Source organism: Coregonus lavaretus, assembly GCF_964263955.1.
Source record: "Coregonus lavaretus genome assembly, contig: HAP1_SCAFFOLD_152, whole genome shotgun sequence".
In the NCBI taxonomy this organism is placed as follows: domain Eukaryota; kingdom Metazoa; phylum Chordata; class Actinopteri; order Salmoniformes; family Salmonidae; genus Coregonus; species Coregonus lavaretus.
Window position 1 is genome coordinate 3,183 of NW_028165720.1, and position 124,436 is coordinate 127,618.

A 124,436-nucleotide genomic window follows, 5' to 3' on the forward strand; every position below is an offset into this window, starting at 1 on the left:
GAATGCACAACGACAATGCCACTTAGCTAAACTAAGAACGACGGGAATAATTAAGTCAATAAACGTTTGGTAGTTAGTTAGATGGCATATAGTTAATATACTTGCAAGTTTGATACATTAGTAGCAAAGTAATGTTAGGTATCTAGCTAACATACCCGTACATACTGCTGTAATGATATGCTATGCGGCTCGTAAGGATAGTAGCGTAGCTAACAAATTGTCAGCCAACATAACGTTTAACGGAACTTATTTGAAAAGTCATTACTTTATTACATTGCTCAACATCTTCTTAACATTTGCGCTAACTTCAGCTGCATATTTTCAGCCATTTTCCTCAAATTTGAAAACGTTGTGAAGCCACAGCCATTTTCTGAAGAATTGCATTATGGGCCCTAAAAGCACGGAAATAGTGTCAACTGCTTGTATATTTCGTATTTTGGCAAATATAGTACGACACATGGGAACTTTTGGCATACTAACTACAGTGCCTTGCAAAAGTATTCATCCCGCTTGGTGTTTTTCCTATTTTGTTGCATTACAACCTTTAATTTAAATAGATTTTTCTTTGGATTTCATGTAATGGACATATACAAAATAGTCCAAATTGGTGAAGTTAAATGAAAAAAATAACAGAAAAGTGGTGCGTGCATATATATTCACCTCCTTTGCTATGAAGCCCCTAAATAAGATCTGGTGCAACCAATTACCTTCATAAATCACATAATTAGTTAAATAAAGTCCACCTGTGTGCAATCTAAGTGTCACATGATCTGTCACATGATCTCAGTATATATACACCTGTTCTGAAAGGCCCCAGAGTCCGCAACACCACTAAGCAAGGGGCACCACCAAGCAAGTGGCACCATGAAGACCAAGGAGCTCTCCAAACAGGTCAGGGACAAAGTTGTGGAGAAGTACAGATCAGGGTTGGGTTATAAAAACATCCCACGGTGCACCATTAAATCCATTATAAAAAAAATGGAAAGAATATGGCACCACAACAAACTTGCCAAGAGAGGGCCGCCCACCAAAACTCACAGACCAGGCAAGGAGGGCATTAATCAGAGAGGCAACAAAGAGACCAGAGATAACTCTGAAGGAGCTGCAAAGCTCCACAGCGGAGATTGGAGTATCTGTCCATAGGACCACTTTAAGCCGTACACTCCACAGAGCTGGGCTTTACGGAAGAGTGGCCAGAAAAAAAACATTGCTTAAAGAAAAAAATAAGCAAACCCGTTTGGTGTTCGCCAAAAGGCATGTGGGAGACTCCCCAAACATATGGAAGAAGGTACTCTGGTCAGATGAGACTAAATTTGAGCTTTTTGGCCATCAAGGAAAATGCTATGTCTGGCGCAAACCCAACACCTCTCATCACCCCGAGAACACCATCCGCACAGTGAAGCATGGTGGTGGCAGCATCATGCTGTGGGGATGTTTTTCATCGGCAGGGTCGATACTGGTCAGAATTGAAGGAATGATGGATGGCGCTAAATACAGGGAAATTCTTGAGGGAAACCTGTTTCAGTCTTCCAGAGATTTGAGACTGGGATGGAGGTTCACCTTCCAGCAGGACAATGACCCTAAGCATACTGCTAAAGCAACACTCGATTGGTTTAAGGGTAAACATTTAAATGTCTTGGAATGGCCTAGTCAAAGCCCAGACCTCAATCAAAGAGATTGAAAAGATTTGGCATGGGTCCTTAGATCCTCAAAAGGTTCTACAGCTGCACCATCGAGAGCATCTTGACTGGTTGCATCACCGCCTGGTATGGCAACTACTCGGCCTCCCGACAGCAAGGCACTATAGAGGGTAGTGCGTACGGCCCAGTACATCACTGGGGCCAAGCTTCCTGCCACCCAGGACCTCTATACCAGGTGGTGTCAGAGGAAGGCCCTAAAAATTGTCAAAGACTCCAGCCACCCTAGTCATAGACTGTTCTCTCTGCTACCACACGGTAAGCAGTACCGGAGCACCAAGTCTAGGTCCAAGAGGCTTCTAAACAGCTTCTACCCCCAGGCCATAAGACTCCTGAACATCTAATCAAATGGCTTCCCAGACTATTTTCATTGCATATTTTTTTGTGATCGTTTTTGGTATTCTTTCTCAAAACTGCATTGTTGGTTAAGGGCTTGTAAGTAAGCATTTAACTGTTGTATTTGGCGCATGTGACAAATACATTCTGATTTTGATTTGAATGGGTTATGCACGCTCAACTTTTCTTTTTTTTTGGTGTTATTTCTTGTTTGTTTCACACACAACAAAACAAATTTTGCATCTTCAAAGTTGTAGGCATGTTGTGTAAATCAAATGATACAAACTCCCCCCCAAAATCCATTTTAATTCCAGGTTGTAAGGCAACAAAATAGGAAAAATGCCAATGGGGGTGAATACTTTCGCAAGCCACTGTATATTTCACTGACAAGCTCTAACAGTCTGTATCAAACATGGATGTTATTATTATGTGTGTCACTCACTGTCAAAAGACTGTGTTGTTACCAGATGGAAAAGTCTGCTCCCTGCCGTCTGTGGCCCATGCATTGGGGAAAGCAAGGCTGCATTCAACATGATGTGTTACATTTTAGTCATTTAGCAGACACTCTTATCCAGAGCCACTTACAGTTAGTGAGTGCATACATTATTTTGATTTTTTTCATACTGGCCCCCGTGGGAATCGAACCCACAACCCTGGCGTTGCAAACACCATGCTCTACCATGTGTATATGTATATATATATATATATATATATATATATATATATATATATATATATATATATGTATGTATGTATGTATATATATATATATGTATATGTATGTGTGTATATATATATATATATATATATATATATATATATATATATATATATATATATATATATATGTATGTATGTATGTATGTATGTATGTATGTATGTATGTATATATATATATATATATATATATATATATATATATATATATATATATATATATATATATATATATATATGTATATGTATGTGTGTATATACAGTGGGGGAAAAAAGTATTTAGTCAGCCACCAATTGTGCAAGTTCTCCCACTTAAAAAGATGAGAGAGGCCTGTAATTTTCAACATAGGTACACGTCAACTATGACAGACAAATTGAGAAGAAAAAAATCCAGAAAATCACTTTGTAGGATTTTTTATGAATTTATTTGCAAATTATGGTGGAAAATAAGTATTTGGTCACCTACAAACAAGCAAGATTTCTGGCTCTCACAGACCTGTAACTTCTTCTTTAAGAGGCTCCTCTGTCCTCCACTCGTTACCTGTATTAATGGCACCTGTTTGAACTTGTTTTCAGTGTAAAAGTCCACAACCTCAAACAGTCACACTCCAAACTCCACTATGGCCAAGACCAAAGAGCTGTCAAAGGACACCAGAAACAAAATTGTAGACCTGCACCAGGCTGGGAAGACTGAGTCTGCAATAGGTAAGCAGCTTGGTTTGAAGAAATCAACTGTGGGAGCAATTATTAGGAAATGGAAGACATACAAGACCACTGATAATCTCCCTCGATCTAGGGCTCCACGCAAGATCTCACCCTGTGGGGTCAAAATGATCACAAGAACGGTGAGCAAAAATCCCAGAACCACACGGGGGGACCTAGTGAATGACCTGCAGAGAGCTGGGACGAAAGTAACAAAGCCTACCACCAGTAACACACTACGCCGACAGGGACTCAAATCCTGCAGTGCCAGACCTGTCCCCCTGCTTAAGCCAGTACATGTCCAGGCCCGTCTGAAGTTTGCTAGAGTGCATTTGGATGATCCAGAAGAGGATTGGGAGAATGTCATATGGTCAGATGAAACCAAAATAGAACTTTTTGGTAAAAACTCAACTCGTCGTGTTTGGAGGACAAAGAATGCTGAGTTGCATCCAAAGAACACCATACCTACTGTGAAGCATGGGGGTGGAAACATCATGCTTTGGGGCTGTTTTTCTGCAAAGGGACCAGGACGACTGATCCGTGTAAAGGAAAGAATGAATGGGGCCATGTATCGTGAGATTTTGAGTGAAAACCTCCTTCCATCAGCAAGGGCATTGAAGATGAAACGTGGCTGGGTCTTTCAGCATGACATTGATCCCAAACACACCGCCCGGGCAACGAAGGAGTGGCTTCGTAAGAAGCATTTCAAGGTCCTGGAGTGGCCTAGCCAGTCTCCAGATCTCAACCCCATAGAAAATCTTTGGAGGGAGTTGAAAGTCTGTGTTGCCCAGCGACAGCCCCAAAACATCACTGCTCTAGAGGAGATCTGCATGGAGGAATGGGCCAAAATACCAGCAACAGTGTGTGAAAACCTTGTGAAGACTTACAGAAAACGTTTGACCTGTGTCATTGCCAACAAAGGGTATATAACAAAGTATTGAGAAACTTTTGTTATTGACCAAATACTTATTTTCCACCATAATTTGCAAATAAATTCATTAAAAATCCTACAATGTGATTTTCTGGATTTTTCTCATTTTGTCTGTCATAGTTGACGTGTACCTATGATGAAAATAACAGGCCTCTCTCATCTTTTTAAGTGGGAGAACTTGCACAATTGGTGGCTGACTAAATACTTTTTTCCCCCACTGTATATATATATATATATATATATATATATATATATATATATATATATATAAAATATGGGGGATTGGAAGTGATGCAGACAATTACATTGATAGAAGTTACAGTCTATCTGCAATATTAAGCTGATCTACCCCCCCCCCCCCCCCAAAAAAAAATAAAAAAACGCCATGCTCTACCAACTGAGCTACATCCCTGCCAGCCATTCCATCCCCTACCCTGGACCAATTGGGCACCGGCCCATGGGTCTCCCGGTTGCGGCCAGAGCATGGTTTCAACCAGGATCTCTAGTGGCACAGCTAGCACTGCGATGCAGTGCCTTAGACCACTGCGCCACTCAGGAGGTCATTGTCAACTGCAACACTTTTCCATTCATCAGAAGAGTTACATAATTTAGCAGATGCACTTATCCAGGGTGACTCACAGGAGCAATTCGATTTTAAGTGCCTTGCTCAAGGGCACATCAACAAGATTTTTCACCTAGTCGGCTCAGAGATTCGAACCAGCGACCTTTCAGTTACTGGCCCAACACTCTTAACAGCAAGGCTACCTGCCATCTTAACAGTGTGTCTCTTTCTGCAGGGTTAGTGTTTAAGGTGTTGGCCCCTCGCTTCTCCTCCTGCACTTGCTCAGACATGGTGTGGCAGAGGGCGTGTTGGAAGCTGCTGGAGAATGTCCCGGAGTGCTGGCTGGAGAGTGTCCTCACTGGGCTGGTGCAGGCTGTCATCAGGTAAGGGAAGGGGAGATGGCTAGAGGTTGTACAAAAGGTGTCAGACTCTCTGAGTCTTTGTCCCATCTCGTAATGGAAGTGTTCTTTTTCCTCCGGGCCTGACAGAGGTCCAGGATCATGGAGAACCTGGTGTTGAAGAACTAACAGGCCCAGTTTGTCATCACCAAACTGTTGCTGCTCCATATATAGTATGAGGTGAGACAGATGCTGCTGCTCCATATATAGTATGAGGTGAGACAGATGCTGCTGCTCCATATATAGTATGAGGTGAGACAGATGCTGCTGCTCCATATATAGTATGAGGTGAGACAGATGCTGCTGCTCCATATATAGTATGAGGTGAGACAGATGCTGCTGCTCCATATATAGTATGAGGTGAGACAGATGCTGCTGCACCATATATAGTATGAGGTGAGACAGATGCTGCTGCTCCATATATAGTATGAGGTGAGACAGATGCTGCTGCTCCATATATAGTATGAGGTGAGACAGATGCTGCTGCTCCATATATAGTATGAGGTGAGACAGATGCTGCTGCTCCATATATAGTATGAGGTGAGACAGATGCTGCTGCTCCATATATAGTATGAGGTGAGACAGATGCTGCTGCTCCATATATAGTATGAGGTGAGACAGATGCTGCTGCTCCATATATAGTATGAGGTGAGACAGATGCTGCTGCTCCATATATAGTATGAGGTGAGACAGATGCTGCTGCTCCATATATAGTATGAGGTGAGACAGATGCTGCTGCTCCATATATAGTATGAGGTGAGACAGATGCTGCTGCTCCATATATAGTATGAGGTGAGACAGATGCTGCTGCTCCATATATAGTATGAGGTGAGACAGATGCTGCTGCTCCATATATAGTATGAGGTGAGACAGATGCTGCTGCTCCATATATAGTATGAGGTGAGACAGATGCTGCTGCTCCATATATAGTATGAGGTGAGACAGATGCTGCTGCTCCATATATAGTATGAGGTGAGACAGATGCTGCTGCTCCATATATAGTATGAGGTGAGACAGATGCTGCTGCTCCATATATAGTATGAGGTGAGACAGATGCTGCTGCTCCATATATAGTATGAGGTGAGACAGATGCCGCTGCACCATATATAGTATGAGGTGAGACAGATGCTGCTGCTCCATATATAGTATGAGGTGAGACAGATGCTGCTGCTCCAATGTAGTATGAGGTGAGAGAGATGCTGCTGCTCCATATATAGTATGAGGTGAGACAGATGCTGCTGCTCCATATATAGTATGAGGTGAGACTGATGCTGCTGCTCCATATATAGTATGAGGTGAGACAGATTCTGCTGCTCCATATATAGTATGAGGTGAGACAGATGCTGCTGCTCCAATGTAGTATGAGGTGAGACAGATGCTGCTGCTCCATATATAGTATGAGGTGAGACAGATGCTGCTGCTCCATATATAGTATGAGGTGAGACAGATGCTGCTGCTCCATATATAGTATGAGGTGAGACAGATGCTGCTGCTCCATATATAGTATGAGGTGAGACAGATGCTGCTGCTCCATATATTGTCACGGTTCAGACAGACGACCAGAGGACCACAATTGCGTCACACCAGAAAGTTTATTAAACTTAAGGGAAAAGGGAAGTAGGGAGTGAATGAAGGCTCCAGGGGTAACAGGGATCCCGTCCAATGTGCTGGGTCTGTGCCCCCCCCAGTGGCAGCGATGCGTCCTATGAAGCCGGTGGTGGGTGGTCCAGAAGTCCTGGGGGGGGGGGGAGACACAGACACAACAGGGCGGAATGAAACAAGGCAGCAGTACAGTTCAAGGGAAATCCAAAATACGTAGTAGCAAGGCAGAAGGCTGGTCAGAGTTACCGGGATTGAAGAGTAGTCAGGAGTCGTAATGGCAGAAGCAGGTCTGGATCTCCTGGGGCAGACGAGTATCCAAAAATCAGGCAGGTCCGGGGTCACAAAACCAGGGTGAGCCAGAAGCGCGAGCAAACAGGTTCCGGGTGTGAGCTTTGCAGACGATCTGACACCGGAGAGCTGAAAGACAGGGCCTTAAATACTGGGAGAGGTAGTGGGTAATGCAGCGCAGCTGGCAGAGTAATTAGAGCAGAGCAGAGCAGGGACAGGTGGAGCTAGTTAGGCTGAGTAGAGAGAGTGGTGAGCAGAGTGGAAGAAAATAAGGTGGTAACCCGGTGGAGTGAGAGGCTCATGACAGAACCCCCCCCCCAAGGGACGGCCCCAGAAGTCCCAAGAGCAACACCACGCCGGGCGGGAGGAGGGGAGCCGGAGGAGGGCTAGAACTCCTCCGAACGGTCCGAGTGAACGTCCTCATCCTCGGAGGAAGCCGGAGGGCCGTGGTCGGGAGATGGGACAGGTCCCGAGACAGGATCAGGCACAGGACAGGAAGCCGAGCGGGCAGGACGGTTAGGGACCCCTCTGGGGCGGCCCCTACGGATTGCAGGTTGATCAGGATGCTGTTGGTGGAAAGCGGTGATGAGAGTCCTATCCACAATCCGACTAGCTGGCACCCAGGTCCTTTCCTCAGGTCCATAGCCTTCCCAGTCAATGAGGTACTGGAGACCCCTACCCCTCCGTCTGGACCGAAGCAGGCGGCGGACGGTGTAAACCAGACCACCATCGACGAGCCGTGGAGGAGGAGGACAAGGCGCAGCAGGGACCAGCGGACTCTCATGGATGGGCTTAATCTTAGACACATGGAAAGTGGGGTGCACCCTCAGGGAATTAGGCAGTTGGAGCCGGACAGCAGTTGGGCTAATCACTCTTATGATAGGGAATGGGCCAATGAACCGAGGTGCCAGCTTCTGCGACTCCACCCTGAGTGGCAGGTTCTTCGATGACAACCACACCCTTTGACCAACATGGTAGGTGGGAGCAGGAATTCTCCGACGGTTGGCCCCGGTAGTGTAGCTGGCAACGGATCTGAGGAGTGTGGCTCGGGCTTGTGACCAGGTGCGGCGACATCGACGGGCAAAAGCCAGTGCAGATGGGCAAGTAACCTCCTCTTCCTGGCTGGCAAATAGAGGAGGCTGGTATCCATAAACACATTGGAAAGGGGACATACCGATGGCAGAGCAGGTCAGAGAATTGTGTGCGTACTCCACCCATGTCAATTGCTGCGACCAGGAGTGGGGGTTGCGTGAAGTCATGCATCGCAGTGCCTTCTCGAGCTCCTGATTAGCCCGCTCTGACTGCCCATTGGATTGGGGATGGAATCCGGAAGTCAGACTGACTGTGGCTCCCAGCAGGTGACAGAACTCCTTCCAAAAAGCGGAGGAGAATTGTGGACCACGGTCAGAAACTACATCCTTTGGCAGTCCGTGGATCCGGAAGACGTGTTCCAGGACCACCTGGGCGGTCTCCTTGGCGGTTGGGAGCTTGGGGAGGGGAATGAAGTGTGCCATCTTGCTGAAACGGTCAACTATGGTGAGAATGACGGTCATGCCACTTGAAGGGGGCAGCCCCGTGACAAAGTCAAGGGCGATGTGAGACCAGGGACGTCTGGGCACAGGCAGGGGCTGCAGCAATCCGGCTGGGGGCTGGCAGGACGACTTGTGTTGGTTGCAGATGGGGCAGGCTTGGACGAATTCCCGTACATCCTTCCTCAGAGAGGGCCACCAGAACCTCTGGGCGAGCAGGTTGTAAGTGCGGGTGGAGCCAGGGTGACAAGCTAGGCGGGAGTCATGTCCCCACTGAACGACCTGGGACCTCAGGTCTTCGGGGACAAAAAGGCGGTCAGCTGGGCAAGTGCTGGGACCTGGCTGGTTACGGAGAGCCTCCAGCACCTGTTCCTCAACAGCCCAGGTCAGAGCTGCAACGATGCAGGGACTTGGCAGAATCGACACAGGGTCCTTGGAGGGGGTGTCATCCTTCTGGAATTGACGGGAGAGGGCGTCTGGCTTGGTGTTGCGTGATCCAGGCCGGTATGACAGAGTGAAATTAAACCTGGTGAAGAACAGGGCCCAGCGGGACTGCCTGGAGTTCAACCGTTTGGCCGTGCGGATGTACTCCAAGTTCTTATGATCGGTCCAAACGAGAAATGGAATGGTGGACCCCTCCAGCCAGTGACGCCACTCCTCCAAGGCAAGCTTCACAGCCAGCAGCTCACGGTTCCCTATGTCGTAATTGCACTCAGAGGGGGACAACCGACGTGAGAAAAAGGCACAGGGATGGAGCTTCCTATCCTCCGCAGCCCACTGAGAAATCACAGCACCAACTCCCACATCCGAGGCGTCCACCTCCACAATGAATTGCCGGTCCACATCAGGCATCTGGAGGATGGGAGCGGAGGTGAACCTCACCTTGAGGGTACTGAAGGCTTTGTCGGCTGCTGGGGTCCAGGTGAAGGGTTGCTTGGTGCTGGTTAGAGCAGTGAGAGGGGCAGCAACGGTACTGTAGTTCCGGATAAACTTTCTATAGAAGTTAGCAAACCCCAGAAACTGTTGCAGCTTCTTTCTGTTCTCCGGAACTGGCCATGAAGTGACTGCTGATACTTTGGCAGGATCCATTTGGATACTTCCCTCTGCCACTATGTACCCCAGGAAGGCCACTGTCTTGACGTGAAACTCACATTTCTCTGCCTTGGCGTAGAGGGAATTCTCCAGAAGACGATGAAGGACTTGCTGGACATGGCGGGTGTGTTCAGACAGGTTTCTGGAGTAGATTAAGATGTCATCCAGGTAAACGAAGACAAACTTGTTTAACATGTCCCGCAGTACATCATTCACTAGAGCCTGGAACACAGCAGGAGCATTGGTGAGGCCAAAAGGCATAACCAGATACTCGTAGTGGCCTGTTGGTGTATTGAATGCGGTTTTCCATTCATCTCCCTCCCGGATCCGCACTAGGTGGTAAGCGTTTCTGAGATCCAACTTGGTAAAAACAGTGGCTCCCTGGAGCAACTCAAAAGCAGAGGTGAGCAGAGGCAGAGGGTAACGGTTTTTCACTGTGATGTCGTTGAGTCCCCTGTAGTCGATGCAGGGGCGAAGAGATCCGTCCTTCTTCCCCACAAAGAAGAAGCCAGCACCAGCAGGAGATGAAGATGAACGGATTAATCCTGCGGACAGAGAGCCATTGATGTAGTCCTCCATGGACTTTCTTTCAGGAGCAGACAACGAATAAAGACGACCCTTTGGAGGGGCTGTTCCAGGGAGGAGGTCGATGGCACAGTCGTACGGTCGGTGAGGGGGCAGAGATGTGGCTCTTGCTTTGTTAAACACCTCTCTGAGACCATGGTAGCATTCTGGGACATTGGAGAGGTCAGGAGCGGAGTTAGTAGGTACTGGCCGAGGGGGTAGTGCGGCAGCAAGCAGGCAGGTTCGGTGGCAGTCCTCTCCCCACTCCCTGATCACCCCGGTCACCCAGTCGAGCTGAGGGTTGTGCCGGCGGAGCCATGGGTAACCCAGGATGAGGGGTTGGCCTGGAGAGGGGAGCAGGTGAAACTGGATAGTTTCTTGATGGTTTCCGGACAGACCCATCGAGACCGGGGCCGTGACATGAGTGACCGATCCGAGTAAGTGTCCGTCCAGTGCCCGGGCAGGAATAGGAGGTGTCAAACGGAGGTTCTCCAGTCCCAGTTGGCGTGCCAACTTGATGTCCATTATGTTGGCTTCGGCGCCAGAATCCACCAGAGCAGCCAGGGTGTGAGTTGAGTCAGAGAGGCGGAGGTGAACTTGCAGCAGGGGTTTGCGGTCGGAGGACTGGATGGTCATTGAACTCAACCGGACTCCCCCTATGCCCGGTGAGCTTCGGCCCTTTAAAGGACAGGTTACCACACGATGTCCATCACCTCCACAATAGAGGCAGAGGTTTGAGGTGAAGCGTCGCTGGCGCTCTGCAGGAGTGAGAGAGGCTCGCCCAATCTCCATAGGCTCAGACTGATCAAGCTGACCTGGGTGAGTGGCAGTAGATGACAGGAGCCCAGTCGGATCTCTCCGAATGCCGGTAGTAGGTGGACCTTGGCGCCCCCTCTCACGACGACGGGTCTGTATCCTTCTGTCGATCCTGACAGTTAGTGCGATGGCTTCATCAAGAGTGGAAGGCAGTTCATGGGAGACCAACTCGTCCTTGATATAGTCAGCCAAACTATGGAAGAACGCGTCCACCAACGATGGTGTGTTCCAAGAACTTCGTCTAGCCAGGGTTCGGAAGTCGATGGAATGGTCTGCGACTGTACGTCTGCCTTGTCGAATCCTGAACAGTTCACAAGACGCCTCTGCGGTTGGTGAATCCAGGTCAAACACCCTCAGCATCTCTTCAGCAAACAGGTCGAAGGTTGCACATGCGGGGGTTTGACGTTCGAACTCTGCTGTTCCCCAGAGTCGAGCTCGGCCCGTCAGGTGAGTGATGGCATACCCAACTTTAGCCCCCTCCGTGGCGAAGGTCCTTGGCTGCAAGGAGAACTGAAGTCGGCAGCTAGTCAGGAATGGCCGGACCTGGGTTGAATCGCCGTTGAACCGCTCGGGGTTTCCAATCTTGGGTTCCGGAGCAGCGGCTGCAATGACCGGGGCAGGTAACTCGGGGGCAGGGCTGGTGGGCAGACTGGCTGGGGTCAGGTTGGTGAGGAGTTGAATGATCATGGCGAGTTGTTGTTGCTGCTGCTGGAACTGCTGCTCATGCTCATCGGTTTCCATGTCGGGGAAAGTGTGCGCTGAGTCCATAATGGTCAGATCGTACTGTCACGGTTCAGACAGACGACCAGAGGACCACAATTGCGTCACACCAGAAAGTTTATTAAACTTAAGGGAAAAGGGAAGTAGGGAGTGAATGAAGGCTCCAGGGGTAACAGGGATCCCGTCCAATGTGCTGGGTCTGTGCCCCCCCCAGTGGCAGCGATGCGTCCTATGAAGCCGGTGGTGGGTGGTCCAGAAGTCCTGGGGGGGGGGGGGAGACACAGACACAACAGGGCGGAATGAAACAAGGCAGCAGTACAGTTCAAGGGAAATCCAAAATACGTAGTAGCAAGGCAGAAGGCTGGTCAGAGTTACCGGGATTGAAGAGTAGTCAGGAGTCGTAATGGCAGAAGCAGGTCTGGATCTCCTGGGGCAGACGAGTATCCAAAAATCAGGCAGGTCCGGGGTCACAAAACCAGGGTGAGCCAGAAGCGCGAGCAAACAGGTTCCGGGTGTGAGCTTTGCAGACGATCTGACACCGGAGAGCTGAAAGACAGGGCCTTAAATACTGGGAGAGGTAGTGGGTAATGCAGCGCAGCTGGCAGAGTAATTAGAGCAGAGCAGAGCAGGGACAGGTGGAGCTAGTTAGGCTGAGTAGAGAGAGTGGTGAGCAGAGTGGAAGAAAATAAGGTGGTAACCCGGTGGAGTGAGAGGCTCATGACATATATAGTATGAGGTGAGACAGATGCTGCTGCTCCATATATAGTATGAGGTGAGACAGATGCTGCTGCTCCATATATAGTATGATGTGAGACAGATGCTGCTGCTCCATATATAGTATGAGGTGAGACAGCTGCTGCTGCTCCATATATAGTATGAGGTGAGACAGATGCTGCTGCTCCATATATAGTATGAGGTGAGACAGATGCTGCTGCTCCATATATAGTGTGAGGTGAGACAGATGCTGCTGCTCCATATATAGTGTGAGGTGAGACAGATGCTGCTGCTCCATATATAGTATGAGGTGAGACAGATGCTGCTGCTCCATATATAGTATGAGGTGAGACAGATGCTGCTGCTCCATATATAGTATGAGGTGAGACAGATGCTGCTGCTCCATATATAGTATGAGGTGAGACAGATGCTGCTGCTCCATATATAGTATGAGGTGAGACAGATGCTGCTGCTCCATATATAGTATGAGGTGAGACAGATGCTGCTGCTCCATATATAGTATGAGGTGAGACAGATGCTGCTGCTCCATATATAGTATGAGGTGAGACAGATGCTGCTGCTCCATATATAGTATGAGGTGAGACAGATGCTGCTGCTCCATATATAGTATGAGGTGAGACAGATGCTGCTGCTCCATATATAGTATGAGGTGAGACAGATGCTGCTGCTCCATATATAGTATGAGGTGAGACAGATGCTGCTGCTCCATATATAGTATGAGGTGAGACAGATGCTGCTGCTCCATATATAGTATGAGGTGAGACAGATGCTGCTGCTCCATATATAGTATGAGGTGAGACAGATGCTGCTGCTCCATATATAGTATGAGGTGAGACAGATGCTGCTGCTCCATATATAGTATGAGGTGAGACAGATGCTGCTGCTCCATATATAGTATGAGGTGGGACAGATGCTGCTGCTCCATATATAGTATGAGGTGAGACAGATGCCGCTGCACCATATATAGTATGAGGTGAGACAGATGCTGCTGCTCCATATATAGTATGAGGTGAGACAGATGCTGCTGCTCCAATGTAGTATGAGGTGAGAGAGATGCTGCTGCTCCATATATAGTATGAGGTGAGACAGATGCTGCTGCTCCATATATAGTATGAGGTGAGACTGATGCTGCTGCTCCATATATAGTATGAGGTGAGACAGATGCTGCTGCTCGATATATAGTATGAGGTGAGACAGATGCCGCTGCACCATATATAGTATGAGGTGAGACAGATGCTGCTGCTCCATATATAGTATGAGGTGAGACAGATGCTGCTGCTCCAATGTAGTATGAGGTGAGACAGATGCTGCTGCTCCATATATAGTATGAGGTGAGACAGATGCTGCTGCTCCATATATAGTATGAGGTGAGACAGATGCTGCTGCTCCATATATAGTATGAGGTGAGACAGATGCTGCTGCTCCATATATAGTATGAGGTGAGACAAATGCTGCTGCTCCATATATAGTATGAGGTGAGACAGATGCTGCTGCTCCATATATAGTATGAGGTGAGACAGATGCTGCTGCTCCATATATAGTATGAGGTGAGACAGATGCTGCTGCTCCATATATAGTATGAGGTGAGACAGATGCCGATGCACCATATATAGTATGAGGTGAGACAGATGCCGCTGCTCCATATATAGTATGAGGTGAGACAAATGCTGCTGCTCCATATATAGTATGAGGTGAGACAGATGCTGCTGCTCCATATATAGTATGAGGTGAGACAGATGCTGCTGCTCCATATATAGTATGAGGTGAGACAGATGCTGCTGCACCATATATAGTATGAGGTGAGACAGATGCTGCTGCTCCATATATAGTATGAGGTGAGACAGATGCTGCTGCTCCATATATAGTATGAGGTGAGACAGATGCTGCTGCTCCATATATAGTATGAGGTGAGACAGATGCTGCTGCTCCATATATAGTATGAGGTGAGACAGATGCTGCTGCTCCATATATAGTATGAGGTGAGACAGATGCTGCTGCTCCATATATAGTATGAGGTGAGACAGATGTTGCTGCACCATATATAGTATGAGGTGAGACAGATGCTGCTGCTCCATATATAGTATGAGGTGAGACAGATGCTGCTGCTCCATATATAGTATGAGGTGAGACAGATGCTGCTGCTCCATATATAGTATGAGGTGAGACAGATGCTGCTGCTCCATATATAGTATGAGGTGAGACAGATGCTGCTGCTCCATATATAGTATGAGGTGAGACAGATGCTGCTGCTCCATATATAGTATGAGGTGAGACAGATGCTGCTGCTCCATATATAGTATGAGTTGAGACAGATGCTACTGCTCCATATATAGTATGAGGTGAGACAGATGCTGCTGCTCCATATATAGTATGAGGTGAGACAGATGCCGCTGCACCATATATAGTATGAGGTGAGACAGATGCTGCTGATCCATATATAGTATGAGGTGAGACAGATGCTGCTGCACCATATATAGTATGAGGTGAGATAGATGCCGCTGCACCATATATAGTATGAGGTGAGCCAGATGCTGCTGCTCCATATATAGTATGAGGTGAGACAGATGCCGCTGCACCATATATAGTATGAGGTGAGACAGATGCCGCTGCACCATATATAGTATGAGGTGAGACAGATGCTGCTGCTCCATATATAGTATGATGTGAGACAGATGCTGCTGCTCCATATATAGTATGAGGTGAGACAGATGCCGCTGCACCATATATAGTATGAGGTGAGACAGATGCTGCTGCTCCATATATAGTATGAGGTGAGACAGATGCTGCTGCTCCATATATAGTATGAGGTGAGACAGATGCTGCTGCTCCATATATAGAATGAGGTGAGACAGATGCTGCTGCTCCATATATAGTATGAGGTGAGACAGATGCTGCTGCTCCATATATAGTATGAGGTGAGACAGATGCTGCTGCTCCATATATAGTATGAGGTGAGACAGCTGCTGCTGCTCCATATATAGTATGAGGTGAGACAGATGCTGCTGCTCCATATATAGTATGAGGTGAGACAGATGCTGCTGCTCCATATATAGTGTGAGGTGAGACAGATGCTGCTGCTCCATATATAGTGTGAGGTGAGACAGATGCTGCTGCTCCATATATAGTATGAGGTGAGACAGATGCTGCTGCTCCATATATAGTATGAGGTGAGACAGATGCTGCTGCTCCATATATAGTATGAGGTGAGACAGATGCTGCTGCTCCATATATAGTATGAGGTGAGACAGATGCTGCTGCTCCATATATAGTATGAGGTGAGACAGATGCTGCTGCTCCATATATAGTATGAGGTGAGACAGATGCTGCTGCTCCATACATAGTATGAGGTGAGACAGATGCTGCTGCTCCATATATAGTATGAGGTGAGACAGATGCTGCTGCTCCATATATAGTATGAGGTGAGACAGATGCTGCTGCTCCATATATAGTATGAGGTGAGACAGATGCTGCTGCACCATATATAGTTTGAGGTGAGACAGATGCTGCTGCTCCATATATAGTATGAGGTGAGACAGATGCTGCTGCTCCATATATAGTATGAGGTGAGACAGATGCTGCTGCTCCATATATAGTATGAGGTGAGACAGATGCTGCTGCTCCATATATAGTGTGAGGTGAGACGGTGAACTGATGGTGAACTGGGCAGTCAGTCATTCATTCTGTACTATGCGTCTAGTCAATATATCATTGTTGGAACTGAAAAAGCCTCTGTTATGGCTGAAGTTCAACATAATTCCTGGTGTTTTGAGGGTTCTACTGGGCTACCTGGCTCAGGACAGGGACAGGACACTACTTACACAGGTCAGAGAAAAATCTAATCTTCAGTGTTGTGATGGTATCTGTCTGACGATGTTGTTGACAGTGTATGACTGTGTGCGTGCGTGTATGTCCAGGTGCTGCGGTCGCTGTGCCAGGCCTGGGCCAACGCCAGGGCCAACGCCAGGGCCAACGCCAGGGCCGACCCCAGGGCCAACGCCAGGGCCGACCCCAGGGCCAACGCCAGGGCCAACGCCAGGGCCGACCCCAGGGCCAACCCCAGGGCCAACGCCAGGGCCGACCCCAGCGCCGACCCCAGGGCCAACCCCAGGGCCAACCCCAGGGCCAAGGGGGGGATGGAGGAAGGGGGGGGTTGTTTACCACGCCACCACGCCTTCAGCAGGCTGGAAAAGTGGGATTGATCTGTTTGTCTTAGTTTGATCCATTTGTTTGTTTCAGTTTTCAGTAGCTGAATCCTTTTTTTCAACAAAAACCCACTGGATTGGTTGAAAAGTGAATCTAAACACACATAACATGCACAATTTTAACATAGTGGAAGATACATACTGAATTCATACTGTTTTCCATACTAAGATGGACCAAGATATGTTGCTTTTTTTTTTGCACATATTTTTTCATTGGTTTTGCAAGAGTCGGCTGATTGGTCAGTTGATTGGTTTTGCAATATGTTGATGGTATTGATTAAAAGACTAGGAATAGAATGTAATGTCCAACCCAAAATATAAGCTGCATTTACTCCATTGTTTGTAAACAATATAACAGTACAAAAATAATCTCAGTTGGTTGCAGATTATTAAATGTTACGTGCAATGTAAATATTAAATATTAAATATCAAAAACCGAATGGAAACCCCTTTGTTAATATGTATTGGCAGTAATTCACTTAATGAGAAGCGTGGAATAATAGGGAAGCAGGTAGCTTTGCGGTTAAGAGCGTTGTGCCAGTAACCGAAAGGTCGCTGGTTCTAATCCCTGAGCCGACTAGGTGAAAAATCTGTCGATGTGCCCTTGAGCAAGGCACTTAACCCTAATTGCTCCTGTAAGTCGCTCTGGATAAGAGCGTCTACTAAAATGTAAACATAATAGAATATTTTGTATCATCCTAAAATGTATCTTTTGTCACGCTGGATGTTTGAAATATGAGTAGATATGATTAGGGTTGGGCAGTATCCAGATTTTCTTATCATCATAACATTATTCTCTCATCCCATGATTTACGGTATTACTGGCTTAGTACACTAGGATACACAAAAAAAAAAAAACGCCAAATAAAGCATTGGGCGTCTATTACCAGAATGCTAACAATATTAGCACAAGTCATAGTGAATTTCCAAACCGAATGTTTATTGAATGTGGGCATAGTCGTCTTTTCAATGTCTTTTCAATGTCTTTCCAATAACATTTTGCTGGGTGGGAAAGTTCCCGGCTTCACAGAGACTGCATTCACAGTAAATGCTGCATATGTGGGCTCAATCAGAAATTACCTTTAAATGGTGCATAACTGACAAAGCGCGATCGGACTGAATCCTGGCCTAAGGCTTCTCTACTCACTATGGAATTACTTTCTTTCACCAGGGGTCAAAACAACGATTGGATTCTATTTTGCCAGTTACACTATAAATACGACTTTTGCATCAGTCTTGACTGAGTGTACTTGTAACTAATAGCCGTAATAGGATGAATGGCTGTAACTGAGGTATGTATTTATGAAACTATGTAGGTACACAATAAGAAAATTCCAGAAGGATAATATTGCTTTGTCAAAGGAACAAGGTCCCGTTTTAGTCCATTTCAATTTCTCACGTTCCAGCAGTTTATTCCGTCAAATTGTCAGTTGGTTTCTTTGTCAGTCAGTGATCCGTCTCTCTAGACATCTGGGCTGCCTTCCATATGTTCCTGCTGAACACGTCTGTACAGAATAGAAGGTCATTTTGGCATAGAGGAACTACATCACTACCTACGTCACTACCTTCTCCGCTTGTTACCCACATCCCCAGGACACAAATTAGTAGCTAGCAAGATGGAGATCGCAGAGGTTATTTCGCAAGTGGCTAGTTTGCGTCAACTACCTTCACTAAAAACACTGCAAAGGTTTTGCCTGCAAACTTTGGTTTCGAATCGATTTTTTTTTTTCTCCACTTTTGGAAGTTACAAAGAGAGTCCTTCATTAATCCCAGACCCTAGTCAAAGACAGATGCTGCTGCTCCATATATAGTGTGAGGTGAGACGGTGAACTGATGGTGAACTGGGCAGTCAGTCATTCATTCTGTACTATGCGTCTAGTCAATATATCATTGTTGGAACTGAAAAAGCCTCTGTTATGGCTGAAGTTCAACATAATTCCTGGTGTTTTGAGGGTTCTACTGGGCTACCTGGCTCAGGACAGGGACAGGACACTACTTACACAGGTCAGAGAAAAATCTAATCTTCAGTGTTGTGATGGTATCTGTCTGACGATGTTGTTGACAGTGTATGACTGTGTGCGTGCGTGTATGTCCAGGTGCTGCGGTCGCTGTGCCAGGCCTGGGCCAACGCCAGGGCCAACGCCAGGGCCAACGCCAGGGCCGACCCCAGGGCCAACGCCAGGGCCGACCCCAGGGCCAACGCCAGGGCCAACGCCAGGGCCGACCCCAGGGCCGACCCCAGGGCCAACGCCAGGGCCGACCCCAGCGCCGACCCCAGGGCCAACCCCAGGGCCAACCCCAGGGCCAAGGGGGGGATGGAGGAAGGGGGGGGTTGTTTACCACGCCACCACGCCTTCAGCAGGCTGGAAAAGTGGGATTGATCTGTTTGTCTTAGTTTGATCCATTTGTTTGTTTCAGTTTTCAGTAGCTGAATCCTTTTTTTCAACAAAAACCCACTGGATTGGTTGAAAAGTGAATCTAAACACACATAACATGCACAATTTTAACATAGTGGAAGATACATACTGAATTCATACTGTTTTCCATACTAAGATGGACCAAGATATGTTGCTTTTTTTTTTGCACATATTTTTTCATTGGTTTTGCAAGAGTCGGCTGATTGGTCAGTTGATTGGTTTTGCAATATGTTGATGGTATTGATTAAAAGACTAGGAATAGAATGTAATGTCCAACCCAAAATATAAGCTGCATTTACTCCATTGTTTGTAAACAATATAACAGTACAAAAATAATCTCAGTTGGTTGCAGATTATTAAATGTTACGTGCAATGTAAATATTAAATATTAAATATCAAAAACCGAATGGAAACCCCTTTGTTAATATGTATTGGCAGTAATTCACTTAATGAGAAGCGTGGAATAATAGGGAAGCAGGTAGCTTTGCGGTTAAGAGCGTTGTGCCAGTAACCGAAAGGTCGCTGGTTCTAATCCCTGAGCCGACTAGGTGAAAAATCTGTCGATGTGCCCTTGAGCAAGGCACTTAACCCTAATTGCTCCTGTAAGTCGCTCTGGATAAGAGCGTCTACTAAAATGTAAACATAATAGAATATTTTGTATCATCCTAAAATGTATCTTTTGTCACGCTGGATGTTTGAAATATGAGTAGATATGATTAGGGTTGGGCAGTATCCAGATTTTCTTATCATCATAACATTATTCTCTCATCCCATGATTTACGGTATTACTGGCTTAGTACACTAGGATACACAAAAAAAAAAAAACGCCAAATAAAGCATTGGGCGTCTATTACCAGAATGCTAACAATATTAGCACAAGTCATAGTGAATTTCCAAACCGAATGTTTATTGAATGTGGGCATAGTCGTCTTTTCAATGTCTTTTCAATGTCTTTCCAATAACATTTTGCTGGGTGGGAAAGTTCCCGGCTTCACAGAGACTGCATTCACAGTAAATGCTGCATATGTGGGCTCAATCAGAAATTACCTTTAAATGGTGCATAACTGACAAAGCGCGATCGGACTGAATCCTGGCCTAAGGCTTCTCTACTCACTATGGAATTACTTTCTTTCACCAGGGGTCAAAACAACGATTGGATTCTATTTTGCCAGTTACACTATAAATACGACTTTTGCATCAGTCTTGACTGAGTGTACTTGTAACTAATAGCCGTAATAGGATGAATGGCTGTAACTGAGGTATGTATTTATGAAACTATGTAGGTACACAATAAGAAAATTCCAGAAGGATAATATTGCTTTGTCAAAGGAACAAGGTCCCGTTTTAGTCCATTTCAATTTCTCACGTTCCAGCAGTTTATTCCGTCAAATTGTCAGTTGGTTTCTTTGTCAGTCAGTGATCCGTCTCTCTAGACATCTGGGCTGCCTTCCATATGTTCCTGCTGAACACGTCTGTACAGAATAGAAGGTCATTTTGGCATAGAGGAACTACATCACTACCTACGTCACTACCTTCTCCGCTTGTTACCCACATCCCCAGGACACAAATTAGTAGCTAGCAAGATGGAGATCGCAGAGGTTATTTCGCAAGTGGCTAGTTTGCGTCAACTACCTTCACTAAAAACACTGCAAAGGTTTTGCCTGCAAACTTTGGTTTCGAATCGATTTTTTTTTTTCTCCACTTTTGGAAGTTACAAAGAGAGTCCTTCATTAATCCCAGACCCTAGTCAAAGACAGATGCTGCTGCTCCATATATAGTGTGAGGTGAGACGGTGAACTGATGGTGAACTGGGCAGTCAGTCATTCATTCTGTACTATGCGTCTAGTCAATATATCATTGTTGGAACTGAAAAAGCCTCTGTTATGGCTGAAGTTCAACATAATTCCTGGTGTTTTGAGGGTTCTACTGGGCTACCTGGCTCAGGACAGGGACAGGACACTACTTACACAGGTCAGAGAAAAATCTAATCTTCAGTGTTGTGATGGTATCTGTCTGACGATGTTGTTGACAGTGTATGACTGTGTGCGTGCGTGTATGTCCAGGTGCTGCGGTCGCTGTGCCAGGCCTGGGCCAACGCCAGGGCCAACGCCAGGGCCAACGCCAGGGCCGACCCCAGGGCCAACGCCAGGGCCGACCCCAGGGCCAACGCCAGGGCCAACGCCAGGGCCGACCCCAGGGCCAACCCCAGGGCCAACGCCAGGGCCGACCCCAGCGCCGACCCCAGGGCCAACCCCAGGGCCAACCCCAGGGCCAAGGGGGGGATGGAGGAAGGGGGGGGTTGTTTACCACGCCACCACGCCTTCAGCAGGCTGGAAAAGTGGGATTGATCTGTTTGTCTTAGTTTGATCCATTTGTTTGTTTCAGTTTTCAGTAGCTGAATCCTTTTTTTCAACAAAAACCCACTGGATTGGTTGAAAAGTGAATCTAAACACACATAACATGCACAATTTTAACATAGTGGAAGATACATACTGAATTCATACTGTTTTCCATACTAAGATGGACCAAGATATGTTGCTTTTTTTTTTGCACATATTTTTTCATTGGTTTTGCAAGAGTCGGCTGATTGGTCAGTTGATTGGTTTTGCAATATGTTGATGGTATTGATTAAAAGACTAGGAATAGAATGTAATGTCCAACCCAAAATATAAGCTGCATTTACTCCATTGTTTGTAAACAATATAACAGTACAAAAATAATCTCAGTTGGTTGCAGATTATTAAATGTTACGTGCAATGTAAATATTAAATATTAAATATCAAAAACCGAATGGAAACCCCTTTGTTAATATGTATTGGCAGTAATTCACTTAATGAGAAGCGTGGAATAATAGGGAAGCAGGTAGCTTTGCGGTTAAGAGCGTTGTGCCAGTAACCGAAAGGTCGCTGGTTCTAATCCCTGAGCCGACTAGGTGAAAAATCTGTCGATGTGCCCTTGAGCAAGGCACTTAACCCTAATTGCTCCTGTAAGTCGCTCTGGATAAGAGCGTCTACTAAAATGTAAACATAATAGAATATTTTGTATCATCCTAAAATGTATCTTTTGTCACGCTGGATGTTTGAAATATGAGTAGATATGATTAGGGTTGGGCAGTATCCAGATTTTCTTATCATCATAACATTATTCTCTCATCCCATGATTTACGGTATTACTGGCTTAGTACACTAGGATACACAAAAAAAAAAAAACGCCAAATAAAGCATTGGGCGTCTATTACCAGAATGCTAACAATATTAGCACAAGTCATAGTGAATTTCCAAACCGAATGTTTATTGAATGTGGGCATAGTCGTCTTTTCAATGTCTTTTCAATGTCTTTCCAATAACATTTTGCTGGGTGGGAAAGTTCCCGGCTTCACAGAGACTGCATTCACAGTAAATGCTGCATATGTGGGCTCAATCAGAAATTACCTTTAAATGGTGCATAACTGACAAAGCGCGATCGGACTGAATCCTGGCCTAAGGCTTCTCTACTCACTATGGAATTACTTTCTTTCACCAGGGGTCAAAACAACGATTGGATTCTATTTTGCCAGTTACACTATAAATACGACTTTTGCATCAGTCTTGACTGAGTGTACTTGTAACTAATAGCCGTAATAGGATGAATGGCTGTAACTGAGGTATGTATTTATGAAACTATGTAGGTACACAATAAGAAAATTCCAGAAGGATAATATTGCTTTGTCAAAGGAACAAGGTCCCGTTTTAGTCCATTTCAATTTCTCACGTTCCAGCAGTTTATTCCGTCAAATTGTCAGTTGGTTTCTTTGTCAGTCAGTGATCCGTCTCTCTAGACATCTGGGCTGCCTTCCATATGTTCCTGCTGAACACGTCTGTACAGAATAGAAGGTCATTTTGGCATAGAGGAACTACATCACTACCTACGTCACTACCTTCTCCGCTTGTTACCCACATCCCCAGGACACAAATTAGTAGCTAGCAAGATGGAGATCGCAGAGGTTATTTCGCAAGTGGCTAGTTTGCGTCAACTACCTTCACTAAAAACACTGCAAAGGTTTTGCCTGCAAACTTTGGTTTCGAATCGATTTTTTTTTTTCTCCACTTTTGGAAGTTACAAAGAGAGTCCTTCATTAATCCCAGACCCTAGTCAATGCTGTCGGGTTTCTGAGACCAGTCAGTGATTGAGACAGAAAGAAAGTCAGTTACATTCCACTATGTTTTTCACATGTAGGATATACTACATTGACACAAATGACAAGCGATTATCAGTTATATTCTCATTGTATATTGTCACTGATGTTTTTTTGCATAATGAAGTATTTCACTGTCAGTACTAAATACAACCTTGATGTGATATGTAATAAAGGTAGTTACCCCTACAGATGAATGTTCCGGCAGTTTTTTTGTCCAATGTTTCGTTCCGAAGGTCTTTTTCAGGCTAGAAACATTTAATCCCCTCCAGGATTTTGTGATTCTGAAGCTACATTTCCCCCCCCCATATATTATGTGAGGGCTTGCAAAGTAGAACAATCACCACACTTTTAGAGCATAAAACAGTGAAATCATCACGGTGAGAGCCAATGGCGCTGGAGGGAATAGCGTCCGTTTTACGGGCTCCTGACCAATTGCGATTAAAAAAAAAAGTATTATTATTTTAAATTGTAACTTTTTTTGTACATAATATTCCCGCCATTGTTTCCTTTGACCGAAAAGAGCTTCTGGACATTAGAACAGCTACACTATATATACAAAAGTATGTGGACAACCCTTCACTCCATTTTTGTCCTCCCCTCCTATAGGCAGAAACTTAAACAGGAAGTTCAACGTTGGTCTGACCAATCGGAATATATGCTTCAAGATTGTTTTGATCACGCGTAATGGGAAATGTTTCAGTTTGCCTCTGAGAATAACATTGCCGTTTCACTGACTCGGTGACTGAGTTCATCAGGAGATGCATAGAGGATGTTGTTCCCACTGTGACGATTAGAACTTATTTCAACCAAAAACCGTCGATAGATGGCAGCATTCGCGCCAAACTAAATGCACTAACCACTGCATTTAACCACGGCAAGGTGACTGGGAACATGGATGTGTACAAATAGACCAGCTATGACCTCTGTAAGGCAATCAAAGAGGCAAAACTACAGTAAAGGGACAAAGTGGAGTCCCAATTCAACAGCTCAGACACGAGACGTATGTAGCAAGGACTCCAGACAATCACTGACTATAAAGGGAAAGCCAGCCACGTTACGGACATCGATGCCTCGCTCCCAGACAAACTAACCTTCTTCGCCCGCTTCGAGGAAAACACAGAGCCACGATTCGGGCCACCGCCGCTCATGAGGAATGTGAGCTCTTGTTCTCCATTTAAGCGCGTTAATCCTCGCAATGTCACGACTTCCTCCGAAGCTGCCTCCTCTCCTTGTTCGGGCAGGCTTCGGCGTTCATCGACACCGGTCTTCTAGCCACTGCCGCTCCTCATCTCATCATTCCATTTGTTTTGTCTTGTTTATTACACACACCTGGTTCATATCCCCTCATCAGTACCTGTATAAGTATTCCCTCTGCCCCCCTTGTCTGTGTGTGATTGTTTATTGTGGAGGTGACTATAGCTCGGTGGAGCTCTTTTGTATTTTGTATTGCCGGGATATTCACCCGTGTGCTTTGTTGTTTTCCAGTGCGCCATATTTCCGCACTGGAGTGTTTGACGCATTGCTGCGTACCGCTTGTGTTACGGAATAAACCTTTTATTCTGTGATTTACCCTCCTGCGCCTGACTCCTTCTAAATCACACATCACAGAAACACACACCAACCATGGAGTCAGCATGAGAAGGGAACATGCCTGGAGTCGTTGCGCAAATCTGGGAGCATTCTACTATGCTAGCCAGCTTGGGAGAAGCAATGGATCGGGTTCTCCAGGTCGTCCAACGCCTGGAGAGGAGAGGACCCGACCCTTCGGGACCAGCTGAGCGACCGGATCCAGACACCCACAGCCCAGCACCCAGAGGGATTCACCTATCCCGACCGAGGGAGTATGACGGGACAGCTGCCCGCTGCCACGGATTCCTCCTGCAGCTGGACCTCTACTTCTCTACCATCAGCCCGGCTCCATCGGAGCGGGAGAAGGAGTCCGCCCTCGTCTCCTGCCTCTCAGGGAAAGCCCTGGAGTGGGCCAACGCAGTCTGGAGTGAAGGAGGAGACGCGTTGGACCACTACAGGGAGTTCGCATGCCTCTTCAGGGCAGTCTTCGATCACCTGCCCGAAGGAAGAGAGGTGGACGAGCGGCTGGTCCAACATAGGCAGGAGACGAGGACCGCACAGGACTTTGTCCTGGAGTTTCGAACTCTAGCGACTGGGTCAGGGTGGAACGAGCGGGCCCTCATCGACCACTTCCAGTGCAGCCTGCGAGAGGACGTCCGAAGGGAGCTAGCCTGCTGGGATACCACGTTGACTTTTAACCAGCTGGTGGACATGGCCATCCGGTTGGACAAACTGCTGGCTTCAGGAGGACTTCCTGGAAGGGGCCTGCCCGTTTCACCCCCCCTCAACCCAGATGACGTTCCGATGGAGCTGGGTGGTGAAGTGATCCGGGAGAGCGGAGGGCGATAGCTCCAGTGTCACTCTTGTGGCACGAGAGGACATTCTACTGCACGCTGTCGTCAGCGTTCTTTTGGGTCTGGAGGCGGCAGGCAGGGCACTCTCGCATCACCCCAGGTAGCGAAAACCCACACTCGTTCAGAGCCCTCTGCTGCACACTTTACCATACACGTCCACCGTCCACTTTCCTGATTACACGGTAGTTCCCCAGTGTAAGGCGCTGGTCGATTCAGGTGCAGCTGGGAACTTTATGGACAGATCGTTAGCTCCTAGTCTAGGTATTACATTGGTTCCCCTATCCATTCCACTGCCCATCAAAGCACTTGACAGTCGACCATTAGGGTCAGGGTCCTTTAGGGAAGTTACAGCACCAGTCACGATGGTTATGCAAGAGATCCATAGAGAGCAAGTCACCTTTTTTATTATTGAGTCTCCTGATTTCCCTGTTGTGTTGGACAGGTAGCAGTGCTGGGAAGGGGAGAGGAGGAGAGGAAGAGGGGACAGGTTAGGAAGAGCAGAGGAGAGGAGAGGAGGAGAGAATGTGGGGACAGGTTAGGAAGAGCAGAGGAGAGGAGGAGAGAATGTGGGGACAGGTTAGGAAGAGCAGAGGAGAGGAGGAGAGAATGTGGGGACAGGTTAGGAAGAGCAGAGGAGAGGAGGAGAGAAAGTGGGGACAGGTTAGGAAAAGCAGAGGAGAGGAGGAGAGAATGTGGGGACAGTTTGGGAAGAGCAGAGGAGAGGAGGAGAGAATGTGGGGACAGGTTAGGAAGAGCTCGGTAGGGGAGTAATCGGTACCCAGGCAGTGGATTGTCAGCAGGAAGTTACTTCTTATCTTGGTAGGGTTGGAATCATCTTGAAACCCAGAACCAATCTCTTGTGTACTAGCTATTTAACGCCTATCACTAGTGACTAGGTTTGGGATCTTGACACAGCTAAAATGGTTACTACATGATTCCATATGTGTTATGTCATAGTTTTGATGTCTTCATTATTATTCTACAATGTAAAAAATAGTAAAAATACAGAGAACCCTGGAATGAGTAGGTGTGTCCAAACTTTTGACTGGTACTGTATATATAGCTCTCTCTCTCTCTCTCTCTCTCTCTCTCTCTCTCTCTCTCTCTCTCTCTCTCTCTCTCTCTCTCTCTCTCTCTCTCTCTCTCTCTCTCTCTCTCTCTCTCTCTCTCTCTCTCTCGCTCTCTCTCTCTCTCTCTCTCTCTCTCTTGCTTCTCCTTAATCTTTTAAAGAAATTAATTTCTTAAAAACTGCTAAACTATTGTCTTTCTCTCTCTGAGTAACCTACTCACCACATGTTATGCACTGCAGTGCTAGCTAGCTGTAGCCTATGCTTTCAGTACTAGATTAATTATCTGATCCTTTGATTGGGTGGACAACATGTCAGTTCATGCTGCAAAAGCTCTGATAGGTTGGAGTACGTCCTCTGGAAGTTGTCATAATTACTGTGGAAGTGGGTGAGCACCACGAGCCTCCTAGGTTTTGTATTGAAGTCAATGTACCCAGAGGAGGACAGAACCTAGCTGTCCTCCGGCTACACCATGGTGCCACCCTACAGAGTGCTGCTGAGGCTTCTGTAGACCTTCATTGCAAAATATTGTGTTTTAATCAATTATTTAGTGACGTGAATATATCTAGTAAAGTTTTATCTAAAAATGATAACTTTTTTAATGTTTCACTACTTGTATTTTTATTAAATTCACTGAGGAGGATGGTCTTCCGTCTCCTCTGAGGATCCTCCACTGATTCAATTCAATTCAAGTGGGTCATGAAGAGTGAAAAAAAATAAAAGGCTCTGGCCCAAACCAGTGCACTATATACGCAGTAGGGTGCCATTTGGGAAGCATCTCCATCTCTCTTCCCGTCTATGATTAATGCACTCTAACGCCGTCTCTCACACAGGCTTATTGGTGCATTAGAGTGTGAAGATGATCAACCAATGGGAAAGACACCATCTCACTCTCTTTTTCCCCAGTCAGAGACAAGCAGGCCAGCACACCCCATTTCACAGTGCTGGTGTGTGGGGTTGCATCTAAATGTTCCACTGTGAGGGAGAAAGAGAGGAACAGAGCTACTGCGAGGGAGAAAGAGAGAAACAGAGCTACTGTGAGGGAGAAAGAGAGAAACAGAGCTACTGTGAGGGAGTGAGAGAGAAACAGAGCTACTGTGAGGGAGAAAGAGAGAAACAGAGCTACTGTGAGGGAGAAAGAGAGAAACAGCTAATGTGAGGGAGAAAGAGAGAAACAGAGATACTGTGAGGGAAAAACAGAGCTACTGTGAGGGAGAAAGAGAGAAACAGAGCTACTGTGAGGGAGAAAGAGAGAAACAGAGCTACTGTGAGGGAGAAAGAGAGGAACAGAGCTACTGTGAGGGAGAAAGAGAGAAACAGAGCTACTGTGAAGGAGAAAGAGAGAAACAGAGCTACTGTGAGGGAGAAAGAGAGAAACAGAGCTACTGTGAGGGAGAAAGAGAGAAACAGAGCTACTGTGAGGGACAAGAGAGAAACAGAGCTACTGTGAGGAGTGAGAGAAACAGAGCTACTGTGAGGGGAAAACAGAGCTACTGTGGGGGAGAAAAAGAGGAACAGAGCTACTGTGAGGGAGAAAGAGAGAAACAGAGATACTGTGAGGGAGTAAAGAGAGAAACAGAGCTACTGTGAGGCAGAAAGAGAGAAACAGAGCTACTGTGAGGGAGAAACAGAGCTACTGTGAGGGAGAAAGAGAGAAACAGAGCTACTGTGAGGGAGAAAGAGAGAAACAGAGATACTGTGAGGGAGAAAAGGGAGAAACAGAGCTACTGTGAGGGAGAAAGAGAGGAACAGAGCTACTGTGAGGGAGAAACAGAGCTACTGTGAGGGAAAAAGAGGGGAACAGAGCTACTGTGAGGGACAAGAGAGAAACAGAGCTACTGTGAGGGAAAAAAGGGAGAAACAGAGCTACTGTGAGGGAGAAAGAGAGAAACAGAGCTACTGTGAGGGACAAGAGAGAAACAGAGCTACTGTGAGGGAAAAAAGGGAGAAACAGAGCTACTGTGAGGGAGAAAGAGAGAAACAGAGCTACTGTGAGGGAGAAAGAGAGGAACAGAGCTACTGTGAGGGAGAAACAGAGCTACTGTGAGGGAGAAACAGAGCTACTGTGAGGGAGAAAGAGAGAAACAGAGCTACTGCAGCAGCTGGCCTCTCTCTCTGTACGTGAGAATACAGCCACCTCAGTCAAGAGGACAGGGTCCGTATTCATAAAGCATCTCAGAGTACGAGAGCTAATGATCTAGGATCAGTTTGAGCCTTTAGATCATAATGAATACGATTATATTGACAGGAAGGACCTCATCCTAGATCAGTACTCCTCCTCTAAGAAGCTTTATTAATACGGATAGTGACGCTGCCTTGGATTACTGACCTCTGCTCGCCCTTGGTCCAGCTGTTTTCCTGCCCCCATGTTTTGTAATAAACATCTGAGATTCGACCTGTCTGCCTCCTGTGTCTACATCTGGGTCTCATCCTGAGACGTGTTAGTGGCACTTCATTTCAGAGCTGCCTTCGTTACTGGGTCAGTAACCTTCTCCTGTCATAACTCACTGCTTGTGTCCCACATGGCACCCTATCAAAAGTAGTGCACCATATAGGGAATAGGGTGCTATTTGGTCTAAAGTAGTGCACCATATAGGGAATAGGGTGCTATTTGGTCTAAAGTAGTGCACCATATAGGGAATAGGGTGCTATTTGTGACTCAGCCACTGAACGTACCTCACAGTCTTCTTTTTATGTTTCGGTCTAGCGGTGACATATTTCCCCCTCTCAATCGACATCTAAAAATATATTAACTCTGTGTATCTTGTACAAATGAGAATTCATGACTAGACGAGTGATTTGAATATATGGAAATATTCCCCACACATTTCAGAGAGCCTCCAGTTTATTCGTAATTATGTTTTCATTCAAAGAATTGATCGCTCTGAATACTCTGGTTGTTGTTTCTTTCATGTGATGAATGTAGAGAAGTATCATTGATCTCCTTTCATAGTGTCTCTCTGTAGGAGCAGCATTAGTGATCTCCTTTTATAGTGTCTCTCTGGAGGAGCAGCATTAGTGATCTCCTTTCATAGTGTCTCTCTGGAGAGCAGCATTAGTGATATCCTTTCATAGTGTCTCTCTGGAGAGCAGCATTAGTGATCTCCTTTTATAGTGTCTCTCTGGAGGAGGAGCAGTAGTGATCTCCTTTCATAGTGTCTCTCTGGAGGAGCAGCATTAGTGATCTCCTTTCATAGCGTCTCTCTGGAGGAGCAGCATTAGTGATCTCCTTTAATAGCGTCTCCCTGGAGGAGCAGCATTCGTGATCTCCTTTTATAGCGTCTCTCTGGAGGAGGAGCATTAGTGATCTCCTTTCATAGCGTCTCTCTGGAGGAGCAGCATTAGTGATCTCCTTTAATAGCGTCTCTCTGGAGGAGCAGCATTAGTGATCTCCTTTTATAGTGTCTCTCTGGAGGAGCAGCATTAGTGATCTCCTTTCATAGTGTCTCTCTGGAGAGCAGCATTAGTGATCTCCTTTCATAGTGTCTCTCTGGAGAGCAGCATTAGTGATCTCCTTTTATAGTGTCTCTCTGGAGGAGGAGCAGTAGTGATCTCCTTTCATAGTGTCTCTCTGGAGGAGCAGCATTAGTGATCTCCTTTCATAGCGTCTCTCTGGAGGAGCAGCATTAGTGATCTCCTTTAATAGCGTCTCCCTGGAGGAGCAGCATTCGTGATCTCCTTTTATAGCGTCTCTCTGGAGGAGGAGCATTAGTGATCTCCTTTCATAGCGTCTCTCTGGAGGAGCAGCATTAGTGATCTCCTTTAATAGCGTCTCTCTGGAGGAGCAGCATTCGTGATCTCCTTTTATAGCGTCTCTCTGGAGGAGCAGAATTAGTGAGGAGAGGATGAAAGAGGCTGCAGTCCCACAAGGCCTGTGTTTACCCTGCCTCACAAAATCATTTCCCCTCCATGTTTTTCCACATAGATCCTCTCAGAAAGATGTTCTCAAGACAAAACCTACAATTTCATAAGCGAGAGAGAGAGAGAGAGAGAGAGAGAGAGAGAGAGAAAACAGTGCTCTTCAGAGACAGTGCTGACACTGCCCCTCTCCTGCATATCACCAGCAGCTCTAGCTCACCCTCTATATGGACACTGCCTTTAGAAAGGATTCAAACACCCATTGACTTTTCCCACATTTTATTGTGTTACAGCCAAATGCTGTTGTTTTTTACTTTCACCCATTTTTCGTGATATCCAATTGGAAGTTAGTTACAGTCTTGTCCCATCTCTGCAACTCCCGTACGGACTCGGGAGAGGCGAAAGGTCGAGAGCCATGCGTCCTCCGAAACACGACCCTGCCAAGCCGCACTGCTTCTTGACACACTGCTCGCTTAACCCAGAAGCCAGCCGCACCAATGTGTTCGGAGGAAACACTGTACAACCGAAGTCAGCTTGCAGGCGCCCGGTCTGCCACAATGAGTCGCTAGAGCGCGATGGGACAAGGACATCCCGGGCCGGCCAAACCCTCCCCTAACCCGGACGACGCTGGGCCAATTGTTCGCCGCCTCATGGGTCTCCCGGTCACAGCCTGGGATTGAACCCGGGGCTGTATTGACGTCGCAACACTGCGATGCAGAGCCTTAGACCGCTGCGCCCCTCGGGAGGCCCGGAATTTCAAATGGATTACATTTAGATTTTGTGTTACTGATTAACACACAATACCCCATGACGTCATAGTGGAATTATGTTTTTAGACATTTTTATAAATTAATTTTAAAAAATTAAAATCTGGATGATGAAAATGGTGACTTTAAAACAGTTACAGAGTTTAATGGCTGTGATGGGAGAAAACTGAGGATGGATCAACAACATTGTACAGGTAGTTACTCCACAATACTAACCTAATTGACAGAGTGAAAAAAAAGGAAGCCTGTACATAATACAAATGGCAAAGTGGCAAAGAAATTAACGTTTTGTACTGAATACAAAGCGTTATGTTTGGGGCAAATCCAACACAACACATCACTGAGTACCACGCTTCATATTTTCAAGCATGGTGGTGGCTGCATCATGTTGTGGGTATGATTGTCATCGACCTAGACCAGAGAGTTTTTTGGGGGGGGATAAAAATAAATGGAATAGAGCTAAGCAGAGGAAACATCCTAGAGGAAAACCTGGTTCAATCTGCTTTCCAACAGACACTGGGAGACAAATCCACCTATCAGCAGGACAATAACCTAAAACGCAAGGCCAATTATACACTAGAGTGACTTACCAAGACGACATTGAATGTTCCTGATTGGCCTAGCTACAATTTTGACTTAAATTGGCTTGAAAATCTATGGCAATACTTGAAAATGGTTGTCTAGCAACGATCAACAACCAATTTGACAGAGCTTGAAGAATTCTGAAAATAATAATGGGCAAATATTGTCCAATCCAGGTGTGCAAAACTCTTAGAGACTTACCCAGAAAGACTCACAGCTGTAATCGCTGCCAAAGTTGACTAACATGTATTGACTCAGGGGGTTGAATACTTATCTTATCAAAATATATTCGTGTTTTATTTACCATTAATCAAATTAAAATAAGTATTTTATGCAAATTGTTGACAAAATATGACTATTAAATCCATTTGAATCCCACTTTGTAACACAACATGTGGAAAAAGTCAAGGGGAGGGAATACTTTCTGAGGGCTCTGTAGCTGTATTCTTCAATGTATGCAGAACCTACATTCCCCTCAAAGTTTCAACATTAAAGTTCAAGGTCAGAGAGCTCCTCATTAAATTCCATTTGTGCTCCGATTGGCCCGATGTCTCCCGCTCTTGTTCCATTCATAATTGCTGATGTGGCTTTTGTGATATTTATGCATCTCTAAGTTTCTCACTCATCTTTATTCATGATTCATGATGTAATCATTAAATGCTAGGAATATGGGACCAAATACACAACGTCTGACTACTTTAATAAACATACAGTGGATTTGGAATGTATTCAGAACCCTTGACTTTATCCGCATTTTGTTACGTTACGGCCATATTCTAACATTGATTCAATAAATGTTTTTCCTCATCAATCTACACACAATACCCCATAATGACTAAATGAAAACAGGTTTTTGTGAATTTCAATATGTCATTATGGGGTATTGTGTGTAGATCAATTAAGAAAAAGTTTTTATTTAAACCATTTTAGAATAAGGCTGTAACTTAACAAAATGTGGAAATTGCAAATGTATTAAAAATAAAAAAAACAGAAATAACTTATTTACATAAGGATTCAGACCCTTTGCTATGAGACTCGAAATTGAGCTCAAGTGCATCCTGTTTCCATTGATCATCCTTGAGATGTTTCTACAACTTGATTGGAGTCCACCTGTGGTCAATTCAATTGATTGGACATGATTTGGAAAGGCACACACCTGTCTATATAAGGTCCCACAGTTATCAGTGCATGTAAGAGAAAAAAACAAGCCATGAGGTCGGAGGAATTGTCCGTAGAGCTCCGAGACAGGATTGTGTCGAGGCACAGATCTGGGGAAGGGTACCAAAAAATGTCTGCAGCATTGAAGGTCCCCAAGAACACAGTGGCCTCCATCATTCTTCAATGGAAGAAGTTTGGAACCACCAAGACTCTTCCTAGAGCTGGCCGCCCGGCCAAACTGAGCAATTGGGGGAGAAGGGCCTTGGTCAGGGAGGTGACCAAGAACCCAATGGTTACTCTGACAGAGCTCCAGAGTTCCTCTGTGGAGATGGGAGAACATTCCAGAAGGACAACCATCTCTGCAGCACTCCACCAATCAGGCCTTTATGGTAGACTGGCCAGACAGAAGCCACTCCTCAGTAAAAGCACATGACAGCCCTCTTGGAGTTTGCCAAAAGGCACCTAAAGGACTGAGACCATGAGAAACAAGATTCTCTAGTCTGATGAAACCAAGATTGAACTCTTTGGCCTGAATGTGATGCGTAATGTCCGGAGGAAACCTGGCACCATCTCTACGGTGAAGCATGGTGGTAGCAGCATCATGCTGTAGGGATGTTTTTCAGTGGCAGGGACTGGGAGACTAGTCAGGATCGAGGGAAAGATGAACGGAGCAAAGTACAGAGAGACCCTTGATGAAAACCTGCTCCAGAGTGCTCAGGACCTCAGACTGGGGCAACGGTTCACCTTCCAACAGGACAACGACCCTAAGCACACAGCCAAGACAAATGGGGGGACTATGTACAATATGGATGAAAATACCCTCAAATGTAAGCTGACAGTCTGCACTTTAACCTCATAGTCATTGTATCATTTCAAATCCAAAGTGCTGGAGTACAGAGCCAAAACAACAAAAATGTGTCACTGTCCCAATACTTTTAGAATAGGACTCCTTAATGATGTGTTGATATTCTCTGAATATAAGGAACTCAATACTTTTAGAATAGGACTCCTTAATGATGTGTTGATATTCTCTAGGAATATGAGAAGCAAGACATTGGATGAGCTCAGCAGTTGGAGTAATCAGGGACTTCCTGTATTACTAGAAATGTTACAGTGGTTTAAAACTCCCATCCACGATACTGTAGTTGGTATTGAGAGTGTTTGTGAAATGGATCTGTTGCCATGTAGTATATACTTTAGTATCTCAGTGGACATGAACCCCAATAATCCTTGTCCCTAGCAATATTAGTTTCATCAAACCAATACATTTTACATTTCGGTCATTTAGCAGACGCTCTTATCCAGAGTGACTTACAGGGGCAATTAGGGTTAAGTGCCTTGCTCAAGGGCACATCGACAGATTTTTCACCTAGTCGGCTCGGGGATTAGAACCAGCAACCTTTTGGTTACTGGCGCAACGCTCTTAACCACTAAACTACCTGCATCATCTTTTGACATGTTTTGTTCTTGTCGGACTCCTAACACAGACTCTGTGGGCTGTATGAAATGGAAGAGTGTTCCAGTACTGCAGAGCTGAAATATAAATGAATTAACGATGTCATGGGAATAGCACAGACATCTCACCACTCATCCGGCGCCCACCGACCTGTCAGAAACACATGGTATCAGATATCACCCAGCCGGAGAACCGGTAATACTGTTGGCGATGCGTTTCCCAGTGTACTGTTGGTGACCCCGGGCCCGTCTCGTCTGCTGTTGTGTGTTACCAATGACAGGACAACAGCAGACTAGCAGATGGATGGAGAGCATTACACCGTCCCCATGGAGACCTACTGTACTCAGCAGGCTCAATCTACAGAGAGGAGGGGGAAACATGTCCTTTGTGGTGACATAGATAGACCAACCGCTATGGACAATAGCAGTGTTGGGGTTATAGTTTATTTATGGACCTAAATTACACCCCAGATTGTTCATGCCAATGGTATGTTAAGGGTGTGTTAAACTAGTTTTTAATTGCTCTCTCTCTCTCTCTCTCTCTCTCTCTCTCTCTCTCTCTCTCTCTCTCTCTCTCTCTCTCCTTATCTCTTTCTCTCTCTCTCTCTCTCTCTCTCTCTCTCTCTCTCTCTCTCTCTCTCTCGTTATTGAACAATTCATAGTACAGTAGGTAGTATGGTTTAAAATAGCTATAATAATAAAATGTCCCAAACGATCTTCATCTTAATTGTTAAGGAAAAATCTCTGATGGGATGCAAAAAGATAATCTGCTGATTGATGATGTTTAATTTTAATTATATTAGGATCTGCATGAGCTGACACCATGACAACAGCTTGTCTTCCAGGGGTCCTACACAACAGTAATAAGAAACGTATTAGCCGGTTCACTGCTTTCTGACCTGGACACATGACACAGTGATTAATATTAAGTCTTGTCAAAATCATTTCCATGCTAATAGAGAAATTGACATGTTTGCCAAGTGGAGGCAATAGGTAAGAAATGGAATAAGTAAATGTTTGTACACAGACACCAACAAGGAATACCAGACTGACGCTTATAAGAAATCCCGCTATGCCCTCCAACGAACCATCAAACAGGCAAAGAGTCAATACAGGACTAAGATTGAATTGTACTACACCGGCTCTGACGCTCGTCGGATGTGGCAGGGCTTGAAAACTATTACAGACTACAAAGGGAAGCACAGCCGCGAGCTGCCCAGTGACACAAGACTTCCAGAAGAGCTAAACCACTTCTATGCTCGCTTCGAGGCAAGCAACACTGAAGCATGCATGAGAGCACCAGCTGTTCCGGATGGATGTGATCACGCTCTCCGTAGCCAATATGAGTAAGACTCTTAAGCAGGTCAACATTCACAAGGCCGCAGGGCCAGACAGATAACAAGGACATGTACTCCGAGCATGTGCTGACCAACTGGCAAGTGTCTTCACTGACATTTTCAACATGTCCCTGACTGAGTCTGTAATACCAACATGTTTCAAGCAGACCACCATAGTCCCTGTGCCCAAGGACACTAAGTAAACCTGCCTAAATGACTACCGACCCGTAGCACTGACGTCTGTAGCCATGAAGTGCTTTGAAAGGCTGGTCATGGCTCACATCAACACCATTATCCCAGAAACCCTAGACCCACTCCAATTTGCATACCACCCCAACAGATCCACAGATTATGCAATCTCTATTGCACTCCACACTGCCCTTTCCCACCTGTACAAGAGGAACACCTACGTGAGAATGTTATTCATTGACTACAGCTCAGCATTCAACACCATAGTGCCCTCAAAGCTCATCACTAAGCTAAGGATCCTGGGACTAAACACCTCCCTCTGCAACTGGATCCTGGACTTCCTGACGGGCCGCCCCCAGGTGGTAAGGGTAGGTAACAACACATCTGCCACACTGATCCTCAACACGGGGGCCCCTCAGGGGTGCGTGCTCAGTCCCCTCCTGTACTCCCTGTTCACCCATGACTGCATGGCCAGGCATGACTCCAACACCATCATTAAGTTTGCCAACGACACAACAGTGGTAGGCCTGATCACCGACAACGATGAAACAGCCTATAGGGAGGAGGTCAGAGATCTCCCTCAACGTGACCAAGACAAAGGAGATGATTGTGGACTACAGGAAGAAAAAGAGGACTGAGCACGCCCCCATTCTCATCGACGGGGCTGTAGTGGAACAGGTTTAGAGCTTCAAGTTCCTTGGTGTCCACATTACCAACGAACTATCATGGTCCAAACACACCAAGACAGTCGTGAAGAGGGCATGACAAAGCCTATTCCCCCTCAGGAGACTGAAAAGATTTGGTATGGGTCATCAGATCCTCAAAAAATCATACAGCTGCACCATCGAGAGCATCCTGACTGGTTGCATCACCGCCTTCTATGGCAACTGCTCAGCCTCCGACCGCAAGGCACTACAGAGGGTAGTGCGTATGGCCCAGTACATCACTGTGGCCAAGCTTCCTGCCATCCAGAACCTCTATACCAGGCGGTGTCAGAGGAAGGCCCTCAAAATTGTCAAAGACTCCAGCCACCCTAGTCATAGACTGTTCTCTCTGCTACCGCATGGCAAGCGGTACCGGAGTGCCAAGTCTAGGTCCAAAAGACTTCTCAACAGCTTCTACCCACAAGCCATAAGACTCCTGAACAGCTAATCATGGCTACCCAGACTATTTGCACTGCCCCCCACCCCATCCCCCTCTTTTATGCTGCTGCTACTCTGTTAATTATTTATGCATAGTCACTTTAACTCTACCCACATGTACATATTACTTCAACTACCTCAATTAGCCGGTGCCCCCGCACATTGACTCTGCACCGGTACCCCCCTGTATATAGCCTCCCTACTGTTATTTTATTTTACTTCTGCTCTTTTTTTCTCAACACTTTTTTGTTGTTGTTTTATTTTACTTTTTTTATAAAAAAATTTATGCACTGTTGGTTAAGGGCTGTAAGTAAGCATTTCACTGTAATGTCTACACCTGTTGTATTCGGCGCATGTGGCCAATACTATTTTATTTTATTTGATTTGATTTATCCCCAAAAGGCATTAGCTGCATCCCAAATGTAACCCCATTCCTTCCATCGCACACTACTTTTGATCAGAGCCCTATGAACCCTAGTTAAAGATAGTGAACCATTATGGGAGATAGGGTGCCACTTGAGACGCTGACATTGACATTCTGAGTTTTCTTTTTACAACCCATAATTTCATCTTTCACCTTACAATATCCTGTAGGAGGCATGTGAAGTGCGCCGAGGTAAAATGGATGCCATGCCACAAACCTGAAATGTAACGGCTCAATATGAGACTTTCAACCAAGAGGCATTTGATCTTGGTAATGGAAAAGAATTCAGGCTTGAGAAGGGTTATGATGCTGCTGTAGGTAATCTACGTGTCAGGTCTATTGATTCTGCTGGCTGGCTACGTTAATGGCCATATGATTACCATTCAACATGTCAACACCCCACACAGGGGGGCCCCGCTCTGATGCCGACACAGAGCACTCCTCTGGCTCTTGACTGACAGCCATAGTAATGATCGCTGGATCTTTCTATTGAGATGTTACTCTGTCTGCACACCAAGGGGGGGGGTCTTACTCCCACAAACTCATGTGATGAATAAGGGCTGACAGGAAATGTACTGTAGATGTGAACCAACCTTTAGAATGTCCCTTAGGCCTACTCCTACATGACCTGTGGTGGAAATGTACGTAGAAGTTAAGGAGTGCAATCATTTTGACATATAAGGCGCTAAATTCAAGGATTTTACATTGGAGGGTTCCCAGAATGAATATTTTTGTCAATTTCCACTCCTGTTTATAACAAACTCTTCACTACTACTAACCCTAACCACTCCTGTTTATAACAAACTCTACTTGAATATAGAATATTTAATAATTCAAGACAAGATTTCTTAACTGCAAGTTCAATTTTTTTTTTAAAGTAATACCATTGTACATAACAAATGTAAACACAATGTTGTAATATGTTTGATCTTATGTAAGACTATAGTGCTGTCATGTCATTATATTTTACTACAGGACAAAGTTCTCCATTTAAATGTTTTCAGGGAGATTGATTTGTCAAACTGTACATTACATCTCATATATACATAGATTCTGTATGTGAGGATTAAAGCAGAATGAACGGTGAAACGTTGTTCTCAAATGACCAAACATGACATTCCTGGTTGATGTTATGAACATGGGTGTCAAGAGTACTGATGTGGATGCGGTGGTGAGGTCAAGCGCAGGACACAGAGGAATAAGTCAAGACGACTTTACTACTGAACTCTCTATATGCACACAAAACAAACGGCCTCGAAACACTAGAGGCGAACAAATACGCGGGGTGCGTAAAAACAACACGAATAGCCAAGGTGCCGAACCAAATACATACAAGACAAGCGGACAATAACACACAACATGCAAACATAACACAGGGGAACTTATAGGTGACATAATCAATACAGAATACGAAACAGGTGCACCAACTAGACAATAACAAAACAACCATCGAAAACATCAAGCGGTGGCAGCTAGTACTCCGGGGACGACGAACGCCGAAGCCTGCCCGAGCAAGGAGGAGGAGCAGCCTCGGCGGCATCCGTGACAATGGGTTATGTAAAATATTCAGATGTTAAAGAATACCGTCACTCCTTTACATTGACATTCACCACCACAGAACAGTAGGAATTAGGATCTCTATGTTCACAGCAGTTGGTGAAACTGAGAAGTGCTGATATTCCAGACCTTTCATTGAACCGTGTATATTTTTTTTGGGGGGGGGAGGGGGGAGATTTGTGGGAGATAAGTGCCTTAGACCACTGCTCCACTCGGGAGATTGAACCGTGTTTTGTAACATGTTTGAAATCAGATGTGGAGTTGCATCAGGCCAGATTTCACGGAGGAGTCAGTCCTCAGATAGACAGGCCTAGATCTCCTGAGGAGACATTTCCATGTCAAAAGGAAGATCGCTGAGATTGAAAGTAAAGCAGCTTTCCACCTCTTTTCAAATACTATTTATCTTGGTAGTACCCACAGGAATAGAGATGTAAAGTTACATTTCACACATTAGATATCCTGGTATTTCACCCTCTCCTCACCTAAAGCTTTATAGAAGCCTGTTAACTGTCAATCCACACATCTCAAGTCAACAGGTATGCATCCCAAGGGGGGACACTTTAGACCAGGGGCCTAGGCCTGTCATGCCAAATAGTGTCCACCTCTGCGAATCAATGGGATTCGATAAACTATTAGCGTCCGTTGCTATATCAACGGTGTGTGTGTGTCCACACACACACATGCACACGCACACACACACACACACACGTCTGTCTAGGGGACCTGACTCACAGACCCACAGTGACTCTCCTTGACTGCACTTGACTTCTCTCCATCTCAGCTTCCATCTCAGCTTCCATAGCAATAAAAACAGAGCCAGACGGTATTTCAGATCAAATAGGGCTATTCGGGTTCACAGGTAAAGGTAGGGGTTGTCTCTACTCTTAACCAGGGCCCATACAGCCCTGGAATATAGGGAATGGGGAATATGGTGCCCTGTGAGACACCCTGGATCCTGTTTACTGTTTACTGTGTAAGGATCTTCTGTCATCCAATACAGAGTCTAGCTACTATAGCTGTAGGGAGTGTAGGAGCTGGTCTCAGCAGTAAACCAACAGCTTGTTATGTGAATAGACAGTAGGAGCTGGTCTCGGCAGTAAACCAACAGCTTGTTATGTGAATAGACAGTAGGAGCTGGTCTCAGCAGTAAACCAACAGCTTGTTATGTGAATAGACAGTAGGAGCTGGTCTCGGCAGTAAACCAACAGCTTGTTATGTGAATAGACAGTAGGAGCTGGTCTCAGCAGTAAACCAACAGCTTGTTATGTGAATAGACAGTAGGAGCTGGTCTCAGCAGTAAACCAACAGCTTGTTATGTGAATAGACAGTAGGAGCTGGTCTCAGCAGTAAACCAACAGCTTGTCGTGTGAATAGACAGTAGGAACTGGTCTCAGCAGTAAACCAACAGCTTGTTATGTGAATAGACAGTAGGAGCTGGTGTCAGCAGTAAACCAACAGCTTGTTATGTGAATAGACAGTAGGAGCTGGTCTCAGCAGTAAACCAACAGCTTGTTATGTGAATAGACAGTAGGAGCTGGTCTCAGCAGTAAACCAACAGCTTGTTATGTGAATAGACAGTAGGAGCTGGTCTCGGCAGTAAACCAACAGCTTGTTATGTGAATAGACAGTAGGAGCTGGTCTCAGCAGTAAACCAACAGCTTGTTATGTGAATAGACAGTAGGAGCTGGTCTCAGCAGTAAACCAACAGCTTGTTATGTGAATAGACAGTAGGAGCTGGTCTCAGCAGTAAACCAACAGCTTGTTATGTGAATAGACAGTAGGAGCTGGTCTCAGCAGTAAGCCAACAGCTTGTTATGTGAATAGACAGTAGGAGCTGGTCTCAGCAGTAAACCAACAGCTTGTTATGTGAATAGACAGTAGGCGCTGGTCTCAGCAGTAAACCAACAGCTTGTTATGTGAATAGACAGTAGGCGCTGGTCTCAGCAGTAAACCAACAGCTTGTTATGTGAATAGACAGTAGGAGCTGGTCTCAGCAGTAAACCAACAGCTTGTTATGTGAATAGACAGTAGGAGCTGGTCTCAGCAGTAAACCAACAGCTTGTTATGTGAATAGACAGTAGGAGCTGGTCTCAGCAGTAAACCAACAGCTTGTTATGTGAATAGACAGTAGGAGCTGGTCTCAGCAGTAAACCAACAGCTTGTTATGTGAATAGACAGTAGGAGCTGGTCTCAGCAGTAAACCAACAGCTTGTTATGTGAATAGACAGTAGGAGCTGGTCTCAGCAGTAAACCAACAGCTTGTTATGTGAATAGACAGTAGGAGCTGGTCTCAGCAGTAAACCAACAGCTTGTTATGTGAATAGACAGTAGGAGCTGGTCTCACTCTCAGTGTCAGCGTCAACCTGTTACCTTTGATTTTATAAAACTGTGTAGTTATATTCACACCATGTCTTTAAGCTGCAGCGGCATTGAGACACCTTCGGTTGCATTCTTATCATGCTGAGATATTGTAGCTATGTCCAGTCCTTTGGTGTTCCATGTGCACCGATTTAAAAGGTATTCAGTTTGTTATCAGGGCCTGTATAGCATCTCAGAGTCGAGGCGCTGATCTAGGATCCGTTTTTATTTTAGATCATAATGAATGAGATTGTAATGGAAAGGGATCCTAGATCAACACTCACACTAATAGGAACTACTGCTGTGAGATATTTAATACATACAGGCCCAGGACATCATGCATCTGAAGATGTGGATTAAAGTTCCACTTTAGTTTAACTTTAGGTACGTAACCTTGTATAGTGTTCATTTTAAAGGAGTGGTTAACTTTTTTTTTTTTTTTTTACCAAATCTCTATTTTTTTTTTGTCATTACGAACTTTATCCGCAACGTTATATTCCATTTTGTTGGACTCGAGCGATATATTTCGGCGCGCGAGCATGCGCTTTTTTTTTCTCGTTTCTCGTACCACCACCAACACAATGGAACAAGAAAGCACATGCATGCTCGCACATGGGAAAAGTATAGCTCGAGTACAACAAAATGGAATATAATGTTGCGGATAAAAGTTCTGAATGACACAATTTCATGAACATGTAAAGACTTGCATCACTATACTGAGAGCTTTGCATTTCTAAAATGACATATTAGGGTGGTTTTGGAGCTTTTGCTCATGTTCGTCTGTGGCCCCCATACTGCAGAATGACCACTGCTAGTGCGGCTTCTCTAAACCAAGTTAAATTGCAAAACATAAGTGTCCTGACACTTCTATAACATGCCATTTACATAAAAAATAGATTTTTGGTTTAAAAAAAAGGGTGAACCAGTCCTTTAAGTAGGACATGACACCTTCAGGGCCGTGTGCAAGAAAAGTTGGAGAATGTCCAAAAGACGCACAGACGGTGGTGGTCCACCGATCACCAAACGAAAAAGGAACTTCAGTAATTCTGAAATAGAAATTCTACTTCAACAGGTAAATGCCAAACGAGGCATAATATTTAGTAGTGCTATGAACAATGAATAGGATGGTTCCCTATATAGGGCAATATGTTTTTTCGCAGTGCACTAGATAGGGAAAGGATGCGATTTGAGACACACGCACTGTCTCCTATTACCCAGGTGTGAACATGACTGTGCTTTCCCCGCCTTTACAGCCTCCCTTCTGAATGACACAGCTTTTTAGGCAGAATGACAGAACATAGAAAGGATCTCATGGTGCAGGAGGAGTAAACATATACTCCAGTCACGCTCTCAGAGTTATTGAAGCCGTAAAGATCTTGTACGCTTTTTTTCCTTCCTTTAGATTTCCACGTTTATCTTTGTTTGATGATAAATCCATATTTATGTACATTCTAAAGGGAATTTTTCCGCAGCCATATAATGAACATATATATATACACTACCAGTCAAAAGTATGGATACCCCTACTCATTCAAGGGTTTTTCTTTATTTTTTACTATTTTTTACATTGTAGAATAATAGTGAAGACATCAACACTATGAAATAACACATATCGAATCATGTAGTTACCAAAAAAGTGTTAAACAAATCAAAATATATTTTATATTTGAGATTCTTCAAATAACCACCCTTTTATATATAATTTATTTGCAGGCTTAGAGCCAATTTATGCTTGATCTTTAAATGTGGTCTGAGGCGCTGTATGGATGGTGTGACTCAAGTGCTTACGGAGGCACGCAGAGGCCATACCGCATCGCAGTGCGCCTCTCAAGTTTTGTAACAATGCAGAGCGACCCCCGTATAGCTCCGCATTGATATGATTGGTTGACAGTCGTTGAGGGCGGGAGGTCCTGTATAAACACAAACACACTTCCTTGACAACAGCTCTGCTCTGCTCTGCGAAGCGCAAGGCCATATCACCATAAATGCTGCACGGCCAATGCACCATGCAGGGCCTTTAATAATAAGAAAAAAACTAGGTCCTGAAGAGACTAGGGGTGTAGTCACTAGGAACCAAACGGAAGCGATCAGGATGAAAACGGGGAGAGACCTACCTAAACGTGTCCAATATTAACTCTTGTTTTGGTAGCAAAACATTTTCCTTTGCAGAACATTTTACTACAGCGTGCACTAATGAATCCACCCGAGGTTGGGGAGAATTCACACCTCCATATATCTCTCCTGACATTCAATCAATAAAGATAAATCATTTTAAGAGCTGCTGCTTTCCCAGCCCCAGGGGTACCTGTATTGTTTCAAACTATTATAGACAAAGTAAGTCTGGTGGTTAGAAAACACATTTCCAGGAAACTTTCTTGTGTAGCTCTACAACATTGTCCGTTTTAGATATGACAGACCTGCTGCATCCCAAATGGCACCCTATTCCCTATGTAGTGCACTACTTTTGACCAGATCCCTATTGGCCCTGGTTAACAGTAGTACACTACATAGGGAATAGGCTGCCATTTGATGTTGTTGGAGAAGAGGAGTGACAGTAGGTACATCTGGGTTTTCAAACTTAAAGATAATTAATTTGACCAAAACATGTCTTGGTTAATAAAAAAAAGTGGTCAGATGATGCAGATGCTAAAAGCTACAGGACTGTTTTGCTAGCACAGACTGGAACATGTTCCGGGATTCTTCAGATAGCATTGAGGAGTACACCACATCAGTCACTGGCTTCATCAATAAGTGCATCGATGATGTCGTCCCCACAGTGACCGTATGTACATACCCCAACCAGAAGCCATGGGATTACAGGCACGATCCGCACTGAGCTAAAGGGTAGAGCTGCCGCTTTCAAGGAGCGGGACTCTAACCCGGACGCTTATAAGAAATCCCGCTATGCCCTCCGACGAACCATCAAACAGGCAAAGCGTCAATACAGGACTAAGATTGAATCGTACTACACCGGCTCTGACGCTCGTCGGATGTGGCAGGGCTTGAAAACTATTACAGACTACAAAGGGAAACACAGTCGCGAGCTGCCCAGTGACACAAGACTTCCAGACGAGCTAAACCACTTCTATGCTCGCTTCGAGGCAAGCAACACTGAAGCATGCATTAGAGCACCAGCTGTTCCGGATGACTATGTGATCACGCTCTCCGTAGCCAATGTGAGTAAGACTTTTAAGCAGGTCAAAATTCACAAGGCCGCAGGGCCAGACGGATTACCAGGACGTGTACTCTGAGCATGTGTTGACCAACTGGCAAGTGTCTTCACTGACATTTTCAACATGTCCCTGACTGAGTCTGTAATACCAACATGTTTCAAGCAGACCACCATAGTCCCCGTGCCCAAGGACACTAAGATAACCTGCCTAAATGACTACCGACCCATAGCATTGACATCTGTAGCCATTAAGTGCTTAAAAGGCTGGTCATAGCTCACAACAACACCATTATCCCAGAAACCCTAGACCCACTCCAATTTGCATACCGCCCCAACAGATCCACAGATTGCACTCCACACTGCCCTTTCCCACCTGGACAAGAGGAACACCTACATGAGAATGTTATTCATTGACTACAGCTCAGCATTCAACACCATAGTGCCCTCAAAGCTCATCACTAAGCTAAGGATCCTGGGACTAAACACCTCCCTCTGCAACTGGATCCTGGACTTCCTGTGTTGTTACCTACCCCAGGTGGTAAGGGTAGGTAACAACACATCTGCCACACTGATCCTCAACACGGGGGCCCCTCAGGGGTGCGTGCTCAGTCCCCTCCTATACTCCCTGTTCACCCATGACTGCATGGCCAGGCACGACTCCAACACCATCATTAAGTTTGCAGACGACACAACAGTGGTAGGCCTGATCACCGACAACAATGAGACAGCCTATAGGGAGGAGGTCAGAGACCTGGCCGTGTGGTGCCAGGATAACAACCTCTCCCTCAACGTGACCAAGACAAAGGAGATGATTGTGGACTACAGGAAAAAAAGTGGACTGAGCACGCCCACATTCTCATCGACGGGGCTGTAGTGGAACAGGTTGAGAGCTTCAAGTTCCTTGGTGTCCACATCACCAACAAACTATCTTGGTCCAAACACACCAAGACAGTTGTGAAGAGGGCACGACAAAGCCTATTCCCCTCAGGAGACTGGCATTACAGAGGGTAGTGCGTACGGCCCAGTACATCACTGGGGCCAAGCTTCCTGCCATCCAGGACCTCTATACCAGGCAGTGTCAAAGGAAGGCCCTCAAAATTGTCAAAGACTCCAGCCACCCTAGTCATAGACTGTTCTCTCTGCTACTGCACGGCAAGCGGTACCGGAGTGCCAAGTCTAGGTCCAAAAGACTTCTCAACAGCTTCTACCCCCAAGCCATAAGACCCCTGAACAGCTAATCATGGCTACCCGGACTATTTGCACTGACCCACCACTACCACGCCCCACCCCATCTTTTTACGCTGCTGCTACTCTGTTAATTATTTATGCATAGTCACTTTAACTCTACCCACATGTACATATTACTTCAACTACCTCAACATTGACTCTGCACCGGTACCCCCATGTATATATAGCCTCCCTACTGTTATTTTATTTTACTTCTGCTCTTTTTTTCTCAACACTTTTTTGTTGTTGTTTTATTTTACTTTTTTATAAAAAAATTAATGCACTGTTGGTTAAGGGCTGAAAGTAAGCATTTCACTGTAATGTCTGCACCTGTTGTATTCGGCGCATGTGGCCAATACAATTTGATTTGATTTTGATTTGATAATATTGGAAGAATGGGCACTGAAGCTTTAGGCTACTGTGTTCTTCCAAAAACCCTCCAAATAACTTCAGGCTATGCTCTCATCTTTTCCGCTGAACTGTCATTCCATAGTCATTTGTATTTCAAAATAACAAGACCTGCTTCCAACGGGTTACACAAAGGTTACCCAAAGGTCGACTCTTTTATTTCCCTGCTAGTAATTATATGGCATGTCACTACACCTGAATGAACGTATATCCCAAATGGCACCCTATTTCCTTTATAGTGCACTACTTTGAACAGAGTCCTATGGGCCCTGCTCAAAAGTAGTGCACTTTAAAGGGAATAGGGTACCAATTGGGACTTAGCCTGAGTGAGTTATAATTGAACTATACATCTGACAGCTGTAATGATCATCTTAACAAGATTCCGTCAACTTAATCAATTAATCAGGATGGGGAGACATGAACTGAGCAACCTCTAAAAGGTGTGTGTGTGTGTGTGTGTGTGTGTGTGTGTGTGTGTGTGTGTGTGAGTGTATTTATACGTCCGGTCAGGAAAACATCCCTTATTGCCTTCATCATTATACAAAAAGGGGTATTTTACTTTTGGCAAGCTTCTCATAAGTACCTTGGTCTTTTAAGAAGGCTTTTATATCATGTTTGACTCAAACATGATCGTTTCAAACCTTGCTTACATTTGTATATGATCAGATGGCTCTCTATTATGTGTGGGAATACTTGGGAACAGATTTCTTAAATTAAAATCACTTGGAGCTGATTTCCTGGTATTTTTACAGTGTTTTATTTTCACAGAAAATTAGGGAACCCTGTTTCAGCAGAACCATACAGGGTTTTTTATTCTGGTCAGCCATATTATATTCTTAAAACTCCATAGGTGTTATTATTGTGTTCATTGACAAGTTGAATCAAGTGAGCTACCTCTGGAACAGCTGGGGGTCCCTGAGGAGAGAAGTGAGACCCAATGACTGATTTTAGTAATCTGTTCTCAATTGACACAAGGCCATACATGACTTTTTCACAAGACACCATCACTGCCCATTGTCATATATAATATGTAATGCCAAAAATCTAATCAAATGAAATGTTATTTGTTACATGCTTCGTAAACAACAGGTGTGGACTAACAGTGAAATGCTTACGGGCCCTTCCCCACAATAGAGAAATAATAGAAAAGTAAAACACAAAATAATAAAAGTAATAATAAATACACAATGAGTAAGGATAACTTGGCTATAAACACGGGGTACCAGTACCGAGTCCATGTGCAGGGGTACGAGGTAATAACTTGGCTATAAACACGGGGTACCAGTACCGAGTCCATGTGCAGGGGTTCAAGGTAATTGAGGTAGATATGTACATATAACTAGGAATAAAGTGACAGATAATAGACAGTAGCAGCAGAGTATGTGATGAGTCAAACCAGTCAACAACACAACACATTAGATAAACTGACATGACACAAAAAGAGCTGTAAGCAAACCACGCCCCAAAATATTATAGTGAGCAACCTCCCCTACATATTCATTATCACTAAAAGAGTGAGAACTCTTTTGTGAACTGAAAAGAACCAGTGAAGTCATAATGGTTCCACATAGAACCATCACCCCTTCACAAAGAACCGTTGAGGAACCCTTGTGTTTTAGTGTGTAGAGGATCTGGAAGCGTATTCTTGGGTTAGCTCTCTTTGGGTCACCCGTCGACAGGAGTGTCATGCCAATTCACGTGTTATGTTGCGCTCTGTTAAGTTTGTACACTGCCGGTTCTGCGGTCTGACAAGTGCATTGGCAGTCACTATAGTTCCATTGTTAAGAGAGTAACATTTTGTTACAATATCATTTGGCAAATGTTTCATATTATGTTCATTTTAATTTAAACATGTTTCTAACAAATACATTAAAATGCAATATATTTCACAAAACATTTCCAAATACATTGATAAATACATGTGTAAATACATTCTAAAATACATTCTCTAAAGGATTTCAGAATTTATTTTGAAATACATTAAATACATTTTCCGATGTGTTTAACATGTGATATACACTGAGTGTACAAAACATTAGGAATACCTTCCTAATATTAAGTTGCACTCCCCCCTTTTGCCCTCAGAACAGCCTCAATTCATCGGGGCATGGACTCTACAAGGTGGTAAAAGCATTCCATAGGGATGCTGGCCCATGTTGACTCCAATGCGTTCCACAGTTGTGTCAAGTTGGCTGGATGTCCTTTGGGTCCATTTGGACCATTCTTGATAAACACGGGACACTGTTGAGTGTGAAAAACCCAGCAGCCCCCGCAGTTCTATGACACACTCAAACCGGTGCGCCTGGCACCTACAACCCCATTCAAAGGCACTTATATATTTTGCCCACCTGGTCAGTCTGTCATGGAAAGAGCAGGTGTTTCTATTGTTTTGTAAACTCAGTGTAGATTTTTTACATACATTTATGATCTAAATACAGTCCGTAGTATACGTTGAAATGTAGTAAATACAATTTATAATAATAATAATATGCCATTTAGCAGACGCTTTTATCCAAAGCGACTTACAGTCATGTGTGCATACATTTTTACGTATGGGTGGTCCCGGGGATCGAACCCACTACCTTGGCGTTACAAGCGCCGTGCTCTACCAGCTGAGCTACAGAGGACCACGTATGTATCACGTATCTTTCACATGTATCCTAAGAAATGCATTAATGAAGAGAGAAGCTACAACAAAGTAGATAGAGGATTACTGTGTCAGGCCCAGGAGGATTTCTAAGGCTTTTAAGTCTAACAAGCAAATTGAAAAAATAAATGCATTGGGCAAACAAGCTTCCACTAGCAGGAGCTTAGTCACACAGACAACCATAATTAGGTTTTCGTTGTTCATTCGTCACAAAAACAGGCAACTACATTTCATGCTTTGAGGTTTAATATGAATAAATGTAACTGCATTTAGCTTTATTGGCGACTATGTGTTGTCTTTACCCATTCAGCAGAAAGACTGGAGAGGAGAGGACACCACGTCTTCATAACGAGCAGAGAAAGAGCTGAGGAGCCTCCTCATTTCTGGCTAAACACTGCACTCTGCTGGCTGGATCTAGGTCTCTACAGTCTGCTCCAAAACAAGATTGTAAATTGGCAGTCAGTGGTATGAGTAGCTTGGTTACTGTTGCAGTATTAACAAAGATGATCAATTATATTGACAAGATAGCCGAGTGACTGTTCTAACAATGGAAATACATGTCCTCAATGATTGAAGGCAGGCGAGATTAAGTGGGACCATGCTAGCCAATGTGAATAACAGGCACAAATAAGTCGTTTTCCTCAAAGATGCCGGAATGCCACGTGCATCCACTTACAGCAGTACATTTATAACAGCCTAAACATTGCGAAACTTCTATTTGATCAAATAAGCCTCACGTAATTCGACACTCTCTCTTAGACCTCCTACAAATATGGGCTTATCTCACGCAGACAGATTTTGGGCGGAGTAAATCATCTCACTTCGACTCTTCATCTCTAGCATTGGTTTGGTGTAGTTTTAGTAGATACACCCCCCACCCCACCAACCTCAGCCGACTTCCTGTAACTGCCATAAATTGTGAATTATCTCACACAATTGCATGGACTAAATCATTTGTATGCTTAGTTTAAAAAATGAATGATGATTTACTTTAAAGTTTCAACTAGTTGCACTAGATCTAGAACATGGTTCACACAAGCACACCAGGAATTTAGAGCTTTACAGGACAATCCAACAATAAATCATAAAAATAAAAAAAATATTACAAAAAAATAATTTACCGGTCCCTGAGCAATAGTAATGCTGTCTTTTTGTAGACATTAACTCCACCATGGTTTGTTGGGCAAAACCTATGGGTCAATTCATGGAGTTTAACACCCAGAATAAGGAGTGTGATAAACACAGGCTTAGGAGATCTTATACGTTTTGTTCTGTGAGATAATGTTCATCAGCTGACGTCACTTTTTGTGAATTTTTAAGCATTTTTTAAAAAAGCACATAAAGGCTTCATAATTCATAAAGGTCATGTTAACTGACTGATATTATCTCATATAACAAAAACGTATAAGATCTCCAAAGCCTGTGTTAACCTCAGACCTTATTTTGGCATTTATCCCAAAACCCTTTTCTTTCCCCATTAATTTTCCCATAGGAATGGCTGAACGAACCAGCGGTAACTCATGTCCGATTTTTAGGACTACAAGCTGGCGAGCTCTATTCCCCGGTATAAACATGGTTGTGAAACACCAGCCAATGGCCTAGGCTCTTAGATTTCGATGTCTACGACTTATATTGTGTCGAATGTCTTTGTCTAAGTATGAAACAAAAATGATGTTTAGCAAAAAACCTTGAATGGTCATTATCGGGGAAAACAGATAACAGTCCACTTTCCCACGGCTGTGTATCTGTCAGCTCGCCAAGGCCCTGCGAAGCTGCGCATAAACGGCGCACTTTTGAGCCGCTAATAGACTTTTGAAGCGTCTAAATGACGTCACGGTTTCATGTCGACTGTGGATGTGCGCCATTTTGGATAGAAAAAAAAAATCACGGGCATTTCTGTATGCCCTTATTCACGAGTCTAATAACTGTTTCCTTGTAATATCCTGCACTGAAATACAATCCTTACAACTCAAATCACTATCGGAAGACCCCCCAAAGACGCCAGTTCTGTTGCAGAAAGTGGCAATGGCAGGTAAGGTTGACAACTTTGTAGGCGGGGGCCCCACTGGTTCTCAGGCATCAGCGCGGCCTAAAAGCATTGCAAGTTTCTTGGCTAGCAAGCAACCGATAAGCTCTGAGGATGTGTGCCAAATTAAACTCCATAGTTAGCTAGTTGCTATGTTGAAGTACACATTTAAAGGTGGGAGTTATTCCTCTGTGTTTTTATAACACCTGCTAGTATTTTCAGGCTATTTATTCACCTTATTCAATTGGTCATGTTTTTTAGGTGTCGGAGGAGGGAACGATTTCCAATGGTGCTTCTCTCAAGTGAAGGGAGCCATAGACGAAGATGTGGCTGAAGGTGAGCTCGTTTCCATTTAAAAAAGATAGATGTCAATTTGGAATGTTATTCATTGACCTAATCACGGGTGTTTTGTGCAAGCTAACGGTACCGAGCTAGCAACGTCGCTAATACAGATGGTTGCTAGTTAACTATCTAACTAGCCTAGTGCCTAAGTTAGCAGCATACAAACCTTGTTAGCTCGCTAACTAGCTAGGCAAGCCAGTTATGGCTATTTAGCGGAGCTAGGTAGTTAGCTGCAAGTACTGTTTTGGCTAGCAAGGTGTAGGGGGCTGAGCTATGTAGATATTGCAAGCACATAGTTAGCTAAACAACAACAGTGAGTCTCTCTTCCCTCTTCACCAGACAGAACAAGGTCAGATATTTGCTAGCTACATCTACATCTGTCACTAAACATAGGCTTGAACTATATAGTTATATACCTATAGCTGTGAAAAATGTATGCACTCACTAACTGTAAGTCGCTCTGGATAAGCGCGTCTGCTAAATGACTAAAATGTAAATGTTAAACTCAGCAAGATCTTAAACACTGTCAGTGTTGGTGTGGAAGAGAATCATGGATACATTGCCCTGCACACCCCTGTTATCTAAGACGGCATTGATGATGATGTAGGTACACTATGATCTGGCCTGTAAGGCCTGCTATTGGCTGGCAGTGTGAAGGCCGACAGATATGGTGATGCTGGTCCATCTTGTTTTAAATAAGGGTGTCTCATAGACATGCCTTCCTCACTGGACTGTGAGGCAACCTGTGGAACTAGATAATCACCTTGCTCTCTCAAAATGGAAATATGTATGTTTGTCTGTACAGGACTACCTTACTGTGATACTGTTTCTGAAGCTATTCGGTTGTGTAGTTTGGGACTAGGACTACTTGTCGTACTGACATTAATTATGGTGCAAAATATAATCGTCTGTTTTTGAAGAAAGGGATTGGTCTGTGTCTAACTGTTGTGGACTGGCAGGTGGCACACTGCTGTGGCATCCCAGGAGAAAGGGCAGGAGGGATGCTGCTGTCAGCTGGTTGTTTCCGGCTCCTCTCCTCCTCACTGCTGCTTTGTTATAAATAATCCAGTGGCCTGGCTGTGAGATGTGGTGCTAAAACAGAGAGAGAGAGAGCCCCCAGCATCACAGAGAGCGAGCCCCCAGCATCACAGAGAGCGAGCCCCCAGCATCACAGAGAGCGAGCCCCCAGCATCACAGAGAGCGAGCCCCCAGCATCACAGAGAGCGAGCCCCCAGCATCACAGAGAGCGAGCCCCCAGCATCACAGAGAGCGAGCTCCCAGCATCACAGAGAGCGAGCTCCCAGCATCACAGAGAGCGAGCTCCCAGCATCACAGAGAGCGAGCGAGCCCCCAGCATCACAGAGAGCGAGCGAGCGAGCCCCCAGCATCACAGAGAGCGAGCGAGCGAGCCCCCAGCATCACAGAGAGCGAGCGAGCCCCCAGCATCACAGAGAGCGAGCGAGCCCCCCCAGCAGCACAGAGAGCGAGCGAGCCCCCCCAGCAGCACAGAGAGCGAGCGAGCCCCCCCAGCAGCACAGAGAGCGAGCGAGCCCCCCCAGCAGCACAGAGAGCGAGCGAGCCCCCCCAGCAGCACAGAGAGCAAGCGAGCCCCCCCAGCAGCACAGAGAGCGAGCGAGCCCCCCCAGCAGCACAGAGAGCGAGCGAGCCCCCCCAGCAGCACAGAGAGCGAGCGAGCCCCCCCAGCAGCACAGAGAGCGAGCGAGCCCCCCCAGCAGCACAGAGAGCGAGCGAGCCCCCCCAGCAGCACAGAGAGCGAGCGAGCCCCCCCAGCAGCACAGAGAGAGAGAGAGCCCCCCCAGCAGCACAGAGAGCGAGCGAGCCCCCCCAGCAGCACAGAGAGAGAGAGAGCCCCCCCAGCAGCACAGAGAGAGAGAGAGAGCCCCCAGCAGCACAGAGAGCGAGCGAGCCCCCCCAGCAGCACAGAGAGAGAGAGAGCCCCCCCAGCAGCACAGAGAGAGAGAGAGCCCCCCCAGCAGCACAGAGAGAGAGAGAGAGCCCCCAGCAGCACAGAGAGAGAGAGAGCCCCCAGCAGCACAGAGAGAGAGAGAGCCCCCAGCAGCACAGAGGGGCCATCTGAATCTCTCTCGCCCAGTCATTCATACTGCAGCCTCTCTCTATTCTTCATGAGCAAGCCAGACATGTGCATGAAGACTGAAACAGAGAGAGACAACCTCAACTTGTCCAATAAGAAACCCTAATTTTCATTCTCTGCAAAAGCTTTTGCTACGTTGTGTCCTAATGAATACGACCCTGGCTGTGCATCATCATACAGTCTCAACCAGCACAGACAATAAATAGATTTCCCTTGCTGCAGTCTTGTTGTACAGGCCGTGCTTAGATCTTCCATGGCTGGGTGCACTTCCCTGATGTCAGCTGTGTCCTTTAACCAAGGTATAGAGTCCTAGGGCCTCTCTTTAATTGCTACAGGGGCACTGCACTGCGGCTGACCAATTGCTTCCAGCCCAAACACGGGGGGGGGGGGGGGGGTTGTGTTGTGAGCATAGAGACAAATATTAGTTATCTGTAAGTTAATGGACAACAGAGTACATCTTATCGTATCTTAATGGCTAGCTAGACAGACTGCACTGGATATGAATGGAGTAGGCACTACTGTGTTCACTCACATGATTTTGTCCAATCAAGTGTTTTTTCAAATCAAATTGTATTTGTCACATGCTTGGTAAACAACAGGTGTAGACTAACGGTGAAATGCTTACGGGCCCCTTACCCACAATGCAGGGAGAAAAATAAACAAATAATAGAAAGATACAAACACCAGGTTACCAAGTCGAGGTGAAGGGGTACGAGGTAATTGAGGTAGATATGTATATATAGGTAGGGGTAAAGTGACTAGGCATCAGGATAGATGGTAAGCAGTAGCATCAGCAGCGTATGTGATGAGTCAAAAGAGTTAGTGCAAAGGGGGGGGTCAATGCAGATAGCCCGGGTAGCTATTTGGTTAACTATTTAGCAGTCTTGTGGCTTGGGGGTAGAAGCTGTTCAGGGTCCTGTTGGTTCCAGACTTGGTGCATCGGTACCGCTTGCCGCGCGATAGCAGAGAGAACAGTCTATGACTTGAGTGGCTGGAGTCTTTAACAGTTTTTAGGGCCTTCTTCTGACACGGCCTGGTATAGACGTCCTGGATGGCAGGGAGCTCGGCCCCAGTGATGTACTGGGCCGTACGCACTACCCTCTGTGGTTCCTTACGGTCGAATGCCAAACAGTTGCCGTACCAAGCGGTGATGCAGCCAGTCAAGATGCTCTCAATGGTGCAGCTGTATAACTTTTGGATGATCTGAGGGCCATGCCAAATCTTTTCAGCCTCCTAAATGGAAAGAGGCGTTGTCGTTCTTCACGACTGTTAGTGTGTGTGTGGACCATGTTAATTCCTTAGTGATGTGGACACCGAGGAACTTGAAGCTGTCGACCCGCTCCACTACAGCCACGTCGCTGTGGATGGGGGCGTGCTCGGCCCTCCGTTTCCTGTAGTCCACGATCAACTCCTTTTGTCTTTCTTATGGCTCTGTCCAATAGTAAGAGCTAATAAAGCCCTCGTGGCAGAACTGTGTTTCTAGACTTCTAGGTATTACTTATTGTTTCTACAGTGAGGGGAAAATAATATTTGATCCCCTGCTGATTTTGTACATTTACATTTACGTCATTTAGCAGACGCTCTTATCCAGAGCGACTTACAAATTGGTGCATTCACCTTATAGCCAGTGGGATAACCACTTTACAATGTATTTTTTTTGGGGGGGGGTTGGAGTAAAGGGGGTGGGGGGGGGGGGGTAGAAGGATTACTTTATCCTATCCCAGGTATTCCTTAAAGAGGTGGGGTTTCAAATGTATGTTTGCCCACTGACAAAGAAATTATCAGTCTATAATTTCAATGGTAGGTTTATTTAAAACAGTGAGAGACAGAATAACAACAACAAAAATCCAGAAAAATGCATGTCAAAAATGTTATAAATTGATTTGCATTTTAATGAGGGAAATGAGTATTTGACCCCTCTGCAAAACATGACTTAGTACCCTTGTTGGCAATCACAGAGGTCAGACGTTTCTTGTAGTTGGCCACCAGGTTTGCACACATCTCAGGAGGGATTTTGTCCCACTCCTCTTTGCAGATCTTCTCCAAGTCATTAAGGTTTCGAGGCTGATGTTTGGCAACTCAAACCTTCAGCTCCCTCCACAGATTTTCTATGGGATTAAGGTCTGGAGACTGGCTAGGCCACTCCAGGACCTTAATGTGCTTATTCTTGAGCCACTCCTTTGTTGCCTTGGCCGTGTGTTCTGGGTCATTGTCATGCTGGAATACCCATCTACAACCCAGTTTCAATGCCCTGGCAGAGGGAAGGAGGTTCTCACCCAAGATTTGACGGTACATGGCCCCGTCCATCGTCCCTTTGATGCAGTGAAGTTGTCCTGTCCCCTTAGCAGAAAAACACCCCCAAAGCATAATGTTTCCACTTCCATGTTTGACGGTGGGGATGGTGTTCTTGGGTTCATAGGCAGCTTTCCTCCTCCTCCAAACACGGCGAATAGAGTTGATGCCAAAGAGGTCGATTTTGGTCTCATCTGACCACAACACTTTCACCCAGTTCTCCTCTGAATCATTCAGATGTTAATTGGCAAACTTCAGACGGACATGTATATGTGCTTTCTTGAGCAGGGGGACCTTGCGGGCGCTGCAGGATTTCAGTCCTTCACGGCGTAGTGTGTTACCAATTGTTTTCTTGGTGACTATGGTCCCAGCTGCCTTGAGATCATTGACAAGATCCTCCCGTGTAGTTCTTGGGCTGATTCCTCACTGTTCTCATGATCATTGCAACTCCACGAGGTGAGATCTCGCATGGAGCCCCAGGCCGAGGGAGATTGACAGTTATTTTGTGTTTCTTCCATTTGCGAATAATCACACCAACTGTTGTCACCTTCTCACCAAGCTGCTTGGCGATGGTCTTGTAGCCCATTCCATGCTTGTGTACGTCTACAATCTTGTCCCTGACATCCTTGGAGAGCTCTTTGGTCTTGGCAATGGTGGAGAGTTTGGAATCTGATTGATTGATTGCTTCTGTGGACAGGTGTCTTTTATACAGGTAACAAACTGAGATTAGGAGCACTCCCTTTAAGAGTGTGCTCCTAATCTCAGCTTGTTGCCTGTATAAAAGACACCTGGGAGCCAGAAATCTTTCTGATTGAGAGGGGGTCAAATACAGTGGTGTGAAAAGGTGTTTGCCCCCTTCCTGATTTGTTATTTGTTTGCATGTTTGGTCACACTTAAATGTTTCAGATCATCAAACACATTTAGATATTAGGCAAAGGTAACACAAGTAAACACAAAATGCAGTTTTGAAATGAAGGTTGTTATTATTAAGGGAAAACAAAATCCAAACCCACATGGCCCTGTGTGAAAAAGTGTTTGCCCCCCCCCCTGTTATAACTCAACTGGGGTTTATCACACCTGAGTTCAATTCCTCTAGCCACACCCAGGCCTGATTACTGCCACACCTGTTCTCAATCAAGGAATCACTTAAATAGGACCTGCCTGACAAAGTGAAGTAGACCAAAAGATCCTCAAAAGCTAGACATCATGCCGAGATCCAAAGAAATTCAGGAACAAATGAGAAAGAAAGTAATTGAGATCCATCAGTCTGGAAACTGTTATAAAGCCATTTCTAAAGCTTTGGGACTCCAGAGAACTACAGTGAGAGCCATTATCCACAAATGGCGAAAACATGGAACAGTGGTGAACCTTCCCAGGAGTGGCCGGCCGACCAAAATTACCCCAAGAGCGCAGCGACGACTCATCCAAGATGTCACAAAAGACCCCACAACAACATCCAAAGAGCTGCGGGCCTGACTTGCCTCAGTTAAGGTCAGTGTTCATGACTCCACCATAAAGAGACTGGGCATAAATGGCCTGCATGGCAGAGTTCCAAGACGAAAACCACTGCTGAGCAAAAAGAACATTAAGGCTCGTCTCATTTTTGCCAGAAAACATCTTGATGATCCCCAAGACCTTTGGGAAAATACTCTGTGGACTGACGAGACAAAAGTTGAACTTTTTGGAAGGTGTGTGTTCCATTACATCTGGCGTAAAAGTAACACTGCATTTCAGAAAGAGAACATCATACCAACAGTGTTGGATTTTGTTTTCCCTTAATAATAACAACCTTCATTTCAAAACTGCATTTTGTGTTTACTTGTGTTATCTTTGACTAATATTTAAATTTGTTTGATGATCTGAAACATTTAAGTGTGACCAAGCATGCAAACAAATAAATCAGGAAGGGGGCAAACACTTTTTCACACCACTGTACTTATTTCCCTCATTAAAATGCAAATCATTTTATAACATTTTTGACGTGCGTTTTTCTGGATATTTGTTGTTGTTATTCTGTCTCTCACTGTTCAAATAAACCTACCATTAAAATTATAGACTGCTCATGTCTTTGTCAGTGGGCAAACGTACAAAATCAGCAGGGGATCAAATCCTTTTTTCCTTCACTCTGTAGGTTTGGGTGATACCCCAGCATACGGTATGAACGGTATATTTTGAAATACAGAAAGTATGATTTTCAATACTATTTGGAAAATAAATCTATATTTTAAGTTAAGTATAATTAGAAGAAATGTAAGATGTTAATTTAAATGATCCAGCTCAGGGCTCCAGCTCTGCATTTGGTTTTCTAAGTGGCTAGACGTCAACATCACGCCTCTTGGATACAGCAGAGACAATCAACCCCCTCCTGGTAATACCGTATACTCCAGGATGGTACAGAAACGGTATGAAAATCTGCATACCACCCAACCCTAATTGTGCCATTTTTGGAACAGTTTGAGTGTTTTGTTTTGATTGGCTGGTCAGGTGTTTTGCCACCCGATAGTTGTAGTAAGTCATCTTGGTTGTAACCTCTGCTGTTGGTTGGTAAAGGCTAATCTGTAAATAAGTGAATGAATGACAGGGTAAATTAGTTGTGTTTAGAGCTGTGTTGTTATATATATATATATATATATTTTTTTTTTTTGTTGCCTGATTCTGATTTCTCCATTTTTATTTTTCCAAGTTTTTCTTCAGGTTTTCCCTCTCAATCACATTTTTTAAATGTATTTTTATACAAACACAACAATTAGATTCTTAATCCACATCAGGAGACCACTTTTCAGGTCTGGGAAAAAATATATGAAATAGATTTTTGGGTGTAGTTACCCTTTTAATTCAAGTGTGCACCAGCCAGAAACGGTTGTTTGGTTAGCAATCTATCTGTAGCGCTCATGTGATTGCAGAGTTTTCTAAACAAATGGCCACTGGATTGATACAAATAATCATGATGTAATTCTGCCAGGTAGGCATAGAATACTTTATAATTAACATTTTAATTGAGAAGGTTTTTGGGAAAAGCCTTTCTATATCTACCAGAAGATGGTTATCATTAGCATCATCGCTAACGGCTACACAAAGTGGAGACATACACGCGCACCGCACACACACACACAACATTTTTGCTGCCAGGAGAAAGGAGGATTTTTAAGCCTTGAGACAATTGAGACATGAATTGTGTATGTGTGCCATTAAGATGGTGAATGGGCAAGACAAAATATGCCTTAGAAAGAGGTATGGTAGTAGGTGCCAGGCGCACTGGTTTGTGTCAAGAACTGCAACGCTGCTGGGTTTTTCACGCTCAACAGTTACACGTGTGTGTGAAGAATGAACCACCACCCAAAGGACATCCAGCCAACTTGACACAACTGTGGGAAGCATTGGAGTCAACATGGGCCAACATCACTGTTGAACGCTTTTGACACCTTGTAGAGTCCATGACCTGACGAATTGAGGCTGTTTTGAGGGCAAAAAGGGGGAGAGCAATATTAGGAAGGTGTCCTTAATGTTTTTTACACTCTGTGTAAATACAGTGCATTTGGAAAGTATTCAGACCCCTTGACTTTTTCCACATTTTGTTACTTTACAGCCTTATTCTAGAATGGATTAAATAAAATAAAAATCATAATCAATCTACACACAGTACCCCATAATGACAAAGCGAAAATAGGTTTTTAGACATTTTTGCAAATGTATTAAAAATTAAAAACAGATACTTTATTTACATAACTATTCAGACCGTTTGCTATGAGACTCGAAATTGAGCTCAGGTGCATCCTGTTTCCATTGATCATCCTTGAGATGTTTCTACAACTTGGTTGGATTCCACCTGTGGTAAATTCAATTGATTGGACATGATTTGGAAAGGCACCCACCTGTCTATATAAGGTTGACAGTGCATGTCAGAGCAAAAACCAAGCCATGAGGTCGAAGGAATTGTCCGTAGAGCTCCGAGACAGGATTGTGTCGAGGCACAGATCTGGGGAAGGGTACCAAAAGTATGAGGACACCTGCTCATTGAACATCTCATTCCAAAATCATGGGCATTAATATGGAGTTGGTCCCCCCTTTGCTGCTATAACAGTTTCCACTCTTCTGGGAAGGCTTTCCACTAGATGTTGGAACATTGCTGGGGGGACCATTCAGCCACAAGAGCATTAGTGGGGTCGGGCACTGATGTTGGGCGATTAGGCCTGGCTCGCAGTCGGCGTTCCAATTCATCCCAAAGGTGTTCGATGGGGTTGAGATCAGGGCTTTGTTGAGGCCAGTCTAGTTCTTCCACACCGATCTCGACCAAACATTTCTGGATGGACCTCGCTTTGTGCATGGGGGCATTGTCATGCTGAAACAGGAAAGGGCCTTCCCCAAACTGTTGCCGCAAAGTTGGAAGCACAGAATGGTCTAGAATGTCATTGTATGCTGTAGCGTTAAGATTTCCCTTCACTGGAACTAAGGGGCCTGAACCATGAAAAACAGCTCCAGACCATTATTCCTCCTCCACCAAACTTCATAGTTGGCACTATGCATTGGGGCAGGTAGCATTCTCTTGGCATCCGTCAAACCCAGATTCATCCGTCGGACTGCCAGATGGAAGTGTGATTCATCACTCCAGAGAACGCGTTTCCATTGCTCCAGAGTCCAATGGCGGCGAGCTTTACACCACTCCAGCCGACGCTTGGCATTGCGCATTGTGATCTTAGGCTTGTGTTCGGCTGCTTGGCCATGGAAACCCATTTCACGAAGCTCCCGACAAACAGTTATTGTTCTGACGTTGCTTCCAGAAGCAGTTTGGAACTCTGTAGTGAATGTTGCAACCGAGGACAGACAATTTTTACGCGCTTCAGCACTGGGCAGTCCCATTCTGTGAGCTTGTGTGGCCTACCACTTCGTGGCTGAGCCGTTGTTGCGCCTAGACGTTTCCACTTCCCAATAACAGCACTTACAGTTGACCGGGGCAGCTCTAGCAGGGAAGAAATTTGACGAACTGACTTGTAGGTGGCATCCTATGACGGTGCCACGTTGAAAGTCACTAAGCTCTTCAGTACGTGCCGTTCTACTGCCAATGTTTGTCTATGGTGATTGCATGGCTTTTTGCTCTATTTTATACACCTGTCAGTAACGGTTGTGGCTAAAATAGCCGAATCCACTCATTTGAAGGGGTGTCCACATAGTTTTGTACAGTCGTGGTCAAAAGTTATGATGGCAATTTGCATATACTCCAGAATGTTATGAAGAGTGATCAGATGAATTGCAATTAATTGCAAAGTCCCTCTTTGCCATGAAAATGAACTTAATTTCCACTGCATTTCAGCCCTGCCACAAAAGGACCAGCTGACATCATGTCAGTGATTATCTCGTTAACACAGCTGAGAGTGTTGACGAGGACAAGGCTAGAGATCACTCTGTCATGCTGATTGAGTTAGAATAACAGACTGGAAGCTTTAAAAGGAGGGTGGTGCTTGAAATCATTGTTCTTCCTCTGTTAACCATGGTTACCTGCAAGGAAACACGTGCCGTCATCATTGCCTTGCACAATAAGGGCTTCACAGGCAAGGATATTGCTGCTAGTAAGATTGCACCTAAATCAACCATTTTATCGGATCATCAAGAACTTCAAGGAGAGAGGATCAATTGTTGTGAAGAAGGCTTCAGGGCGCCCAAGAAAGTCCAGCAAGCGCCAGGACTGTCTCCTAAAGTTGATTCAGCTGCGGGATCGGGGCACCACCAGTGCAGAGCTTGCTCAGGAATGGCAGCAGGCAGATGTGAGTGCATCTGCACGCACAGTGAGGCGAAGAATTTTGGAGGATGGCCTGGTGACAAGAAGGGCAGCAAGGAAGCCACTTCTCTCCAGGAAAAACACCAGGGACAGACTGATATTCTGCAAAAGGTACAGAGATTGGACTGCTGAGGACTGGGGTAAAGTCATTTTCTCTGATGAATCCCCTTTCCGATTGTTTGGGGCATCCGGGAAAAAAAGCTTGTCTGGAGAAGACAAGGTGAGCGCTACCATCAGTCCTGTGTCATGCCAACAGTAAAGCATCCTGAGACCATTCATGTGTGGGGTTGCTTCTCAGCCAAGGGAGTGGGCTCACTCACAATTTTGCCTAAGAACACAGCCATGAATAAAGAATGGTACCAACACATCCTCCGAGAGCAACTTCTCCCAACCATCCAAGAACAGTTTGGTGACGAACAATGCCTTTTCCAGCATGATGGAGCACCTTGCCATAGGGCAAAAGTGATAACTAAGTGGCTCTGGGAAAAAACATCGACATTTTGGGTCCATGGCCAGGAAACTCCCCAGACCTTAATCCCATTGAGAACTTGTGGTCAATCCTCAAGAGGCGGGTGGACAAACAAAAACCCACAAACTCCAAGCATTGATTATGCAAGAATGGGCTGCCATCAGTCAGGATGTGGCCCATTTAAGAATGATGGAGGCCACTGTGTTCTTGGGGACTTTCAATGCTGCAGACATTTTTTGGTACCCTTCCCCAGATCTGTGCCTCAACATAATCCTGTCTCGGAGTTCTACTGACATTCGACCTCATGGCTTGGCTTTTGCTCTGACATGCACTGTCAAATGTGGGACCTTATATAGATTGGTGTGTGCCTTTCCAAATCATGTCCAATTAATTGAATTTACCACGTGGACTCCAATCAAGTTGTAGAAACATCTCAAGGATGATCTCAAGGATGAAACTGTTCGCTGCTCTGGCACCCCAATGGTGGAACAAGCTCCCTCACGACGCCACTTGAAACCCTACCTCTTTAAGGAATACCTGGGATAGTATAAAAGTAATCCTTCTACCCCTACCCCACCCCCACAAAAATAAAAAAGAATTATATATATATATATATATCTTATAATATTATAATATAATTTAATATATATTAAAAATCATACAATGTGATTTTCTGGATTTTTGTTTTAGATTCCGTCTCTCACAGTTGAAGTGTACCTATGATAAAAATTACAGACATGCTTTGTAAGTAGGAAAACATGCAAAATCTGCAGTGTATCAAATACTTGTTCTCCCCACTATATATATATATATATATATATATATATATATATATATATATATATATATATATAGATATATATATAGATATATATATATATATATATATATAGTGGGGGGGAAAAGTATTTAGTCAGCCACCAATTGTGCAAGTTCTCCCACTTAAAAAGATGAGAGAGGCCTGTAATTTTGATCATAGGTACACGTCAACTATGACAGACAAATTGAGGAAAAAAAATCCTGAAAATCACATTGTAGGATTTTTAATGAATTTATTTGCAAATTATGGTGGAAAATAAGTATTTGGTCACCTACAAACAAGTAAGATTTCTGGCTCTCACAGACCTGTAACTTCTTCTTTAAGAGGCTCCTCTGTCCTCCACTCGTTACCTGTATTAATGGCACCTGTTTGAACTTGTTATCAGTATAAAAGACACCTGTCCACAACCTCAAACAGTCACACTCCAAACTCCACTATGGCCAAGACCAAAGCGCTGTCTAAGGACACCAGAAACAAAATTGTAGACCTGCACCAGGCTGGGAAGACTGAATCTGCAATAGGTAAGCAGCTTGGTTTGAAGAAATCAACTGTGGGAGCAATTATTAGGAAATGGAAGACATACAAGACCACTGATAATCTCCCTCGATCTGGGGCTCCACGCAAGATCTCACCTCGTGGGGTCAAAATGATCACAAGAACGGTGAGCAAAAATCCCAGAACCACACGGGGGGACCTAGTGAATGACCTGCAGAGAGCTGGGACCAAAGTAACAAAGCCTACCATCAGTAACACACTACGCCGCCAGGGACTCAAATCCTGCAGTGCCAGACGTATCCCCCTGCTTAAGCCAGTACATGTCCAGGCCCGTCTAAAGTTTGCTAGAGTGCATTTGGATGATCCAGAAGAGGATTGGGAGAATGTCATATGGTCAGATGAAACCAAAATAGAACTTTTTGGTAAAAACTCAACTCATCGTGTTTGGAGGACAAAGAATGCTGAGTTGCATCCAAAGAACACCATACCTACTGTGAAGCATGGGGGTGGAAACATCATGCTTTGGGGCTGTTTTTCTGCAAAGGGACCAGGACGACTGATCCGTGTAAAGGAAAGAATGAATGGGGCCATGTATCGTGAGATTTTGAGTGAAAACCTCCTTCCATCAGCAAGGGCATTGAAGATGAAACGTGGCTGGGTCTTTCAGCATGACAATGATCCCAAACACACCGCCCGGGCAATGAAGGAGTGGCTTTGTAAGAAGCATTTCAAGGTCCTGGAGTGGCCTAGCCAGTCTCCAGATCTCAACCCCATAGAAAATCTTTGGAGGGAGTTGAAGGAGATCTGCATGGAGGAATGGGCCAAAATACCAGCAACAGTGTGTGAAAACCTTGTGAAGACTTACAGAAAACGTTTGACCTGTGTCATTGCCAACAAAGGGTATATAACAAAGTATTGAGAAACTTTTGTTATTGAACAAATACTTATTTTCCACCATAATTTGCAAATAAGTTCATAAAAAATCCTACAATGTGATTTTCTGGATTTTTTTTTCTCATTTTGTCTGTCATAGTTGACGTGTACCTATGATGAAAATTACAGGCCTCTCTCATCTTTTTAAGTGGGAGAACTTGCACAATTGGTGGCTGACTAAATAATTTGTTTCCCCACTGTATATATATATATATATAAAACAAATGAAAATTTAAAATATACTCTAAAAAAATATATACATTGTAAAGTGGTTGTCCCACTGGCTATCATAAGGTGAATGCACCAATTTGTAAGTTGCTCTGGATAAGAGCGTCTGCTAAATGATGTAAATGTAATGATCAATAGAAGCAGGACGCACCTGAGCTCAATTTCGAGTCTCATAGCAAAGGGTCTGAATACTTACTTAAATAAGGTATTTCAGGTTTTTTATTTCTAATACCGTTGCAAAAATTTCTAAACCAGTTTTCTCTTTGATTATGGGGTATTGTGTGTAGATTGCTGATAAATGTTATATTTAATCAATTTTAGGATAAGGCTGTAACATAACAAAATGTGGAAAAAGTCAAGGGGTGTGAATACTTTCCGAAGGCACTGTACATACTTTTTTTTTTTAAGATCATCTTTGAGAACTAACAATCACCAATAAAAACTACAGTCAGAATCTACGATTTTTAAATGCCATTAATGTTTTGTTTTTTGGGGGGGGGGGAATCACTCGGATATTATAAGAACAGCATAAACCATGGCAAAATGTGTAGAATTGCAGGAAATTAGCTTTAAAAGAGCAAAATGTTGCCTCAGCGGCCAAGAGGAGGGCCTTAAATCTTTGGCAATGCACTTCAGAACATCAGATACAGCCTAGCTTGCCTACTTCTTCTATCAAGCATATTAAGGGTCTATCAGACGGAGACTAGCATGGCTCATGGTTGTTTTGTCTTGCCATGAGGCCTAGTCCCCCAGTGAGCTGCTAGTGGTGTTGCAGTGGGTTGTTTTGTCTTGCCATTAGTCCCCCAGTGAGCTGCTAGTGGTGTTACAGTGGGTTGTTTTGTCTTGCCATTAGTCCCCCAGTGAGCTGCTGGTGTTGCAGTGGGTTGTTTTGTCTTGCCATTAGTCCCCCAGTGAGCTGCTGGTGGTGTTGCAGTGGGTTGTTTTGTCTTGCCATTAGTCCCCCAGTGAGCTGCTGGTGTTGTTACAGTGGGTTGTTTTGTCTTGCCATTAGTCCCCCAGTGAGCTGCTAGTGTTGTTGCAGTGGGTTGTTTTGTCTTGCCATTAGTCTCCCAGTGAGCTGCTAGTGGTGTTGCAGTGGGTTGTTTTGTCTTGCCATTAGTCCCCCAGTGAGCTGCAAGTGGTGTTGCAGTGGGTTGTTTTGTCTTGCCATTAGTCCGCCAGTGAGCTGCTAGTGGTGTTGCAGTGGGTTGTTTTGTCTTGCCATTAGTCCCCCAGTGAGCTGCTGGTGTTGTTGCAGTGGGTTGTTTTGTCTTGCCATTAGTCCCCCAGTGAGCTGCTAGTGTTGTTGTAGTGGGTTGTTTTATCTTGCCATTAGTCCCCCAGTGAGCTGCTAGTGTTGCAGTGGGTTGTTTTGTCTTGCCATTAGTCCCCCAGTGAGCTGCTGGTGTTGCAGTGGGTTGTTTTGTCTTGCCATTAGTCCCCCAGTGAGCTGCTGGTGTTGCAGTGGGTTGTTTTGTCTTGCCATTAGTCCCCCAGTGAGCTGCTAGTGGTGTTGCAGTGGGTTGTTTTGTCTTGCCATTAGTCCCCCAGTGAGCTGCTGGTGTTGTTGCAGTGGGTTGTTTTGTCTTGCCATTAGTCCCCCAGTGAGCTGCTGGTGTTGTTGCAGTGGGTTGTTTTGTCTTGCCATTAGTCCCCCAGTGAGCTGCTGGTGTTGTTGCAGTGGGTTGTTTTGTCTTGCCATTAGTCCCCCAGTGAGCTGCTAGTGTTGTTACAGTGGGTTGTTTTGTCTTGCCATTAGTCCCCCAGGGAGCTGCTGGTGTTGTTGCAGTGGGTTGTTTTGTCTTGCCATTAGTCCCCCAGTGTGCTGCTGGTGTTGCAGTGGGTTGTTTTGTCTTGCCATTAGTCCCCCAGTGAGCTGCTAGTGGTGTTGCAGTGGGTTGTTTTGTCTTGCCATTAGTCCCCCAGTGAGCTGCTGGTGTTACAGTGGGTTGTTTTGTCTTGCCATTAGTCCCCCAGTGAGCTGCTAGTTGTGTTGCAGTGGGTTGTTTTGTCTTGCCATTAGTCCCCCAGTGAGCTGCTAGTGGTGTTGCAGTGGGGTGTTTTGTCTTGCCATTAGTCCCCCAGTGAGCTGCTAGTGTTGCAGTGGGTTGTTTTGTCTTGCCATTAGTCCCCCAGTGAGCTGCTAGTGTTACAGTGGGTTGTTTTGTCTTGCCATTAGTCCCCCAGGGAGCTGCTGGTGTTGTTACAGTGGGTTGTTTTGTCTTGCCATTAGTCCCCCAGTGAGCTGCTGCTGGTGTTGCAGTGGGTTGTTTTGTCTTGCCATTAGTCCCCCAGTGAGCTGCTAGTGTTGTTACAGTGGGTTGTTTTGTCTTGCCATTAGTCCCCCAGTGAGCTGCTGGTGTTGTTGCAGTGGGTTGTTTTGTCATGCCATTAGTCCCCCAGTGAGCTGCTGGTGTTACAGTGGGTTGTTTTGTCTTGCCATTAGTCCCCCAGTGAGCTGCTAGTGTTGTTACAGTGGGTTGTTTTGTCTTGCCATTAGTCCCCCAGTGAGCTGCTAGTGTTGTTACAGTGGGTTGTTTTGTCTTGCCATTAGTCCCCCAGTGAGCTGCTGGTGGTGTTACAGTGGGTTGTTTTGTCTTGCCATTAGTCCCCCAGTGAGCTGCTAGTGTTGCAGTGGGTTGTTTTGTCTTGCCATTAGTCCCCCAGTGAGCTGCTAGTGGTGTTACAGTGGGTTGTTTTGTCTTGCCATTAGTCCCCCAGTGAGCTGCTAGTGGTGTTGCAGTGGGTGGTTTTGTCTTGCCATTAGTCCCCCAGTGAGCTGCTGGTGTTGTTGCAGTGGGTTGTTTTGTCTTGCCATTAGTCCCCCAGTGAGCTGCTAGTGGTGTTGCAGTGGGTTGTTTTGTCTTGCCATTAGTCCCCCAGTGAGCTGCTAGTGGTGTTACAGTGGGTTGTTTTGTCTTGCCATTAGTCCCCCAGTGAGCTGCTAGTGGTGTTGCAGTGGGTTGTTTTGTCTTGCCATTAGTCCCCCAGTGAGCTGCTAGTGGTGTTACAGTGGGTTGTTTTGTCTTGCCATTAGTCCCCCAGTGAGCTGCTGGTGGTGTTACAGTGGGTTGTTTTGTCTTGCCATTAGTCCCCCAGTGAGCTGCTAGTGTTGCAGTGGGTTGTTTTGTCTTGCCATTAGTCCCCCAGTGAGCTGCTAGTGGTGTTACAGTGGGTTGTTTTGTCTTGCCATTAGTCCCCCAGTGAGCTGCTAGTGGTGTTACAGTGGGTTGTTTTGTCTTGCCATTAGTCCCCCAGTGAGCTGCTGGTGGTGTTACAGTGGGTTGTTTTGTCTTGCCATTAGTCCCCCAGTGAGCTGCTAGTGTTGTTACAGTGGGTTGTTTTGTCTTGCCATTAGTCCCCCAGTGAGCTGCTAGTGGTGTTACAGTGGGTTGTTTTGTCTTGCCATTAGTCCCCCAGTGAGCTGCTGGTGTTGTTGCAGTGGGTTGTTTTGTCTTGCCATTAGTCCCCCAGTGAGCTGCTGGTGTTACAGTGGGTTGTTTTGTCTTGCCATTAGTCCCCCAGTGAGCTGCTAGTGGTGTTGCAGTGGGTTGTTTTGTCTTGCCATTAGTCCCCCAGTGAGCTGCTAGTGGTGTTACAGTGGGTTGTTTTGTCTTGCCATTAGTCCCCCAGTGAGCTGCTAGTGTTGCAGTGGGTTGTTTTGTCTTGCCATTAGTCCCCCAGTGAGCTGCTAGTGGTGTTACAGTGGGTTGTTTTGTCTTGCCATTAGTCCCCCAGTGAGCTGCTAGTGGTGTTACAGTGGGTTGTTTTGTCTTGCCATTAGTCCCCCAGTGAGCTGCTAGTGTTGTTGCAGTGGGTTGTTTTGTCTTGCCATTAGTCCCCCAGTGAGCTGCTGGTGTTGCAGTGGGTTGTTTTGTCTTGCCATTAGTCCCCCAGTGAGCTGCTAGTGTTGTTACAGTGGGTTGTTTTGTCTTGCCATTAGTCCCCCAGTGAGCTGCTGGTTGTGTTGCAGTGGGTTGTTTTGTCTTGCCATTAGTCCCCCAGTGAGCTGCTGGTGTTGATGCAGTGGGTTGTTTTGTCTTGCCATTAGTCCCCCAGTGAGCTGCTGGTGTTGCAGTGGGTTCTTTTGTCTTGCCATTAGTCTCCCAGTGAGCTGCTAGTGGTGTTACAGTGGGTTGTTTTGTCTTGCCATTAGTCCCCCAGTGAGCTGCTGGTGGTGTTACAGTGGGTTGTTTTGTCTTGCCATTAGTCCCCCAGTGAGCTGCTAGTGTTGTTACAGTGGGTTGTTTTGTCTTGCCATTAGTCCCCCAGTGAGCTGCTAGTGGTGTTACAGTGGGTTGTTTTGTCTTGCCATTAGTCCCCCAGTGAGCTGCTAGTGTTGTTACAGTGGGTTGTTTTGTCTTGCCATTAATCCCCCAGTGAGCTGCTGGTGGTGTTACAGGTTCTTGTTTTGTCTTGCCATTAGTCCCCCAGTGAGCTGCTGGTGTTGCAGTGGGTTGTTTTGTCTTGCCATTAGTCCCCCAGTGAGCTGCTAGTGTTGTTACAGTGGGTTGTTTTGTCTTGCCATTAGTCCCCCAGTGAGCTGCTAGTGTTGCAGTGGGTTGTTTTGTCTTGCCATTAGTCCCCCAGTGAGCTGCTGGTGTTGCAGTGGGTTGTTTTGTCTTGCCATTAGTCCCCCAGTGAGCTGCTAGTGGTGTTGCAGTGGGTTGTTTTGTCTTGCCATTAGTCCCCTAGTGAGCTGCTGGTGTTGTTACAGTGGGTTGTTTTGTCTTGCCATTAGTCCCCCAGTGAGCTGCTGGTGTTACAGTGCGTTGTTTTGTCTTGCCATTAGTCCCCCAGTGAGCTGCTGGTGTTGCAGTGGGTGGTTTTGTCTTGCCATTAGTCCCCCAGTGAGCTGCTGGTGTTGTTGCAGTGGGTTGTTTTGTCTTGCCATTAGTCCCCCAGTGAGCTGCTAGTGGTGTTGCAGTGGTTGTTTTGTCTTGCCATTAGTCCCCCAGTGAGCTGCTGGTGTTGTTGCAGTGGGTTGTTTTGTCTTGCCATTAGTCCCCCAGTGAGCTGCTGGTGTTACAGTGGGTTGTTTTGTCTTGCCATTAGTCCCCCAGTGAGCTGCTAGTGGTGTTGCAGTGGGTTGTTTTGTCTTGCCATTAGTCCCCCAGTGAGCTGCTAGTGGTGTTACAGTGGGTTGTTTTGTCTTGCCATTAGTCCCCCAGTGAGCTGCTAGTGTTGTTACAGTGGGTTGTTTTGTCTTGCCATTAGTCCCCCAGTGAGCTGCTAGTGTTGTTGCAGTGGGTTGTTTTGTCTTGCCATTAGTCCCCCAGTGAGCTGCTGGTGTTGTTGCAGTGGGTTGTTTTGTCCTGCCATTAGTCCCCCAGTGAGCTGCTAGTGTTGCAGTGGGTTGTTTTGTCTTGCCATTAGTCCCCCAGTGAGCTGCTAGTGTTGTTACAGTGGGTTGTTTTGTCTTGCCATTAGTCCCCCAGTGAGCTGCTAGTGGTGTTACAGTGGGTTGTGTTGTCTTGCCATTAGTCCCCCAGTGAGCTGCTGGTGTTGTTACAGTGGGTTGTTTTGTCTTGCCATTAGTCCCCCAGTGAGCTGCTGGTGTTGTTACAGTGGGTTGTTTTGTCTTGCCATTAGTCCCCCAGTGAGCTGCTAGTGTTGGGGTTGTTTTGTCTTGCCATTAGTCCCCCAGTGAGCTGCTGGTGTTGTTACAGTGGGTTGTTTTGTCTTGCCATTAGTCCCCCTGTGAGCTGCTAGTGGTGTTACAGTGGGTTGTTTTGTCTTGCCATTTGTCCCCCAGTGAGCTGCTGGTGTTACAGTGGGTTGTTTTGTCTTGCCATTAGTCCCCCAGTGAGCTGCTGGTGGTGTTACAGTGGGTTGTTTTGTCTTGCCATTAGTCCCCCAGTGAGCTGCTAGTGGTGTTACAGTGGGTTGTTTTGTCTTGCCATTAGTCCCCCAGTGAGCTGCTGGTGTTACAGTGGGTTGTTTTGTCTTGCCATTAGTCCCCCAGTGAGCTGCTAGTGTTGCAGTGGGTTGTTTTGTCTTGCCATTAGTCCCCCAGTGAGCTTCTGGTGTTACAGTGGGTTGTTTTGTCTTGCCATTAGTCCCCCAGTGAGCTGCTAGTGTTGCAGTGGGTTGTTTTGTCTTGCCATTAGTCCCCCAGTGAGCTGCTAGTGTTGCAGTGGGTTGTTTTGTCTTGCCATTAGTCCCCCAGTGAGCTGCTAGTGTTGCAGTGGGTTGTTTTGTCTTGCCGTTAGTCCCCCAGTGAGCTGCTGGTGTTGCAGTGGGTTGTTTTGTCTTGCTATTAGTCCCCCAGTGAGCTGCTAGTGTTGTTACAGTGGGTTGTTTTGTCTTGCCATTAGTCCCCCAGTGAGCTGCTGGTGTTGTTGCAGTGGGTTGTTTTGTCTTGCCATTAGTCCCCCAGTGAGCTGCTGGTGGTGTTGCAGTGGGTTGTTTTGTCTTGCCATTAGTCCCCCAGTGAGCTGCTAGTGTTGCAGTGGGTTGTTTTGTCTTGCCATTAGTCCCCCAGTGAGCTGCTGGTGTTACAGTGGGTTGTTTTGTCTTGCCATTAGTCCCCCAGTGAGCTGCTAGTGTTGCAGTGGGTTGTTTTGTCTTGCCATTAGTCCCCCATTGAGCTGCTGGTGGTGTTGCAGTGGGTTGTTTTGTCTTGCCATTAGTCCCCCAGTGAGCTGCTGGTGTTGTTGCAGTGGGTTGTTTTGTCTTGCCATTAGTCCCCCAGTGAGCTGCTGGTGTTGTTACAGTGGGTTGTTTTGTCTTGCCATTAGTCCCCCAGTGAGCTGCTAGTGTTGCAGTGGGTTGTTTTGTCTTGCCATTAGTCCCCCAGTGAGCTGCTAGTGTTGCAGTGGGTTGTTTTGTCTTGCCATTAGTCCCCCAGTGAGCTGCTGGTGTTGTTACAGTGGGTTGTTTTGTCTTGCCATTAGTCCCCCAGTGAGCTGCTGGTGTTGTTACAGTGGGTTGTTTTGTCTTGCCATTAGTCCCCCAGTGAGCTGCTGGTGTTGCAGTGGGTTGTTTTGTCTTGCCATTAGTCCCCCAGTGAGCTGCTGGTGTTGCAGTGGGTTGTTTTGTCTTGCCATTAGTCCCCCAGTGAGCTGCTTGTGTTGTTACAGTGGGTTGTTGTGTCTTGCCATTAGTCCCCTAGTGAGCTGCTGGTGGTGTTGCAGTGGGTTGTTTTGTCTTGCCATTAGTCCCCCAGTGAGCTGCTAGTGTTGCAGTGGGTTGTTTTGTCTTGCCATTAGTCCCCCAGTGAGATGCTGGTGGTGTTGCAGTGGGTTGTTTTGTCTTGCCATTAGTCCCCCAGTGAGCTGCTAGTGTTGCAGTGTGTTGTTTTATCTTGCCATTAGTCCCCCAGTGAGCTGCTAGTGTTGCAGTGTGTTGTTTTATCTTGCCATTAGTCCCCCAGTGAGCTGCTAGTGTTGTTACAGTGGGTTGTTTTGTCTTGCCATTAGTCCCCCAGTGAGCTGCTGGTGGTGTTACAGTGGGTTGTTTTGTCTTGCCATTAGTCCCCCAGTGAGCTGCTAGTGTTGCAGTGGGTTGTTTTGTCTTGCCATTAGTCCCCCAGTGAGCTGCTAGTGGTGTTACAGTGGGTTGTTTTGTCTTGCCATTAGTCCCCCAGTGAGCTGCTAGTGGTGTTACAGTGGGTTATTTTGTCTTGCCATTAGTCCCCCAGTGAGCTGCTAGTGGTGTTACAGTGGGTTGTTTTGTCTTGCCATTAGTCCCCCAGTGAGCTGCTAGTGTTGTTGCAGTGGGTTGTTTTGTCTTGCCATTAGTCCCCCAGTGAGCTGCTGGTGTTGCAGTGGGTTGTTTTGTCTTGCCATTAGTCTCCCAGTGAGCTGCTGGTGTTGTTGCAGTGGGTTGTTTTGTCTTGCCATTAGTCCCCCAGTGAGCTGCTAGTGTTACAGTGGGTTGTTTTGTCTTGCCATTAGTCCCCCAGTGAGCTGCTGGTGGTGTTGCAGTGGGTTGTTTTGTCTTGCCATTAGTCCCCCAGTGAGCTGCTGGTGTTGATGCAGTGGGTTGTTTTGTCTTGCCATTAGTCCCCCAGTGAGCTGCTGGTGTTGCTGTGGGTTGTTTTGTCTTGCCATTAGTCCCCCAGTGAGCTGCTAGTGGTGTTACAGTGGGTTGTTTTGTCTTGCCATTAGTCCCCCAGTGAGCTGCTGGTGGTGTTACAGTGGGTTGTTTTGTCTTGCCATTAGTCCCCCAGTGAGCTGCTAGTGTTGTTACAGTGGGTTGTTTTGTCTTGCCATTAGTCCCCCAGTGAGCTGCTAGTGGTGTTACAGTGGGTTGTTTTGTCTTGCCATTAGTCCCCCAGTGAGCTGCTAGTGTTGTTACAGTGGTTTGTTTTGTCTTGCCATTAATCCCCCAGTGAGCTGCTGGTGGTGTTACAGGTTCTTGTTTTGTCTTGCCATTAGTCCCCCAGTGAGCTGCTGGTGTTGCAGTGGGTTGTTTTGTCTTGCCATTAGTCCCCCAGTGAGCTGCTAGTGTTGTTACAGTGGGTTGTTTTGTCTTGCCATTAGTCCCCCAGTGAGCTGCTAGTGGTGTTACAGTGGGTTGTTTTGTCTTGCCATTAGTCCCCCAGTGAGCTGCTAGTGTTGTTGCAGTGGGTTGTTTTGTCTTGCCATTAGTCCCCCAGTGAGCTGCTGGTGTTGCAGTGGGTTGTTTTGTCTTGCCATTAGTCCCCCAGTGAGCTGCTGGTGTTGTTGCAGTGGGTTGTTTTGTCTTGCCATTAGTCCCCCAGTGAGCTGCTAGTGTTACAGTGGGTTGTTTTGTCTTGCCATTAGTCCCCCAGTGAGCTGCTGGTGGTGTTGCAGTGGGTTGTTTTGTCTTGCCATTAGTCCCCCAGTGAGCTGCTGGTGTTGATGCAGTGGGTTGTTTTGTCTTGCCATTAGTCCCCCAGTGAGCTGCTGGTGGTGTTACAGTGGGTTGTTTTGTCTTGCCATTAGTCCCCCAGTGAGCTGCTAGTGTTGTTACAGTGGGTTGTTTTGTCTTGCCATTAGTCCCCCAGTGAGCTGCTAGTGGTGTTACAGTGGGTTGTTTTGTCTTGCCATTAGTCCCCCAGTGAGCTGCTAGTGTTGTTACAGTGGTTTGTTTTGTCTTGCCATTAATCCCCCAGTGAGCTGCTGGTGGTGTTACAGGTTCTTGTTTTGTCTTGCCATTAGTCCCCCAGTGAGCTGCTGGTGTTGCAGTGGGTTGTTTTGTCTTGCCATTAGTCCCCCAGTGAGCTGCTAGTGTTGTTACAGTGGGTTGTTTTGTCTTGCCATTAGTCCCCCAGTGAGCTGCTGGTGTTGCAGTGGGTTGTTTTGTCTTGCCATTAGTCCCCCAGTGAGCTGCTAGTGGTGTTGCAGTGGGTTGTTTTGTCTTGCCATTAGTCCCCCAGTGAGCTGCTGGTGTTGTTACAGTGGGTTGTTTTGTCTTGCCATTAGTCCCCCAGTGAGCTGCTGGTGTTACAGTGCGTTGTTTTGTCTTGCCATTAGTCCCCCAGTGAGCTGCTGGTGTTGCAGTGGGTGGTTTTGTCTTGCCATTAGTCCCCCAGTGAGCTGCTGGTGTTGTTGCAGTGGGTTGTTTTGTCTTGCCATTAGTCCCCCAGTGAGCTGCTAGTGGTGTTGCAGTGGTTGTTTTGTCTTGCCATTAGTCCCACTGTGAGCTGCTGGTGTTGTTGCAGTGGGTTGTTTTGTCTTGCCATTAGTCCCCCAGTGAGCTGCTGGTGTTACAGTGGGTTGTTTTGTCTTGCCATTAGTCCCCCAGTGAGCTGCTAGTGGTGTTGCAGTGGGTTGTTTTGTCTTGCCATTAGTCCCCCAGTGAGCTGCTAGTGGTGTTACAGTGGGTTGTTTTGTCTTGCCATTAGTCCCCCAGTGAGCTGCTAGTGTTGTTACAGTGGGTTGTTTTGTCTTGCCATTAGTCCCCCAGTGCGCTGCTAGTGTTGTTGCAGTGGGTTGTTTTGTCTTGCCATTAGTCCCCCAGTGAGCTGCTGGTGTTGTTGCAGTGGGTTGTTTTGTCTTGCCATTAGTCCCCCAGTGAGCTGCTAGTGTTGCAGTGGGTTGTTTTGTCTTGCCATTAGTCCCCCAGTGAGCTGCTAGTGTTGTTACAGTGGGTTGTTTTGTCTTGCCATTAGTCCCCCAGTGAGCTGCTAGTGGTGTTACAGTGGGTTGTGTTGTCTTGCCATTAGTCCCCCAGTGAGCTGCTGGTGTTGTTACAGTGGGTTGTTTTGTCTTGCCATTAGTCCCCCAGTGAGCTGCTAGTGTTGTTGCAGTGGGTTGTTTTGTCTTGCCATTAGTCCCCCAGTGAGCTGCTGGTGTTGCAGTGGGTTGTTTTGTCTTGCCATTAGTCCCCCAGTGAGCTGCTGGTGTTGTTGCAGTGGGTTGTTTTGTCTTGCCATTAGTCCCCCAGTGAGCTGCTAGTGTTACAGTGGGTTGTTTTGTCTTGCCATTAGTCCCCCAGTGAGCTGCTGGTGGTGTTGCAGTGGGTTGTTTTGTCTTGCCATTAGTCCCCCAGTGAGCTGCTGGTGTTGATGCAGTGGGTTGTTTTGTCTTGCCATTAGTCCCCCAGTGAGCTGCTGGTGGTGTTACAGTGGGTTGTTTTGTCTTGCCATTAGTCCCCCAGTGAGCTGCTAGTGTTGTTACAGTGGGTTGTTTTGTCTTGCCATTAGTCCCCCAGTGAGCTGCTAGTGGTGTTACAGTGGGTTGTTTTGTCTTGCCATTAGTCCCCCAGTGAGCTGCTAGTGTTGTTACAGTGGTTTGTTTTGTCTTGCCATTAATCCCCCAGTGAGCTGCTGGTGGTGTTACAGGTTCTTGTTTTGTCTTGCCATTAGTCCCCCAGTGAGCTGCTGGTGTTGCAGTGGGTTGTTTTGTCTTGCCATTAGTCCCCCAGTGAGCTGCTAGTGTTGTTACAGTGGGTTGTTTTGTCTTGCCATTAGTCCCCCAGTGAGCTGCTAGTGTTGCAGTGGGTTGTTTTGTCTTGCCATTAGTCCCCCAGTGAGCTGCTGGTGTTGCAGTGGGTTGTTTTGTCTTGCCATTAGTCCCCCAGTGAGCTGCTAGTGGTGTTGCAGTGGGTTGTTTTGTCTTGCCATTAGTCCCCCAGTGAGCTGCTGGTGTTGTTACAGTGGGTTGTTTTGTCTTGCCATTAGTCCCCCAGTGAGCTGCTGGTGTTACAGTGCGTTGTTTTGTCTTGCCATTAGTCCCCCAGTGAGCTGCTGGTGTTGCAGTGGGTGGTTTTGTCTTGCCATTAGTCCCCCAGTGAGCTGCTGGTGTTGTTGCAGTGGGTTGTTTTGTCTTGCCATTAGTCCCCCAGTGAGCTGCTAGTGGTGTTGCAGTGGTTGTTTTGTCTTGCCATTAGTCCCACTGTGAGCTGCTGGTGTTGTTGCAGTGGGTTGTTTTGTCTTGCCATTAGTCCCCCAGTGAGCTGCTGGTGTTACAGTGGGTTGTTTTGTCTTGCCATTAGTCCCCCAGTGAGCTGCTAGTGGTGTTGCAGTGGGTTGTTTTGTCTTGCCATTAGTCCCCCAGTGAGCTGCTAGTGGTGTTACAGTGGGTTGTTTTGTCTTGCCATTAGTCCCCCAGTGAGCTGCTAGTGTTGTTACAGTGGGTTGTTTTGTCTTGCCATTAGTCCCCCAGTGCGCTGCTAGTGTTGTTGCAGTGGGTTGTTTTGTCTTGCCATTAGTCCCCCAGTGAGCTGCTGGTGTTGTTGCAGTGGGTTGTTTTGTCTTGCCATTAGTCCCCCAGTGAGCTGCTAGTGTTGCAGTGGGTTGTTTTGTCTTGCCATTAGTCCCCCAGTGAGCTGCTAGTGTTGTTACAGTGGGTTGTTTTGTCTTGCCATTAGTCCCCCAGTGAGCTGCTAGTGGTGTTACAGTGGGTTGTGTTGTCTTGCCATTAGTCCCCCAGTGAGCTGCTGGTGTTGTTACAGTGGGTTGTTTTGTCTTGCCATTAGTCCCCCAGTGAGCTGCTGGTGTTGTTACAGTGGGTTGTTTTGTCTTGCCATTAGTCCCCCAGTGAGCTGCTAGTGTTGTTGCAGTGGGTTGTTTTGTCTTGCCATTAGTCCCCCAGTGAGCTGCTGATGTTGTTACAGTGGGTTGTTTTGTCTTGCCTTTAGTCCCCCAGTGAGCTGCTAGTGGTGTTACAGTGGGTTGTTTTGTCTTGCCATTTGTCCCCCAGTGAGCTGCTGGTGTTACAGTGGGTTGTTTTGTCTTGCCATTAGTCCCCCAGTGAGCTGCTGGTGGTGTTACAGTGGGTTGTTTTGTCTTGCCATTAGTCCCCCAGTGAGCTGCTAGTGGTGTTACAGTGGGTTGTTTTGTCTTGCCATTAGTCCCCCAGTGAGCTGCTGGTGTTACAGTGGGTTGTTTTGTCTTGCCATTAGTCCCCCAGTGAGCTGCTAGTGTTGCAGTGGGTTGTTTTGTCTTGCCATTAGTCCCCCAGTGAGCTTCTGGTGTTACAGTGGGTTGTTTTGTCTTGCCATTAGTCCCCCAGTGAGCTGCTAGTGTTGCAGTGGGTTGTTTTGTCTTGCCATTAGTCCCCCAGTGAGCTGCTAGTGTTGCAGTGGGTTGTTTTGTCTTGCCATTAGTCCCCCAGTGAGCTGCTAGTGTTGCAGTGGGTTGTTTTGTCTTGCCATTAGTCCCCCAGTGAGCTGCTGGTGTTGCAGTGGGTTGTTTTGTCTTGCCATTAGTCCCCCAGTGAGCTGCTAGTGTTGTTACAGTGGGTTGTTTTGTCTTGCCATTAGTCCCCCAGTGAGCTGCTGGTGTTGTTGCAGTGGGTTGTTTTGTCTTGCCATTAGTCCCCCAGTGAGCTGCTGGTGGTGTTGTAGTGGGTTGTTTTGTCTTGCCATTAGTCCCCCAGTGAGCTGCTAGTGTTGCAGTGGGTTGTTTTGTCTTGCCATTAGTCCCCCAGTGAGCTGCTGGTGTTACAGTGGGTTGTTTTGTCTTGCCATTAGTCCCCCAGTGAGCTGCTAGTGTTGCAGTGGGTTGTTTTGTCTTGCCATTAGTCCCCCAGTGAGCTGCTGGTGTTACAGTGGGTTGTTTTGTCTTGCCATTAGTCCCCCAGTGAGCTGCTAGTGTTGCAGTGGGTTGTTTTGTCTTGCCATTAGTCCCCCATTGAGCTGCTGGTGGTGTTGCAGTGGGTTGTTTTGTCTTGCCATTAGTCCCCCAGTGAGCTGCTAGTGGTGTTGCAGTGGGTTTTTTGTCTTGCCATTAGTCCCCCAGTGAGCTGCTAGTGTTGCAGTGGGTTGTTTTGTCTTGCCATTAGTCCCCCAGTGAGCTTCTGGTGTTACAGTGGGTTGTTTTGTCTTGCCATTAGTCCCCCAGTGAGCTGCTAGTGTTGTTGCAGTGGGTTGTTTTGTCTTGCCATTAGTCCCCCAGTGAGCTGCTGGTGTTGTTGCAGTGGGTTGTTTTGTCTTGCCATTAGTCCCCCAGTGAGCTGCTAGTGTTACAGTGGGTTGTTTTGTCTTGCCATTAGTCCCCCAGTGAGCTGCTGGTGGTGTTGCAGTGGGTTGTTTTGTCTTGCCATTAGTCCCCCAGTGAGCTGCTGGTGGTGTTACAGTGGGTTGTTTTGTCTTGCCATTAGTCCCCCAGTGAGCTGCTAGTGTTGTTACAGTGGGTTGTTTTGTCTTGCCATTAGTCCCCCAGTGAGCTGCTAGTGGTGTTACAGTGGGTTGTTTTGTCTTGCCATTAGTCCCCCAGTGAGCTGCTAGTGTTGTTACAGTGGTTTGTTTTGTCTTGCCATTAATCCCCCAGTGAGCTGCTGGTGGTGTTACAGGTTCTTGTTTTGTCTTGCCATTAGTCCCCCAGTGAGCTGCTGGTGTTGCAGTGGGTTGTTTTGTCTTGCCATTAGTCCCCCAGTGAGCTGCTAGTGTTGTTACAGTGGGTTGTTTTGTCTTGCCATTAGTCCCCCAGTGAGCTGCTAGTGTTGCAGTGGGTTGTTTTGTCTTGCCATTAGTCCCCCAGTGAGCTGCTGGTGTTGCAGTGGGTTGTTTTGTCTTGCCATTAGTCCCCCAGTGAGCTGCTAGTGGTGTTGCAGTGGGTTGTTTTGTCTTGCCATTAGTCCCCCAGTGAGCTGCTGGTGTTGTTACAGTGGGTTGTTTTGTCTTGCCATTAGTCCCCCAGTGAGCTGCTGGTGTTACAGTGCGTTGTTTTGTCTTGCCATTAGTCCCCCAGTGAGCTGCTGGTGTTGCAGTGGGTGGTTTTGTCTTGCCATTAGTCCCCCAGTGAGCTGCTGGTGTTGTTGCAGTGGGTTGTTTTGTCTTGCCATTAGTCCCCCAGTGAGCTGCTAGTGGTGTTGCAGTGGTTGTTTTGTCTTGCCATTAGTCCCACTGTGAGCTGCTGGTGTTGTTGCAGTGGGTTGTTTTGTCTTGCCATTAGTCCCCCAGTGAGCTGCTGTTGTTACAGTGGGTTGTTTTGTCTTGCCATTAGTCCCCCAGTGAGCTGCTAGTGGTGTTGCAGTGGGTTGTTTTGTCTTGCCATTAGTCCCCCAGTGAGCTGCTAGTGGTGTTACAGTGGGTTGTTTTGTCTTGCCATTAGTCCCCCAGTGAGCTGCTAGTGTTGTTACAGTGGGTTGTTTTGTCTTGCCATTAGTCCCCCAGTGAGCTGCTAGTGGTGTTACAGTGGGTTGTTTTGTCTTGCCATTAGTCCCCCAGTGAGCTGCTGGTGTTACAGTGGGTTGTTTTGTCTTGCCATTAGTCCCCCAGTGAGCTGCTAGTGTTGCAGTGGGTTGTTTTGTCTTGCCATTAGTCCCCCAGTGAGCTTCTGGTGTTACAGTGGGTTGTTTTGTCTTGCCATTAGTCCCCCAGTGAGCTGCTAGTGTTGCAGTGGGTTGTTTTGTCTTGCCATTAGTCCCCCAGTGAGCTGCTAGTGTTGCAGTGGGTTGTTTTGTCTTGCCATTAGTCCCCCAGTGAGCTGCTAGTGTTGCAGTGGGTTGTTTTGTCTTGCCATTAGTCCCCCAGTGAGCTGCTGGTGTTGCAGTGGGTTGTTTTGTCTTGCCATTAGTCCCCCAGTGAGCTGCTAGTGTTGTTACAGTGGGTTGTTTTGTCTTGCCATTAGTCCCCCAGTGAGCTGCTGGTGTTGTTGCAGTGGGTTGTTTTGTCTTGCCATTAGTCCCCCAGTGAGCTGCTGGTGGTGTTGTAGTGGGTTGTTTTGTCTTGCCATTAGTCCCCCAGTGAGCTGCTAGTGTTGCAGTGGGTTGTTTTGTCTTGCCATTAGTCCCCCAGTGAGCTGCTGGTGTTACAGTGGGTTGTTTTGTCTTGCCATTAGTCCCCCAGTGAGCTGCTAGTGTTGCAGTGGGTTGTTTTGTCTTGCCATTAGTCCCCCAGTGAGCTGCTGGTGTTACAGTGGGTTGTTTTGTCTTGCCATTAGTCCCCCAGTGAGCTGCTAGTGTTGCAGTGGGTTGTTTTGTCTTGCCATTAGTCCCCCATTGAGCTGCTGGTGGTGTTGCAGTGGGTTGTTTTGTCTTGCCATTAGTCCCCCAGTGAGCTGCTAGTGGTGTTGCAGTGGGTTGTTTTGTCTTGCCATTAGTCCCCCAGTGAGCTGCTAGTGGTGTTGCAGTGGGTTGTTTTGTCTTGCCATTAGTCCCCCAGTGAGCTGCTAGTGTTGCAGTGGGTTGTTTTGTCTTGCCATTAGTCCCCCAGTGATCTGCTAGTGTTGCAGTGGGTTGTTTTGTCTTGACATTAGTCCCCCAGTGAGCTGCTAGTGTTGTTGCAGTGGGTTGTTTTGTCTTGCCATTAGTCCCCCAGTGAGCTGCTAGTTGTGTTACAGTGGGTTGTTTTGTCTTGCCATTAGTCCCCCAGTGAGCTGCTAGTGTTGCAGTGGGTTGTTTTGTCTTGCCATTAGTCCCCCAGTGAGCTGCTAGTGGTGTTGCAGTGGGTTGTTTTGTCTTGCCATTAGTCTCCCAGGGAGCTGCTAGTGTTGCAGTGGGTTGTTTTGTCTTGCCATTAGTCCCCCAGTGAGCTGCTAGTGGTGTTGCAGTGGGTTGTTTTGTCTTGCCATTAGTCCCCCAGTGAGCTGCTAGTGTTGTTGCAGTGGGTTGTTTTGTCTTGCCATTAGTCCCCCAGTGAGCTGCTGGTGTTGCAGTGGGTTGTTTTGTCCTGCCATTAGTCCCCCAGTGAGCTGCTGGTGTTGCAGTGGGTTGTTTTGTCTTGCCATTAGTCCCCCAGTGAGCTGCTAGTGGTGTTACAGTGGGTTGTTTTGTCTTGCCATTAGTCCCCCAGTGAGCTGCTGGTGTTGTTACAGTGGGTTGTTTTGTCTTGCCATTAGTCCCCCAGTGAGCTGCTAGTGTTGTTGCAGTGGGTTGTTTTGTCTTGCCATTAGTCCCCCAGTGAGCTGCTGGTGTTACAGTGGGTTGTTTTGTCTTGCCATTAGTCCCCCAGTGAGCTGCTGGTGTTGTTACAGTGGGTTGTTTTGTCTTGCCATTAGTCCCCCAGTGAGCTGCTAGTGTTGTTTCAGTGGGTTGTTTTGTCTTGCCATTAGTCCCCCAGTGAGCTGCTGGTGTTGCAGTGGGTTGTTTTGTCTTGCCATTAGTCCCCCAATGAGCTGCTAGTGTTGTTGCAGTGGGTTGTTTTGTCTTGCCATTAGTCCCCCAGTGAGCTGCTAGTGTTGTTGCAGTGGGTTGTTTTGTCTTGCCATTAGTCCCCCAATGAGCTGCTGGTGTTGCAGTGGGTGGTTTTGTCTTGCCATTAGTCCCCCAGTGAGCTGCTAGTGTTGTTGCAGTGGGTTGTTTTGTCTTGCCATTAGTCCCCCAGTGAGCTGCTAGTGTTGTTGCAGTGGGTTATTTTGTCTTGCCATTAGTCCCCCAGTGAGCTGCTAGTGGTGTTGCAGTGGGTTGTTTTGTCTTGCCATTAGTCCCCCAGTGAGCTGCTGGTGTTGCAGTGGGTTGTTTTGTCTTGCCATTAGTCCCCCAGTGAGCTGCTAGTGTTGCAGTGGGTTGTTTTGTCTTGCCATTAGTCCCCCAGTGAGCTGCTAGTGTTGTTACAGTGGGTTGTTTTGTCTTGCCATTAGTCCCCCAGTGAGCTGCTAGTGGTGTTACAGTGGGTTGTTTTGTCTTGCCATTAGTCCCCCAGTGAGCTGCTAGTGTTGCAGTGGGTTGTTTTGTCTTGCCATTAGTCCCCCAGTGAGCTGCTAGTGGTGTTGCAGTGGGTTGTTTTGTCTTGCCATTAGTCCCCCAGTGAGCTGCTAGTGTTGTTGCAGTGGGTTATTTTGTCTTGCCATTAGTCCCCCAGTGAGCTGCTAGTGGTGTTGCAGTGGGTTGTTTTGTCTTGCCATTAGTCCCCCAGTGAGCTGCTGGTGTTGCAGTGGGTTGTTTTGTCTTGCCATTAGTCCCCCAGTGAGCTGCTAGTGTTGCAGTGGGTTGTTTTGTCTTGCCATTAGTCCCCCAGTGAGCTGCTAGTGTTGTTACAGTGGGTTGTTTTGTCTTGCCATTAGTCCCCCAGTGAGCTGCTAGTGGTGTTACAGTGGGTTGTTTTGTCTTGCCATTAGTCCCCCAGTGAGCTGCTAGTGTTGCAGTGGGTTGTTTTGTCTTGCCATTAGTCCCCCAGTGAGCTGCTAGTGGTGTTGCAGTGGGTTGTTTTGTCTTGCCATTAGTCCCCCAGTGAGCTGCTAGTGGTGTTGCAGTGGGTTGTTTTGTCTTGCCATTAGTCCCCCAGTGAGCTGCTAGTGTTGTTGCAGTGGGTTGTTTTGTCTTGCCATTAGTCCCCCAGTGAGCTGCTAGTGTTGTTGCAGTGGGTGGTTTTGTCTTGCCATTAGTCCCCCAGTGAGCTGCTAGTGTTGCAGTGGGTTGTTTTGTCTTGCCATTAGTCCCCCAGTGAGCTGCTAGTGTTGTTACAGTGGTTTGTTTTGTCTTGCCATTAATCCCCCAGTGAGCTGCTGGTGGTGTTACAGGTTCTTGTTTTGTCTTGCCATTAGTCCCCCAGTGAGCTGCTAGTGTTGTTACAGTGGGTTGTTTTGTCTTGCCATTAGTCCCCCAGTGAGCTGCTAGTGTTGTTGCAGTGGGTTGTTTTGTCTTGCCATTAGTCCCCCAGTGAGCTGCTGGTGTTGTTGCAGTGGGTTGTTTTGTCTTGCCATTAGTCCCCCAGTGAGCTGCTAGTGTTGCAGTGGGTTGATTGTCTTGCCATTAGTCCCCCAGTGAGCTGCTAGTGTTGTTACAGTGGGTTGTTTTGTCTTGCCATTAGTCCCCCAGTGAGCTGCTAGTGGTGTTACAGTGGGTTGTGTTGTCTTGCCATTAGTCCCCCAGTGAGCTGCTGGTGTTGTTACAGTGGGTTGTTTTGTCTTGCCATTAGTCCCCCAGTGAGCTGCTGGTGTTGTTACAGTGGGTTGTTTTGTCTTGCCATTAGTCCCCCAGTGAGCTGCTAGTGTTGTTGCAGTGGGTTGTTTTGTCTTGCCATTAGTCCCCCAGTGAGCTGCTGATGTTGTTACAGTGGGTTGTTTTGTCTTGCCTTTAGTCCCCCAGTGAGCTGCTAGTGGTGTTACAGTGGGTTGTTTTGTCTTGCCATTTGTCCCCCAGTGAGCTGCTGGTGTTACAGTGGGTTGTTTTGTCTTGCCATTAGTCCCCCAGTGAGCTGCTGGTGGTGTTACAGTGGGTTGTTTTGTCTTGCCATTAGTCCCCCAGTGAGCTGCTGGTGTTGTTGCAGTGGGTTGTTTTGTCTTGCCATTAGTCCCCCAGTGAGCTGCTGGTGTTACAGTGGGTTGTTTTGTCTTGCCATTAGTCCCCCAGTGAGCTGCTAGTGTTGCAGTGGGTTGTTTTGTCTTGCCATTAGTCCCCCAGTGAGCTGCTGGTGTTACAGTGGGTTGTTTTGTCTTGCCATTAGTCCCCCAGTGAGCTGCTAGTGTTGCAGTGGGTTGTTTTGTCTTGCCATTAGTCCCCCAGTGAGCTGCTGGTGTTACAGTGGGTTGTTTTGTCTTGCCATTAGTCCCCCAGTGAGCTGCTAGTGTTGCAGTGGGTTGTTTTGTCTTGCCATTAGTCCCCCATTGAGCTGCTGGTGGTGTTGCAGTGGGTTGTTTTGTCTTGCCATTAGTCCCCCAGTGAGCTGCTGGTGGTGTTGCAGTGGGTTGTTTTGTCTTGCCATTAGTCCCCCAGTGAGCTGCTAGTGGTGTTGCAGTGGGTTGTTTTGTCTTGCCATTAGTCCCCCAGTGAGCTGCTAGTGTTGCAGTGGGTTGTTTTGTCTTGCCATTAGTCCCCCAGTGATCTGCTAGTGTTGCAGTGGGTTGTTTTGTCTTGACATTAGTCCCCCAGTGAGCTGCTAGTGTTGTTGCAGTGGGTTGTTTTGTCTTGCCATTAGTCCCCCAGTGAGCTGCTAGTGGTGTTACAGTGGGTTGTTTTGTCTTGCCATTAGTCCCCCAGTGAGCTGCTAGTGTTGCAGTGGGTTGTTTTGTCTTGCCATTAGTCCCCCAGTGAGCTGCTAGTGGTGTTGCAGTGGGTTGTTTTGTCTTGCCATTAGTCTCCCAGGGAGCTGCTAGTGTTGCAGTGGGTTGTTTTGTCTTGCCATTAGTCCCCCAGTGAGCTGCTAGTGGTGTTGCAGTGGGTTGTTTTGTCTTGCCATTAGTCCCCCAGTGAGCTGCTAGTGTTGCAGTGGGTTGTTTTGTCTTGCCATTAGTCCCCCAGTGATCTGCTAGTGTTGCAGTGGGTTGTTTTGTCTTGACATTAGTCCCCCAGTGAGCTGCTAGTGTTGTTGCAGTGGGTTGTTTTGTCTTGCCATTAGTCCCCCAGTGAGCTGCTAGTGGTGTTACAGTGGGTTGTGTTGTCTTGCCATTAGTCCCCCAGTGAGCTGCTGGTGTTGTTACAGTGGGTTGTTTTGTCTTGCCATTAGTCCCCCAGTGAGCTGCTGGTGTTGTTACAGTGGGTTGTTTTGTCTTGCCATTAGTCCCCCAGTGAGCTGCTAGTGTTGTTGCAGTGGGTTGTTTTGTCTTGCCATTAGTCCCCCAGTGAGCTGCTGATGTTGTTACAGTGGGTTGTTTTGTCTTGCCTTTAGTCCCCCAGTGAGCTGCTAGTGGTGTTACAGTGGGTTGTTTTGTCTTGCCATTTGTCCCCCAGTGAGCTGCTGGTGTTACAGTGGGTTGTTTTGTCTTGCCATTAGTCCCCCAGTGAGCTGCTGGTGGTGTTACAGTGGGTTGTTTTGTCTTGCCATTAGTCCCCCAGTGAGCTGCTAGTGGTGTTACAGTGGGTTGTTTTGTCTTGCCATTAGTCCCCCAGTGAGCTGCTGGTGTTACAGTGGGTTGTTTTGTCTTGCCATTAGTCCCCCAGTGAGCTGCTAGTGTTGCAGTGGGTTGTTTTGTCTTGCCATTAGTCCCCCAGTGAGCTTCTGGTGTTACAGTGGGTTGTTTTGTCTTGCCATTAGTCCCCCAGTGAGCTGCTAGTGTTGCAGTGGGTTGTTTTGTCTTGCCATTAGTCCCCCAGTGAGCTGCTAGTGTTGCAGTGGGTTGTTTTGTCTTGCCATTAGTCCCCCAGTGAGCTGCTAGTGTTGCAGTGGGTTGTTTTGTCTTGCCATTAGTCCCCCAGTGAGCTGCTGGTGTTGCAGTGGGTTGTTTTGTCTTGCCATTAGTCCCCCAGTGAGCTGCTAGTGTTGTTACAGTGGGTTGTTTTGTCTTGCCATTAGTCCCCCAGTGAGCTGCTGGTGTTGTTGCAGTGGGTTGTTTTGTCTTGCCATTAGTCCCCCAGTGAGCTGCTGGTGGTGTTGTAGTGGGTTGTTTTGTCTTGCCATTAGTCCCCCAGTGAGCTGCTAGTGTTGCAGTGGGTTGTTTTGTCTTGCCATTAGTCCCCCAGTGAGCTGCTGGTGTTACAGTGGGTTGTTTTGTCTTGCCATTAGTCCCCCAGTGAGCTGCTAGTGTTGCAGTGGGTTGTTTTGTCTTGCCATTAGTCCCCCAGTGAGCTGCTGGTGTTACAGTGGGTTGTTTTGTCTTGCCATTAGTCCCCCAGTGAGCTGCTAGTGTTGCAGTGGGTTGTTTTGTCTTGCCATTAGTCCCCCATTGAGCTGCTGGTGGTGTTGCAGTGGGTTGTTTTGTCTTGCCATTAGTCCCCCAGTGAGCTGCTAGTGGTGTTGCAGTGGGTTTTTTGTCTTGCCATTAGTCCCCCAGTGAGCTGCTAGTGTTGCAGTGGGTTGTTTTGTCTTGCCATTAGTCCCCCAGTGAGCTTCTGGTGTTACAGTGGGTTGTTTTGTCTTGCCATTAGTCCCCCAGTGAGCTGCTAGTGTTGTTGCAGTGGGTTGTTTTGTCTTGCCATTAGTCCCCCAGTGAGCTGCTGGTGGTGTTGCAGTGGGTTGTTTTGTCTTGCCATTAGTCCCCCAGTGAGCTGCTAGTGTTGTTGCAGTGGGTTGTTTTGTCTTGCCATTAGTCCCCCAGTGAGCTGCTAGTGGTGTTGCAGTGGGTTGTTTTGTCTTGCCATTAGTCCCCCAGTGAGCTGCTAGTGTTGCAGTGGGTTGTTTTGTCTTGCCATTAGTCCCCCAGTGATCTGCTAGTGTTGCAGTGGGTTGTTTTGTCTTGACATTAGTCCCCCAGTGAGCTGCTAGTGTTGTTGCAGTGGGTTGTTTTGTCTTGCCATTAGTCCCCCAGTGAGCTGCTAGTGGTGTTACAGTGGGTTGTTTTGTCTTGCCATTAGTCCCCCAGTGAGCTGCTAGTGTTGCAGTGGGTTGTTTTGTCTTGCCATTAGTCCCCCAGTGAGCTGCTAGTGGTGTTGCAGTGGGTTGTTTTGTCTTGCCATTAGTCTCCCAGGGAGCTGCTAGTGTTGCAGTGGGTTGTTTTGTCTTGCCATTAGTCCCCCAGTGAGCTGCTAGTGGTGTTGCAGTGGGTTGTTTTGTCTTGCCATTAGTCCCCCAGTGAGCTGCTAGTGTTGTTGCAGTGGGTTGTTTTGTCTTGCCATTAGTCCCCCAGTGAGCTGCTGGTGTTGCAGTGGGTTGTTTTGTCCTGCCATTAGTCCCCCAGTGAGCTGCTGGTGTTGCAGTGGGTTGTTTTGTCTTGCCATTAGTCCCCCAGTGAGCTGCTAGTGGTGTTACAGTGGGTTGTTTTGTCTTGCCATTAGTCCCCCAGTGAGCTGCTGGTGTTGTTACAGTGGGTTGTTTTGTCTTGCCATTAGTCCCCCAGTGAGCTGCTAGTGTTGTTGCAGTGGGTTGTTTTGTCTTGCCATTAGTCCCCCAGTGAGCTGCTGGTGTTACAGTGGGTTGTTTTGTCTTGCCATTAGTCCCCCAGTGAGCTGCTGGTGTTGTTACAGTGGGTTGTTTTGTCTTGCCATTAGTCCCCCAGTGAGCTGCTAGTGTTGTTGCAGTGGGTTGTTTTGTCTTGCCATTAGTCCCCCAGTGAGCTGCTGGTGTTGCAGTGGGTTGTTTTGTCTTGCCATTAGTCCCCCAATGAGCTGCTAGTGTTGTTGCAGTGGGTTGTTTTGTCTTGCCATTAGTCCCCCAGTGAGCTGCTAGTGTTGTTGCAGTGGGTTGTTTTGTCTTGCCATTAGTCCCCCAATGAGCTGCTGGTGTTGCAGTGGGTGGTTTTGTCTTGCCATTAGTCCCCCAGTGAGCTGCTAGTGTTGTTGCAGTGGGTTGTTTTGTCTTGCCATTAGTCCCCCAGTGAGCTGCTAGTGTTGTTGCAGTGGGTTGTTTTGTCTTGCCATTAGTCCCCCAGTGAGCTGCTAGTGGTGTTGCAGTGGGTTGTTTTGTCTTGCCATTAGTCCCCCAGTGAGCTGCTGGTGTTGCAGTGGGTTGTTTTGTCTTGCCATTAGTCCCCCAGTGAGCTGCTAGTGTTGCAGTGGGTTGTTTTGTCTTGCCATTAGTCCCCCAGTGAGCTGCTAGTGTTGTTACAGTGGGTTGTTTTGTCTTGCCATTAGTCCCCCAGTGAGCTGCTAGTGGTGTTACAGTGGGTTGTTTTGTCTTGCCATTAGTCCCCCAGTGAGCTGCTAGTGTTGCAGTGGGTTGTTTTGTCTTGCCATTAGTCCCCCAGTGAGCTGCTAGTGGTGTTGCAGTGGGTTGTTTTGTCTTGCCATTAGTCCCCCAGTGAGCTGCTAGTGTTGTTGCAGTGGGTGGTTTTGTCTTGCCATTAGTCCCCCAGTGAGCTACTAGTGGTGTTGCAGTGGGTTGTTTTGTCTTGCCATTAGTCCCCCAGTGAGCTGCTAGTGGTGTTGCAGTGTGTTGTTTTGTCCTGCCATTAGTCCCCCAGGGAGCTGCTAGTGGTGTTGCAGTGGGTTGTTTTGTCTTGCCATTAGTCCCCCAGTGAGCTGCTAGTGGTGTTGCAGTGGGTTGTTTTGTCTTGCCATTAGTCCCCCAGGGAGCTGCTAGTGGTGTTGCAGTGGGTTGTTTTGTCTTGCCATTAGTCCCCCAGTGAGCTGCTAGTGGTGTTGCAGTGGGTTGTTTTGTCTTGCCATTAGTCCCCCAGTGAGCTGCTAGTGGTGTTGCAGTGGGTTGTTTTGTCTTGCCATTAGTCCCCCAGTGAGCTGCTAGTGGTGTTGCAGTGGGTTGTTTTGTCTTGCCATTAGTCCCCCAGTGAGCTGCTAGTGGTGTTGCAGTGGGTTGTTTTGTCTTGCCATTAGTCCCCCAGTGAGCTGCTAATGTTGCAGTGGGTTGTTTTGTCTTGCCATTAGTCCCCCAGTGAGCTGCTAGTGGTGTTGCAGTGGGTTGTTTTGTCTTGCCATTAGTCCCCCAGTGAGCTGCTAATGTTGCAGTGGGTTGTTTTGTCTTGCCATTAGTCCCCCAGTGAGCTGCTAGTGGTGTTACAGTGGGTTGTTTTGTCTTGCCATTAGTCCCCCAGTGAGCTGCTAGTGGTGTTGCAGTGGGTTGTTTTGTCTTGCCATTAGTCCCCCAGTGAGCTGCTAATGTTGCAGTGGGTTGTTTTGTCTTGCCATTAGTCCCCCAGTGAGCTGCTAGTGGTGTTGCAGTGGGTTGTTTTGTCTTGCCATTAGTCCCCCAGTGAGCTGCTAGTGGTGTTGCAGTGGGTTGTTTTGTCTTGCCATTAGTCCCCCAGTGAGCTGCTAGTGGTGTTGCAGTGGGTTGTTTTGTCTTGCCATTAGTCCCCCAGTGAGCTGCTAGTGGTGTTGCAGTGAGTTGTTTTGTCTTGCCATTAGTCCCCCAGTGAGCTGCTAGTGGTGTTGCAGTGGGTTGTTTTGTCTTGCCATTAGTCCCCCAGTGAGCTGCTAGTGGTGTTGCAGTGGGTTGTTTTGTCTTGCCATTAGTCCCCCAGTGAGCTGCTAGTGGTGTTGCAGTGGGTTGTTTTGTCTTGCCATTAGTCCCCCAGTGAGCTGCTAGTGGTGTTGCAGTGGGTTGTTTTGTCTTGCCATTAGTCCCCCAGTGAGCTGCTAGTGGTGTTGCAGTGGGTTGTACAGTACAGGATGACGTCTGCCTGATGGGGTTCAGGCCTATACTGAGAGGGGAATGTCCATTAGGCCCCGCCCCTTATAATATGATTGAAAAGCCCACTGCTACATCAGACTGGTCATCAATGATATTGATCATGTTTATGTTTTGTGATCTAGACCTGACTGTGTGATTGTTTCTCTCACTCTTGTTTAGTATTATTTTACATATGCAACAACGGCCTGCATAAAATGTTATGCAACTCATGACCTTGTTTGTTGTCTCTCTCAGCCGACATCATCTCAACGGTTGAGTTTAACTATTCTGGAGAACTACTAGCAACAGGAGACAAGGGAGGTCGAGTCGTCATATTCCAACGGGAACAAGAGGTCAGTTAACTATCAAATAGCCTTAAATCAACAGACAAAACAACGTTTTAAGACTAAAACACACCTTGAAAACAACATTTAAGTCGGATTCGACTTAATGTAGCAAACAATATAGGCCTACTAATAATGAATGAATGGTTTTTTGTTTATTTCAGAGTAAAAACCGCCCTCACTCCAGAGGAGAGTACAATGTGTACAGCACTTTCCAAAGCCATGAACCTGAGTTTGACTATTTGAAAAGTTTAGAAATCGAGGAGAAAATCAACAAAATAAGATGGTTACCCCAACAAAACGCTGCACACTCCCTGCTCTCAACAAACGGTAAGTCACAGGCTGGCTCTTTTCATATTTCTCATTCCATTAGGTCAGGGTGATGATGCTTCAGCACCACAGACATTCCAAAGAAATGCAAATGTTGTGTGCACTGAATATTGAACTCTCTATAGTCTTTTTTACAGACTTGAAGGCCAAGGTGACTGTAAATCTGTGCTAACACTGCCATTTGCCATTTTCACCCACAGACAAAACCATCAAGCTATGGAAAATCAGTGAAAGGGACAAAAGAGCAGAGGGCTACAACTTGAAAGACGAGGATGGAAGACTGAGAGATCCTTTTAGAATCACATCATTACGGGTAATGTCTCCTCTCGTTCATCACCGTTTACTTGGTAATAGTTTTTGAATGATCCCGTTCCAGGGAAATTAAAACCACACAAAGTGTTTTGGAGTGAAAAACACATCGCACCCAATGACGGTCTGATATTCATCTGCCGTTCGTTAGGCGCAGTGTGTTTTTAGGGGTTGTTAGCTGTGCCAAGTACTCTTGGCCGGCAAACGATACATTTACATTTACGTCATTTAGCAGACGCTCTTATCCAGAGCGACTTACAGTTTGTGAGGGCATACATTATTTTTACATACTGGCCCCCCGTGGGAATCAAACCCACAACCCTGGCGTTGCAAACACCATGCTCTACCAACTGAGCTACATCCCTGCCGGCCATTCCCTCCCCTACCCTGGACGACGCTGAGCCAATTGTGCGCCGCCCCATGGGTCTCCCGGTCGCGGCCGGCTACGACAGAGCCTGGAATCGAACCAGGATCTCTAGTGGCACAGCTAGCACTGCGATGCAGTGCCTTAGACCACTGCGCCACTCGGGAGACAAGTGGGAGACCAGTGTGTCTGTGCCTTTTTTAAACAGTGATTATGTCATCCCTTCTGATCCATCTCACATATGATTGATTACCTGATATATGATTGACATATTATTGATATTATTTGTTAGTACGAGATTGACATTTTAAAAGTATATAATATACAGTGCCTTCAGAAAGCACTCGCATCCCTTGATTCCTTCCGCACCCCGCCGTGCCGCAGGCCGAACCCAACACGGACCAAACTGGGATCCCTTAGTTTAATACATATTTTATATACATATTTTAATAAATCGCCGCCACTGCTAAATTGTTGACGTCACACCCCATAAAATATGGAACATTAAATAATATTTCTGCCAAGGCTCACTTTCAAGATTCTAGAACACTCTACATTCACTTTTCCTCTGCCAACAAGACTGGTAATGAACAGCAACTCAGACAACCCCATAGTAATATAGATTACATTTACCTAGTCAACTCAGACAACCCCATAGTAATATAGATTACATTTACCTAGTCAACTCAGACAACCCCATAGTAATATAGATTACATTTACCTAGTCAACTCAGACAACCCCATAGTAATATAGATTACATTTACCTAGTCAACTCAGACAACCCCATAGTAATATAGATTACATTTACCTGGTCAAATCAGACAACCCCATAGTAATATACAGTTGAAGTCGGAAGTTTACATACACTTAGGTTGGGGTCATTAACTCGATTTTCAACCACTCCACAAATTTCTTGTTAACAAACTATAGTTTTGGCAAGTCGGTTAGGACATATACTTTGTGCATGACACAAGTCATTTTTCCAACAATTGTTTACAGACAGATTATTTCACTTATAATTCACTGTATCACAATTCCAGTCGGTCAGAAGTTTGCATACACTAAATTGACTGTGCATTTAAACAGCTTAGAAAATTCCAGAAAATGATGTCATGGCTTTAGAAGCTTCTGATAGGCTAATTGACATCATTTGAGTCAATTGGAGGTGTACCTGTGGATCTATTTCAAGGCCTACCTTCAAACTCAGTGCCTCTTTGCTTGACATCATGGGAAAATCAAAAGAAATCAGCCAAGACCTCAGAAAAATTATTGTAGACCTCCACAAGGCTGGTTCATCCTTGGGAGCAATTTCCAAACGCCTGAAGGTACCACGTTCATCTGTACAAACAATAGTACGCAAGTATAAACACCACGGGACCATGCAGCCGTCATACCGCTCAGGAAGGAGACGCGTTCTGTCTCCTAGAGATGTACTTTGGTGCAAAAAGTACAAATCAATCCCAGAACAACAGCAAAGGACCTTGTGAAGATGCTGGAGGAAACCGGTACAAAAGTATCTATATCCACAGTAAAACGAGTCCTATATCGACATAACCTGAAAGGCCGCTCAGCAAGGAAGAAGCCACTGCTCCAAAACCACCATAAAAAAGCCAGACTACGGTTTGCAACTGCACATGGAGACAATGATCGTACTTTTTGGAGAAATGTCCTCTGGTCTGATGAAACAAAAATAGAACTGTTTGGCCATAATGACCATTGTTATGTTTGGAGGAAAAAGGGGGATGCTTGCAAGCCGAAGAACACCATCCCAGCCGTGAAGCACGGGGGTGGCAGCATCATGCTGTGGGGGTGCTTTGCTGCAGGAGGGACTGGTGCACTTCACAAAATAGATGGCATCATGAGGAAGGAAAATGATGTGGATATATTGAAGCAACATCTCAAGACATCAGTCAGGAAGTGAAAGCTTGGTCGCAAATGGGTCTTCCAAATGGACAATGACCCCAAGCTTACTTCCAAAGTTGTGGCAAAATGGCTTAAGGACAACAAAGTCAAGGTATTGGAGTGGCCATCACAAAGCCCTGACCTCAATCCTATAGAACATTTGTGGGCAGAACTGAAAAAGCGTGTGCGAGCAAGGAGGCCTACAAACCTGACTCGGTTACACCAGCTCTTGTCAGGAGGAATGGGCCAAAATTCACCCAACTTATTGTGGGAAGCTTGTGGAAGGCTACCCGAAACGTTTGACCCAAGTTAAACAATTTAAAGGCAATGCTACCAAATACTAATTGAGTGTATGTAAACTTCTGACCCACTGGGAATGTGGTGAAATAAATAAAAGCTGAAATAAATCATTCTCTCTACTATTATTCTGACATTTTCACATTCTTAAAATGAAGTGGTGATCCTAACTGACCTAAGACAGGGAATGTTTACTAGAATTAAATGTCAGGGATTGTGAAAAACTGAGTTTAAATGTATTTGGCTAAGGTGTATGTAAACTTCCGACTTCAACTGTAGTTTACGTTTACCTAGTCAACCTGCCATTGTGCGTTCTATGCAATAAATACATATTCCTCTGGAGGCGCATTCAAGTTGCGAGAAGCCACAGGGGGAGAAACATGCGGTCAATTTAAAAATAAATAAATCTGCAATTGGGGGAATAACACTTTTGAAAGCAGTTTTGATGGCCTTTGTTTAAAAAGGGGGTCCCATCTCCCCACTGCTACTACATGTTAGGGCTGGGAATTGCCAGGGACCTCACGATACGATATTATCACCATACTTAGGTACCTGGTAAAATATGGGTTGAATAAAATCAAATAAAAAAGATATGTAATTTGATTCAATACTGCGAGTTTATTGCGATTTGGTGTTCCAAACATACAGTATTGATCACGATACACTCACGGAACACCATCATAATATTGAGTTTCAACCTCTTTTGCCATCAGGACAGCCTCAATTTGGGGGGGGGGGCATGGATGACAAGGTGTCGAAAGCGTTCCACAGTGATGTTGGCCCATGTTGACTCCAATGCTTCCCACAGTTGTGTCAAGTTGGCTTGGATGTCCTTTGGGTGGTGGACCATTCTTGATACACACGGGAGACTGTTGAGCGTGAAAAACCCAGCAGCGTTGCAGTTCTTGACTCAAACCGGTGCGCCTGGTGCCTGCTACCATACCCCGTTCAAAAGCACTTTAATCTTTTGTTTTGCCCAGTCACCTTCTGAATGGCACACATACGCAATCCATGTCTCAATTGTCTCAAGGCTTAAAAATCCTTCTTTAACCTGTCTCCTCCCCTTCATCTACACTGATTGAAGTGGATTTAACAAGTGACATCAATAAGGGATCATAGCTTACACCTGGATTCACCTGCTCAGTCTGTCATGGAAAGAGCAGGTGTTCCTCTGGTTTTGTCCACTCAGTCTGTTGCAGAGAGAAAAGAGAGTCAGTCATGGAAATAAAAGTGCTGAAAACATATTGGCTCACTATTTTAAAAAGAAGATGGAGAACAAGCAAAATCCAGTAGTTTTAGCGCAGGTACAGCCAACTAGCGCTAGCTAACGCTATCTAGCAAAAAAATGTGTGTGTATATATATATATATATATATATATATATATATATATATATATATATATATATATATATATATATATATATATATATATATATTATTTTTTACAAATATAGATTTTGAGTCAAAGTGGAGGGGGAAAAAGTATTTAGTCAGCCACCAATTGTGCAAGTTCTCCCACTTAAAAAGATGAGAGAGGCCTGTAACTTTCATCATAGGTACACGTCAACTATGACAGACAAATTGAGAAACAATTTTTTCAGAAAATCACATTGTAGGATTTTTAATGAATTTATTTGCAAATTATGGTGGAAAATACTTTTTTTCCCCACTGTAATATCGGCCAAAATAATAATGAGATATGTAACTAACTTTTTCCCCCCCGTCACTAATACATTTCTTTCTCAACTTCAAAAAAAATGAGTGAACTGCACAGTTTTAAAACGTAGTATATCTTCATAATAAAGTATGTTTTCTCCTAGGTGCCTGTGTTGCTGCCTATGGACCTGATGGTGGAGGCTAGCCCAAGGAGGATATTCGCTAACGCACACACATATCACATTAATTCCATTTCAGTAAATAGTGATCATGAAACGTACCTTTCAGCAGATGATCTTAGGGTAAACCTATGGCACTTAGAAATAACAGATAGAAGTTTTAGTATCCTTTCTAATCCGAAAAATACGGAAAATGTATTTTTTTTTAAAACAATTTGAACATTTGTTTGTGCCTGCCAGCGTGCATACTTGTCTACCTGTGTGTATCTGTGAGTATGTCTACCTGTGTGTATCTGTGAGTATGTCTACCTGTGTGTATCTGTGAGTATGTCTACCTGTGAGTATCTGTGAGTATGTCTACCTGTGTCTACCTGTGTGTATCTGTGAGTATGTCTACCTGTGTGTATCTGTGAGTATGTCGACCTGTGTGTATCTGTGAGTATGTCGACCTGTGTGTATCTGTGAGTATGTCTACCTGTGTGTATCTGTGAGTATGTCTACCTGTGTGTATCTGTGAGTATGTCTACCTGTGTGTATCTGTGAGTATGTCTACCTGCCCATGTCTTGGTGCTCTTGTTCCTTGATTGTGTCCCCACCCCCAGACATTGTAGACATTAAGCCTGCCAATATGGAGGAGCTGACAGAAGTCATCACTGCTGCAGAGTGCCACCCACACCAGTGTAATGTATTTGTATACAGCAGTAGCAAGGGGACCATCCGCCTCTGTGACACGCGAGCTGCTGCCCTCTGTGATAGGCAAAGCAAATGTAAGTCAATAATATTATTGGTTAACACTTTACATAGAATAATACACTGAACAGAAAAATATAAACGCGACATTGCAACAATTTCAGATTTTACTGGGTTACAGTTCATATGAGGAAATAAGTCAATTGAAATAAATTCATTAGGCCCTAATCTATGGATTTCACATGACTGGGAATACAGATATGCATCTGTTAGTCACATATACCTTTAATTAAAAGGTAGGGGTGTGGATCAGAAAACCAGTATCTGATGTGACCACCGTTTGCCTCATGCAGCGCAACATCTCCTTCACATAGAGTTGATCAGACTTGATTGAGGCCTGTGGAATGTTGTCCCACGCCTCTTCAATGGCTGTGCGAAGTTTGCTGGATGTTGGCGGGAACTGGAACACGCTGTCATACACGTGGATACAGAGCATCCCAAACATGCTCAATGGGTGACATGTCTGGTGAGTATGCAGGCTATTGAAGAACTGGGACATTTTCAGCTTCCAGGAGTTGTGTACAGATCATTGCAACATGGGGCTGTGCATTATCATGCTGAAACATGAGGTGATGGCGGTGGATGAATGGCACGACAATGGACCTCAGGATCTTGTCACGGTATCTCTGTGCATTCAAATTGCCATCGACAAAATGCATTTGTGTTCGTTGTCCGTAGCTTATGCCTGCCTATACCATAACCCCACCGCCACCATGGGGCACTCTGTTCACAAAGTTGACATCAGCAAATCGCTCGCCCACACAACGCATTAAACGTGGTCTGCAGTTGTGAGGCCGGTTGGACGTACTGCCAAATTCTCAAAAAAACGACGGAGGTGGCTTATGGTAGAGAAATTAACATTAAATGATCTGGCAACAGCTCTGGTGGACATTCCTGCAGTCAGCATGCCAATTGCACGCTCCCTCAAAACTTGTGGGATTGTTGTGACAAAACTGCACATTTTAGAGTGGCCTTTTATTGTCCCCAACACAAGGTGCACCTGTGTAATGATCATGCTGTGTAATCTTGGCAAAGGAGAAATGCTCACTAACAGGGATGTAAACACATTTGTGTGAATGAAATATTTCTGTGATCTTTTATTTCAGCTCATGAAACATGGGACCAAGAATTTACATGTTGCGTTTATATTTTTGTTCAGTGTATATGCCATTTTTATCCATAGTGACTTACAGCCATGCATGTATACGAAGTAGTGAACTTCCATCCAGTTACTTGCAGGTGCAGGCAGGGTTCAAAAAGAAGGATGGACACTGAATGCTCCTGTCGTTTTTATTCAGTGCAATAAATCTGGGATCTCTCCACAATGTATTGGTATCTACAGTATCTTCAACATTATTATTATTATTATTATTATTATAGCCCTGATAAGAGAGGAGCATCAGTGGTGCGCTTGCTTGTGTTCTGGGTCACATACAGTGCATTCGGAAAGTATTCAGACCCCTTGACTTTTCCCCCCAAAAAAATTACGTTACAGCCTTATTCTAAAATTGATTCAATTTGTTTTTTCCTCATCAATCTACACACAATACCCCATAATGGCAAGCAAAAAACAGATTTTTAGAAATGTTGGCAAATTGTATAAGATAAACGGAAATATTACATTTACATAATTATTCAGACCCTTTACTCAGTACTTTGTAGAAGCACCTTTGGCAGCGATTACAGCCTTGAGTCTTCTTGGGTAGGACGCTCCAAACTTGGCACACCTGTATTTGGGGAGTTTCTCCCATTCTTCTCTGCAGATCCTTTTAAGCTCTGTCGGGTTGGATGGGGAGCGTCGCTGCACAGCTATTTTCAGGTCTCTCCAGAGATGTTAGATTGGGTTCTGGTTGGGCCACTCAAGGACATTCGGAGACTTGTCGCGAAGCCACTCCTGCGTTGTCTTGGCTGTGTGCTTAGGGTCATTGTCCTGCTGGAAGGTGAACCTTCGCCCCAGTCTGAGGTCCTGAGCGCTCAAGAGCAGGTTTTCATCAAGGAGCTCTCTGTACTTTGCTCCGTTCATCTTTCCGTCGATCCTGACTAGTCTCCCAGACCCTGCCGCTGAGAAACATCCCCACAGCATGACGCTGCCACCACCATGCTTCACCATAGGGATGGTGCCAGGTTTCCTCCGGACGTGATACTTGGCATTCAGGCCAAATAGTTAAATATTGGTTTCATCAGACCAGAGAATGTTGTTTCTCATGGTTTGAGAGTCTTTAGGTGCCTTTTGGCAAACTCCAAGCAGGCTGTCATGTGCCAGTTACTGAGGAGTGGCTTCCGTCTGGCCACTCTACCATAAAGGCCTGATTGGTGTAGTGCTGCAAAGATGGTTGTCCTTCTGGAAGGTTCTCCCATCTCCACAGAGGAACTCTGGAGCTCTGTCAGTGACCATTGGGTTCTTGGTCACCTCCCTGACCAAGGCCCTTCTCCCCCGATTGCTCAGTTTGGCCGGGCGGCCAGCTCTAGGAAGAGTCTTGGTATTTCCAAACTTCTTCCATTTAAGAATGATGGAGGCCACTGTGTTCTTGGGGACCTTCAATGCTGCAGAAATGTTTAGGTACCCTTCCCCAGATCTGTGCCTCAACTCAAACCTGCCTAGAGTCTCATACGGTGATGGAAAAAGTGCTCAATTGTCATACTTGAGTAAAAGTAAAGATACCTTAATAGAAAACGACTCAAGTAAAAGTGAAAGTCACCCAGTAAAATACTACTTGAGAAAAAGTCTAAAAATATTTGGTTTTAAATATACTTAAGTATCAAAAGTAAATGGAATTGCTAAAATGTACTTAAGTATCAAAAGTAAAAGTCTAACTCATTTCAAATTCCTTATATTAAGCAAAACAGACGGCACAATTTTCTTGTATTTTTTTTTTATTGACAGATAGCCGGGGGCACACTCAAACACTCAGACATAATTTACAGACAAAGCATTTGTGTTTAGTGAGTCCGCCAGATCAGATGCAGTAGGGAATCTAGTGAAGTAAAAGTTCCCAAAAATATAAATAGTAATGTACAGATATCCCAAAAAAACGACCTAAGTAGTACTTTAAAGTATTTTTACTTAAGTACTTTACACCACTGGTCTCATAGCAAAAGGTCTGAATACTTATGTAAATAAGGTATTTCTGTTTATTTTTAATACATTTTCTAAAATTTCTAAAACCAGTTTTTGCTTTGTCATTATGGGATATTGTGTGTAGATTGATGAGGAAAAAAATTCATTTCATCAATTTTAGAATAAGGTAACAAAATGGAAAAAGTCAAGGGGTCTGAATACTTTCCGAATGCACTGTGTATATAGCTGAAGAACGCTAAACTGTTCTCTTATATCGAGGCAGAGTTGAGTTTTGAAAACTGGTCGCTGGATTTATTATTCTTGTAAAAATTGCAATTCTGAAAAGGTTTACTTGTATCTATGCTTGTCCTGTACAACTGCGGCCCTTCTGCAGGGTGCTGAAATTCCTACTTTTAATAAAAACTTGTAGCGAATACAACCACCGACTGTTTCCTCATTACTACGTCAACTGAGATTAAATTGGGTCCGTGCTATCCGGCATCCTTGGGACATCCATACCCCATTTTGAAGTTGACATTTTAAATGGTTAAGGGAAGGCTTAGTGTTTAGGGTATGGACGTCCCAAGGATAGGAGATAGCACGGACCCAATTGAAACTCAGCTTATGTAGTAAGAGCAATGAGGGAAAGGTCGGTGGTTGTATTCGTTAAAGTATGAATTTCAGCACCCTGCGGAAGGGCCACAGTTGTACAGGACAGGCATAGATACAGCTAATCGTTTTCCAAATTGCCATTTTTACAAGAATCGACTGATGGTGGCTCAATGTTATAATAATAATAATAATAATAATAATAATAATATGCCATTTAGCAGACGCTTTTATCCAAAGCGACTTACAGTCATGCGTGCATACATTTTTGTGTATAGGTGGTCCCGGGGATCGAACCCACTACCCTGGCGTTACAAGCGCCGTGCTCTACCAGCTGAGCTACAGAGGAGCAAGCAAATCCCGCGACCAGTTATCAAAACTCAACTCCGCCTCGATATGAAAGCACGGAGTTGAGCGTTCCTCGACTAAGTCAGATCATGTGTTTTCACATACAAGCTGTTTTACTCTGTTGTCACAATAGTCTCCCTCTGTTTAATGTCAGCAGGTGATGATGATGTAACAAACCGAATGATGTAATCCGTCTAGTGCCCTCTCAGCTCTTCGGGATAGCGGGGACAACTGTCAAGGAATATAGGCTTTGTTTCGGCTGATAGAGCTTTCATTGTTTTAGTTATAGACTAGGGTTGTATAATGCATTATGATGCAGTTATAATGAGTTGTAAGACTTGTCATAAGCATGAATGATTCCTCTATAACGTCTTTATTAATTATCACGTAATGATCCTTCAGTTGAACGACAGTGAGGCTCATACGTGGTTATATAACAAGTTATAAAGCATTATACCTGAAGGCTTTAGGTAAAGTGTAACCTGTCTTCTAGGAGATGGATGTAGGCCTGTTTTTGATGCTCGTGTCGTCCTGTATGGCTTTAGGTAAAGTGTAACCTGTCTTCTAGGAGATAGATGTAGGCCTGTTTTTGATGCTCGTGTCGTTCCTGTATGGCTTTAGGGAAAGTGTAACCTGTCTTCTAGGAGATGGATGTAGGCCTGTTTTTGATGCTCGTGTCGTTCCTGTATGGCTTTAGGTAAAGTGTAACCTGTCTTCTAGGAAATGGATGTAGGCCTGTTTTTGATGCTCGTGTCGTCCTGTATGGCTTTAGGGAAAGTGTAACCTGTCTTCTAGGAGATAGATGTAGGCCTGTTTTTGATGCTCGTGTCGTTCCTGTATGGCTTTAGGGAAAGTGTAACCTGTCTTCTAGGAGATGGATGTAGGCCTGTTTTTGATGCTCGTGTCGTCCTGTATGGCTTTAGGGAAAGTGTAACCTGTCTTCTAGGAGATAGATGTAGGCCTGTTTTTGATGCTCGTGTCGTCCTGTATGGCTTTAGGGAAAGTGTAACCTGTCTTCTAGGAGATAGATGTAGGCCTGTTTTTGATGCTCGTGTCGTTCCTGTATGGCTTCAGTTGGTAGAGCATCAAATCACATTTTATTTATCACGTATGCCGAATACAACCGGTGTAGACCTTACCGTGAAATGCTTACTTACAAAGCCCTTAACCAACAATGCAGTTTTAAGAAAAATAAGAGAGAAGGAAAAAATATTTACTAAATAAACTAAAGTAAAAAATAAAAGAGCAACAATAAAATAACAATAACGAGGCTATATACAGGGGGTACCGGTACCGAGTCAATGTGAGGGGGTACAGGTTAGTCCAGGTAATAACGAGGCTATATACAGGGGGTACCGGTACCGAGTCAATGTGTGGGGGCACAGGTTAGTCCAGGTAATTGAGGTAATATGTACAAGTAGGTAGGGGTAAAGTGACTATGCATAGATAATAAACAGCGAGTAGCAGCAGCATACAAAAAAGAAAGAGGGGGGGGGGGGTGGGGGGTCAGTGCAAATAGTCTGGGTAGCCATGATTAACTGTTCAGCAGTCTTATGGCTTGGGGGTAGAAGCTGTTTAGAAACCTTTTGGACCTAGACTTGGCGCTCCGGTACCATTTGTCGTGTGGTAGCAGAGCGACCAGTCTATGACTAGGGTGGCTGGAGTCTTTGGCAATTTGTAGGGCCTTCCTCTGACACCGCTTGGTATATAGGTCCTGGATGGCAGGAAGCTTGGCCCCAGTGATGTACTGGGCCGTACGCACTACCCTCTGTAGCGCCTTGCGGTTGGAGGCCGAGCAGTTGCCATACCAGGCGGTGATGCAACCAGTCAGGATGCTCTCGATGGTGCAGCTGTATAACTTTTTGAGAATGGTGCTTGAAATGCCAGGATTGTGGGTTTGATTGAAATGCCAGGATTGTGGGTTTGATTACCAGGGCCACCCATACAATAAAATGTATGCATGCATGACTAAGTCACTTTTAGATAAAAGCATCTGCTAAATGGCCTATATGATATATATCATTATTTTAGTGTTTCGTTAATATTTTTGAACTGGTTTGGAATGGTTTATTTATTTGTTTACCAGTCTTCGAGGAGCCAGAGGACCCTAGCAGCCGGTCCTTCTTCTCAGAGATCATCTCGTCAATATCTGATGTGAAGTTCAGCCACAGCGGCCGCTACATGATGACCAGAGACTACCTGTCAGTCAAGGTGTGGGATCTGAACATGGAAAACCGGCCTGTGGAGACCTACCAGGTACTGACTGGAACATTACCTGTAGAGACCTGCCAGGTACTGACTGGAACATTACCTGTAGAGACCTGCCAGGTACTGACTGGAGCTTTACCTGTAGAGACCTGCCAGGTACTGACTGGAGCATTACCTGTAGAGACCTGCCAAGTACTGACTGGTACTTTACCTGTAGAGACCTGCCAGGTACTGACTGGAACTTTACCTGTAGAGACCTGCCAGGTACTGACTGGAGCTTTACCTGTAGAGACCTGCCAAGTACTGACTGGAGCTTTACCTGTAGAGACCTGCCAGGTACTGACTGGAGCGTTACCTGTAGAGACCTGCCAGGTACTGACTGGAGCGTTACCTGTAGAGACCTGCCAGGTACTGACTGGAGCTTTACCTGTAGAGACCTGCCAAGTACTGACTGGAACTTTACCTGTAGAGACCTGCCAGGTACTGACTGGAGCTTTACCTGTAGAGACCTGCCAGGTACTGACTGGAGCATTACCTGTAGAGACCTGCCAAGTACTGACTGGTACTTTACCTGTAGAGACCTGCCAGGTACTGACTGGAACTTTACCTGTAGAGACCTGCCAGGTACTGACTGGAGCTTTACCTGTAGAGACCTGCCAAGTACTGACTGGAGCTTTACCTGTAGAGACCTGCCAGGTACTGACTGGAGCGTTACCTGTAGAGACCTGCCAGGTACTGACTGGAGCGTTACCTGTAGAGACCTGCCAGGTACTGACTGGAGCTTTACCTGTAGAGACCTGCCAAGTACTGACTGGAACTTTACCTGTAGAGACCTGCCAGGTACTGACTGGAGCTTTACCTGTAGAGACCTGCCAGGTACTGACTGGAGCTTTACCTGTAGAGACCTGCCAGGTACTGACTGGAACTTTACCTGTAGAGACCTGCCAGGTACTGACTGGAACTTTACCTGTAGAGACCTGCCAGGTACTGACTGGAGCGTTACCTGTAGAGACCTGCCAGGTACTGACTGGAACATTACCTGTAGAGACCTGCCAGGTACTGACTGGAACTTTACCTGTAGAGACCTGCCAGGTACTGACTGGAGCGTTACCTGTAGAGACCTGCCAGGTACTGACTGGAGCTTTACCTGTAGAGACCTGCCAGGTACTGACTGGAACTTTACCTGTAGGGACCTGCCAGGTACTGACTGGAACTTTACCTGTAGAGACCTGCCAGGTACTGACTGGAGCGTTACCTGTAGAGACCTGCCAGGTACTGACTGGAGCTTTACCTGCATTTCTCTGGCTATGGAGCAGTATGTTGTGTAGTAGTATGTTACTACTTTGTCAGCTGTTTTTTATCACATTTGAATGAATTGCAGTGGTATGAAAACAGCCAGAAACTATATGTATTTGTTATTTTGTTAAATCTTTTAAATTCTTGTCTCAAGAATGAAAGACAAAATTCCTCTAAAAGGCCAAATAAATGAATGGAAGTGATCTGTACTGTTGTTTTTAATGTGTTATTTGGTATAGGTGCATGAATACCTCCGCAGCAAGCTCTGCTCGCTGTACGAAAACGACTGCATCTTCGACAAGTTTGAGTGCTGCTGGAGTGGTTCTGACAGGTACGGCAAGCCAATGGACATAGGACTTCAGAATCAGGTTGAAAGTTATGTACTGTCTCATAAATGGACCCACAATATTTACATTTACGTCATTTAGCAGACGCTCTTATCCAGAGCGACTTACAAATTGGTTCATTCACCTTATAGCCAGTGGGATAACCACATTACAATTATTATTATTTGTAATTTAAATGTAATTGTTTATTTTTATAGTTTTCGTTTTTTTTTTTTTATAATACAATACACAAATAACAAACACCTGCGTTACAATCAGTCACGGTATATATGAATGGACAAAGCCATGGATCATGTGACACCATTTGTTACTATGTGAAGACTCGACAGCGCATTGAAGCCAAGTAGTCAGTTAAGACGGCATCTCATGGAGATATAACGTTTGCAGTTTGAGCTACGCCAGGAAGTGATGTTGCAGGCTAGCTCAGTGCTTCCCCCTCTCAGTGAGTAACTAGTTGAAGGCTGACCAGAGTACTGCAGGCTGCCATTAACAACTAAATTATCCTTAACTTCTGTGTGTGATTTATTTAAATAATCGGTTCAAGGACATACATCTGGTGTATTAGAAGCAATTATTGGTACCATAATTGTCTTCTAAACATTTTATTTACACCAAGATTGACCACAAAGATTGACAGTTTTCCATTCATATTGGGGGATCATGTTTTCTGCTAACAATGCCTGCAGTACCACAGTCGGCCTTCAATGAGAGGGGGCAGTCGTTCTCACCTGATTACAATTCACACCTGTAATCGACTTCGAGCCATGATGACTTTACAACATTACTCTTCTAGAACCATGATGACTTTACAACATTACTCTTCTAGAGCCATGATTACTTTACAACATTACTCTTCTAGAACCATGATGACTTTACAACATTACTCTTCTAGAACCATGATGACTTTACAACATTAATCTTCTAGAACCATGATGACTTTACCACATTACTCTTCTAGAACCATGATGACTTTACAACATTACTCTTCTAGAACCATGATGACTTTACAACATTACTATTCTAGAACCATGATGACTTTACAACATTACTCTTCTAGAGCCATGATGACTTTACAACATTACTCTTCTAGAACCATGATGACTTTACAACATTACTCTTCTAGAGCCATGATGACTTTACAACATTACTCTTCTAGAACCATGATGACTTTACAACATTACTCTTCTAGAACCATGATGACTTTACAACATTACTCTTCTAGAACCATTATGACTTTACCACATTACTCTTCTAGAACCATTATGACTTTACAACATTACTCTTCTAGAACCATGATGACTTTACAACATTACTCTTCTAGAACCATGATGACTTTACAACATTACTCTTCTAGAGGCATGATTACTTTACAACATTACTCTTCTAGAGACATGATGACTTTGCATTACTCTTACCCCTTTGTGTTGTTTCCTTTACACTAGATAAATAAATGCAATATAACTTTATACGAGCGAAGGTAAACCTTTGCCACAGTCTGAGGTCCTGAGCGCTCTGGAGCAGGTTTTCATCAAGGATCTCTCTGTACTTTGCTCCGTTCATCTTTCCCTCGATCCTGACTAGTCTCCCAGTCCCTGCCACTGAAAAACATCCCCACAGCATGATGCTGCCACCACCATGCTTCACCATAGGGATGGTGCCAGGTTTCCTCCAGACGTGATGCTTGGCATTCAGGCCAAAGAGTTCAATCTTGGTTTTATCAGACAAGAGAATCTTGTTTTATAGTTCTTTAGAGGCCCTTCTCCCCCGATTGCTCAGTTTGGCTGGGCGGCAAGCCTTGGGAAGAGTCTTGGTGGTTCCAAACTTCTGTGTTCTTCAATGCTGCAGAAATGTTTTGGTACCCTTCCCCAGATCTGTGCCTCGACACAATCCTGTCTCGGAGCTCTACAGACTATTCCTTCGACCTCATGTCTTGAGTTTTGCTCTGACATGCACTGTCAACTGTGGGACCTTTATATAGACTGGTGTATGCCTTTCCAAATCATATCCAATCAATTGAATTTACCACAGGTGGACTCCAATCAAGTTGTAGAAACATCTCAAGGATGATCAATGGAAACAGGATGCACCTGAGCTCAATTTCGAGTCTCATAGCAAAGGGTCTGAATACTTATGTAAATAAGTTATTTCTGTTTTTTATTTTAATACATTTGCCAAAATGTCTACAAACCTGTTTTCCCTTTGTCATTATGGGGTATTGTGTGTAGATTGATGAGGCGGAAAAAATAATTTAATCAATTTTAGAAGGCTGTAATGTAACAAAATGTGGAAAAAGTCAAGGGGTCTGAATAGTTTCCCAATGCACTGCAAGTCTAATAATTATACATGGTATTTATATAGAGCTTTTCAAGGACCCGAAGTCACTTTACAATTGTCTACATTTTTGGGATTCACCTTGTTTTGCTGTTCCTCCTCCCCAGTGCCATCATGACGGGCTCGTACAACAACTTCTTCCGGATGTTTGACCGGAACACGCGGAGGGACGTCACGCTGGAGGCCTCTAGAGAGAACAGTAAACCTCGGGCCATCCTGAAGCCCCGCAAGGTGTCCACCGGGGGAAAGAGGAAGAAGGATGAGATTAGCGTAGACAGTCTGGACTTCAACAAGAAGATCCTGCACACCGCCTGGCACCCAAAGGAGAACGTCATCGCTGTCGCCGCCACCAACAACCTCTACATATTCCAGGACAAGATCAACTAAACGTAAAAATCTCCAGTCCCTGAAACTGTTCCAACCTTCCCGAACCCAGCCATCATACCTACCTACCTACGAATGGACAGAAATCTTGTACGTTGCATAGTTAAAGAATAGTCGTTAAATCTGTTTTAAAGAAACAACAACAGCCTGGTCTGTCCTCCTAATGAAGAAGAAATGTTATGCACTTGTTTTTCGATGTGTAGCCAGCCAGCCAGACGCCTGGTCGCCTGCTGGAGTCAGACGGCCTGTTTTCTTTAGAGTCTGAGGTGTTGGTTGGTTGGTTTGCGTCCTGTCTCGTTGTGAGGGCAGACAGAGGCAGACAGGAGCTCCTGGTCTGACTCTGGACAGACTAGCCCGGGCCTGACTGCAGCAGAAATATTGATGGACAGCACTCAACGAATAGGCCAAAAAAAAATGTCAGTTTAAAGTTTGTGTATTTATTTAAAAGTCTGAGCCTTGTTTTACTTTCTATGATTTGACAACCCAAATGATGGAATCGGGAGGAAAGATGTTGTGACGTCGTGTTGAAGTCGGAACGAGATGTTATTAGTCTCTTAACTGTAAATCTGGGCCTTGGAGAAACTGAAATGAAATTAGCTTGATAAGTAGGGTTGCAAATTCCCAGGTAACTTTTCTTAAAATTCCCAGGTTTTTCCAGAAATCCCAGTTGGAAGATTCCCGGAATCGGTAAGGAATGAGCAGGAAATTCTCCAGGAATCCTCAAAACCTGGATTTCTGGAAATGTTTGGAAAGTTTATGGGAAATGTTGCAGCCCTATTGATAACATTCCTCCTCCCTGGCCCGACTCTCTCAGGCCTCAGTGTTTAAATGCTTAAACACAGGTCTCCATGTTTGGTCAGTGGACAGTTGTTTTCGGTTATTTTTTTAGTTTTTATCCTTTTTTTTCTCATGCATAATAACATTTATTCACTGACTGTATCTATATAACCACACCGTCTGGTGTCAACCACTTAATAAAAATAACGAAAACCACAACGACGAGCTGCGTTTTTTACATTCAGAAATTAATCTGGGTTTCTTCTGTTCTACTTACTACTCATTCAGCCTATATTGAAGACTCAAATGACAATGGGAGATGTGGACAGTCAACCTACTTTGCCACCCAATGCCCTTTTCTAAGGCACCTGATTCTCGGTTATTAAGCAGCTCACTACCGGAGCTTGTGAGAATCCTGTTATTGGCTAAGTCAGTATTGTCATCTTCGATCCTGAAACTCTACATTGTAGTCCAGTAAAAACGAGATTGTTTTAAGAAGGATTCTACAGCCTTAAGCTCTTGAGGGGGAAATCCCAGGTGATGCTCCGTGCAGGTTGCAACTGTACCAACAATGTTTAAGTTAATGTAACGGCACCCGATATGTACTACAGAAGACTATTCTACTTTTTAAGTTTAGTTTGAATGTGTTTTGTCCTGTATGAACCCTGGTACAGTCTGGATCCTGCGGTCGGTCTGCAGTAAAGGAAGATGGTTTACTGTCATGTCCCTCTATTATGCAGACATCCATCCTCTCCTTGCCTCTCCTTCAGCTGTACTGATCTGGAACCAGGTAACAGCCAGCTTCATGGTGAGACCTGTCAACCAGGTAACAGCCAGCTTCATGGTGAGACCTGTCAACCAGGTAACAGCCAGCTTCATGGTGAGACCTGTCAACCAGGTAACAGCCAGCTTCATGGTGAGACCTGTCAACCAGGTAACAGCCAGCTTCATGGTGAGACCTGTCAAGCAGGTAACAGCCAGCTTCATGGTGAGACCTGTCAACCAGGTAACAGCCAGCTTCATGGTGAGACCTGTCAACCAGGTAACAGCCAGCTTCATGGTGAGACCTGTCAACCAGGTAACAGCCAGCTTCATGGTGAGACCTGTCAACCAGGTAACAGCCAGCTTCATGGTGAGACCTGTCAACCAGGTAACAGCCAGCGTCATGGTGAGACCTGTCAACCAGGTAACGGCCAGCTTCATGGTGAGACCTGTCAAGTCTTTTCCAATCAGTGTAGATAACAGGAGGAGAGTAGGAGAGGACCGATTTTTAAGACAATTGAGAAAGAGCCATAGGTCATTCCTGCCCAACTAGATGGGCAGGCGTTGCATTTCATCCACTGCAGTAGGGCAACAAATTCCTATATATGATGTGGTTGGCCGATATGTTAAATACCTATCCAGGAACTAGTAGGGGTGAATTAGTCTTCTGTTGAATGACCCTGTTCCTTGTTTTAATGCTAACATTGTGGAAATACATTCATCTGTTTTGATTATTTGTGACTAAAGGTAAATAAATTTTAATTTAGTTTACTGGAATAGGAGTTAAGAGTTTTTACTTGTTGCTATGGTAGGCGTACGTGTTGTTTGAAATATCAATTTGGTATGAACGACCCATTCAGTAGTACAAGTTGTTGGTGAGAATACACTGTTGGAAAAAGGCAATTTTAGTAAAATGTGTTCACTGACATTTTGGATAATTACGTTTTCCTTGTATGGTTTACAGAAACAAGCACAACAGAGAGAGGTGGATATTCTTAAGATGGAACCATTTTATTTTTCAGATACAGTTCCAACTGTTCATACAAAACCGTTTCCAAATTCACATATACACTTGACATGGTGAGCAGCTCTACAAGACGTGCAGAAACAGATTGGTAATGCCTTTTCAAGACTTGGCATAGAACAGTCAAAACACAGAAGGTTCTCTGTTGCTCTTCATTAGAACAAAATACTGAAGCGTTCTGGGTACTGAGATTTGGGACTTAATTCAGTAAAATATAAGGAAGACACAAAATATTTCTAAATTCACTCATAATTCCAAGTGTGAAAGTGAATATTTTCCCGCTAAATATTTGATTTGGAGATTTGTGGTCTTATGCAATAGTGGTAGAAAAGCTGTTTGTGTATTTCAAATTGTCATGCAGGCAATATCACGAGGCAATTTAAATGCCACCAACCATACAACAGTTTTGGTTTACATTTGGCGCCACATCCTAATGTACACCATGTGCAATTCTAACCGTACACATCCATATTCAGTGAATGTGACACATTGTTGTCACTGAAAACAACCCTGAGTGAAAGGTAACACCAACAAACTGAAAGGTGCCGACAGAACCAAAATCCTTACGCTCCTGTTTTGACCTAATCTGGGATCTGATGGAAGATACCCCATACCTTGATTCTTCAATACATCCAAAAACTCTTATTTCAGGGTTAATCTATTTCATACCTTTTTTCCATTTCTGCTGACACCTTGTTTTATTATTAAGGCCTCATGATCCATGAGAAGAATCAGGGTCAGAAATAACATTTTGGTTGAATGTCTCGATCCCTTTTCCCCAACCAAGGACATTTGATAAAACAATCACTACGTCATCATCTTACAAGCAACAGCCCCCTCAAATTAAACTTCCAGTTTCAACTTCCAGCTTTTGTCTAACCCATTCCCTTTCTGTCCCATACATATCTCAATGCTGAGAAATTCACAGTGCTTTCCTGTATCGTCATTTTAATATCATTATCTCAAAAGGTCTTCTACAAAAAAAATGTCTCAACTCGGAGCAAGACAAAAATGGCTTTAAAGTGACTTGACTGAACGCTAGCTAGCTGAGGACGACGATGGCTCTTAAACATTGATCATAAGATGCCCCCCCCCCCCTTACCCAGAGATAGTCCAGTGAGATGGAAGAGGAACACTGGGTTCTAAAAGCAGCCCTGGGAACTAAGGGAAAAGCCAACAGTATTCACAGGGGTACAATACGGGATACAGGCAGGGCGGCTCACCGCCAGGGGAAAAAAAAGGGGTCCTGCGTCCCAAATGGCACCCTAATCCCTATATAGTGCACTACTTTTGACCAGAGCCCATATGGGAACTGGTCAAAAGTAGTGCAGTATGTAGGGAATAGGGTGCCACTTGAGACCTCTAGGCAGTGGGGCTGGGGGGACACATGACGGATGTTGCCTATCTGTATCTAATAAGCATCACTTCAAGCCAAGCAGCAGCGGTAGATAATAATGGTGTTGTTCCAGTCCAGTGGACTGTCCCTTTAGAAGGTATTGGTCACGGAGGTAGTTAGACGTCTCCCAATGTACACCCTGAGGACAGAGGGGGAAATAACATCAAACACTAGTTCAGTTTTGTACATGTGTTGCCAACTTTATTTTGTGCAATATTTCACTCATATTTGTCGGTGGTTAAGAGTTTCCTGAAAATCAGCAAGGCATTCTTTAGATTTTTCACTCTACAGTCCCCAGTGTATTTAAAAAAATGTTTTTACTAGGATCCCCAATGAGCTGCTGTCGAGGCAACGGCTCCTCTTCCTGGGGTCCAAACAGGAAACGCAACAAATAAAAATACATAATATACAGCACTAAATTACAATTTGGTCATCTAGCAGACGCTCCCATCCAGAGAGACCCACAGCTAGTGCATTCATCTTAAGATAGCCAGGCGAGACAACCACATATCACAGTCGTATCCCAACCACGTATCACACACACAATACAAATCAAAATGCATAAAAATGTCTGTCTCTTCATAGCCCCCTTTGTGCAGTAAGGTGTTTTTGAATCTGGTTTTATTGCTAGCTTGAGGTACCTGGGGTGGCAGAGAGTTCCATGTAGTCATGGCTCTATTTAAAACTGTGTGTTTCCCAGCCTCTGTCCTGGACCTGGGGACTGTGAAGAGATCTCTGGTTGCATGTCGTGTGATACCGACGAGTGTCCGAATGGTGTGCCAACTGCTTGAACAGACCGTTCGGTACCTTCAACACATCAACACCTCGCACAAAGACCAATAGTGATGCAGTCAATCTCTCCCTCAACTTTGAGCCAGTAGAGATCGACATGCACGTCATTGACATTCGCCCCCTCCATGTACACTTTTTAGTGCAATGAGGCTCACAGCTCAAACTCTGATTGGTGACTAAAATGGATCACCCATTCCATTCTTTCCACAGTGAGCTGCGGCCATAAAAAGTAATACCAACTGATCTGGGGCCTTAGCAGCACAGCTGAACAAACTGAACACTCACCTGCAAGAATGCACCTCTAGTCTACTCTGTGTGCTCTCCAGCACGTAGATATAGTTGATCATAGAAATACTATAGTTTAGCCTTGTAATTCTATTTACATCACTTTATTGCTCAAGGGCACAACGGCAGGCAATGGCATCTAGGATCTGATACCAGCAAACCCCCCCCTGGCATCTAGGATCTGATACCAGCAACCCCCCCCCCCCCGGTTGCCAGCTCACTTCCCAACAGATTATTCCCGTCGGACCCGGGATTCGAACTGGCCACCGGTTGCTGACTCGCCCCTCTAACGGCTAGGCTACCTGCTGCCCCTGGTATCTATGGTGGAGATGGGACAAAATAGTACACTGATCACCAAACTAGATTTGTGTTACTGTCGTCTCTGTGCAGATTTGATCCCATGCAAACATACAAGAGAAAATTAAAAACAGATCTATTTCACGTTCCGCTCTTTTACCCTTACGAATAATACATTCTTCATAATTAGCTTTGTTTTCAAAAGGTTTTTAAAATCAAAACTCACCCCAGACCGACGGCCAGTACGTGGGATATGAGCAGAGAAGGAAGGAAGACCTTGAGGAACTCGGCAGAGAAGATACCTCCGCTCTTCATGACGCTGGTGTTTCTGATGCTGAGCGGGTTGGAGCGTTTAGGATGCTTCAGCACAAACTCCCTGGATCCAAAAGACAGAGAGCACATTAACAATGTCCCTGGAAGTGGTTTGGGTAGAAAGGAATATCAAGTTCTGTTCTATTCTATTTAATTATATAATAGTATAGAGTAAAATTGAAAATAATTTGTATTAAATTATATTCACTATTTTCTATTCTAAACTGGGCTGAGCAGAACTTAATTGAAAACACATATGAATAGATATGACCCGTCTGTCTGGGATACGGAGGGTAAATATTGAGGGGGTACTAACTTGCGTTGAATGTTCTCAGGTCTACTCGACCAGTCCCAGATCCAGTCTGCGTTCTTCTTCATCAGGTTCTCCACTTCACGTCTCCGTTCTAGGTAGTCTTCTTCAGACTGGAACAGAATATAAAACAACTTTTTATTTGTCAATTTGTTACAACGGGAAACTGGTCTTCTGCTCTGCTCTCAACCTCCGAGGGAAAAACTAGAAATGTAAAAACAATATATTGCAGAACTTGAAATATTAGGTTATAACCTTTTTAGTTTTATAACCTTTGTGCCTCACCAAATACTTTTGAGATAGTGCCCCACACAGAGTTGAATATAATGGTATTATATTGAATCTATGGTGCCCCTGGTTAAGGACTCCAAACCTGTGAGCTGTTCTTCTCTCCTGAGCTGTGTCCTTCTGAACCCCGGCGGAGCAAAGGAGTCTGGGGTCTTGGAGGACTGGTGGGGTAAGACGCAGACGGAGAGAGACAACATAAGTATTGGGAAAAGCCCTCTGACGGATCTCTTTGTGTTTTCATCATGACGTTCTTCATCTATTAATCTGATCTAGAAATGTATAGAGGCACTCATACAGATGAAGGATAGAAGGTCAGCGACGGTGAAGATGTGACAGGTCATTATAGTACATACCGTATTATAACTTCAATGTATGACAGTGTCTCCTATCTCTTAGTCCTTTGTGTTCAGGTGACTAATCAAAATGATTGTGTCATGTGACGGTCTATATGGCATGTGATTGGTAGAGGGGCACCTGTCGCAGGGCACACTGCCCCTGGAGCTGCTTCTCCCTGACTCGTGCTGGGCGTCTAACAACATCTTCTCCAAGTCCACCCCTCCCTGGACTGACCCTGACCCAGGAATCAGGTCACCTCCCTGGGTAGAGGCAGAGAGAGACCCAGGCAGGACCGACGCAGTCATCAGGTCTCCGCCGTGGACTGAGGCAGAGGCACCTGACCCAGGAATCAGGTCACCTCCCTGGGTAGAGGCAGAGAGAGACCCAGGCAGGACCGACGCCGTCATCAGGTCTCCGCCGTGGACTGAGGCAGAGGCACCTGACCCAGAGCCTGGTACCTCAGTGGCAGAGCCTGACACCTGCTCTTCCTCCACCCCAGCAGCCCCATGCGCTGGTGAGCCACCACTGCTGCCATTGTTAAAGTGCAGCTCCACCCAGGAACCTTAAAGAAGAAAAATAAACATGACAAAATGGTGCAGAACATTGAGACATAGTTCATAATGACAGTCATAAGGCATGTATTAACAGCCTTCATGTACAGTGGGAGTGGTTTAGGAGGTGTGTGTATGTGTTTAGCCTAGATAGCATGGCACAGTCAGCCATTGCTAAATGTTTTGTTCTTTAAATAGTACCTGCCCAGGGCCCACTGCAGTCTGTGCCCCCCTTATAGCTCAATGATCCCTGTTCTCAGCCCTTGTTTTCCTTCCTGTGTGTATCCAATAGGAAAGAGACGTGTTCAGCCCTCCTCCCCTTTATAGGCTGGCTATCCAATAGAAAAGCGACGTTCAGCCCCTCCCTTTATTACATCATCCAGAAGCACACAACAGGCGGATGGGCAGAATCTGGTTTGTTGTGTTCCTTATCATTGTTGCATTGAACAATGCTAAAAATAGCATCATTACAGCATTGAGAATACGCATTCCGAACACTGCGCTGAGGTCAAGATCGACTTTACATCACCACAATTACCCATTAGCTTGCTGACAATGTTATAGGCCTGCCCTATAGCCTAACGTTACCTGTCCTACCGTCTGATCTGTAGGACAGTCAGGCAAGACGAGGAATGTATACATGGCCGCGGAATACAGACTTTCGTCATAGATCTACCACCGCTGAAGAAACATTGTTGTGATACAATGTAGCAACAAATCATATCGTTAGAATTGTGTCCCCTCGGCGCAACACTTTCACCATATGTAAAATGACGTTGGCTACAGATCTCTTGAAACCGACAAAGCATGGCATCCTGAATATACTCCGTTTTATAAAAATTATGAAACATGCCATGCCATTAGACTACGAGACAGCAATGAACTTACCCTGCAAATTTTCCTCGGTGACGCTTTGTTTGTCCTCAGTCATGTTGGTAAACAAGGGACGCAATGCGTATTTGATTGACTCCCCTTCGCGTCGCGATCGTTCGAGTCAAACGCCCTAAATAATTGTAAGAATCATGTAATTACAAATCCGAAGCTAGACAATATTATTCCGATGCCTCTGAATTGGGAGAGAGGTTTACATCGAGTGCAGACCATTCAAAAAAGCACTAGGCTACCAGAACAACAACAAGCATGTGACAAAACGTGGTCAGCTGTGTAGCCTACATGAATATCAAAGCTGGTCCATTATCACTGGTGTATTCATTAGTTTTAAATTCCGTTTCAAAACGTTTCGTCTGTTGCGAAACGTTTTGCAAAGGAAACTGTTTAAAAGAAAACGAGAGTTTCTATTGGACAAATTCAAGTAGATCCCTCCCCGTTCGTTCGGTTTGCTCTGTGCATTTGCTTCCGTTTGGTTCCTAGAGTAAACGGTTTCTATTGCAAAACGTTTTGCCGTGTGACGCAACTCTCTGTGCTGTTGGCCTAAATGAACGCTTCATGTGATTGGTCCAGAAAGGACAAGACGCGGTAGAGCTAGACGTATCCAAACAAGAGCACGCTTGTGTAGGCCTAAATACCCTGATGTGATTTCTGATATTGTATCATAATACCGGTGCACACAGTAAGCTTTCTAGCAAACATGCGGTAAATCTGGCAACACTGGCAGGTTTCATCCATAAAGGTAGGCTACAATGCATGTAAAAACAGCCTTCACCTGTTGGCCTTATCAAGACCATCCAAGACTATTGGAGTTGTGAATGCAATGAGTTTTTGTGATAATGGATAATGTATGTGTCTAAAACACAAGTCCTCTACTTTGTAGTCTATGGGTTGTAGATAGACCATAACAGCTCTCACAAGCTAATGTCTATTTCATGTTTACTACTTGTGGAGTCCATATAGAGTTGTGAATTCAGTCGTGCACTTGTGAGAAATATCATGTCCAGTTAATCAGACTGATCTGAGAATGTGTTCTCTGATGCCCTCTGCAGGATCAGTTTGTCCTACTGTATCCTTTATCAGTATTCCATCACAATGGCATCCTCCCTCCCCTGTATCCTCTATCAGTATTCCATCACAATGGCATCCTCCCTCCCCTGGAGCCTCTATCAGTATTCCATCACAATGGCATCCTCCCTCCCCTGTAGCCTCTATCAGTATTCCATCACAATGGCACCCTCCCTCCCCTGTATCCTCAATCAGTATTCCATCACAATGGCACCCTCCCTCCCCTGTATATTGTATCCTTCATCAGTATTCCATCACAATGGCACCCTCCCTCCCCTGTATGCTTCATCAGTATTCCATTACAATGGCACCCTCCCTCCCCTGTATCCTCTATCAGTATTCCATCACAATGGCACCCTCCCTCCCCTGTATCCTGTATCCTTCATCAGTATTCCATCACAATGGCACCCTCCCTCCCCTGTATCCTTCATCAGTATTCCATCACAATGGCACCCTCCCTCCCCTGTATATTGTATCCTTCATCAGTATTCCATTACAATGGCACCCTCCCTCCCCTGTATCCTCCATTAGATAAGATGCAGACAGATACTAACACAGCCCTGGCTGAATACGCCCTGGTTACTTCCACATATAGCAGCCTGAAATCATGACATCTCTTGTCAAATTAGCTCTTTATGGTGAGATACAAAAAGGATTCCTCCCTCAACATTCCTCATTATTGTAATACTATTTTTTTTTTTATGTTTCAACGTTGTTCATGGTGGGTCCCCCCTCTCCTCTCTCTCTCTCTCTCTCTCTCTGTAGTGACGCGTCTGTGTGCTGTGGCGGAGTGGAGCTGCAATGACACTGCAGTGGCCAGGGGGTGGCTGGAGCTGGGCTGGAGCCTGACGGAGGCTGCGTAGAGGCAGGCAGAGGCTGGCAATCAACACATCCCCCCAGAAGGGGAGCCAAGCTCACAGCACACAGCTCACAGACACGGCATACAGCACAGAGCATCACTGGCTAGGCACGCAGCATGTGCGTGTGTGTGGTGTGCTCGCAGCCTCCAGCACCACCTCCTCCTCCTCCTCCTCTGCTTCCTGTCTCCTACCGGCTGCCTGGTTCCCTCGCTCCACCAGGGAGGGGTGTGTGTTCACGGTAAGCATCACAGTCCTGCTCAGACCCTTCCTTCCTCTCTTCAAAATGCTGCTCTGAACTGTATTTTTCCCTCTCTCTCTTCTTTTCTGCCTCCTCCCTTTTTTTGTGTGATGAATCCCTCTCCTCTCTCTGCCTCCGTTATTCCAGAGATTGTGGGTGCTGCTGGGTGTGGAGGCTAGCTAGCCGGGGATCGCATGCAGGCAGCCTCCCATCTTTATCCTCTATTAGCAGAGAGAACGAGAGAGAGATGAGGTCTGTGACTGAGGGAAGCAGATCTGGCTGTACGGTAGAGATACTAGAGACATAGACATGCAGCAGACTGATCTGTGTTCATTTTAAGAGCTTGTGCCACAGCTCACAGCAGAAAATGGTGATTCTAGCACAGTTCCCCAGCTAAGGCAGGCAAGGGAGCAGACAGACAGACAGACAGACAGACAGCGTTCACGTCACAAACTGGATCATGGTTTTAAGGTTGGTCTAACTCTCATCCTACGCTTGTTTGATTTCCTGTTGGATAGAGGTAGAGAGAGATATAGAGAGGTAGAGGTAGAGAGAGAGGTAGAGAGGTAGAGAGAGAGATAGAGAGGTAGAGAGAGAGAGAGGTAGAGAGAGATAGAGAGGTAGAGGTAGAGAGAGATATAGAGGTAGATGTATAGAGGTAGAGGTAGAGAGAGAGGTAGAGAGAGAGGTAGAGCGAGAGGTAGAGAGAGAGGTAGAGAGAGAGGTAGAGAGAGAGGTAGAGGTATATAGGTAGAGGTAGAGGTAGAGATAGAGAGGTATAGAGGTAGAGAGAGAGGTAGAGAGAGAGGGGTATAGAGAGAGAGGTATAGAGGTAGGGGTAGAGGTAGAGAGAGAGAGGTATAGAGGTAGGGGTAGAGGTAGAGAGAGAGAGGTATAGAGGTAGGGGTAGAGGTAGAGAGAGAGAGGTATAGAGGTAGGGGTAGAGGTAGAGAGAGAGAGGTATAGAGGTAGGGGTAGAGGTATACCAGAGGATGCTGCAGGGTGGAGTTGTTGCATACCTTCTGCTATCTGTGTGTGTGATGTGTAACTGTGTCTGTGATGTGTGTCTGTAACTGTGATGTGTATCTGTGACTGTGATCTGTGTCTAACTGTGATGTGTAACTGTGTATGTGATGTGTGTCTGTAACTGTGATGTGTATCTGTGACTGTGATGTGTGTCTGTGACGTGTATCTGTCAGATAGCTTGTTGTTCTTCAGTATAATGATGATGAATGTGGGCCTTGTTGTGTGTTAAACCTCTCTGTCAGTAGAAGCTGCCGCAGCATCTATCTCTCTATGCAAAACAACATGGACCCAGCCAGCCAGAGATGTTGCTCGGGTCACTCCACTCTCTGCCAGCCAGAGCAGGATGTCATTGTTTTGACAGGCGCAAGATCAAAGACTGCTTGCAATTTGTATGTTGACTTACAGTGTGTTAAGGGTGTACTCTGAGGCATGTTTCCTATGTTGTGTTTCAGGAAAACATACTGTAGTTGTTCTGGTATATAGAGACAGTTGAAACATACTGTAGTTGTTCTGGTATGTTCATGTGTGTAGAGACAGTTGAAACATTGTAGTTGTTCTGGTATGTTAATGTGCTGTATTACTGCAGGTCCTAAATCCTTCCAGAGTGTTCCATGTGTATTAGCTTGTGATGCTCAGATCTCTCTTCTGGAATCCCTCTGTTGGGGAGCATTGGGAGGTTCCTTTCTCAGTGTCACGTCCATCGTCATTATGCATTGATCTTTTTGTTGTTGTCATGTATTCAGATACGTAATGCTGTGGTTAATCCAGACAACACTTTTAGAATTGGAGAGGGCACTGACACAGACCAAATAAGTGTGTTTGGTCACAGCACAACTCTGTGGTCACTGTGGTGGGGTATTTAGTCAAACCTTATTACAGAACAACTCTGTGGTCACTGTGGTGGGGTAGTTAGGCAAACCTTATTACATGTGTTCTCATGAAACTATCAATGCATTTGGGGAGTATAATCACCTGGACTCATTCAGAACAGAGGAAATATTTAGGTTGATTCAACCGAATTCATTACATTTAGATGGCTAGTTGAATTCCTTAATACGTTAGTTAGGCAATGTGTTTCTGGTTTCTCTCTGGGTCTTGTCAATATAGTTTTATTTAACCTCAAGGTGTCATGTTAATTTGGGTATAAGCCGGTTGTTGTACAATTTGAAGGGTAATTTGATTTAATTGGTCTAAATCTGCATTAATTTAATAATTCCCATCCCAAATCCATGTCAGTCTAGGGTTAACTACTGCTAGGCATTATTTAAAGATAATACTGGGCCTCAGAAATTCTGAGTGCAGGGAAACAGAAGAGAACAAAATAATTAAAATGTGCTTTTTGTGTTGTTGAATATCTGAATTAACCTGGGACCTGTTGAATATCTGAATTAACCTGGGACCTGTTGAATATCTGAATTAACCTGGGACCTGTTGAATATCTGAATTAACCTGGGACCTGTTGAATATCTGAATTAACCTGGGACCTGCAGCCTGACAATTTCAGTTTAGTCCCAGGCGATATCTAAACATTATTTAGGAAATTCTAGTCCCGACATGCATAGTTATTCTGTGTACATACAGTGGTGTGAAAAAGTGTTTGCCCCCTTCCTGATTTATTTGTTTGCATGCTTGTCACACTTAAATGTTTCAGATCATCAAACAAATGTAAATATTAGACAAAGATAACACAAGTAAACACAAAATGCAGTTTTGAAATGAAGGTTGTTATTATGAAGGGAAAACAAAATCCAAACCCACATGGCCCTGTGTGAAAAAGTGATTGCCCCCAACAACCTAATAACTGGTTGGGCCACCATTAGCAGCAACAACTGCAATCAAGCGTTTGCGATAACTTGCAATGAGTCTTTTACAGCGCTGTGGAGGAATTTTGGCCCACTCATCTTTGCAGAATTGTTGTAATTCAGCCACATTGGAGGGTTTTCGAGCATGAACTGCCTTTTTAAGGTCATGCCACAGCATCTCAATAGGATTCAGGTCAGGACTTTGACTAGGCCACTCCAAAGTCTTCATTTTGTTTTTCTTCAGCCATTCAGAGGTGGACTTGCTGGTGTGTTTTGGATCATTGTCCTACTGCAGAACCCAAGTTCGCTTCAGATGGCCGGACATTCTCCTTCAGGATTTTTTGGTAGACAGCTGAATTCATGGTTCCATTTATCACAGCAAGTCTTCCATGTCCTGAAGCAGCAAAACAGGCCCAGACCATCACACCACCACCACCATATTTTACTGTTGGTATGATGTTCTTTTTCTGAAATGCGGTGTTACTTTTACGCCAGATGTAATGGGACACACACCTTCCAAAAAGTTCAACTTTTGTCTCGTCAGTCCACAGAGTATTTTCCCAAAGGTCTTGGGGATCATCAAGATGTTTTCTGGCAAAAATGAGACGAGCCTTAATGTTATTTTTGCTCAGCAGTGGTTTTCATCTTGGAACTCTGCCATGCAGGCCATTTATGCCCAGTCTCTTTCTTATGGTGGAGTCATGAACACTGACCTTAACTGAGGCAAGTCAGGCCCGCAGCTCTTTGGATGTTGTTGTGGGGTCTTTTGTGACCTCTTGGATGAGTCGTCGCTGCGCTCTTGGGGTAATTTTAGTCGGCCGGCCACTCCTGGGAAGGTTCACCACTGTTCCAAGTTTTCGCCATTTGTGGATAATGGCTCTCACTGTAGCTCAGCTGGTAGAGCACGGCGCTTGTAACGCCAAGGTAGTGGGTTCGATCCCCGGGACCACCCATACACAAAAAAAAATGTATGCACGCACGACTGTAAGTCGCTTTGGATAAAAGCGTCTGCTAAATGGCATATTATTATTATTATTATTAGTTCTCTGGAGTCCCAAAGCTTTAGAAATGGCTTTATAACCTTTTCCAGACTGATGGATCTCAATTACTTTCTTTCTCATTTGTTCCTGAATTTCTTTGGATCTCGGCATGATGTCTAACTTTTGAGGATATTTTGGTCTACTTCACTTTGTCAGGCAGGTCCTATTTAAGTGATTCCTTGATTGAGAACAGGTGTGGCAGTAATCAGGCCTGGGTGTGGCTAGAGGAATTGAACTCAGGTGTGATAAACCACAGTTGAGTTATAACAGGGGGGGGCAAACACTTTTTCACACAGGGCCATGTGGGTTTGGATTTTGTTTTCCCTTAATAATAACAACCTTCATTTCAAAACTGCATTTTGTGTTTACTTGTGTTAACTTTGCCTAATATCTAAATGTGTTTGATGATCTGAAACATTTAAGTGTGACAAACATGCAAACAAATAACAAATCAGGAAGGGGGCAAACACTTTTTCACACGCCTGTATGTGTTGCTGTGGATACGTTTCAGTTTTATTCAGTTGTACACAGTTTCACTGTACATGGTTGTCATCTAAAAATAGTTATATATATATATATGACCTTTTTCTATTTCTCAGTCGTGTTGTTTTTTGTAAAGTGTATCATCATGCTGTGTGCCATAACGCATGGGTACAGGAGGTAAAGCACAGGACAAAAGGAGTCATGTACTTTCACCTTAACTGTAGACTGATGGCTTCACATGCCAGGGATATCACTTTACCTTAGCCAATGGTCTGACAAATATATATTCAGGGGAAAATGGGTGAATCTAATAGGTGCCCTGCATCATTTCTCTAACAAATATTCTAGTAGTCTAATGAGGTAGGTTTACACCTATTACTCAGTCATCATGGCCAAGTTGAATTACTCACTTCTGAATCAAGCCATGCTGCGGAATAGTATAGAATAGAATAGAATAGAATAGTATAGAATAGAATAGTATAGAATAGAATAGAATAGAATAGAATAGTATAGAATAGTATAGAATATAATAGAATAGAATAGTATAGTATAGTATAGTATAGAATAGAATAGAATAGTATAGAATAGTATAGAATAGTATAGAATAGTATAGTATAGTATAGTATAGTATAGTATAGTATAGTATAGTATAGTATAGTATAGTATAGAATAGAATAGTATAGTATAGTATAGTATAGCTTAATTGTTTCCCCCAGAGGGTTTTGTATGTATTGTGAATTCAGTGTGAATTTAATTTAGTCCAAACTGTTGAGATCGTGATCGTTTCATTGTTCATTAAAACCCTATTATTGTTTAACTCCTCCTCATGTTCACAGTGGACATGTGATTTGCGATCAGCTCACGTAATGTGATTGGCCCTGTTATTGACGTTGGGGGACAAGGGCAGGCCAATAAGCTGTGTGTTTTTATAATAATAAATAAATAATATGCCATTTAGCAGACACTTTTATCCAATGCGATTTACAGTCATGCGTGCATCATTTTTTTTTTTTCGTGTATGGGTGGTCCTGGGGATCGAACCCACTACCCTGGCGTTACAAGCGCCGTGCTCTACCAGCTGAGCTACAGAGGACCACCATCTATTTATCATCTATTCTAAAACAGCTGCAGTAAACTGTGCTCATCAACAAAGTGCACAACACACTAGAAGGAGAATACTAGCGATGGGAGCCCTTTCCTGCTCCCTACAGAAGCCTGATTATCAGATCAAATACTTTCTGTGCTTGATTGAGCTGGCCTGGCTTAATGGACCAATAGAATAGTCCCAAAACTGGGAAACCCTCGCCCAGCATGCACTCCAGGCAGGCTAGAGCAAACACTCAAAGTATTTGAAAGATTTCAAATAGTATTTGAACCCAGGTCTGGCTAGATGTGGGGCCATGTGTGCAGCAGTTCATTTTCAGCTCATAGAGGTTGTTCAGCCATTCTCTCAACAGAACAGAGCAGGGTGGAATGATGCTGTTTGTTACTGTCATGATGTTAATCACGGTTGTGGCACTTGATTCTGTTAACTCATGAAATATCGAGAAACATATTTTTTTTAATAGTAGATAGGCTAATCGTTGACATGTCATCAATCAAAATCAACACCTGACCTATCACATTGTACTGTAGGTTTAGCCTGGGTCTAAGTGTGTGGCATCGTTCTAGACTAGATGTAATTGGAACAGGGGTCAGACCAGGGGCATCGTTATAGACTAGATGTAATTGGAACAGGGGTCAGACCAGGGGCATCGTTATAGACTAGATGTAATTGGAACAGGGGTCAGACCAGGGGCATCGTTATAGACTAGATGTAATTGGAACAGGGGTCAGACCAGGGGCATCGTTATAGACTAGATGTAATTGGAACAGGGGTCAGACCAGGGGCATCGTTATAGACTAGATGTAATTGGAACAGGGGTCAGACCAGGGGCATCGTTATAGACTAGATGTAATTGGAACAGGGGTCAGACCAGGGGCGTTGTTATAGACTAGATGTAATTGGAACAGGGGTCAGACCAGGGGCGTCGTTATAGACTAGATCTAATTGGAACAGGGGTCAGACCAGGGGCATCGTTATAGACTAGATGTAATTGGAACAGGGGTCAGACCAGGGGCATCGTTATAGACTAGATCTAATTGGAACAGGGGTCAGACCAGGGGCATCGTTATAGACTAGATGTAATTGGAACAGGGGTCAGACCAGGGGCATCGTTATAGACTAGATGTAATTGGAACAGGGGTTAGACTCTTAGAAAAAAAAGGGTGCTATCTAGAACATTAAAGGTTTCTTCGGCTGTCCTCATAGGAGAACCCTTTGAAGAACCCGTTTTGGTTGCAGGTAGAACATGGAATCCAAAAGGGTTCTACCTGGAACCAAAAAGGGTTCTACCTGGAACCAAAAAGGGTTCTCCTATGGGGACAGCCGAAGAACCCTTTTGGAACCCTTTTTTTCATAGAGTGTAGACCAGGGTTATGGTCATGATGAAGTTGGGATGAAGGTTTGTTGTATTCATAGTTCTACTATAATGCCCAACACAACACACCTCTCTCTCTTCTCACCTAACCAAGAGAAGCATGCTGGGACATGTAGTTCCTTTTAGGTGGTTTTCCCTCCTTCTCTGCTGTCAGGGTAATATGCTTGTTATTTGTGTCTGTAGTTTACATGTGTAGTTTTAGTTGGTACGGTACATTAGTATTAAATGCTTGCACAGCTGGCAGTGTCAATAGATATAAAATGAGGAACCTTCCTCCTACGACAGGATCCCAGGGAGACATGCTCATTAAACGAGCGCTGTTTCAGCTAACCTGACACACACACACGCTGCATCACAAAGCCGCCCTGCATCTCTCTCTACCGCACCTGCTGTCTCAACCTCTGAATGCTCGGCTATGAAAAGCCAACTGACATTTACTCCTGAGGTGCTGACCGATCTAGCCTTAATGACCATGTACTCTTATAATCTCCACCCGGCACAGCCAGAAGAGGACTGGCCACCCAATCAGAGCCTGGTTCCTCTCTAGGTTTCTTCCGAAGGTTCCTGCCTTTCTAGGGAGTTTTTCCTAGCCACCGTGCTTCTACATCTGCATTGCTTGCTCTCTGGTGTTTTAGGCTGGGTTTCTGTACAAGTACTTTGTGACATCTGCTGATGTTAACAGGGATTTATAAATACATTTGATTGATTGATTGATAGAAAACCACCCACATGAAGCACTTTCCATGTCTTCATATTTGTCTTCAATTCATGATCATTTGGGTATATTTGCAGAACAGGTAACATGTTCTATTCTGATACAGAACAGACCACCTAGCAGTGTGTTCAGAGGTGTTAGACTAGCTAGCAGTGTGTTCAGAGGTGTTAGACTAGCTAGCAGTGTGTTCAGAGGTGTTAGACTAGCTAGCAGTGTGTTCAGAGGTGTTAGACTAGCTAGCAGTGTGTTCAGAGGTGTTAGACTAGCTAGCAGTGTGTTCAGAGATGCTGTATCCAGAGGTGTTAGACTAGCTAGCAGTGTGTTCAGAGGTGTTAGACTAGCTAGCAGTGTGTTCAGAGGTGTTAGACTAGCTAGCAGTGTGTTCAGAGGTGTTAGACTAGCTAGCAGTGTGTTCAGAGGTGTTAGACTAGCTAGCAGTGTGTTCAGAGGTGTTATACTAGCTAGCAGTGTGTTCAGAGGTGTTAGACTAGCTAGCAGTATGCTCAGAGGTGTTAGACTAGCTAGCAGTATGCTCAGAGGTGTTAGACTAGCTAGCAGTATGTTCAGAGGTGTTAGACTAGCTAGCAGTGTGTTCAGAGGTGTTAGACTAGCTAGCAGTGTGTTCATAGGTGTTAGACTAGCTAGCAGTATGCTCAGAGGTGTTAGACTAGCTAGCAGTATGCTCAGAAGTGTTAGACTAGCTAGCAGTATGCTCAGAGGTGTTAGACTAGGTATCCAGTGAAATGTGGCTTCTCTTGTTCACACAGTACATGTGTCCCAAATGGCACCCTTTTCCCTATAGCATTACTTTTCACCAGAGCTCCATAGGGCCCTGGTCAAAAGTAGTGCACAAGATAGGGAATAGGGTGCCATTTCAGATGCAGCCACAGTTATTAGTGTGCAGCTCACATCCCTCCTCTCCTCCTCCTTTATTGCTCTCTTTATTCTCTCTCTCTCCTACTCTGTCAGGGTCAGGGTTTGTAAGGGAAAAGTCACATCTGTTATGTGGAC

General features: G+C 45.4%; 2 protein-coding genes across 3 annotated transcripts; one reads left to right on the plus strand and one right to left on the minus strand.

The window, feature by feature from the left end:
* Positions 1-51,108: 51,108 nt before the first annotated feature.
* On the plus strand, positions 51,109-106,689 carry LOC311115553 (serine/threonine-protein phosphatase 2A 55 kDa regulatory subunit B delta isoform-like). Its single transcript, XM_084190706.1, has 10 exons — positions 51,109-51,288; positions 51,544-51,618; positions 89,237-89,334; positions 89,490-89,655; positions 89,856-89,968; positions 94,350-94,527; positions 94,967-95,131; positions 101,216-101,385; positions 102,873-102,964; positions 105,419-106,689. Exons 1-10 carry the CDS (start codon positions 51,111-51,113, stop codon positions 105,696-105,698), a joined length of 1,515 nt encoding a protein of 504 aa, XP_084046832.1. The 5' UTR covers positions 51,109-51,110; the 3' UTR covers positions 105,699-106,689.
* Positions 106,690-108,224: 1,535 nt separating this feature from the next.
* On the minus strand, positions 108,225-114,199 carry LOC311115555 (BCL2/adenovirus E1B 19 kDa protein-interacting protein 3-like). 2 transcript variants are annotated; one of them, XR_014611283.1, is made up of 7 exons: positions 113,714-114,030; positions 112,413-112,836; positions 112,024-112,099; positions 111,657-111,763; positions 111,255-111,404; positions 109,627-109,793; positions 108,225-109,523 (listed from the first exon to the last, which is right to left on the minus strand). XR_014611283.1 is itself a non-coding variant. In XM_084190707.1 (6 exons), the coding sequence occupies exons 1-6, from the start codon at positions 113,754-113,756 to the stop codon at positions 109,745-109,747; spliced, it is 849 nt and encodes a 282-aa protein (XP_084046833.1). In that variant the 5' UTR covers positions 113,757-114,199; the 3' UTR covers positions 108,225-109,744. The 2 variants fall into 2 exon arrangements, 1 of the variants encoding a protein (XP_084046833.1); XM_084190707.1 differs by having other exon boundaries at positions 108,225-109,793; positions 113,714-114,199.
* Positions 114,200-124,436: the final 10,237 nt, after the last annotated feature.

Coding starts and splice junctions, on each gene's coding strand:
- LOC311115553 (XM_084190706.1), top strand. CDS start 51,111: ATGTGCGCCATTTTGGATAGAAAAAAAAAATCACGGGCATTTCTGTAT. Junction 51,289..51,543: donor GCAGAAAGTGGCAATGGCAG/GTAAGGTTGACA, acceptor CATGTTTTTTAG/GTGTCGGAGGAGGGAACGAT. Junction 89,335..89,489: donor TATTCCAACGGGAACAAGAG/GTCAGTTAACTA, acceptor TGTTTATTTCAG/AGTAAAAACCGCCCTCACTC.
- LOC311115555 (XM_084190707.1), bottom strand. CDS start 113,756: ATGACTGAGGACAAACAAAGCGTCACCGAGGAAAATTTGCAGG. Junction 111,405..111,656: donor CCTGAGAACATTCAACGCAA/GTTAGTACCCCC, acceptor TTTTGGATCCAG/GGAGTTTGTGCTGAAGCATC. Junction 109,794..111,254: donor GTACTGGCCGTCGGTCTGGG/GTGAGTTTTGAT, acceptor CTCTGTCCTCAG/GGTGTACATTGGGAGACGTC.